General features: G+C 41.4%; 2 protein-coding genes across 4 annotated transcripts; one reads left to right on the top strand and one right to left on the bottom strand.

Annotated features, from left to right (window-relative positions):
• The first annotated feature begins 3,121 nt into the window (after nt 1-3,121).
• Nucleotides 3,122-11,582, top strand: MEA1 (male-enhanced antigen 1). The gene is made up of 4 exons (XM_060754463.2): nt 3,122-3,230; nt 9,274-9,553; nt 9,679-9,775; nt 10,900-11,582. Exons 2-4 carry the CDS (start codon nt 9,284-9,286, stop codon nt 11,055-11,057), a joined length of 525 nt encoding a protein of 174 aa, XP_060610446.1. The 5' UTR covers nt 3,122-3,230; nt 9,274-9,283; the 3' UTR covers nt 11,058-11,582.
• A 294-nt stretch (nt 11,583-11,876) lies between these two features.
• Nucleotides 11,877-97,093, bottom strand: PPP2R5D (protein phosphatase 2 regulatory subunit B'delta). Of its 3 annotated transcripts, none has more exons than XM_060754461.2 (16): nt 96,962-97,093; nt 89,110-89,226; nt 53,070-53,298; nt 48,637-48,836; nt 46,892-47,002; nt 42,718-42,810; nt 39,641-39,771; nt 38,812-38,871; nt 38,419-38,527; nt 37,853-37,906; nt 35,571-35,741; nt 33,800-33,927; nt 28,995-29,096; nt 25,911-25,983; nt 21,179-21,295; nt 11,877-18,572 (listed from the first exon to the last, which is right to left on the bottom strand). In XM_060754461.2, exons 1-16 carry the CDS (start codon nt 96,986-96,988, stop codon nt 18,435-18,437), a joined length of 1,860 nt encoding a protein of 619 aa, XP_060610444.2. In that variant the 5' UTR covers nt 96,989-97,093; the 3' UTR covers nt 11,877-18,434. The 3 variants fall into 3 exon arrangements, with proteins under 3 accessions (XP_060610444.2, XP_060610443.2, XP_060610445.2); XM_060754460.2 differs by lacking the exon at nt 96,962-97,093 and adding an exon at nt 89,399-89,506; XM_060754462.2 differs by lacking the exons at nt 21,179-21,295; nt 96,962-97,093 and adding an exon at nt 89,399-89,505.
• Nucleotides 97,094-106,509: the final 9,416 nt, after the last annotated feature.

The following is a 106,509-nucleotide window of genomic DNA, read 5'->3' as shown; positions in this document are numbered from 1 at the left end:
GAGGCTATTTAACTTTTCTGGTCGCCAGGGGAGCTGTCGCTTTCATCGTCCATCTGCGACACTGATGAAGTACTTCCGCATTCCTCGTATGCTTTGCTGGAGTGCTTTTGCTGGAGTCTTTTTTATGACCTCGTAAATTAGTTAAATTAGCCCACACATAAGTGGTACCTCATTTTCCTACTTGACAGATGCAACTGTCTTTCGGGTTGCAAAGGTCGACAACAAGCTACACAATTGGTCGGAAGCTCACTCCGACCCAGGCTGGCTTCAAACTCATGACCTTTCGGTCAGAAGTGATGTAAAATCCATATTTGAACTGGATTATCTGGCAGTGTAGATTTATATAATACTTCTACACAGCCATATAACCCAGCATGTCAAGACAGAAAATTCCACAACATCTGCTTTGAACTGGGTTATCTGAGTCCACACTGCCATATATTCCAGTTCAAAGCAGATAATGTGGGATTTCATTCAGATGTGTGAAAGAGGTCTGGGGCCCTTCCACACAACCATATATCCCATAATATAAAGGCAGGAAATCCCACCTTCCCTGAGTGGGGACTCAGATAAGCCAGTTCAAAGCAGATATTGTGGGATTTTCTGCCTTTATATTCTGGGATATAGGGCTGTGTGGAAGGGCCCTGGGTTATCTGAGGCCCCTTCCACACAGCTGTATATAATCCCACATTATCAGCTTTAAACTGGGTTATATGGCAGTGTGGAGTCAGATAACCCAGCACATATTGCGGATTATATACCTTGATATTCTGGGTTATATGGAAGTGTGGAAGGGCCCTCAATGTCAGTTTTACTGCATTATAAAAGCAGTTTTGAGAATGGGTTGTTGTAGGTTTTTTCGGGCTACATGGCCATGTTCTAGAGGCATTTCTCCTGACGTTTCGCCTGCATCTATGGCAAGCATCCTCAGAGGACAGCCTTGGTCGCCTTAGCGGATGATCTTCGCCGGGAACTGGACAGGGGGAGTGTATCCCTGTTGATTCTGCTGGACGTCTCATCGGCCTTTGATACCGTCGACCACGGTATCCTTCTGGGACGCCTCGCGGGAATGGGCCTCGGGGGTACTGCTTTGCAGTGGCTCCGGTCCTTCCTCGAGGGTCGATCCCAGAAGGTGTTGCTAGGGGACTCCTGCTTGACCCCACGGCCATTGCACTGTGGAGTCCCGCAGGGCTCAATACTGTCCCCTATGTTGTTTAACATTTACATGAAGCTGTTGGGAGAGATCATCCGGAGTTTCGGGGTGCGGTGTTATCTGTACGCAGATGATGTCCAACTCTGTCCACCTGCTACTAAGGAGGCTGTTCAAGTCCTGAACCAGTGCTTGGCCGCTGTAACGGACTGGATGAGGGACAACAGATTGAAACTAAATCCAGACAAGACAGAGGTACTCCTGGTCAGTCGAAAGGCCGAACAGGGTATAGGGTTACAGCCTGTGCTGGACGGGGTCACACTCCCCCTGAAGGCGCAGGTACGCAGTCTGGGAGTGATCCTGGACTCATCACTGAGCCTGGAGCTCCAGGTTTCAGCGGTGGTCAGGGGAGCTTTTGCACAATTAAAACTTGTGCGCCAGCTGTGCCCGTATCTTGGGAAGTCTGACTTAGCCACGGTGGTTGACGCTTTGGTTACATCCCGTTTAGATTACTGCAACACTCTCTATGTGGGGTTGCCTATGAAGACTGCCCGGAAGCTCCAACTAGTCCAACGTGCGGCAGCCAGAATGCTAACACGAGCAGGGTACAGGGAGCATACTACTCCTCTGTTGCGCCAGCTCCACTGGCTGTCAATTAGCCTCCGAACACAATTCAAAGTGCTGGTGTTAACCTATAAAGTCCTAAACGACTCCGGCCCAGTTTACCTGTCTGAACGTATTCTCCCTTATGAACCATCTAGGTTGTTAAGATCGTCTGGAGGGGCCCTGCTCTCGGTCCCACCGGCCTCTCAAGTGCGTCTGGTGGGGACGAGGGACAGGGTCTTCTCGGTGGTGGCCCCTCGACTCTGGAACTCTCTCCCACTGGAGATCAGAACTGCCCCCTCCATTCTGTCATTCAGAAAACGGGTGAAAAACTGGCTATGGAGTTTGGCTTTCGACGAGTGAATCAATATTTCTGTGATCGGATAAAATGACAATGAATGATGGACAACAAATTCACTATGACGACTGACCATTGTTATTATGTGATTGCATTTTGCTGTTATAACGTTGATGTTTTTAATGATTGTTTTGTGATTTTATTGTTGGAAACCGGCCCGAGTCCCCCGATAGAGGGGAGAAGACCGGTATACAAAATTGCTAAATAAATAAATAAAATAATAAATAGTGAGGTCTGTTGAAACTGGAAAAAAGGGTTTATAAATCTGTGGAATGACCAGGGTGGGACAAAGGACTTTTGTCTGCTGGAGTTAGGTGTGAATGTTTCAACTGACCACCTTGATTAGCATTTGATTATTATTATTATTATTATTAAACTTTATTTGTACCCTGCTAGCATCTCCCGAAGGACTCGATGCGGCTTACAAAGGCCAAGGCCTCAACAAACAATAACAATACAATACAAGCAAATTAAAAACATAAGCAATAACAACAACAAAACATTACACTATTATGCAATAAAACCAGGGCCAGGCCAATGAAGGGTACAGGTTAAAAGTGCTGGGTGTAAGAGGTGATATGTTGGTATTCTGGGCAAGTGCAATGTGCAGAGAGTCTTAGGCTCTAATAAACTGCTTCTGGGGCGTAGTGCTGGAGGTTATCCTATTCCGGAAAGGGCTGGCAGTGCCTGGAGCAATCTTTTGTTGAGAGGCGATTGTATGTTTTGAGAATGCTGTATGCCATTTCAGTGCAAGGGCTGGCAATGAACCTTGGCTGGTTGCATGAATCTTGTAATTGCTTGAGTCTATTGTATATATGTGTATGATCATTTAAAGTATAGACTGCGCAGTGCAATGTTATGTAGATGGGATTGTATAGTTGGCCATCCTATTCCTTTCTTTCCTCTTTGCTTGTGTGTGTATCTAGGAATGGTTGAAGTCCAAAACTCCTGGAGGGCCCAAGTTTGCGCATGCGTGAGGTAGGCTCGTTGCCAGGGTTACGGCGCTCGGCGATGACGCCATTTAAAGGGGCCGACGACGCCTTGTTGTTTCCGGAGGCAGTGGCGGAAGAGAAGGTCTGTCAGGTTGGCTCCGGTTTTAGAGCGAGAAGGCGAGGCTTGGTGAGTTCAGGGCTTATGAGGAGGAGGAGGAGGCCTATTGGCCTTAAGGGAAGGGCCAGAAGGTTGGAAGCCTTAGGCCGCTTTTCCCCCTTTAAATGTTCAATGGGGACAGCAGAGGCTTTTGTTTTTGAAGCTGAGGTCTTTGTTGTGGAATGCCAGGTGTCCTTTATTGTCAGTTTGAATGCTGACAAGCTTTTCCTTTTACCTGGTCTGTATAAGATGCCCCAAAGTATCTTATTATGGTTTATATGGCATTTATTATCTTGGACAACAATGTGTAACATTTACAAAGGAATACATGGCAAGATTAATTGTTTTCATATAATTATAGAGATGGAAGAGATCCCCAAGAGCCATCCAGTCCAACCTCATCTGCCATGCAGGAACACACAATCAAAGCACTCCTGACTGATGGCCATCCAGCCTGTTTAAAAACCTCAGGAGAAGGAGTGTCGAACAGACACAAGTTGGATCTACATTGCTATATAATCCAGTTTCTGATTCCAGATTATCTGCTTTGAACTAGATTATATGGCAGTGTAATAATAATAAAACTTGATTTGTATCTTACCCCATCTTATTATTGTTATTACTATTGGGTTGTTGTAGTTTTTTTCGGGCTATATGGCCATGTTCTAGAGGCATTTTCTCCTGACGTTTCGCCTGCATCTATGGTGAAATTGACCCAGGAACGGCCAAGACAATGTAAATGGATCAAGATTTGAACAGAGGACATAGTTTCTTTTAAAATTGTTGTTATGCACTGCCGTTTATGTTTAATTGCACTGAATGTTTTTGCTTTATCAATGTATGTATGTATTTTGTTTCGGCATCGAATTGTGCCGACTGTGCCTGAGTCGCCTTCGGGCTGAAATGGGCGGGATAGAAATAATGTAAATAAAATTAATAAATAAACCATCCTCAGAGGTAGTGAGGTCTGTTGGAACAAGGAAAATGGGTTTATATATCTGTGGAAGATCCAGGGAAAGAGAAAGAACTCTTGTCTGTTGGAGCTAGGTGTGAGTATTTCAAGTGACCACCTTGATTAGCATTTGATGGCCTAGCAGTGCCTGGGGCAACCCATTTTCCTAGTTCCAACAGACCTCACTACCTCTGAGGATGCTTGCCATAGATGCAGGCAAAATGTCAGGAGAAAATGCCTCTAGAACATGGCCATATAGCCCGAAAAAACCTACAACAACCCAGTGATTCCAGCCATGAAAGCCTTTGACAATACATTGTTATTATTATGTTTATATCCTGCTTTTTCTCTCCATATGGAGACTCAAAGCAGCTCACATATTAAAAGCATTGCAATACAACTTAAAATATACAAATATTAAAACAGTATTAGATAAAGGTAAAGGTTTTCCCCTGACATTAAGTCCAGCCATGTCTGACTCTGGGGGTTGGTGCTCATCAAAATAATATAGCATAGTTAGACACAAAACAAAATGAGAAATACATCATAACATAAAATATATAAAATAACAAAAAAAAGTACAAAATAGCATAGTTATGTGGCTGGCATGACTGCATGGAGCACTGTTACCTTCCCGCTGGAGCGATAGCTATTGATCTACTCACATTTGCATGTTTTTGAACTGCTAGGTTGGCAGAAGCCGGGGCTGATAGCGGAAGCTCACGCCGCACCCCAGATCCGAACCTGTGACCTTTTGGACAACAAGTTTAGCAGCTCAGCGGTTTAACCCACTGTGCTACCGGGGGCTCCCAGTATTTAACAGTATTAAACAACATTAATATCGAAACAATTTTGGTTAAATCCATAAAAGCATATGAAGTATATAAAAGCAAATAAAATAACAGCAAGGTTGGATTAGATGGTCCATGTGGTTTCTTCCAACTCTATTATTCTATGCTGTGTCTTTATAGGATTCCTCCCCAGTGTGAGTCCTTGGATGTTTATGCAGACTTAGAGCTCTTCCACACAGCCCTGTATCCCAGAATATCATGGCAGAAAACCTCACATTATCTGTGTTTAGACTCAGATAACCCAGTTCAAAACAGATATTGTGGGATTTTCTGCCTTGGTATTCTGGGATATAGGGCTATGTGGGAGGGCCCTGGGTTATCTGAGTCCACAGTACCATATATTCCAGTTCAAAGCAGAAAATGTGGGATTTTATGTGTGGAAGAGGCCTGAGTGAAGCTCTGTCCACATTTCGGGCATTTATAGGGTTTCTCTCCAGTATGAGTCTGTGGTTTCATCTCCCTGAGGGGATTCATAGCGTATTACAACTCAGTAACAGTACAAACCATAAACAATAATTATTAAAATAAACAAAATTAACTGAAACCAACAAAAAAGCAACACCAAAATATAAAAATAAAACAGCCTATTAAATTGACACAACAACCTTCACTCATAAGTGAAAATAATGTAGATCAATATAATTCAGTTCAAATCAGATAATCTGGATTCAGAAACTGCATTATATGGCAGTGTAGATGGGCTCTCAGAGGCAGCATATTCCACTGTCAAATAGGTCTTATCCTCAGCAAGGTGGTCTTAATGTTTAGGTGGAATCTAATAATCGGGTAGAACACAGACTTGCCCTGATTGTCATCGCTGCATTCTATGAATTTTGAAAACCTAGCAACACTAATCATGGATGATAGTAAAATGTAGCCTAGGAAGAGAGTGCTTTCAAATGTTGAAAATTTGAAATTGTCGAATTAATGTTGTTTGACACCACTTTAACTGCCATGGCTCAATGTTATGGAATCCTGGGAGCTGTAATTAAACAAGATATTTATGTCTTGTCTAATGTCTTGTAATATGTTGTAAGCCGCTTTGTTGTATTATGTACAATACATTCATAGTGGTCTCTTGGTATCCACTAGCATTTGATTCCAGCACCTGTGTGGATGCTCAGGTCCCATTATATAAATTGGTGTCCCTTACATAAAATGGCAAAATGAAGATTTGCTTTTTAGAATTTTTGGGGGTGGGGGATATATTTTCAAGCTGCAAATGATTGATTCGATGGGCACAGAATTCATGGATATGGAGGTGTGACTGTATAGTTTAACACAAGGGGTTCATGGCCATACTATAAAACTGCAGTGAAAATAAATATATAGCATAAAAATGAAACAGTGTGGCATCATAATCATTTTAACAAGCATGCATTAAAATGTTTATAGAAGCATGGGAAGATTTCCAGAGAGGTTTCATTGTTGTGTGCGTTCAGTTCATTTCCGGGATTTTCTTGGCAGAATTTGTTCAAAGGGGCTTGCACTTTCCATCCTCTGAGGCTGAGAGAATGACTTACCCAAGGCCACCCAGTGGATTTCCATGCTCAAGTGAGGATTCAAAGCCTGGTCTCCCAGAGTCCTAGTCCAACATTGAAATCATTACATGAAGCTGGCACTCACAAAAGAGGGTATGCCACTACTGAGAAGGCCTGTTTTTTGTTGTTTTGTTTGGTTGGTGATATTCCATTGGCTGTGGAATGGCTAGAAAGAACGCCACTGGATGCCTTGCAAAGGTTGGCTGGGTGTGTATAAAGGAAAGTAGTCTCCTAGATTTTAGATTATTTGGGGTTTTGCTTATCAACAACAAAACATTGCATGTGGTTTGATAGCTAATAGGCAGGCTATTGGCAGTAGTTTGCAGGTTCTAAATCTTTGTGTTGCATGCTTTTGGGCTAAATATGAGTTGCCTTGGGCTAGTGCATTTGACAGAATTATTATATTACCAGTAATCTTCAGCTGCAAAAGTAACAGTGTCTTGTGGCATCTTGAAAACGAACAGATGTGTTGTGATACGAGCTTTAATGGACTACAGCATACTCCACGAGATCAGGGGTCACTGCTTTCATGACTTATGACTATGGGTGCACCTCCACCATGGAATTAATGCAGTTCAATCCCACATTAACTGCTATGCCTCAATTCTGTGGAATTATAGGAGTTGTAGTTTAACAAGGTCCTTTGCTTTCTCTGCCAAAGAATGATGGTGCCTCACCAAACTAGAATTCCATAACACTGAGCTATAGTAGTTAAAATGGAGTCAAACTGCATTAATTCTACAGTGTAGATTCACCCTATACCCTTGTTGTACTAATTCTGTGGATATCTGTGGTGTATAAGAATTTTAAAAATGCTTTTGTTAGACTTGTCATTATTTGAGCCATTTAGCATTAGGAGTTCCAGGCAGATTTCTGCTCATCAGGAATAGAACGTGTATACTAGCAGGTATTGTTATGGGGACTATTTCTGTTTGTGTTTGTCCAGTACTTGGGGCAGGTCTCTCTGTCTGCTCTCCTTAATATTTATTTATTTTTTCTATAAAACAGATAAAGGTCAGTGTTGCAGTATTCAGAGAATCCTAGCATAAGGAACACAGTGTAGCACTTCCTAAGGTTATGGATGGTAACTCCCAATGTTGGGAAGGCCACATATCCCTTACCACTGAGTTAATGAATTAAGAGGACAGCCATCCTTTATTATAGCAGACAGGGGTAATTTTTTTAGGGCAAGGGTAAATAGGATGTGACTCTCAGGTCATTTATGTACATTGCTACCCCCAGTGGCCACCATTCTTTCACTGTTAGAATGTCTGCAGAAACAAAAACAAACTCATTTTCTTGGCTTTTTCCTATTATAACAAGATTTATGGGGTTTTCTTGTTGATGTTAATTGCCATCAAGTTGGCTTTGACAAATGATAACCTGTGAATGAGTCTTCCAAGACAACTATGGCTTCCTTGATTGAGGAATCATGTCTTTTGCCTTTTCCACTGTCTTTTCTAATACGTTTTCTCATGATATGTGCAAAGTATAATAGTCTCTGTTCAATCATTTTGGCTCAAGGGATGCATACAGTCAATTCCTGGGAGTTCTTCCTTCTCAGAAGAGCTGCTTTGATTAGAAGACCCAAACCTTGTTCACAAGTCTCATATTTTTTTCCGGGAACACTGCTAGCCTTTACAACAAAACATTTGCATTACATATACTCTAGTTGTAGTAAAATATAAAATTTAAAGTAAGAAAAAACAATCCATAAAATGTGTGTGTGTTCTAAGCCACAGTGATTTTATCAACAATGAGGGCAGGGAATTGCTCTCAACATTTTTGGTAGTAGTGGAGAGGATTAGAAACTCAAGAGGAGCCAGTTACCAGCTTTGCCTTAGGGCATGTTCTCTTTAATGGAGTGTGACATACCTAAAACTGAACCATAAAAGCACCCGAGAGACCCCAGTCTCATGTTTCAACAATGTTGTATAAGCAGCCCTTCTAGGAAGCTTGTTTGCTGTTGATAATATTATGTAAATTGTCTCATCTAAGTTTTAACGGGAGCCCATAGTTTCATGAAAGATAACCTAAAACCCAATATTCTACATAGTGTTTAGTCAGGGGATTGTCAGTATGTGATGTCAGTGGATATGCCGTAGCTCTCAGCACTGATGAAAAGGGTCTCAGTTATTCTTGTTCTTATCTGTAAAGTCTGTTTTGGATATTTCCCTTTGCCAATTGCCTCTCAGACAACATTCTTTGGTTATTTAAAAGAAGTTTTGTGTTATATCAGTGTTTCCCAACCTGTGCTCCATGGGCAGTGGTCCGCAAGAATGAAAATATGGTCCGCAGCCTCACCATTGCCACAGCATTGCCTTAAAAGCACGTGGCAACAAGAGCCACTGGTTTCTTGAAACACTCTTATATTGCCAAAGCAATGGGGATGTCGGGAGGGGAGAGGCTGACTACCCATGAAAGATGACTACTACCACATCTGCTCTATATTATTAAATATAGGTTTCTGTAGGTGAGCAGATGGTGACTACTGGGTGGGATATGTTCTGTATCAGGAACTAGAACTGATGTGGTCTATCCAATGCAGTTTTCTGAAACAGCACCCCAAATAGCCAAACCAAATCTAATGTTGACCAAAAACTGATTTGTAACCCTTTTGGTACTAATGTTAGAAGAGTGGTCCCTGATCAAAGTGGTCTCTGGTAAAAAAAAAGTTTGATAATCACGGTGTTATATAAAGGGCTAAGATAAATATATTCTTCCTATAGATCTCAGTGCATGGCCTTGGAGCCAGTGGTGGCACTGACAATGGGCCCAGAGAGGATCTGTCCAAATGAGCACGAAGAGCTGGGGCTGCAAGAGACACCTGATGGAACCCCTGATCCTGCTGGAGAGTGGAGTAGTGAAGAGCCTGAAGACGAAGAAGATGAAAGCAATAATAGTTATTTGTACCAGCCCCTGAACCAAGATCCGGATCAAGGACCAGCAGCAGTTGAAGAAACAGCACCCAGCACAGAGCCAGCCCTTGACATCAACGAGCGACTTCAGGTAGGTAACAGTTTTGTTACAAGGAGTATGTTGAGGGTTTATTATAAGGTGAGGTTACAGAGACAACTTTATATTGACGTTTGTTTGCCTTGTGGATAACACATTTAATGATTTTTCACATGCAGGCAATGAGATTGCACTTGCCAGACCCACCTGTGGATAGTGATGAAGAGGAAGGATCTGCAGCTCAAAGCAGTCATAGTTCTATCCCGATGGATCCAGGTAAGGGTGTAAAAAGAGTATGTGCTTTGGTTCTATCTTGGTAGTTTGCAAATGTAGATACCAAGCCCTGCTGCAATCAGGCTTTTCCATTCTGTCTGTTAAGACCTATCCTTTTCCATGAAACTTTCATTTCTATCTTCTTTTTCAAAAATCTCTAGGCTAGAATGTGTATTTATTATTTCTTCACAGGGACCCTGTTAATATATATTACAGCAAGTTATTGTCTGTACCAAGAATGCATTGGGATATCAATCTGAACGCCCCTTGTCTATGTCTGATATTGTGTTCTGTACTCATTTCTCATATTCTGATTATCCGGTCCTTTTGGACTTCACAGCTCAGAACCCTAATACATTGGTCAAGCTGGGTAGGATTTCTGAGAGTTGAAGTCCACAACACTTGGAAGACCAAACTTTGAGAAATGTTCCTCTACAACCAGCTAGCTATTGTGTGTTTGTTCTCTTCCATTTTTGCAATTAACAGTAGTGTACTGCAAGAAATGGAGTATCTGATGGCTTATGGAGTTTCTTTTCTCTAGTGTTGGTGGGGTGGCGGCTTGTTAGTATCAAGAGGGATTGTACCTTTCTCCCTGCCCAGAAGTCATCTTTATTAGTGGAGAAAGGGACTCCTAGGACAATGGGGTGGAGTTTTAGAAGAGCACACTATTTCAGAGAACTGGATGATCTAATAGTCTGAACTATTGATGGGCCACAAGCTAACAGTCCTTGGAATTTCAAAGGAATGAAATTAATTATAGCTAACAGAGAATGAAAACTGTTGACCCTCCATGGAAGATAGTTTAAGAAGCAATGATACAGAAGGCAATCCTTTTTCCACCCCCAGTTTTTTGACAGTATTTTCAGGCCAGCACTGTTACCTAAGCAGTGCTGTTTCTCTTTTTTTCCAATAAATGCTCTACCACTATCACAAGCATTGTAGGAAGGCATCCATACTTGATTGTTGGGTTGTTAGATTAATAGCACTCGCAGTTTTTTGTTGAGTTTTTACCTTGAGTTGCTTAATCTCCATTCATAGATCACGTGCTGAATGGAAATTGTTTTTGTGGGAAGATGGGTTTTTAGTGTGTGCTGTGCACCTCATCCTTTAGCTTTCTTTGCCTCTAGAACATGTGGAGTTGGTGAAAAGGACGATGGCTGGAATCAAGCTTCCTACACTGGCAATTCCTGCGTGGGCCAATGAGATCTCGGACGATCAGTGGCAGGATATGGTTCAGCGAACACTGCAAGCCAGACAGAGTGGCTCCAAGCCAGAATGGAAATAAAGAAGGAAGTGCCAATGGTGAATCCCATGCCTCCCTCAGAAGAAACTGCAAAGCGTGATGTGTTGCACTTTAAATTCTCTGTCTCTCAAGTGTCAGATAGATGTTCATCTTCCACCAGCATCAAAACTCTGTGTTCATATTGTCTAACATTAAATATGGCCCCCACCATCAGTTTATATAATGCCCAGCTTCTGGGAGATTGGAATGGTGCTCATCGAGATATTTTCATTGTCTTGGAGATAGAAAATGAGGCTTCTTGAAGAAATAATGAGCCCTTGTGGGATGACCCTTGGACATGCATGTTTTTAGCACTATTACTCTCTTTTCTTCCCCATCCCACCCTACCTTTCCATGTGACACTTGGGCTGAAGAGCTAGAGATGGCCATGATGTGGAGTCCAGCGTGTCATCTTTTTCAAGAGATCCATTTTATTTAGTTCTGTACATACAGGGACATCTGTACAAAATCCAACACTGTCATACTATGTAATACTCTACTAAAATAAAGTACACCATATGTACATAATGAACTGTAAAGCAGCTTAATACTTGTGTCCAGGGAGTTTTGCTTGTTCCTCTCTTAAGAGGAGATATGTAAAAAGTGGAAGAGGCAGCTCCAACCTTCTCCATGTAAAACAAAGGGAAGGTAAAAGCAGAAACTGGGATAAATACAAAGGGGAATTTTGCACAGAGCTGGATTAAGATAGTGGCTGGACACTGTATGCTTTAGGTGCTAATTTTGGCTGCAGATGTTACTCCTTTCCCCCAGTTTCTTCCACAGCCCCTCCCACCCATTTGATACATAGGACACCAGAATAAATTGGCAGCAAACTAAACTTTAATGTTAGGTAGCAAACACAAATTCCCTGACCCCAAAACAAAGATTAGACAGGCTATATTTACATCTAAGCTGTACAGCACATGATGCTCAATTACAGCCCTGCTCCACCCCATGCAAAACTGTAACTGGCAGAGAAGTGCTGCATTGTATATGTGTGGAAATGGAAAGGGATTTCCTACAGTCCTTCTTGTTTGCAGAGCCCAGCCTTGGGTGGGAAGGGGAAGAAAGACAGAACAAATTGCACTTCAGAAGAGAGGAACTCCAAATTCATTTTCCCTTCCTGCAGATAAACTACACTTGAAGATCAGGGGCTGAATACAGATGGCTTAGTGAGTCCTGCTGCCAGTCTTGTTCTACAATCACTGAACTGATAGGCATATGTTGAACATCAAGCGTATTTTCCCCGTATGGGGTTTTTTTTTTCCACTTCCCACTTTTTGTTTCACCTCTTACATAGTAATAGTGTTAGCAGGCCTTATAAGAACCTCAGTGGTCTAAGAAGCTATTAGGCAGACAGCACACCTTTGAGAACAAATACTGCAAATGTTCGACAGCAGACAGTGGAGGCTTAGCATCATCTTGTATACGAATCCTCTCAATTCTCTTAAGTGGTCGTTAGTACACAGATAAAATGGCACCGCCCATGCACAAACCAAGCTTTGTAGGTGTACAGAAATCATGATGGAAAACCCACAGAAACAGCCCAGAAAGGACTGAGCGTGCCCAGTGACCTCAAAATGATCATCTGTGGTGGTGGCAGAAAACTGAGTGGGAAGGAGAACAGAGTGCTATATTCCAGAGAGGAGACATTGGACGGCAATTGTGAACTTGTAGTAAAGGTCCATTCTAACCAAGTAGGAGTCATCCAAAAAAGGGCTCATTCTAATCACAGCACTAGGAGAGGAAAGGAATCATACGTTCTTTTGGAAGTCTTTCCTCTTGATCCTTAGCTCTTCTTCAGTTTAGTCCCAAGCCAAGAAAAGGGAAGAAAGAAGATCGCACGAGATAGGAAAATTTTTACAGGTTGGTTTAGATGTCTCCTCCTTGGCTAGAATGAACCTGCACAGTAAATTCTCAATATGCCGTTCTCAGCCAACAGGAAATATGCCATCCAAGAAAGGAAACTACTCTAGCCAAAATGGATCCTGGGAAGGATGAGGGCAAGTAAAATAAATCAATCTGAGAGAACCTGTTGGAACACTTGTCTCCCAAAGAAGGTCCTAGCAGAGATGAATTTGTCTAATAAATAGTGCTTTGTAAAGGTAAGAGTTGCCCAAGTTGCAGCCCTGCAAATCTTTTTCAAAGGGGTTTTAGTTGGGAATGTAGCTGAGGTGACCACTAACCACATACTATGGAGGTTTAAGCTTTAAAAAATGCAAGCCTTAATCCTTTCAACTTGTGCAGGTGGAGAAACTTTCTTGGCCTGGAAGGTGAGTAAAAAAAAAGTGACACGCCTAGTCCATCTAATATATATCTCCAGGGCCCTACTAACATCCAGTATGTGCCATTGCTTCTGTAGCAGGCTAACTGGTGGAGGATAGAAGGATGGGCTGCAGGTGGTGAAAAGAGGATTTTATCTTCGGTATGAATCCTGGATCGAGCCAGAAGGATACTTTTTTCGTGTCAGGAGCGACTTGAGAAACTGCAAGAGGGATACTGAGCGAGGATCACATTTACCATGGGACCCACTGAGAGAGCTGTTAGTTCTGAGACCCTCCTGGCTGATGTGATTACCATAAAGAGAAGCACCTAGATGGACAGGAACAAAACAATCTTTATGGGCTCAAGTAGGGATCTAGGCTTTTAATACCTTGTGGAAATCTCAAGATGTGAAGCAGTGAGCTACTAGAGGACTAAAAAGCAAAGGTCCTTTTCAAAAACCCTTTACATCAGTGGTTCTCAACCTGTAGGTCCCCAGGTGTTTTGGCTTACAACTATCAGAAATCCCAGCCAGTTTACCAGCGGTTAGGATTTCTGGGTGTTGAAGGCCAAAACATCAAGGGACCCACAGGTTGAGAACCACTGTTTTACATGAAGCTGTGATGAGAAACCGGTTGATTCATTGATAAAATGGAGGGTACAGCTGCAGTTAATTGCCAGAAGGCAGGCCTGCACAACCTGAAACCTTCCAGGTGCTTGACTTCAGCTCTCAGAATTCCTGATTATTGAACAAGTTGTCCAAGGCTTCTGGGAGTTGGAGTTCCAAACACTTGGAGCGCTGCAGGTTGTGCAGGCCTGCCATAAGGTGATAAATTTGAGATCTATGTTGAGGCCTGCTTGGAAGAAATCAAGGAACTCTTTCATCCTAGCTGTAAAAGGAGGAATGGACTTCCTCCAAGTCTATCTGGAAAAGCTTTTCTGGTGGTCTCATATATCCTTAAAGTACAATGCTACCTGAGAGCTAAGTGTACTAACCACTCTCTCTGAATAGTCTGCTTTCAGATGAGAAAGGTTCCGTTGCCAGATGGCTAGTTGTAGGCAGTCCGTGTTTACAATGGATCCTGACTGAGAAGGCTATGCAGAGCCAGAAGTCGAAAGGATTCATAGATGGGGAAACCAAGACATATGGGTCTAATATAGAGTCACCATGATAAGACAATGGCCACTTGGGCCTTGTACCTTTAATTTCAATCTTAGCCTTTAATTTCTCCATTTTCCTGCCTAACCTTCTGCTCTGAGAGAGTAGAGTCCAGTGAAATACCTGGGGAGTTTGTAGTTTCTGTCTAATGCAAAGGCGTCAAACTGCAGGTAACTATTCTTGAATGTAATGAAATACTGTCATGCCCAGGTTCCACTCCCCCAGGTCTGAGGTGTGGTGGCTTAGGTAATTGACTTCCGTGTTTAGAGTGCCCTGAATATGTTGTGCTGTAAAGGACAGAAAAAGTGTAAAAGGAGAAGAGATGAATCCCTCTCTCTTTTGTCAGTTAATGTTCTTCTGCCTCACTATTTGTGCAAACAAGTGTTCCTCTTGAGGGTTTGTTAGAAGTAAAGAAAAACCAGTCTGATGGCATAAAGCTGTTGCCAACTCTTGATTTGGCTTCTTACCTGCTTGGATCCAAACCTCCTGAACTCTGAAATGGACTCACAAATCCAGGGAGTTGGCGTATGTGAGAACTCCCCTTGGAGGGACTTGTTGGGGGATCTCTTAACAAGAGTTTTGGCACTCCACTAGAAGAGGAATCCATAAATTTCCCTGATGAACTTTGATGTGGTGACTTTCCATTATGAATGTCCGAAAGGGTTAAAGGAGCCACTGCAGTAGAGGGAGTGAAATCTTGCCCAAGTGGACAGTTGAATATAGGAGATCATCAGGCCCAGAAAACATGTCTACCTCTTCTTTAAAAAAGAGCTTCCTCCCTTATTTTCTTCTAATCTCTCTGCAGGGGAAGTAATGCACTCTTTTTGTGTGTGTGGACAAGCTTCTGGGTTGAAAGAAGATTACTCTTGTTTCTACTGACCATGAAGCTGTAGTCCCGGAGAGCCATCATGGTAGTCATGGGGATTTTTTGGCACTCTGAAAATGTGTGTGATTTCAGGAGGCTAACATCCAGGTAGGTGAAGATATAAATGCCCTGCAGCCCTACTCTGTTTCCATGTGGAAACTGGGGGGACAGAAGCATGTGCGGTAGATGTCAGGAAGAGATCTCTGAGCCTCTTAGATGTAAAGAAGACTTGGGGAAGATAGCTGGCTCACCTTTTTAAGCTCATTAGCAACCATGGAACGCAACTGTTTCAGTGAAAAATCCTGGTTTTAAAATGGCATAGCAACAGAAAAAAAAACATGGCAAAGTCTTGATTGGTCTGCTCAAAATGGCAATCCTCTGCTTGGGCCTCAAGTGGCCACCTCCATGAGTATGTATGCAATGTTTTATGTATGTATGAGTATGTATGCGAATGCAATTTTTGAGGTGACTCATCTGGGTCACCTGCTTAGATTGTCCACTCTCCGAAGTGTCTCTATCAGCAATCTGCTCAGAAAAATCAGGGGGCTCAGTTAATTAAAGAAGTGCCCCCACATCACAGACCAGCTTAGTATGTCGAATAGATGGTGCCTTGGGCCCTCCAGGACCTTTATTTTAATATTAGTCTTCCTTTATCCCTTCACTCCCCCCCCCCCCCCCAAAAAAAAAAAGACTACAGAAGAAGTCAGAAAACTACGACGAGGGGAATATGGCAAAAAAGCTGCCCCCCTCCCCTCAATGCAAGCAGAAAAGACAAGGGAAGCAGAAGAAGAAAAACAGCAAAGGTAAGGAATTTAAGCAAAAGAAAAGTGGGGAAGCCAGTGTACAGTTTTCCTGAATGAGGCACGGAAAAAGAACTGAGGAGGAGCTAGGGATCCAAGAGGAAATACTTCCCAAACTCATGTGATCCCTTGCCTCACCTAGGCAGCAACTGAAAATAACTCTTTCTTGGATGGCTCTTTCTTTGCTGGCTGAGAATAGGAATGTTCCATGAGTATCTCTAGCAGCAAACATTAATATTCAATTATCAGCTATATCTCACGGCATAAAGTGAGTGGTTCCATTCCAATTCAAACTGTTCTGCAGCTCAAAGCAAGCAACACTGTGTTTTTGCTATAGCAGTGTGAAAAACTGGGGAATTACCACCTGTCTGGTGTTAAACTCTTCACTTTTCAAAGGTTAAGAATGCACAGGTACAACAAGGAGAGGTACGTCTAAGAAATTAGATTTCAGGGTTCTCAGAATAAAATTACTTAAAACAGAGAAGAAGTAAGAAAGCACAACTGGGTTAACAGTCGGTAGGTAGACAAGGCAATACGCCATCTAAAGATTTAAACAGGAAAGAATAACAATGTTGGGTAGAGCATAAAGAGACATATTGTACTTTCTTTGATTTCAATGGAATTTACTTTGAAGTCGTTCTTGCAGATTAGCAGCCAAGGACAAAAAATGAGACTCCGACAAATAAAATTTTATGTCAGGATTAGTCTAATGAAATTTGTCAAGTCTCATTTCTAAAGATATGAATGGAAAGTTTACACCAGGGGTACGCAGAATGCCATTTTCTGGATATTGTTAGACTGGAATTTTCAGCATTCCTCACCACTGGCTATCGTGGTTCGGACGACTGTGAATTGCATTCCAACAACATATGGGCTGTACTTTTCACGCTCCTGGTCCACAGGCAAGAAGTGGGTGAAGAATCAGCTAGAGTAAGTATCTTTCCCTTTTATGAGGTTCCAAGTCCAGAAATTTAGTTAGCAGCCTGTGAACAATGGCAGGACATTAAGCAAAGCCAAGTATTATTATCTGTAGGAGAGCAGTAGCTTAGGGAAAGCAGCAGAAGCCTCTAAATTTATATATCCCCTAAAAGAAGGTCAGCAACTTCTCCTTCTTGGGCTAGAAAAGCTGAAATGAACACAAGCACAATGAGGTCTAATCCATACCAAACATTACATACTCAGTAAATGGAAACTGACATTTCCTTAATTGTGCATCTATTTCTGTTGTTTCCAAAATGCTGAATATTTAAAGCTGTTTGTGAAAGTGTTCAATAAGCTTTCTTGTTAGCAAGTCATTTATTTATGGTTCTCTGGAACTTAAAGAGCCAAGAGTTGGATGGGAGTTGGTCTTCATTATGGCAATCTGCTTCAGATTCACTCTGGCTTTAGTTCTGAGTCAGACAGGAAACCAAAGAGTAAGTGAACTTGTCATGCGGCGGTTATGCTACCAGGGCATCGCAACCAATTGCTAGCCATCTGTGAGGATGAAAACTAATGCAGAGCTGAAAGTAGTGGTACTAGATGGCTGCAACTGCCTCACAATTCCTGGGATGGAAAAAGTGCAAATACAGTTACCCTTATTGATATAAACCAAACCAACCAAAAGTCTGTATTACCAATTAGCCATTTATTTGGCCAGAGGGGGACAGGAAGAACATACATTATTTTCAAATCTAGCCTAGCATGTCTTGATCCCTAGAAAATCACCTGTATTTACCTGCACAACCAACGTCACATATAGCTCTTGTATTATCGTGTGAAGATGGATGGTAATGGGAGTTCAAAGCCAGTGTTAGGAAGCTATAGTGAATCATTATTGTAGTGCAGGGGTAGGTGGTCCTCCAGATGTTGTTGGACTACAGTGCCCATCAGCTCCAACTAGTATAGCCAACAGCAAGAGAAGATGGGAGCCGTAACTGAATGGTATCTGGAAGACCACTTGTGGAGCCCACTCCTGTAGTAGTGTGTGGCTGATAAATGCCTGAACTCTCACTGCTTTGGTCCTGGGATTGGAGTCAAATCAATGACGACAGGAACTGGGATGCCTCCTGTGTGGAATGCTACTCTTACGGATTGGCTAGGCTCCTTTCGCACGTGCACACAAACACAACCTTAAGAGGATAAAGCAGGAGGAAGTGACAGTGTGGTGGGATATGAGGTACAATGTAAAATCAAATCTAACCTGAAAGAATGAGAATGGAGTGGAGGACAGGCACAGCTCACCATGTTCATTCCCTAGTTATACATTAGAACAAAGTGCGTTTCTGTGTACCCTCCGGGGTCTCCCTAGCCCGTCAGAGTGCTTCTTGGCTTGAGGTGAGGAATTCTTCTGCTCTCTTGTGCGCTTCCAGGGCCTTTATGGTGTAGACATCCTGAGGAAGCTCCGATTTCCGACGCAGCAGCACTTTCTCCTTCTTCATGTCTTTCAGCATCTAAACACAAATCCAAAAGTAATTAAGAAGCAAATTCCAGAGTGTACTCTTCTCTCCCACTCACTTCCTCACACTGTCTTTGGGCTGCTCATTTTAGATTGTTTACAGGAGGCTGATGTCAAAGTTAATATTAACCACAGTCAGCTCCAGCATTTGTGGGTCTCTTGTTGCCTTGTTGCTCACTCTTTCCACCCAAACTCCACCCTGGGATAATGACAGGAGAGGTTTGCAATGTTGGAAATGAGTATGTCCAGCAAAAAGCTACCCACTTTGCCTAAATCCAACTCCTAAGAGTCTTTCCAGTATGGCCATGGATTAGAAATAATGGGAGTTGCAATCTAACAGTATCAACAAGGTCTAAGTTATGTACTAGCAACCTAAAAGTATACTGTTTTCTTAGAAGGGCTCAGCTATCAAGAAATACCATCTTTGCATGGTGTCAAATTCCCAGAGATCACAACACAAGACTATGGCCGTGCCACAACTGCAAACTGAGGTAACAAAATGGGAACAAAGCTGACAATCTGAGCAAGCCAGCCAAGCTAGAAACATACACATCAACAAACACATGCATCAAATTATAATGAGCGTAGGAACACAGCCTAGAAACCACTCATTCATACAAATGGGGAACAATGAGGCTGAGCAGTAAGCATGAAGGCCTGTGTGTAGATTATGGTGGAGAAATCTTGAGTACAATTTCAACTATAAGTTGTATTTTACTGATTAGTCCTCTTTGAGAAACCCCTTCATCACCATCTTTCTTTTATACACCTACACACATAAAAGAAATGAAGCCCTATGTGAGTTCTGCATCATCAGACTCCATTCAGCTCCAACACCATATGCCAATCTTTCTATTTTCCTGGATGTTTCGCTTTGTGGAAATCTAGAGGTCTCAGTTAGAAGCATGCTGGGCTAGCAAAGGAGAGGTGGGGATTTAGAGTGTTTGGAGGAGGAATGCACAACTTGGAAAATTCACAACTTTGCACTACAGCTCCCCAGAATTCCAAGCCAGCAGGACTACTGGACATGCTGGGTGGGTGATGCAGGACATTGCAGTCTACAGCAACTGGCCATGCTGTCTGAGTGATATAGGACCCTGGGGTTAGGAACTTACATGCAGATGAAGGGGAGGAGAGGTAGCATACAAAGTGCTGGGTGAACAAGGCAGATGTGGCAATGGAGAAGGAGATGTACAAGAGGTGAACAATAACTGGGATCAGAGCAAGCACAGCAGGAGCACAAGTGAGCAGTAGCACTTGCCAGTAGCTCCCCTGTAGCAGTGGGGACCCAATCTTTGCTGACCCAGATAATAGGTCCAAATATATCCAAGGCAGACCTGCAGTGCACACACAGAACAACTGGGGCAAGCATCACTGGAGGACCATATTCTTACTGAAATACTGAACGTAAGAAGGGATAACCACAAATTGCCTGAGTGATTTAATAATGTTCCTGACTTCATTATGCCCTTCTGATTTTGCCCACTGATGCAAAAAAAAATCATTTTGTTCCAAGCAGAGCTTGGAAAATTCACTTTTGGGGGCTTAATCCTGCAGAACCTCCCAGCCAGTTGTGAATTTCAGTGGTTTTTGTGCACTACCAGTTCTCCAAGAATATAGGTGCATGGTGAACAGTGTTTTGAGGAAATTGGCAGATTATGTACTGAGAAACACTGGGTTGATTCGCAAAATGGCAGCAGTTTTATGGGTGGATTGCCAGACATAAACACTACACGATGCTTTGTGAACCGGCATCATAAAAGAATGCGTTATGATAAACATTGGATGAGCCTTGCTGGATCAATCTGCAATTCCAGCAACCTACCCACAACATGAGTTGCCTATGTGAAGCCCAAAAGCAAGATATGAAGACTAACATACTCTTTGGTGATATATATAGGCATAATCCACAATTATATTTCTTGGGACTGTTGCGAAAGGAGATATTCTATACCTCCTTTGCACGATTGCAATCATGGGGCCTGCTCCATCCCTTTAGTCAGTGAATGGCTCTTCGGATTCACGAGGCTATTCCTCCCTCTTCCCTCAATGCACACATGGAGAGGAATCAGGAAGAGAGAGCAGTCTCCATCCACTCCTCAACAGCAGCATTAGTATGCTGGTGGAGACACTGCTTTCCCTCCAAAGTACTTATTGGATCTCGCAACAGCACCTTCCCACCTGTGTTCTTCAGCAATTAACGAACAGATGCATACCTTCTCCTGTAGTGTGCAAAAGGTCCCCATTTGGAACCCACATATACCTTTCTACAGCACCAAGCCAATCAGGTGATAGGGATCCGTTAAGAGACATTACTTCCAAACAATCCTATTTCCCTTCCTAACTGACCTCCAGCCTACCTCCAAAACTAATTAACAAAGTCTCTACAAGAGTGAGCATACTTGCTTGCTCAAGAGGAAATCCAGTGGAAATCAAGAACCGCACGCTGCAACAGGTCTGGGGACCATGTGATCGTCCAGGTGAAGCTGGACTGCAATCCGCATTATCACTTATCATTTGCTACACTTGGGAGGGCCACATGTTCCTCACTCCTGTGCTATCAGAGGGTCTTGTTCCATTGGGGATATACAGATAAGTCACCTGCACAGCCTCTGTTTCCATCGTTTTCTTCAGTAGCTGTATGTCCTCTGCAGTGGGGGTCTCCGTCTCCATGCAATAAATAGGAGGCAAAGGTGGGGGTGCGCAATACATGGGGTACTGCAGGAACACAGCACACAGAAAAATGGGAATGCAAGCTCAGCAACTCAAGTACTGAAAACACCAAATGTTTAACACAAGACAACATAGGTAATTCAGTGGCCTAAATCCACCTGCAAGTCCCAACTAGAGTAGATGCATCAAATCAATGACCTAATATGAAACAGAACATTTATGTAAATCCCACTGATCCAATGTGTTTACTGTAATAGGGACTAGCAAGTGGATTTAGGGTATTTATTCATTTAATTCTGTATCCAGCTTTAAGACATCTAACAATTAAATACAGATAAAATATGGAATTATAATTAAAACATCGAAACAAGTCAATTAAGTACAGTTTAATCAAAGAGAAACAAACAGAACATACCAGTTAAGAATTATTTCACCTACTAAACGCCACTCTGCAGGGTTCAAAAAAATTGCTATTCCCAACTACAACTCTCAGAATCTCTAAACCAGCAGGATTATGCTGGTTGGGGATTCTGTGACTTCTGATCTCAAAAGTAAAGTTTCCAATCACTGCTGGGGAAAAAATGCAAAGTGTCCTGTCTAGATGAAAATATCTGCACTCACGCATGGAAGGGTAACAGTGATGGATGTAGTCTGGTCTTTTTAACAGGAGGTTTCAGTGGCTAAGAGTAGCCACTAAGAAGGCTTATCACACATGCCTCCGATGATAGATGCCTTTTTACAGGTTGTGTCTCTCTTATCCAGAAATGCAAAGATACAGAATAGGGGATGCCTGGTTCAACAGTAGTACGTGTGAAAAAGATCTCTGATTTTGGCCTGCATCAATAGGAGCATAGTGTCTAGATCCAGAGAAGTCATACTACCCCTCTATTCTGCCTTGGTCAGACCACACCTGGAATACTGTGTCCAATTCTAGACACCGCAATTGAAGGGAGATGTTGACAAGCTGAAATGTGTCCAGAGGAGGGCGACTCAAATGATCAAGGGTCTGGAGAACAAGCTCTATGCTTAAAGAGCAGGGCATATTTAGCTTGCAGAAGAGAAGGCTGAGAGAAGACATGATGAGGGCCATGGATCAAGATGTGAGGAGAAGGAAATCATGGGGAGGAGGGAGCAGGCTTGTTTTCGGATGCCCTGGAGACTTGGACGCGGAACCATGGCTTCAAAGTACAAAAAAGGAGATTCCACCTGAACATGAGGGAAGAACTTCCTGACTGTGAGAACTATTCAGCACTGGAACTCTCTGCCCCAGAGTGTGGTGCAGGCTCTTTTGAAGGCCTTTAAAACAGAGACTGCTGGGGTGCTTTGAATGCAACTTTCCTGCTTCTTGGAAGGGGGTTGGACTGGATGGCCCATGAGGTGCCTTCCAACTCCAGGATTCTATGAATTCTAATATAACAAAAAGGAAACTTTTTTTCTGCCAGCCGCCTACTTCTACCCTTGAGGCAATGGCTGTGTTGTGTTGGTTAATCTCTCAGATCCTCAGTCTCCTGCCAGACTCACATCTCATTTAGCTGCGTATAAAACATGAGGCTGGGAAGATAGATCTGAGGATATGAGAAACAAATAAGCAGGAGTTCATGGTCACCATGCTGGAGCCAAAAGTGGGCAGCTTGCAGCAAAAAAATTCAGTTTTCCAACATTTCACGAATCCTAAATCTCTCTCGAGCCTCACACTTCATACGCAACACAAGTAGTGAATGAACGAGGCACACGGCTATGCCAAAAAGCTACAATATCCCCCACCCCGAAACAGAATACTTTTGGTCCCAAGAATTAAAAACAAGGGGTCCTCAACCTGATGGCAAACAAGGCCTCAAATTATCTGTTCCTAAATCTTATAGGACTTTATACACCAAAATAAGCACATTCAATTGTGCTCTAAGTCAGTGTAACTAACAGTGAGTGGGCATGTGTGAATGTGTGTTTTGCAACAATGGAGTTCCCTATTGTCAAATGAGGCGAGGAATATAAAAAACATGTCTTCCTAATTTCTGTTTTCATATTTCGTACATTTGCCCACATGAAATGTGTGGATTGTGCTCTAATTCCCCTTCCTTGGCTGGTTTCCTTCTTTTTAAATTTGTGACTGTCACTGAAATTGCATTATGGTTAGTCCCAATGAATAATGCAACAAGCATATTTACAATGCTGGGAGGTCTAAATGACTCCAACACAGTATAAAATAAGTGTTTGAAGTCTTTTAGACGTCATAGCACTGTAAATATGCTCTGTTACATCCTTCATTGGGTCTGATAACAATACCACTGCATAACCATGAGTGGCTTTTTTTTGGGTGTCAGGAGCAACTAGAGAAACTGCAAGTTGCTTCTGTTGTGAAAGAATTGGCTGTCTGCAAGGACACTGCCCAGGGGACGCCTGGATGTTTGATGTTTTACCATCCTGTGAGAGGCTTCTCTCATGTCCACACATGGGAAACTGGAGCTGAGACAGGAGCTCATCCCGCTCCCCGGATTTGAACCGCCAACTTGTCGGTCAGCAATCCTGCCGGCACAAGGGTTTAACCCATTGCGCCACCGGGGGTGCCACCATGAATGGCTGATGTGGTATTAAATAAAAATACACATTCGATATTTTATAATTATATAGTGGTTTAGATAAAGAGGTGTCACCTATAGCAATCTGATTTTTATCGATCCCTGCAAGAGACTTTGAAAAGAAGAGAAAAGTATTTTATTAATGGTGTGCAAGACCCTAGTGAAATTAACCCTGGTAATTAGTTCAGACTTCAACTACAAGGAAGCAACTATGCAAGAGCAGTATATTAGACCTAAGAGAGAGAACTAATATCCTATCTCTTAACTTTAATTAAAGAAGGGCTCAGAAAGTTACTTTGTGGACTCCAACTTCCAGCATCTTGTAGCCAGCATGCCCATATCTAGTCTCTGGAAAAACAGATGCAATAATATTTCCCAAATTCTTTGCTTCTGAAAATGTTAGCTGAAAAGTAATGACAGAATGGGATAGAAATACTTGTTTTGATATTTGGTGATGTACTGTGCTAATATGATTTGTATCTAATGTGTGGTTTTATTATTGTAGTTGTACGGCATTGAATTTTGCCATTATCTATGTGTAAACCGCTTTGAGTCCCCCTCAGGGTGAGAAAAGCGGTATATAAATACTGTAAATAAATAAATAAATCAACACGAGGTGTATGTCTGTATACATCCCCATGGCTTAGGGATTGAGAACCTGAGGCATGCTAGATCAAAGCTCAAAACTTTATTTTGAATCATAACTCTCTCAAGTGTACTTCAGGCAGCATATCAGTCTCAGAACTGGCTGGGAATCCTGCAGGCAGCATTCCCCAAGTAACTTTTCCAAGCTCCAATTTGGAATGTCCCAGACTATCAACATTTCTCAAAAAATATGGCCAACAGTTCAATTTAACTTCTATATCTCAATTAATAAAAAAAAATCTCCCATACCAAGAGAAAGTAAGTACATACCACCAATCAAAAAAATAAACAAATTTGCTTTCTTTAAGCACAGAATATCACAGATAGGTATTTATTATTTTGAGTCTTTCCTAACTTACTTTCCTCCCATACCATACTATATAAGTCTCCTACTCCTTCCTGTGATTCTCAACCTCTGTTCTTCCATTTGCTTTAGACTTCAGTCTCTAGAAGTCCCAGCCAGTAAGGCCAATAGTCAAGGATTCTGAAAACTGAAGTCTAAAATATCTGCAGAGCTAAATATTGGTTCAAATGTTTGGAAGTTCCTCACAGATAAAGGGCTCAAGGAAAGTCCGTGTAAAGGGCATGGAAGACAATAATGAATAAGATACATATACTCCGTAACAATGACTTGTGTTCCAGTGGCTTAGTGATGTGGGGAAGAAGGGTAGTTTGATGACAAAGCATCTACATTGCATGCAAAGAGTCCCAGATTTTGTTCCTGACATCTCTATATAGGGCTTGAAAAGAACCATATCTGAAACCACTGACAACCACTGCTAGTCATGTTGGTTGAGGAACCCCCGGTAGTGCAAAGGGTTAAACCCTTGTGCCAGCAGGACTGTTGCCCAAAAGATCAACAGTTCAAATCTGGGGAGTGGGGTGAGCTCCCATCTGTCAGCTCCACATTCCCATGCGGAGACATGATAGAAGCCTCCCACAAAATGGTAAAGTATTTGCAACGTCTTTGCAAATGGCCAATTCTCTCACACCAGAAGTGACTTGCAGTTTCTCAAGTCACTCCTGACACGGAAAAAAAAACCCATTAACAAATCTTGCTGGTTGAAAGATTCTGGAAGTTGTAGCCCATTGCAATGTGATTTCCAAGCTCTGCTTTGTCAAAAACGACTGACTTAAGTTCTGTTTGTTTTTCAACATCCATCTAAGCACAACATAACTATTTTGTTTGCTTTTTTTGTCATTCTGCCTCCCAATCATGCCTATTTGTACAGGTGAGAAACTGAAAATAAGAGCAGCTGACCTAAGGCCATGCAATGATCAGAGGTTTAATCACATATGTGTTTTTATACAAATGCACACATACTGAGCTCAGCAATACCCACTGGACCAATGACAGTAACAACTTATGGTCCTGTAACCACAGCAAAAATGCAAGGACTATTCTGAAACACATTTCCTTTCACAGTAATGACCAATACCTGAGGATTTTGGCGGGCTAGCTCCTCAATCTTGTGCCACATCTCTTCTCGTTCTTTCAACCTGAATCGTCCTCTGAAAGTGAAAAGAATTTATTTTTTTCATTAAGATTTCTGAACTTCTCCTTCTCCAGTGGTCATACCAAAGGTTTGTTGGGGATGTGAGGAATAATAATACTGTTTCATTCTGAATAGATAGTGACATAATTTCACGGGGTATAGGGTTACAGCCTGTGTTGGACGGGGCTATACTCCCTCTGAAGACGCAGGTTGGCAGCTTGGGAGTTCTCCTGGACTCATTGCGGAGCCTGGAACCCCAGGTTTTGGTGGTGGCCAGGGGAGCATTCGCACAATTAAAACTTGTGCACCAGTTGCACCTGTACCTTGGGAAGTCAGACTTGGTAGTCCATGCTCTGGTTACATCCCGAATAGACTACTGCAACGCGCTCTACATGGGGCTGCCTTTGAAGACTGTTCAGAAGCTACAAATGGTCAAACAGGTGGCAGCCGGGCTGCTCACCGGAGCAGTGTACAGGGAGCATACAACCCTCCTGTTACATCAGCTCCAATGACTGCCAAATCGGTTACCGAGCACAATTCAAAGTGCTTTCTTTAACCTATAAAGCCCTAAACAGTTTTGGCCTGGCTTAGTTGTCGCAACGGATCTCTCCCTAGGAACCATCTCAGAGCTTAAGATCATCTAAGGAGGCCTTGCTCTCATTCCCACCTCCCTCACAGGCACGATTGGCCAAGATGAGACACAGGGCCTTCTCAGTGGTGGCCCCTCGGCTGTGGAATTCCCTCCACGGGGATATTAGATCAATCCCCTCCCTCCTGACCTTCTGCAAGAGGGTGAAAACATGGCTTTTGGACCAAGCCTTTAGAGAACTTGTGCAATAGATAGACTTGGAACAACATGCAAATGACCATTGGAATGCTCGTGGATTACGTGTTTAACTCTGAATGTATTGTTTTTAAATGTTTCAATTGTTTTTAACGTACTTTTGAATTCTATTTTAATATTTATTTAAGTGTACATTGTGTTTTAAGGCATTTAATCATTGCCTGTATGACAAGCCACCTTGAGTCCCCTCCGGGGTGAGAAAGGCGGGGTAGAAATGTCATAAATAAATAAATAAATAACTTGCCTCAAACAGACAAGAGTTCTTTCTCCCACTCTGGACATTCCACAGATATATAAACCCAATTTTCCTAGTTTTCACAAACCTCAAAACCTCTGAGGATGCATCCCATAAATGCAGGCGAAATGTCAGGAGAGAGTGCTTCTAGAACAGGGCCATACAGCCCGAAAAACTTACAACAACCCAGTGATTCTGGCCATGAAAGCCTTCGACAATAAATTAAATAATGTCCCCTTCGCACAGAGCACAAATCCCTCTTCTATGACCTTCCCTCTTTCACAAACTTACCTGGGCCTCAACGTTAAAGACCTCCCACTTTTGGCTTTGTAGCATTTAACAGGCTTTCTACGCAGAGCTTTGCACAACTGGGCACGTTCAGTACACTTAATCTCTTAAATCCAATGATTTTAAAGGGGACAAAATGTGCCTGACAGCATGACCCTATGCGTGTTTACTCAGAACTTTCAATTATCCCACAAAGCCTTATGTGACAATAAAATCACTTTGTCCTTAAGGTGTCACGTGGCTCTGTATTTACTCAGGTCAGTGTCATTGTTTCTTATGCCCCAGAAAGTAATATAGCTTTGCTTTCTCAGTATGGACACAGCAAGGAAGAAAGTCCGCACACAGTTGGCTGTTGTTATTGTAAAGCAGCTTTGCAATAATACAGGCATAGACAAAATGTGGCCCACAGCTGACATCCAGTCCTCCACGCTCCCACACTTTTCATTTTTAAAACACTGACCCAAAGTTTATCCAGAGGAGGGCAACTAAAATGATCAAGGGTCTGGAGAACAAGCCCTGTGAGGAGCATCACTGAGCAATGGCTTCAAACTACAGGAAAGGAGATTCCACCTGAACATTAGGAAGAACTACCTGACTGTGAGAGCTGTTCAACAGTGGAACTGTCTGCCCTGGAGTGCGGTGAAGGCTCCTTCTATGGAGGCTTTTACACAGAGGCTGGATGGCCATCTGTTGGGGGTGCTCTGAATGTGATTTTCCTGCTTCTTGGCAGGGAGTTGGACTGGCTGGCCCAAAAGGTCTTTTCCAACCCTATGATTCTATTATTCAAACCAGTCCTGTTTTCTGTCACATAATATCCATTACAAAGGTCTAAATATACTGTAGTACGTGACAGAAGGAACTAAAGAGACAATAGAATCAATGTAGTATTAATCACAGTCAATAGAGGGGGCATCTGAAGTCCATGAATATAGAAAAATAAATTTAGTAATAAGATTGATTTATAAAGTGTCAGAATTAAATGCTTTTCATAGTATTATATGAACAGTCCACAAATGTTTAAAAATCGATTGTGTGTGTATCTTCGGTTGCTGTAATTACACAAAAGCAAGATAAACAATAATTCTCTCCTGACTTTTCGCCCACATCTATGGCAGGCATCCTCAGGTTGTGAGGTCTGTTGGAAACTAGGCAAGTGAGGCAGGAAGCAGCCAGTCTTTGAAGCTGCAAAGCCATTCGATGCTGATCAAGGTGGCCAATTGCAACATTCACACTTGCCTCCAAGAGGCAAGAGTTCTTTCTCCTACCCTGGATATTCCACAGATATATAAACCACACTTGTCAGGAGAGAATGCTTCTGAAACATGGCCATGCACCCCAGAAAACTCACAGCAACCCAGTGATTCCAGCCATGAAAGCCTTTGACAACAAATATGGTCTTCTTTATCTTGCTTTTGTGTAATTAAACCTCAGCCCTGATACCAGGACCCTTGTACATGAAACAACCCTTGGATGCAATCCATGTGCACTTGGAAGATATTTTCTCTTCCATGTTAATAAGTGATATGAAATGCCAGGCTACTTGAGAGCTTTAAGGCGACTGGCATTTATTCGTTGCTTACTTCTTATTGTTATCTAGAGGAAAGGCCTTGAAGCTGAAAAAATTATCTTCTCAGCCAATTTTCCCAGCCAAACTACTTACTTCTGCTTCTCTGCCTTGTACTGCTGTGTGCAGTCGTCAAACAGCTTCTGGTTCATCTCCATGAATAGCTTCAGTGCATTGTAGATCAACCCATGGATTGTCCTACAAAAGGCAGAAGCGGCAAATAATGAATGAACAATTGAATGAGACTCCACAAAATACCGGGTAAACCTGCCCTCTCATGGAAGAAATGTAATCACCAGCAACATGAACTCTCAATACTTCACAGAGAAAAAAATAAAATTGAAGACTTAAAACAGTTTCATATGTCCCTCAAGAAAATGAGCCCCATAAAACTGTAAAATGCCTCCACACCAATGTTGCAGCGTTTGTCAGTATGAAATGCTTTCTGGTGTGAAAATTGCTTATAGTTTAAACGGTATGGTTTCAGAAATGCATGGGATATGAAAATTTGGTAGTTTCCTGTGCAGACCGGAAAAGAAGCTTGCTATGTGCTTCGTGCAGTGTGCGAAGGTGTGATCGGACATGACCGGAGACTGGAATGTATATTTTGTAAATAAAGATAAAGTGCCTCTTTCGATGCAATCTGAATTGAAGAGTCCAGTGCTTTTACATCTTCGTGACTTCAAGAAGAACTTGGAAGGTCGAAACAGCTGAGATTTAAAAAGGTGATCTATCTCAATTTTCCTGACAGCCAATTTTGTTGCTGCACCACTGAGTGTGCTGAGAGCAAAACAAACCATGGTTATCCTCCACCACAAAATATGTGGAAAGCATGTGCCTTGTTTTTCAAGCCAATCCTAACTTAAGCAGCCTCCTGAAAATGGGATTCTGTTTTAAAATATTGTGTGTATTCTTTGTGGAAATTAAAAGATCCTTTGAATTGCTTTGGGTCCAGGAAACCTGTATTAGCCTTGGTGTACTATATAAGAAAACGCCTGAGCAATAAAAACAATTACAGAAAAGTATGTCCTATATGGGCAATTCAATTCTGATACAGAAGGAGAACTCCTGTATGTCCACTGGATGACATCTTGCCCAAGAAATTGTCTGTGGTCTCCAGAAATCCTTGAGACAGTGGAGAATTCAAGATGGTATTAAAAAATGTTGGGAAGATCCAAAACCAGAAATATGAAGATGGGTCTATTTATGCCAATGGTTCTCAACCTGTGGGTCCCCAGGTGTTTTGGCCTACAACTCCCAGAAATCCCAGCCAGTTTACCAGCTGTTAGGATTTCTGGGAGTTGAAGGCCAAAACATCTGGGGACCCACAGGTTGAGAACCACTGATTTATGCCATTTTCCCTGTAAACTACAAAACTGCTTATGTAACTGATCCAATATGGTGCCACAGTCTCTGTCTTTTTTGAGGGGTCACGAAGAATACTTGAATACACTAAAGAGTCTGCTCCAAGACACATTTAACTCCACTACTCCTACCTCTACCTGTTGACTAATGGCTTCAAACCCCATTTTAGCTTTATTAGATATAATAACATTGGGGACCATTCTAACTAATGGAATTCTATTTTGCGCCCTGCTTTAATCCTCTGTAGGTCCAATGTCAAGTCTTCCCAAATTGGAAGAAATGGGTATGTCTCCTTCCCTCCAGTGAGAGTTTGGTCATTAGCTCTTGTTACATCCCAAATAGATTACTGCAACACACTCTATGTGGGGTTGCCTTTGAAGACTGTTCAGAAGCTTCAACTTACCAGATTGCTTACCGGAGCAGCATACAGGGAGCATACCACCCCTCTTTTATATGTTCCACTGGCTGCCAATTTGCTACCCAGCACAATTCAAAGCGCTGGCTTTAGCCTATAAGCCCTAAACAGTTCCAGCCTAGCTTACTTGTCCGAACGTATCTCCCTCTATGTCCCACCTTGGAGGTTAAGATCATCGGGGGAGGCCCTGATCTTGATCCCACCACCCTTGTAAACACGGCCCGTAGGGGCAAGACAAGTGCGCATGGCGGGGATGAGGGACAGGGCCTTCTCAGTGGTGGCCCCATGCCTGTGGAACTCACTCCCCAGTGAGATCAGGTCAGCGTCTTCCCTCCTTTCTTTCAGAAAGAAGGTTAAATCACTGTCCAAAGGACCAGGCATTTGGACAGCAAGCATGACAGCACTTTGGATGTTGAATCGGACTGGAATTGGCTATATGGATCAATGACAATGTTTTTAATGTATTTTTAACTTAATGTTCTATTTACTGTTTTAAACTGTTGTTTTATTTGTTTATATTTGTATTATATTGTGGCATCGAATTGTTGCCAGTGTCACTGAGTCTTCCCTCGGGGGTTGAGAAGGAAGGGTTAGAAATGTGGAAAATAATAAATATTTTTTGGTCACTCTGAACAGCAACCAAGACTCTTTTCTGGTTTGGAAATGTGAATGACACTTGGGATGCAACTACAAATATCTGAAAGTCCAACAGTGTCATGCCCAAGAGAAACCACTTAAGGAGCAACAAGTAAAAAAAAAAATAATTCTATAGACCAGCTTTACAGGAGACGGATCTTTTGCTTCCATCAAAATGATCTTCTGCAATGCCTTTCTTAAACAGCCCAACACCCTGAAATGTGACAGTAAGTTTTGCTGGGAAAACGGATCTGCACTCCAGTGTTCAGAGCACACAAATCTCAGAGGCAATAGTTTATTTATTTATTTCTTGCATTTGTTAGCCGCCGCTCTCAGCCCTAGGGCGACTCGCGGCGTTCAGGCTATGAAGGCAAAAATCAATCTATCTTCTGTCGCATCAGCATCATGAGGGCAAGATTTATGCAACTTCACTAAGCTCCTTTCCAAGACTTCAGAATATAGAGCAGGGCTGTTTAATAGCTTCTTTATCCAGATCACTGAAGGTCTAGATATAGAAGCAATAGAGGAAATGCTGATAACTTGTTAAAGGGCTGCATCTGTTCTGTCTTCCACTTGCGTCTTTAACAAGGAACATCTCATTTCCTTACAGTCAGAAGTGAGAGCCCATCTGCCCGGGAGAGCAAAACAACAACTGGAGCACTGGCCATAGAACAAGCTATTTCTCAAATTTCCCAGAGAAACCCATTCAAATTTTATCTGTTTTTCAAATTCCACTTAGAACTAATGTATTATTTATTTATTTATTTACTGTGTTTATATACCACCTTTCTCACCCCTGGGGGGACTTAAGGCAGTTTACAACATACTAACGCCAAAAATTCAATGCTAACACACAGTATACAGAGAAATCATAATAACTAATTACTGTTGGCGCTAAGCCTGTGATTGTGTGTCAGGATCAGGGTGCTTTGGATGTGGGGAATAATGTCAATGAGTTGCAAGATGAGTTTCAAGATGGCAATGGTTTGGCCAGTGATAATGATGCAGAGAATGACCAGGAGATCCCAGTGCAAAGTCTAGTTTCCCATGAGAATGTCCCTGCGGGGTGTGGGGATGATAGTGTGCTTTCTGAATGGTTACCAGGGAGTTCCCATGATAGGGAACATAAAAATGGCTCGGCACCTGGCCCAGCTGCAGAAGTTAATGAACAAATAGATAGACAGGAGGAGATCAGTCAAAACAGGAGAGCCGAACGATGGCTTCGGCGATCTGCCAGGCTCCGAGAGAAAAAGATAAGACATTCTCAGCTAAAGCGAAAATTTCTGAGTGCTAGAGACATAGCTAATGAGGAGATAAAAGTCCCAAGTACAGGATATGTAGTCAGATGAAGCATCATTTGGTATCAAGTCAAGATCTCATCCCAGTTGATAGAAACCTTGCTTGGAAATTCCTGTTTTAAGTGCCTTTGTTTCATGGTTTTGGTCTACGCTTTTATATTGATGCCTTGGATTCATGTTTCCTGTTTTTTGCATTTTATTTGGGAAGTTTTGACTTTGTTCTTCATTGTTATTGAATGTTTGCTGTATATGTGTTCTGTGATCCACCCTGAATCCCCTTCAGAGTGAGAAGGGTGGAATAAAAATACTGCAAGTAAGTAAGTAAGTAAATAAATAAATAAATATTGTTAAATTCTTATATGGTTTTTATACTGTTTTATTATGTTATTGTTACTAATTTAATGGCTTATTATGTTATTGTATAAACATTTTTATTTGATATTGTCATGTGTCTTGTATGTATTTTATTTTGCTTTATTGTAATTGCTTGGGCTTGGCCCCATGTTAGCCGCCCCAAGTCCCTTTGGGGAGATGCAGGTGGGGTACAAATAAGGTTATTATTAAATAAAGTTATTATTATTATTATTATTATTATTATTATTATTACTCATGTGTAGCCAAGGCACGTGCTGCTAACTGGCTGGTATGCAAAGCAGACAGCCACGTAGAAGGCACACAGATCCTGCTATCACACTCAGATACAGGATCATATTAAGTTCTGTCACAGAAGAGCAGCAATGTATGCCTGACTTGAACCAACGTATGAGGAAGAACTAAAGGGATAGCCAAGAGGATGATACATTAAGGATTACAGCAATGTGGCTCTTCCCTAATCCGAGCGGCAATGAAAAATTATGCCTGCATGACTTCTTCCTACAGTCTGGGATAAGAGACATGGCAACAAAATTGGCAAAATTGGCAGCAGGGGTCAAGGGACAGTAGACCCCACCCCCAGGATTAAGCCAGCAATCTGATCAGTCACAACTCCTCCTTCTTCTGTATGTGCTTGCTTATTTCTAGAAATCATCACAGGCACTCTCTCATCTCTCCTTTCGTGCCAAATAGGTATGCGTACAAATGGAATTAGCATTTCAAATGTCTCCACTGCCCACAATGGAAGGGCGAGCCAGGGCTCTCTCATCTGTATGTACTTTCATTCCTGGCCAATGCACAGAAAAATGACCTACTTGTTCCAATGACTTTTAGAATTCTTGTAGAGCGCAGGAAACATGATCGGGAGGATTTTGGCTGCGTTGTCACTGATCAAACTCATGATGTATTCATTATTCCAATAGTACAACGCTCTCTCTGCAACCTGTATTAATAGAGCAAAAGAGACTTCTTAAGGAGATAAATATTAGAAAGGAGAATAGGTCTGAATCTTTGCCATTGCATGTTAAAAACAGTATAATAAAGATAAAGGTTTTCCCCTAACATTGTGTCCAACTCTGGGGGTTTGTGCTCATCTCCATTTCTAAGTCAGAGAGCCAGCGTTGTCTGTAGACACCTCCAAGGGCATGTGGCCAGTTACCTTCCCGCCAGAGCGGTACCTATTGATCTATTTACATTTGCATGTTTTTGAACTGCTAGGTTGGCAGAAGCTGGGGCTAACAGTGGGAGCTCACGCCACTCCCTGGATTCGAACCTGCAACCTTTTGATCAGCAAGTTCAGCAGCTCAACGCTTTAACCCACTACACCACCGGGGGCTCCCTAAAAAAAACTGTACATATTTGCTTAATCTAATGTTCAGATATCTGACTTTTTAGTGCTGGTGTAGAGAGTATGTGGCTCTCTAGATGTTGTACCCTTACATAGTGATACAAAATGAATACTGGGTTGCTGAGTAGAGTCATGAAATGCAGGAGCCGAATGCTTCCTGGGAGAATAAAAAAGAAGCACCGATACCATCCACTCTCTCCATCATGGTGCTGCTTCCAGTCTTTCTGAACATCTGGGCAAGGAAATGGCTGCAGCACCATTGGTGCTTTTCCCCTCTATGGAATGACCTTCGACTTTATCCATAGTTCATATCAAAATCCAGAAGTTTGGCACCATAAGGTATCCTCGATTAATACCTGAGGTAGACTTATACATGAGTCACTGCCGGTAGCTCTCGGTGAGAATGCTAGATTGCCAAAACAGGGATAAAGTTTTCTTCACCTGCTTCATGTTATACACCATAGATCCAAATGCTAAAAGTGAAGTGTAGTGAAAGAAAAGGTCATTACTAGGTGCATTTTGGAAGAATGTTTCAAGTGTTGTTGATGGATTTCAGGGCCAAAATCACTGGGTTGCTGTAAGTTTTCCGAGCTGTATGGCCTGACATTTCACTCACATAATAATAATAATAATAATAATAATAATAATAATAATAATAATAATGGTGATGATAATAATAATTTATTTCTAGACCACCCTATCTCCCCGAAGGGACTCAGGGCAGTATACACAAAAAAGGCAAACATTCAATGCCTAGGTAGGTGCAAACACATCAAAAACACTACAAAATAGTGCACAACTTGGCCATTAAGTTGGATTGGAAGGTGAACTCCAGTTATCCTAGTTACAATTTTTCATATAAGCAAAATATTAATTTTCTAAGTCAAGACTGCAGTGGTACAGTGGATTAAATCGATGAGCTGCTAAACTTGCTGACTGGAAGGTCGGCGGTTCAAATCCGTGGGACAGAGTGAGCTCTCTTTGTTAGCCCCAGCTTCTGTTCAACCTAGCATTCTGAAAACATGGAAATGTGAGTAGATCAATAGGCAGAAAATTAATGACACTCCATGTAGCCATGCCGGCCACAATATCTAGGAGGTGTCTATGTACAACGGCGGCTTGTTGATGAGCACCACTCCTCAGAGTCAGACATGACTAGACTTAATGTCAAGGATAAAGCTTTACCTTTACTGAAGTCAAGACCAAACCTGTTGCCTCATCTTGAGTTTTGAATTTACCTGGAAGTGTGGACTGGAGACACACTTGGCCAGCTGCCTGAATAGGGGCTCCATCACCTTCACGAACTCAGATGGCTCAATGACATCCAATATTTCTTCCAGCTCATTCAAGAACATAACTTCCTTGGGACTATGTGTTTTTGGCCAAAATTTCAGCAAGCCCATAATGACCTAGGGAACGAAGAAAGCAGACTGCAAGCATTAGAGATAAGAGCAGCCATATCCACTGATGAATTAGTCTAAAATCTTTTAAATCTGGAAGAATCTTTATTAGCGTACCAGAGAATAACATACACAAGAGATGTACTCAGGGATCAAAAACTTTTTTTTGCAAAAACACTTTCCCTTCAAATGTTCACTAGGGGCAAGGAGCACATTTCCACCACACTTTGTGGCCTCCTTGAACCCAGGACTGTATCCACACTACAGGGCTATAACAGTTTGACACCAATGTATTGTCAAAGGCTTTCATGGCCGGAATCACTGGGTTGTTGTACGTTTTTCAGGCTGTATAGCCATATTCTGAAAGCATTCTCTCCTGATGTTTCGCCTGCATCTGTGGCAAGCATCCTCAAAGGTTGTGAGGTTTGTTGCAAACTAGGAAGATTGGGTCTATATGTCTGTGGGAGGAACAAAACTTAAACACAGGGGGACTCCAGACAAGAAACTATCAGGAACACCTAATCACCTCTAAACAAAGGAATTTCCCAGCCAGTAACAAGCCAGGCTTTGAAGTTGCAAGGCCATAAGTGCTAATTAAGGTGGCCAATTGAAATATTCACACCTAGTTCCAACAGAAAATAGTTTTTTCTCCCACCCTAGACCTTCCACAGATACATAAATCCAATTTTCCTAGTTTCCAACAAACCTCACAACACCTGAGGATGCTTGCCACAGATGCAGGCGAAACGTCAGGAAAGAATGCTTCTAGAACATGGCCATACAGCCTGAAAAACCTACAACAACCCAGTTTGACACCACATTATTGTCAGACACATTAAAAATTAACGAGGTATTTTTAATTACAAAAATGTGACTCAAGCACCGAAAGGGTGAAATGGAACCATTGACTCAGCAAAAGCTGCAATTCAATATAAGCAGTTGTGCCTATAGCTTAGTTGCCTCAGTCTGTGAGATGTCTCTGTGGAAGAAGGGCCTCAGTGTGTTAGTAGGCCTCAGTCTGCGAGAGCCCTCAGTGTTAGTAGATGGCATAGAATCATAGAATCAAAGAGTTGGAAGAGACCTCATGGGCCATCCAGTCCAACCCCCTGACAAGAAGCAGGAATGTTGCATTCAAATCACCCCTGACAGATGGCCATCCAGCCTCTGTTTAAAAGCTTCCAAAGAAGGAGCCTCCACCACACTCCGGGGCAGAGAGTTCCACTGCTGAACGGCTCTCACAGTCAGGAAGTTCTTCCTCGTGTTCAGATGGAATCTCTTCTCTTGTAGTTTGAAGCCATTGTTCCGCATCCTAGTCTCCAAGGAAGCAGAAAATAAGCTTGCTCCCTCCTCCCTGTGGCTTCCTCTCACATATTTACACATGGCTATCATATCTCCTCTCAGCCTTCTCTTCTTCAGGCTAAACATGCCCAGCTCCTTAAGCCGCTCCTCATAGGGCTTGTTCTCCAGGCCCTTGATCATTTTAGTCGCTCTCCTCTGGACACATTCCAGCTTGTCAGCTTGCCCAGAATTGGACACAATATTCCAGGTATGGTCTAACCAAAGTGGAATAGAAGGGTAGCATTACTTCCCTAGATCTAGACACTATGCACCTATTGATGCAGGCCAAAATCCCATTGGCTTTTTTTGCCGCCACATCACATTGTTGGCTCATGTTTAACTTGTTGTCCACGAGGACTCCAAGACCTTTTTCACACGTACTGCTCTCGAGCCAGGCGTCCCCCATTTTGTATCTTTGCATTTCGTTTTTCCTGCCAAAGTGGAGTGTCTTGCATTTGTCACTGTTGAACTTCATTTTGTTAGTTTCGCCTATCTCTCTAATTTGTCAAGATTGTTTTGAATCCTGCTCCTGTCCTCTGGTGTATTGGCTATCCCTCCCAATTTGGTGTCGTCTGCAAACTTGCCAGTGTGAGAGGAAGGTTGCTGTGTGTAAAAAGCTATGTGTGAAGCTCTTGTGTAACTTCGGTGTGAGAGGAGGCTCTGTGAGAGTGAAACTGTTTATCTGCATGAGAAAAAAAGCCAACCTTGGCCGCAGCCTTTTGTACTACATGGATTCGCACACATGGCGCCCTGAATTACATAGACCCAGAAGGAATACTTACTGGCTCAGTCAGACTGCTGTCTTTCTCCAGGAACTGCACGACGCAATATGCCAACTGTAAGAAGAGTACGATACAGTCAGGGATTTTAGGTATTATGGAAATAATAAAGGCAGATAGACAGCTTGTGTGTGCTATATAAGTATTTGCAAGGTATTTCAAAATGATGGATCAAATTGTAAAGCAGTATATTTGACAATGGCAACAAATTAGAATGACACAAAAAATTACAAATGGTTTAATATGTTAGGATTCAACCCCACACTGCCCAAGTCTCAAGTCCTCAATGAGGAACAGTTTAGTTAGTTTAGAATAGACTAAGGGTTCTCCCGAATGACAGTTGGGAATGTATCTTTTACTTCTCTCTTTCTGCTCTTATTCTGTTTGGTTGTTTAAAATTGATATTTTTCTTCTGCAAGCTTTTGAAACTGTCTTAAGCGGCTGAGGGGGAAAAGGAAGGGGCCTGAGGCTGTTAGGAATGGTGGGAGTTGAAGTCCAAAACACCTGGAGGGCCCAAATTTCCCCATGCCTGGGTTATATGCAAAATGTTAAGAGAATTAACGTTTTACCTGGGGGTGGTAGACGCTCAGAGATTTCACTTTATGCAATGGGAGCAAAACCCGGATGAGAAACATTTTGTGCTCTTCCTTCAGGGGCAAAGCAAATCCATTGATTATACTGAGGAAAACAAGAGAGAGTTGTGAACTTTCAGGGCCCGTGCATTGGCAAGTACGTGTGTATACACAATGCTGTTCCCAAACCCCACCTTGCTGTTGCTACATCATCAGGATTTCCTGCAGGAAACATCTGCAAAGCTCATGGGGACTCACTTAAATAGTTCATAGCATGCTTTCTTTGGAATAGCTCCTAGCAGTACGCAAAAAATTGGAAACTGCATGTAATTGCTTAAGGAACAGCCACCTAGGCCTGCCAAGAACAGAAAGGGAAAGAAATGCTCTTACCTTCCTAAAATCTCTAGCAGTTCTGCAATCCCGTTGTGGTGCTCCGTCTCATAGATAAACCTAAAACAGAGAAAAGTAAAGGTAAAGGTTTTCCCTTGACATTAAGTCCAGTTGTGTCCGACTCTGGGGGTTGGTGCTCATCTCCATTTCTAAGCCGAAGAGCTGGCGTTGTCCGTAGACACCTCCAAGGTAATGTGGCCAGCATAACTGCATGGAGCGCCGTTACCTTCCCACTGAAGCAGTACCTATTGATCCACTTACATTTGCATGTTTTCAAACTGCCAGATTGGCAGAAGCTGGGGCTAACAGCAGGAGCTCACCCAGTCAGTGACAAATAGAAAATGAGGCAACTAAGAAGCTAAATAAATAAAAATTGTCTGTAATCCTTTTCTGGAAGGAGAAACACTGGTCAACATGAACCCCCACTCTATGACATGGTAGGGCACACTATCCTCCAGGACTTTGATGGCAACGTCTGCAGCTCTAGGAATCTCAGTGGCAAAGACATGACTGACACTGCAATGTGTGAGATCTTCAGTTCCCTGTCCTCAGAAAACTGTCCATCCCTGATCAAGACATCTGATGTCCCAACTCAAAAATAAATCTAATCCAACTCTGTAAGTCAAGATAGAGGCTTCTATATCAGGCATGGGCAAAGTTTGGCCCTCCAGGTGTTTTGGACTTCAACTCCCACAATTCCTAACAGCCTACCGGCTGTTAGGAATTGTGGGAGTTGAAGTCCAAAACTCCTGGAGGGCCAAAGTTTGCCCATGCCTGCTCTATATGCAAAAGCTCCAGAGAGATTAAATATCTGCAAGCCAATATTTACCTGTAAAATATATTGTTGATCTGCCGCCGTATATATGCTCGGAGACCCAGGAACTTCCCATAAATCCTATGCAAAATGGTCTTCAAAAAATCCCGTTCTCTGGGATCTTCACTGTCAAACAGGTCCAGCAGCTGTGGAAGAAGGACTTAATCATATCCTGTGCCACGAGCATCAACAAAGGTGTTTCAGGTCAAATCAGGGGGTGCTGTGGTTTTTAAATTTGGATATGTTTTGATGGATTTTAACTGGGAATATTTTGTGTGCTGTTTGTATTTAGTTCTGTTTTAGTGTTTGCATATTTGTATATTTCAAATTGTGTACTAATACTTTTATGTCAAGCCATGTTGAGTCCCCTTTAGGAGAGATAAAGTGGGGTATAAATAAATGAATAAATAATTAATAATAACAACAACAAAAATAGGAGCCCACAGTGGTGCAATAGGTTAAACTCTTGTGCCAGCAAGACTGCTGACAGAAAGGTAAAAGGTGAAAGGTGAGTTCCCATCTGTCAGCTCCAGCTTCTCATGCCCCTGGTGGAGCAATGGGTTAAACCCTTGTGCCGACAAGACTGAAGTCTGACAGGTCAGAGGTTCGAATCCGGGGAGAGAGCAGATGAGCTCCCTCTGTCAGCTCCAGCTCCCCATGCGGGGACATGAGAGAAGCCTCCCACAGTATGGTAAAACATCCGGGCATCCCCTGGGCAACGTCCTTGCAGACAATTCTCTCACACCAGAAGCGACTTTCAGTTTCTTAAGTCACTCCTGATATGAAAAAACAAAACAACACCGCACAAAGAGTAAATACAGACAGCAATGCTTTCATGCTTCATTCTGTATCTCAGAAGTAAACTACAAGTAAGGGCAGGAAATTGAACATTCTGGAGATATATTTTTTATGGGCTGCACTATTATAATGAGGCTGGAGACAATTCAACCTGTGCTGATCTAACACTTACCAGAGAATTAGAGCATGTAAAAATTACTTTTTTGGTCTTCAGCTGTCAGAGATGTCCAGCCAGCATAATCATTAGACACACTGGCCATGGATCATGGGAGCTGAAATTTTAAAAAGCTTTTGCAAGTTCTGAAGACGATATTGGAAACCTACAAAATGTGAGAGGGTCAATGCAAACTGTTGGAGTTAGTAAATGTGAATAAACAGAAGCATTACCACAGTTTGTAAACCGAGATATGCCCTGTAGTATAATAAAGTGTCACTCAGGCTTGTGTAACAAGTAACGGTAACTTTACTTCAGTTCAAAAGTTCAAACAGCGCAACAATATATACAGCAGTCTCTTTGAATTCACACAGAGAATAGAGGGAATAAAATGGTCCTTTTAAATAGTCTTTAAATATGCCTCATGCCTTAAAATGATCAAGCTTCAAGATAGTTGGCAGCCAGCACTCTCTTCACTGTCCAAAGTGAAAGACTAGAAATGGCAGTTAGAACCGTTGGTCTCAGCAACAAGCCAGAGACAGTTTGTAAACCAAGATATGTCTTTCCAGTTAACCCACCACATCATGGTGTCTCTTTTCAAATTCTCTCACACAAACAACCCAAAGAAATGAGGCCTCCTCAATTATAAAGAATGAACGTAAGGCTGTGCACTTGATCAAACCATCTTCTAATTTGTACATACAGAAACAAGCTTCTAAATCCAACTGGTAGTCCTTAACTGATTCACTAAATCAATAGGGCTTGCTTAAGACGGTGTTACAAATTCATAAATTAATTCAATGAGTCAACTCTGGTTACGATTACCAGTTGGATTCAAGCCAGATGACGTTCTCAAGCAACTGTATACTAGAAAAACCGATCAAACCAAAAACACCTAACCCATTAGCAGCTGTATTTTGCTTTCCCGAGCGTTATCTATTTCATCTGGCTTGCATCCATCAACAGAATGGATAACATTAAAAAAAGATAATTCTTCATAAAGTCACACAACTATATAAGAAGTTACACAACCCACTGTCACTTCCCATAAAGAAACCCTATTAAATCTAGATTTTTATCAAAGATAGAAAATCTCAGTCACAAAACATGCTAAATGCAATGCTGTTGTGTAATCCAGAAAAATGAAGGCAACAGCAAATATAAACAACAAAATGTGGTTTACATGAACCACTATTGAGTACATCACTGCTCAAATGAGTACCTAAAAGACCCAGCCAGATGTGAATGCTTTCTTGAGATACCGTATATACTCAAGTATAAGCCGACCCGAATATAAGCCAAGGCACCTAACTATACCACAAAAAACTGGGAAAACGTATTGATTCGAGTATAAGCTGGGAGTGGGAAATGAAGCAGCTACTGGTCAATTTCAAAATTAAAATAGATACCAATAAAATTACATTAACTGAGGAATCAGTAGGATAAATGTTTGTGAATATTTGCATAAAACTGTGATTTAAGATAAGACTGTCCAACTCTGATTAAACTATTATTCTAACTTTCTTCAATGTAAATGCACTTACATATCTTTCAATAATAATAAAGTGAATAAAATAATAAATGTAATAAAATAATAATAATACAGTAAAATAATAAATGTAATAAAATAATAGAGTAAAATAATGTAAATGTAATAATAATAATAGAGTAAAATAATAAATTTAATAATAATAGAGAAAAATAATGTGATAATAGAGTAAAATAATTAATGTAATATAAATAATAATAGAGTAAAATGTTATAAATGTTATAAATGTAATAATAATAATAACAGAGAAAAATAATAAATGTGAGGAAAATAATAAAGAACTTTGACTCAAGTATAAGCCGAGGGAGGTTTTATCAGCCTAAAAACTCTTCCAGATTCTCAAAAGAGATTCCAAGCTGTTCTTCTGCATTCACCCATCAAGATTATCTCCTATTTCAAATCAGGTGCAAAGTGATAGGACTAAAAATAAGCTTTTAAAAACAAACTTTTGAGACCATAGCTCCCAGAATCCCCCAGGTCATGGGAAAGGCCATTCTGGTTGGGGATTCTGGGCATTTCAGTTCAAACAGGAATCGCTTTGGAGTTTTTGGAGTCAAAAACAAAGCAAAAGGAAAGTGTAAAACTACTTACTGACAATACAAACTTCTGGTCGATATACTTCTTGGCTACATTTGGTTGAAAGTCTGGTGATTCCAGGAATCTCAGAAAGAATTCATATACCAGCTAAGAAGGTTGGGAAGACAAACAAAAAAAGAGAAAGATTATTTACAGGCAGAACGTTAGTTACTTCTTTCAGCTCTCAGAAATGTCCAGCCAGCATAATCATTAGACACACTGGCCATGTGTGTTGTCTTCCTTTTAGCTATTAATTATTCCAATGCTATTGGCTTTTAGAAATAGAAAGTGGAGAATGCCAACATGAGATACAGTGTTCCAATCACATACTGTGGGCACAGTTTTGGCTTGCAAAGGAAAGTCACTATTTCTGCCAATAGCTGACAATCTGCTCTTCCTTCCTGAAGCTCCCAGCGCATCCTCAAAACCAGCTTTGGAAGTTGGGGGACTCTACGGACTCAAGTCCATTTTTGGCTCATGTAGAAAACCGGGGGAAAGGAAGTTAAATGACAGGAAAAGGTCTACTGAACATAGATGGATGCAGGACTTGGAAATATTACTTTTTTGCATTACAAAAATGCAACCCCCCCCCAAAAAAAAACAACAACAAAAAAACCCTCTGCAAGCACAGTCAATGCCCCAAATCCCCCCAGCCAGGAAAAGCCACACTTCTATTATTCAAAAGCAACTGTGACTCTAGATCAGGGGTCCTCAAACTTTTTAAACAGAGGTCCAGGTCACAGTCCCTCAAACTGTTGGAGGGCCGGATTATAATTTGGAAAAAATATATGAATAAATTCCTATGCACACTGCACATACTGTATCTTATTTGTAGTGCAAAAAAAACACTCAAAAACAATATAATAATTAAAATGAAGAACAATTTTCACAAACCTAAACTTATTAGTATTTCAATGGGAAGTGTGGGCCTGCTTTTGGCTGATTGTTGTTGTTGTTGTGTGCTTTCTAGTAGTTTCAGACTTAGGTTGACCCTGAGCGAGGGCCAGGTAAATGACCTTCGAGGGCCGTATCCAGCCTTAGTTTGAGGACCCCTGCTCTAGATTCACAGGCATTGACAAACTTCAGCCCTACTGGTGTTTTGGACTTCAACTCCCAAAATTCCTAACACCTGGTAGACTGGGTTGTTGTAGGTTTTTCTGGGCTATATGGCCATGTTTTGCCTGCATCTATGGCAAGCATCCTCAGAGGTACTGAGGTCTGGTAGACTGTTTGGAATTCTGGGACTTGAAGTCCAAAACACCTGGAGGGCTGAAATTTGCCCAGGCCTGCTCTAGACCATGAACTCCTCATTGTCCAAGCCCCATATAAGTTGAATGCATACTTTAGCAGAGTCCGTACATAAAGGCTGAATACAGATGGAAGTCATCTTAATACGGATATACAAGAAACAAAACAACACAACACACTATTAAAATCAATTTTTTTATAAACAGTTCCCAAAACCCTGCCAATGGAAGCAAAACATTAGAGCCAGTGTAGCTGCCCTAAGAAAGAAGTTGGGATTAAGAGACTCAGATCTTAATAGTTTTAACGCATCAAACATTCCCAAACCCAAGTTCTACAAGTGCTTTGAAGCTCAACTCCCAAAAGCCCCAGTTGCTTTGGCCAATGAGCAGGAATTCTGGGAACTGATGTACAAAACATCAGGTAGACCAGAGTTTGGGAAATCCTGACCTAGAGGAACATGCTAAGCCCTTGAAAAACCTGGATCTGACAAAGTCTGCCTAAAGCATGGGGAGAGGAATTATGGTTTCTCTAAGAAATGTTAAAAAACTAAGTATTTTTAATTACAAAAAATGTGAAAGTGTTAAATGGATGCAATGACTCAGCAAAAGCTGCAGTTCAATATAAGCATTATAGCTTAGTACACCTCAGTGTTAGTTGCCCTTAGTATGAGAGAAGCCTCGGTATGAGAAGGCCTCAGTGTGAGGTAGGCCTCAGAGTTAGTAGGTCTTTGTGTGTGAAAGGCCTGATGTGAGAAGGCTTCGGTGAGAGAAGCCCCAGGCTGAAGGCCTTGTGTATAAAGCTCTAGTGTGAAGGCTGCTGTGTGTAAAAGGCTACTGTATGAAGCTCCTGTGTAAGTTTGGTGTGAGAAGAAGCTCTGAGAGAGCAAAGCTTTTGATCTACATAAGAAAAAAGCCCAGCATGGAATCAAAGAAGGAAATATAAAGAACTTTATTTGTATTGTCGAAGGCTTTCATGGCCGGAATCACTGGGTTGTTGCAGGTTTTTTCGGGCTATATGGCTATGTTTTAGAGGCATTCTCTCCTGACATTTCGCCTGCATCTATGGCAAGCATCCTCAGAGGTAGTGACCTCATTACCTTTGAGGATGCTTGCCATAGATGCAGGCGAAACGTCAGGAGAGAATGCCTCTAGAACAGGGGTCAGGAACCTTCGGCCCTCCAGGTGTGGTGGACTTCAACTCCCACAATTCCTTGGGCCAAGGTAAGCCTTTGGGGCAAATGCCGAGCCTCAAGGAATTGTGGGAGTTGAAGTCCACCACACCTGGAGGGCCGAAGGTTCCCCATGCCTGCTCTAGAACATGGCCATATAGCCCGAAAAAAACCTCCAACAACCCAACTTTATTTGTGTTATGGAAACCTTGTTCTTGTAAATAGCGCAACCATATCATTTTGCTATAAAGAAAAGCCTCCTATGGAAGAAATAACATTGGTCTGTGTGTTTTTGTTTCTTTTTATCACTTTGGGCTACTGGTGTTGGGTCTAATAATAATTTATTCTGTTGTACATTTATGAGGAGAGTCTTTTGTTAATCAGCCCACTCGCCCACAGTTTCTTCTATAAATTTGAAAACAGTCCTCGGAAGGCCAAAAGGAAAAGTTTTTAAAACTATACAACTCCAGAAGGACTGTTTTTCAAAACATAAAGGAAGAGGCAAATGGGAGACAAGACAGAATGAGGATAAGATCATCACTGTTGTGTGGGGGAAAAATTAAAGGGAAAAAAGAAATCTGCAATATCACAGAGATACAACTGCGATTGGTACTGGAAAGAAAAGCTGAGACAATATCTCTAGAGAAAGCTTTTATCTTCCTTTTCTCAGCCAAGAACAGACATATCGCAAGAATTTTGATAAAGAAATGCAAGCAATTCATCTCAGCAAAGGCCTAATCCAAAAAGAAATGTTTTATGTGTTGTCGAAGGTTTTCATGGCCAGAATCACTGAGTTGCTGTGAGTTTTCCAGGCTGTACGGCCATGTTCCAGAAGCATTCTCTCCTGACATTCCACCCACATCTATGGCAGGTATCCTCAGAGGTTGTGAGGGTCAGCTTGTCCAATAAAGAGCAGCACTAAAAAAAACAGGTGAATTCAAGACAAGAAACAATCAGGGCCAGCTAACACCTCCCTGTTGGAGGCAAGGGTGACTGTTGCAAATGGTCTTGCAGCTTCAAAGACTAGCTGATTGCTGCACGGGGGTCTTTTATTGGGAGGTGTTAGCTGGCCCTGATTGTTTCTTGTCTCGAATTCACCTGTTTTTTTTAGTGCTGCTCTTTATTTACTATCTTGATTTTAGAGTTTTGAAGCTACAAGCCATTCAATGCTAAGCAAGGTGGCCAATTGCAACATTCACACTAGCCTCGAGCAGTTATTTCACCCACCCTGGATATTCTGCAGATATATAAACCTCACTTGCTTAGTTCCCAACAAACCTCACAGCCTCTGAGGTTGCCTTCCATAGATGTGGGTGAAACATCAGGAGAGAATGCTTCTGGAACATGGTCACACAGCCCGGAAAACTCACAGCAACCAGACAATTTGTAATAAAATATACTGCCTGAAATTAATACTTGGACCGCCCACTCTACGCTAATCTTTCCAAATGCCTGTATTTTTTCTCTTTTACATACAGATCATTCATTTATTTATCTTTATCTCAAGGAGGCCCAAAATGGTATACATTTTCTCTCTCTCTACTTTCATCCACAGCAGGTAGGCTGAGAAGCGCTCCACTGCCAAGTAAATATTTGAACTGATGCTTCCTTAATGGGGTTGTATGATTTAGCAACTTGTTAAAAGCAACGAACAAATCTCAAATCTGTGCCTGAATGGACGAGGGCCTAAGACTCCATCGCCATAGCCTTGCGTACCATAGTGGAAGAAAAAGTAGCATATAAATATAATAAAAATTAATTTTAACTTGTTACCTGGAGGTGTGGCCAAGCAGCTTCTAGCGTGGGTTCATCTTCCTCAGGATCAAATTCTGCTCCCGTTGGGTTGGATGATGGGGGAAGTGTTCGAAAGAGATTCACTGAAAACTGAGAGATACAGATTCCTTGAGATATTGTTTTGCCAGATTGACTCCATGGCTAGACGTAGTTCTTCCTTATTAAAAGACCTCTAAACGTACATTGTTCATTTTTCTCACAAACTCCCCCCAACCACTACTTCTGGAAAGCAAGGATGGAACACATTTTCTGCAAAACCCTATTCTAAAATCCTACAAATCTGCGAAATCCGAATTTCCACAGGGATACAGGGATATATCTTGTCTCCTGCATATGTAATCAGTTGGAGACCCCTCCCTCAGCGCCAACTTCTGCTCTGAGTCAGAGTGAAGACAGGGGAGGCAGGGGACAGTTCCACCTTGTCTCCTGTGCTATGCTAATATATAATATAATATAATATAATATAATATATTGTTTTGTATATACATATAATATTTATACTATTATAATGTAATACAGTATATTAGTAATAATGATAATATGATATTATAATTATATATTTTATATTAAATGTAATATTACTAATAATATTACAATATTTTATAGTACAATATAGTGATGTATAGCGCTGATAGTGTACTGTGCTAATGGTATAATGTATTGTATGTATGTGTGTGTGTGTGTGTGTGTGTGTATCTTGTAAGCCGCTCTGAGTCCCCTTCGGGGTGAGAAGGGCAGCATACAAATGTCGCAAATAAATAAATAAAATAAATAAAATACAATGGGATTTGGGAGACTGCCTTATATTGAACCAGAGAACTGCTTCTCCTACCATGTCTGGCAAAGAACCGGGATTGTGGCGCAGCTGGCTGAGTGTCAGCTGCATTAAGATCACTCTGACTAAAAGGTCATGAGTTCGAAGCCAGCCCGGGTTGGAGTGGGTTTCCAACCAATTGTGTAGCCTGTGGTCGACCTTTGCAACCCGAAAGACAGTTGCATCTGTCAAGTAGGAAAATTAGGTACCACCTTAAAGTGTGGGGAGGCTAAATTAACTGATTTATGAGGCCATAAAGAAGACTCCAGCAAAGCATTCCAGCGGGGAAGTATGCGGGGAATGCGGAAGTGCTTCATCAGCGTCGCAGATGGACGATGAAAGCGACAGTTCCCCTGGCGGCCAGAAAAAGTTAAATAGCATCTGTGTATGTCTGTATATGTTTGTATGTCAAAAATTGGCAATGAATGTTTGCCATATATGTTTACACTGTAATCTGCCCTGAGTCCCCTGCGGGGTGAGAAGGGCAGAATATAAAAGCTGTAAATAATAAATAAATAAATAAAGCTTCTCTCCAGGTTTTAAGTCAAGAGTGTCTTTCTTAGCCTTACCTGTGACTATACCTGGAAACCATCTGCATGCAAAGCAGGTGCTCTGCCACTGAGTCACAGCAATGACAAGCATTTTCCTGCCATTCTGTATCCTATGCACAGTTCTGTACCTACCTCTCCTGCTATTAATACCTGTCACTTTCAGCCTGTCAACGGTTGATGCATGCTGTCAGGCCAGATGACATTTACCCAAGAGGCTGACTCTCTCCAGCTACCCAATTACACTCCCACCTCCATCTGAGCTGCATGGAAAGGAGGCTCAGAAAGGCACATTTCTTACATTTCACTGCTTTTGAGATGTGCCGCCAGGAACCGCACCTGGAAAAACAGGTCAGTCTTACCATGATGACAGCTTCGGGGTAAATGGCCTCGGTGACAACATCCCGATTGTGTGTGATGTACTCCACCATTTCATTGAGACCTGCTCGCTTCACCTCTTTGAACTTCAAGTCACTGAGGGGATCGGTGACAAAGTCAAAGAGGACGCAGCATTGTCGCAGCTTCTGGATGAAGAGCTCTTCCCGTTCGTGAGGTGGCGCATCTGATGGAAGACAAAAGAAGAGGTCTTATCTTCTGCACCAAGAAGCTCTTATTATTGTTACTATCATATAATGGTCATTGTTGTCCTGCCCTTTTCTCAACACTGGATTCAAGGTATCTTACAAAAATAAAAACACAGTCCAACCCCCATATCCACAGGACAAGTACTTGTGGTTTCATTTACCCACATTACAAAATATGTCCAGGCATTTTTAGGTCCTCTGCATGATTTTATAACATGCTTCTGCCAGATTTGGACCACAGAGTCACACAGGAAGTCCTAGTAATGCCTACAGGCATCATATTTAGGCATCATATACAGGCATCATATTTAGTGTCATGGGTAAATGAAAATGTGAGTACCAGTATCACCAAGAATAGCAGCCTTTCTTTTAGCTGGCAACTCAAAACACAATGCAAGGGGGAAAAAACAGAGTGTAAAGCTCTAGGGCAGTGGTTCTCAACCTGTGGATCCCCAGATGTTTTTGTCAGAAATAATAAAAATTAGCTAGGTATTTTTAATTACAAAAATATGACTCAAGCACTGAAAGGGTTAAATGGATGCAATGACTCACCAAAAGCTTCTGTTCTATATAAGCAGGTGTGCCTGTAGCTTAGTAGGCCTCTGTGTTAGCTTGTCTCAGTGTGAGAAAGCTCTCAATCTGTGAGAAGGCCTCACAGTGTGAGGTAGGCCTTAGTCTGTGAGAGAAGCCTCTGTGTGAGGTAAGCCTCAGGATGAGAAGGCCTCATGTGTGAAGCTCTAATGTGAAGGTTGAACTTTATTTGTGTCATGGAAACCTTGTTCTTGTAAATAGTGCAACCATATTATTTTGCTATAAGGAAAAGCTTCCTACGAAAGAGATAACATTGGTCTGTGTGCTCGTATTTATTCTTTTTATCACTTTTGGCTACTGGTGCTGGGCCATGCTGCTGCTGATAAGTTACTCTGCTGTGTATTTATGAGGAGGGTCTTTTGTTAATAAGCTCACTCACCCAACAGTTTTGGCCTTCAACTCCTAGAAATCATAACAGCTGGTAAACTGGCTGGGATTTCTGGAAGTTGTAGGCCAAAACACCTGGAGACCCACAGGTTGAGAACCACTGTTCTAGGGGATCCTGCATACAAACAGTTATCTGAAAATTTGGCCAGAACTAATATCCATATCCTCCACTTGCTCTCCTTTCAGCAAATGCATGCTGCCTTACATCATTTGCATATATTTATTTCTGATGGTGAATACCAGCATCATTTATTCTGAGTGTGGATTTGGGGTTTCCTTGGTACAAAATCCTTATCACGATCATTGTTCTGCTTGCAGCTTTCGACAAGGGAGGATAATTAGGATGACAGTCCTTTCTTCCAAAAGACAGCTACCTGAAAATCTTAAAGACAGTGCAACATTATGCTTTCCATAGTTAGGGTTTCTTTCTTTTCAGCACTGCAATTACATCTTGAGTCAGCATGACTCACTACCAAATCCATCCTATCCTTATCTGCATAAACCTTCGCATGTAGCACACAGAATAACTGACCAGGTTGCTATCTCAAAAGCTCCCAGATTCACAATTTTCAATCCACATTATGAAAGAACTTTAGTTTATAGTGCAACAAACCTTTTCCTCTTTCAAGTACAAAACGACCAGTAAGTAAAAATAGCACACAATAAAACAAAGATAAAAACCAGTAGCAATTTTTTTTTTTAAAAAAAAATACAACCTCAGATAAAAGTAAAGGCAAAACAGAAGACCCACCAAGAAAATCCAACAAATGCTACGTTCAGCAAAGGACAAGAGGGATCCTCTCACTTCTGCAGGAGTCTACCGTATACCATGCAACTGTGGACACGTCTACATATGGACCTCCAAACGCAGCATTGCCCAAACATGAATCAAAGAACATGAAAGGCACTGCAGACTACTTCAACCAGAGAAGTCAGCCATAGCAGAGCACCTGATGAACCAACCTAGACACAGCAAATTATTTGAGAACACAGAAATGCTGGACCACTCTCACAACCACCATGTCAGAATACACAGAGAAGCCATTGAAATCCACAAGCATGTGGACAATTTCAACAGAAAGGAGGAAACAATGAAAACGAACAAAATCTGGCTACCAGTATTAAAAAAACTCTAAAATTACAACAGCAAAACAACAGAGGGAAAACAATCAGGGACATCTAATCACCTCTCAACAAAAGATTGCCCCAGGCACTGCCAGGCCATCAAATGCTAATCAAGGTGGTCAGTTGAAACATTCACACCTAGTTCCAACAGACAAGAGTTCTTTGTCTCACCCTGGTCAATCCACAGACATATAAACCCATTTTCCTAGTTCCAACAGACCTCACTACTTCTGAGGATGCTTGCCATAGATGCTCAGGAGAGAATGCCTCTATACCATGGCCATATAGCCTGAAAAAACCACAACAACCCAAGATTGGTATTATTTAGAAAGGCACACAAATCATTCCTAAACTACCTGGGAGAATAAAAATCTCCTCATGTGGCACCAAAAAGACCACCATTTAGGTGCCAGGAGATAAAGTCACAGAGATGCTAGAGACTAGGCTTGTGCACAGATTCAGATTGGTGGTTTCCATCAGCCAATACAGCTTATTCGGTTTGACCAGCTGACCATAATGGCAAGGGGCCAGCCACCATGTTTTTTTCAGCCCCAACAGAACAGTAGCTGTCATATACCAACTGCTTTCAGTTACAAGTGGATTGCGGGATGGAGGCAGCCGCTAGAAGGAAAAGCGTGAGAAAGAAAAAGGCACCACTCAAGGCAGGGCAAAGAGAGGGTTTTTTAAAGGAGGCCCTGGGTACGATAGCTCCAGGTCAATTGCTCTTCCTTCTCTGGGAAATGGGAAGCCTCCTTAAAATGCCAAAGCTGTGTGCTGCAGGGAGACAGAGTGCCCACCTGCAGTGCCTGTTTCCTCTAGAGGAGAAACAGCTTTAACGAAGCATTAAACCAGGTCTCCTCTCCTCTACAGATCAAAGGGAATGGACTGCAGAAAGAGTGGTATCTTAAGCCCTTTCTTTAAACCCAGGTGTCCTCTACAGACCGAAGGGGAAAGGATCACAGAAAGAGTGATGTCTTAGCCCTTTCTTTCTACCCAGGTGTCCTCTACAGACCGAAGAGGGAATTATCTCAGAAAGAGTGGTATCTTAAGCCCATTATTGAAACTCAGGTCTCCTCTACAGACCAAATGGAAAGGATTGCAGAAAGAGTGGTATCTTAAGTCCTTTCTTTAAACCCAGGTCTCCTCTACAGACAAAAGATAAAGGATTGCAGAAAGAGTGGTATCTTATCTCTGATGCTTTTAATCCAGGTCTTAATGAAGGATATAAGAACAAATGATGCAATTGCCTAAAATGATGGGAAGGGGAGACTGGGGAGACACCCCCCCCCCCCATCCAACTTCGCACCCATTTTCAGGAGGCACGCAAAAACGGGTACGGGGGTATACCAGAATCCGGCCAGCAGAAACAGATCGATGTTCAACCAAAATGCGCAAGCCTGGTAGAGACCACAAAGATCATCCAGTCCAACTCACTGCCATGTAGAAATATACAAACAAAGCCCGCCTAACAGACTGACATCCATCCAGCCTCTACTTAAAAACCTTCAAAGCCAGAACTTCACCATACTCTGAAGCAGCATATTCCACTGCTGAACAGCTGTGGCTCTCAGGAAGTTCTTCCTAATATTTAGGAGGAATCTCTTTTCTCTATTTATAAATGGCTATTATGTCCCCTCTTAATCCTTTTCTTCTCCAAGCTAAACATACCCAGGTTCCTAAGCCAATCTCCAAAGGCTTCCAGACCTTTTACTATTTTGGTCACCCTTCTCTGGACAAAGAGGGTTTCCTTAGACAAGAAGAACCCCTCTTTACAGGCATGTAGCTGGGGGGGGGGGGGGGGGGGAGCTTGAGGGGCTTGAGCCCCCCCCCCCCCAAATTATCAGGGTGGTTTGCGAAAAGGCCTTACTGGTGCATTATTGAAACTGTTATGTTTATTCATATCATGATCTGATCACCATACACAATATATCCCATATGCATGGCGATATTGGGGTAACGGTACAAAAGGTTTGCTAGGTTTCACTCAGACTCAGCCCCCCCTCCCCCCCCCCCCCCCCCGAATCGAAATCCTGGCTACGGGCCTGCCTCTTTACTATAGACACTTGCCTCTCCTCCCTTGGCAAAGGGCACTCAGCTGCCAGTCTTACCTTTAAGGGCAGGGAGCTTTTGAAGCTCCCGGTTTTTACTCAAGTTGAACCGAGAGGAGCTCTGCCGTCGCTCCTTCTTTACAATCTGGGGTCCCCCTGAATACTTGATCTTATTCAGCTGTGTTGGTGGAGGAGTGCTGTTGCTGGGACGCTTATTTGAGGTCTGCTGTTGTTGTTGCTGCTGCTGCTGTTGCTGCTGCTGCTGCTGTTGTTGTTGCTGTTGCTGGACCTAAAGGGGTAAAAAGGACAAAAATATCACTTATGTATGAATTCACACTGGGTTTTATCATATTCAAGGGAAATAATAATAATAATATTTATTTGAATACAGCCCTATCTCCCCGAAGGAACTCCTGATGGTTTCCAACATATAAGGCAAATATTAAATCACCAGAAAGAAAACCATACAGACAATTACATCAAATTAAACACATTGGACAATATAATACAATCTAATTGAACTTAATGAACAAAATAACAACAACTAAACAATAATAAAATACTAAAAAAAACATTAAAACCCCATTTCATTGTAGCTTCATCAATAGAGGTTCAACAAACCAATGGTCAGAATTAAAAATGAATGTGGCCAACTATAAAAGGAGTGGGTGAGGGATAGTGCAAACAGCCTATCATACGGACTGGGCCTAGGGACTAATAATTCTCAAAAATTTGCTGGGACACCTAGGTTTTCAGGTCCCTTCGAATGGTGGACTGTGTGGGGGCTTGCCTAGTCTCCCTGGGGAGGGTGTTCCAAAGTCGGGGGGGGACCACCAAGAAGGCCCCCTCCCTCATCCTCACCAACCATGCTTGTGATGGTGGGGGAACCAAAAGGATGGTCTCCCCAGCAGATCTTAGCACCTGCACTGGTTCATAGGATCAGATGTGATTCCGAAGATAAGCAGGACCCAAACCATATAGGGCTTTGTAGGTCATAACCTGAACCTTGAATTGGAACCGGAAACATTTTGTCAACCAGTGGAGCTGTTTTAATAGGGGCATTGTACATTCCCTACAATTAGTTCCAGTTAGAAACCTGGCTGCCGACCTTTGTACCAACTGCAGTTTCTGGGCCATCTTCAAAGGCAGCCCCACATAGAGTGTCTTGCAATAATCCAATTTGGATGTAACCAGGGCATGGACCACCATGACCAAGTCCAACTTCTTGAGGTATGGTCGCAGCTGGCACACAAGCTTTAACTGTGCATCAAGCATCAGCGCTGAGTCCAGGAGGACCCCCAAACTGCACACCTGTGTCCTCATGGGGAGTGTAACCTCGTCAATCACAGGTTGCCACCCTCACAACTGACTAGGAGGACCTGTCTTGTCTGGATTAAGCTTCAACTTGTTAGCCCTCATCCAATCCATCATGGCTGCCAGGCACTGGTTCAGGATCCAGGAGGCTTCCTTGGAATTCGGTGGAAAGGAGTAGTAGAGTTGAGTGTCATCTGTGTACAGATGGCAACGAACTCCAAAACTCTGGTTGACCTCACCCAGCGGTTTCATGTAGATGTTAAAAAGCATGGGAAATAGAATGGAACCTTGCAGGACCATACACGTCAATGGCCAGGGGTCCGAGCAGGAGTCCCCCAGCTTCATTATCTACACAGGTTGTTGTTGATTTAAAAGCAGCAGCAGCAGCAATTCTGAGCAAAAATGCTGGGGTGTTGATCCAACCAATAATGTCCACTTGACACTAAAGGTTGGGCACAAGAGTGGATCAGGATCTATAGTATATTTGTGTTATCAGTAAGAGTTTCCTGCTTTCAATGAATTAATAATATAAGCAACATTTTTTCCATATTAAATTAGGTTAGTTGAATAGTGAGGATTGGAGAGTAGTTGCTTGAGCAGTGGACTATGAGGATTAGGGTTCAAATCCTTGCTTGACCATAAAATCTACTGAGTGGTCTTGGGCAAGTCACACACTCTCAGCTAAAAGGAAGGCAAGGGAAAACCTATCCTGAATAAGCTTTGACAAGAAAACTCTGTGATAGTTTAGCCTTAGGATTGCAGTTAAGTCAGAAGCCACTTGAAGGCATGTAACAACAATGGTGGGGATTAGGTTTTGCAACTGATAATTAGGAGACAAGAACTCTTGTTGATTGACTCAACCAGCGAATAACCAACAGATCTACGAGATCGTAGCTCTAACTTCTGCCTACCTCTGCTCTGATTAATGACTCTTTCATGCTTCATGTAAACCAGAAAAACATGGTTTCTATCTTAGGAACAAGTCAAGATATTAAAACTACATCTTGAAGTTGATGCAATATTCTAGCTCATTTAGAGTCTAGTACATATGATTCCCAGTTCAGACAAAATGAAACACGATGATTAACTAGAACAAAGCTTTCTAAACATTTTAATGTTGGGTTGTTGTAGGTTTTTGGGTTATATGGCCATGTTCTAGAATGGCAACACACTTTTTAGACACACATCATTTCACAACACAGTAAGTCAGTTTTGATAACAAACCGGAAGCTTAAACCAACCCCCCAGAAAACATATGGACTCATGCATAATAATGAAAGTATGGAAGCACAACAAACCTTTACAAAATATATGATTTGTTATCTATTTCACACAGACTTGTTACGTTCCTGTGACACACCTACACAGAGCAGCTAACACACCATTGGTGTTTCGACATACAGTTTAGAAACTTCTACTTTGACATCTTCCATTGGGAAGGATGGAAAGAAGTTCTTACAAGGATTAGTACAGAAACAGTACAAAAAGAAGTTGAAAATAGCTTTGATGTATCCACTCTAGACAATTATAACATTTTGGTAACACTTTAATTCCCATGGCTTTACCCTATGCCCATGATGGTGAACCTATGACACGCGTGTCAGCACTGACACGCATGGCTATTTTTAATGACAAGCAGACACATGCGGCCACATACAGAGAAATACACCTTATAAGAGCCAATCTAATTCCATCTTTAAATTTAACATCGGCACGTTTGAGCATAGTTCACTCCATAACTCAGCATGGATTATACATTTTTCTTATTTAAACTATAAATATTGCAAAATTATAGTTTTTTTTTTTCTCAAAGTGACACTCCACCCAAATTATGCTCAAGGTTTTGGCAAATTTTGACACACCAAGCTCAAAAGGTTGCCCATCACTGCCCTATGCAGTGGTTCTGAACCCTTGGGTCCCCAGATTTTGGACTACAATTCCCAGAAATCCCAGCCAGTTTGCTAGCTGACTGATTTCTGGGAGTTGAAGGCCAAAACATCTGGGGACCCACAGGATGACAACCACTGCTCTATGGGATCCTGAGATTTGTAGTCTGGTAAGTGACAAATCTAAATATACTAAAGGTGCAAGATCCTGGTTGATCTTCAAAGTGAAGCAGGGCCAACTCTAACTGGTAATTGGATGGGAAACTGCCAACAAATACTAGGCACTGTAAGCTATATTTCAGAGGAGTTGGTGATACCACCTCTGAATATTCTTTGCCTAAGAAAACTGCATGATATTCATGGGATCATGAGTCAACCAATGGAAGCAAGGTGTGGCATAGTGTTTTGAGTGTTAGACTAGAGTTCCAGTAGACCAGAGTTCAAATCCTCATTCAGCCATGAAGATCCAGAGGGTGACCCTGGGCAAGTCCCACTTCCCTCAGGCTAAAAGGAAGGCCATTAAAACTTTTGTGATAGATTCAACCTGTAGTAAACATAAATCAGAAGCAACTGACACGCAAGATGAAATACATAGAATTCTCTGTCAGCGTACACTTAATTCTTTAATTCACAGGAGAGAACCAGAACAATGCACCTATAGGTATCTGATATGGGAGACTGGCAATTTTTCACAGCCAAAGTCTTTGGGACAAATAACATATTTGTGCTCATTGGCAGCCATTGTTTCTTTCCTTCCTGGAAACTTGATGGGAACTGGCAGCTGATGCTTGCAAACTGGCACCAGCCCATGAACTACCACTTTGAGTAGTACTTAACTACAGCTTTCTGGCTGAGAAATTCAAGTGCCTCAACAAACTACAAATCCCAGAATTGTATATGAAAGAATCACGACAACCATGGCTATAATATAATATATATTGTATATACACATAACATTTATAATATTATAATGTAATGCAATATAGTACTAATAATAATATGATATTAGAATTATATATTTATAATTGCATGTAATATGATTAATAATATCACAATATAATATTATTGTAATATATATAATGCAATATAACGCAATATTCCTGCTTCTTGGCAGGGGGTTGGACTGGATGGCCCATGAGGTCTCTTCCAACTCTTTGATTCTATGATTCTATAATGGTATAATACAATATAGTAATATTTAATACTGATATTGTACTATGCTAATAATATAATATATTGTATGTATATATATATATATATATATATATATCTTGTAAGCCACTTTGAGTCCCCTTCAGGATGAGAAGGGCAGAATATAAATGTCATAAACAAACAAATAAATAAGTAAATTCAATCCTGTTGTGTGGGCATATCCCAGGTTTCTCACGTGGCTTTTCCTCCCTCTGCTGCACACGAATGCAATGTCTGTTGCCATATCAGAAGGCTGCTTGCCATAATAAGCCCTGCAAAATGACTGCATTGGTTCTTAAAAGCTTAGCAATACAGAAGATAGATGTGCTCTAAAGATGGATACTCAGTCATCCAAAGGTACATTTCCCCATTCATTATTCTTCTGCCAGCTTCCTTGTAGACGAGGAAGGGATGCAAGCGATGATCTATTTTTTTTTTTATATAAATATTTTTTATTGAATTTTCACCAAATTAAACATAAAAACAGAAAAAACAAGAGAATAAGTGATCAAACGATGATAACCCACCACCACACATATATAACCCCCCAACACCCAAAAAAAGAAGAAGCAAAAAGAGAGTTAAAAAGAAAAAAGCAATAAACATCCTATTCTAACCCCTAGTGTGACTTCCTTTCGTCTTACTTTCCTCTAATACATTTTTCAATTCCTCCTTTTCTTCCTTCTCTACCTTCAATATCTCTAATTAATATATACAAGGAGGATTCTGTATATTTCATTTCCCACTCTCTTATTTAAGTTTCTTTTAACCATTCTTTCTTTCCGATGTAATCTTCCACAGGGTTCCAGTCAGTTTGTTTCATCCCTTGACCATTACATTGTCTTAACCAATATGTTAATTCGTCCATATCTTTAATATCAGTAATTTTTTTGATCCAGTCCATTTTCTGAGGGATTGCTTCCTGTTTCCATACTTTAGCTAGTACCATTCTCGCTGCTGTAGTTAAAAAGGTAAATAGCTTCTCAGTGTTCTTATCCTTGAATATCTCCGAGTCGAACATGCCCAGTAAATACATTTCTGGCCTAAACGGGAATTCCTTTTTTAATATTGTTTTACATTCTTTGTGGATCATTTTCCAATATTCATTAATTTTTCCACATGACCACCAAAGATGGTAAAAAGTACCTTCTTGGCTTTTACATTTCCAACACTTATTGTCAATCTGCTTATTCATAATGTTCAATTTTTGGGGGGTCATGTACCACCTATGCAGCATCTTCAGCCAGTTTTCCTGGAGGTCCGATGCATAGGTGTATTTCAGCCTCTTTGTCCATATAGCTTCCCATTCTTCAAGTCGAATCACCCTCCCAATATTTTTGGCCCACCGTATCATTGAGTCTTTTATGACTTCTCTTTCTGTTGCCCATTCTAGCAACTTTTTATAAATTTTTGTAATAATCTTTTTCCCCCCCTTCTGAATTTTATCCCAAAAGTCTTCTTTAGTTCCGAATCCTTTTTCCTTATCCCGTTTAAATATTTCCTGCACTTGCCTATAGTGCAACCATGAAACATTTTTGAATTTGCTTCTGATTTCATCCTGTGGTTTCAACACATACGTATCCCCACTTTTAGTTAACAAATCACTATAAGTCGGCCAATGTATCCAACCTAGGAGTCGTCTATGATTTGCTTCAAGGGGCGAAACCCATTGAGGAGTTTTCTCAAAAAGGTAACTTTTATAATGCTCCCAAATTTTCAATAACGATGACCTAATAAAATGGTTCCCAAAATTTTTTTCCTTATGCTTCCCTTCATACCAAATGTATGAATGCCATCCTTTCCTGAGGTCGTAACCTTCTAGTGTTAGAATTTTTATATTATCTAATTTACTCCATTCCAGAATCCACATAAGAGCAGCTGCTTCATAATATAATTTCAAATTGGGCAAACCGAATCCTCCCTTTTCCTTCGCCGTGTTCATAATTGTTACATTGATCCGGGGTTTCTTGTTTTTCCAAACAAATTTCGTTATGTCACTGTTCCATTCTTTAAAATAGTTATTTTTCCTTATGATTGGCAAATTTTGAAAAAGATATAACATTTTAGGCAAAATATTCATTTTAACCGCTGCAATTCTCCCCAACATAGATAGGTTCAATTTTTCCCAGTTAACCATTTCTTGTTTGATCTCTTTCCATTTACTTATATAATTATTTTCAAATAATTGGAGATTTCTAGCTGTTACCCAAATCCCTAGGTATTTAATTTTTGGTACTACCTTAATTCCCACTATTTCTTCTAACTTTTTTTGGTTTGTCCGTGTAATATTCTTCGTGAGTAACATTGTTTTGGATTTATTTATTTTTAGGCCTGCTACTTCTCCGTATTCTTCCAATTTACTTATCCACTTTGTAATATTTTCTCTCGGATTTTCAATTATCCCGATAAGGTCGTCGGCAAACGCCCTAATCTTATATTCCTGTTTATCCAATCTTATACCATTCAAAGTAGCATCCTTTCTAATGTCTCTTAGTAAGATTTCCAGAGCAAATATGAATATTAGGGGTGACAGGGGGCATCCCTGTCTTGTTCCTTTTTCAATTTTTATATCCTCTGTCAATGTTCCATTGATTAACAATTTTGCATTTTGGCCCTTGTAAATCGCTTCAATAGCATTTTGGAAGTGGAAACCGATATCTATCTCTCGAAATAGGAATTTGAAAAAGTCCCAGTTTATATTGTCGAACGCTTTCTCAGCGTCGACAGCCAATAGAGCCATTTCCTTTTGGTGATGCATTTCATAATATTCTAAGACATCTATAACAGTCCTAACATTATCCTTTATATTTCTGTTCGGTAGAAATCCACTTTGCTCCTCTTCAATCCAGTCTTTTAGAAAGTCTTTAAATCTGTTGGCTAATATACTTGTAAAAATTTTATAATCTGAGTTCAGTAATGAGATGGGCCTATAGTTTTTCATTTCCTCCTTTGGAGTTCCCTCCTTGTGAATCAAGATAATATCTGCCTCCTTCCATGAATTTGGAATCTCCTGATTTTTCAAGGCATTATTCATTACTTTCTGTAAAGGTATTAAAATTTCTTCTTGCATAGTCTTGTAGAAGCAAGCAGAATATCCATCAGGTCCCGGGGCCTTATTATTTTTTAAATTTTGGATGGCTTTTTTAATTTCCTCCAATGTGATTGGTTTATTCAATTTTTCCCTTTGTTCTTCTGAGATTTGATCTATTTTTTGTTTATTCAAGTATTGCATAATTTTCTCCTTATCTATGTCCCCTTTGGTATAGAGGTCTTGATAAAATTTAGTAAATTCTTTCAAAATCTCTTTTTCCTTGGTAACTTCCTTTTCACCTACTTTTATTCTATTTATTATTTGGGTTTGTTTCTTTTTTCTTAATTTTCTTGCCAACCATCTCCCTGCCTTATTTGCATTTTCAAAGGAAGATTGCTTAATAAACTTCAATTGCTTTGCCAATTCTTCTATCTCTAAATTATGTTTCTTTTTCTTGAGTAATTCCAACTCCTTAATAATTCCTCCATTCTCTGGATCGTTTTTGAGCTCCGTTTCTTTCCTACTAATCCCATCTTTCAAGTCATTCATTTTGGAGTTTTTAATTCTATTTCTTATCGTATTGTGTTGAATGAGGTGTCCCCTCATAACTGCTTTATATGCGTCCCAGACTGTTATTATCTTTGCATCTTCATTGTCATTTATTTCAAAATATTCTCTCGATTTCTCCTTGTATTTATCTATGTCTCCTTGTGCTTTTAATAAATTGTCATTGAGCTTCCATCTTCGACTTGGTTTCCTATAGTTAATATTCATTATTATCGGGCCATGGTCCGAGATATCTCTTGGGAGAATTTTTATCTTGTCTACTTTCAGTGTTAGGGATCTTGTGGTCCACATCATGTCTATTCTAGACCAGACCGCGTGTCTGCTAGAATAGAATGTAAAGTCTTTTTCTTGAGGATTGTGTACTCTCCAAGTGTCATCTAAATCAAATTCCTCCTTTAAGGTAAGAAAGCTTTTAGGTAGACTACTTTGGTTTCCTTTGTTGTATCTTCCCTGCCGTTTTGTTCTGTCATTCTGTGTATCTATTATGCCGTTGAAATCTCCCATTATTATCAAATGATCAATTTGTAAATTTAGTAAATTTTCCTTTAAGGTTTTGATAAATTTTGTTTTCGGGCCATTGGGGGCGTATATATTGCATATTATCAATATTTCAGCGCCAATTGCTATTTTCACTATTACGATTCTGCCATCATGGTCCCGATAGACCAATTCTGATTTAAATTTTTCATCAATGTATAAAGCAACCCCTTTTTTCTTTTCTGCAGCCGAGGAGTGATAGAGTTTTCCCAATTGTTTTTGTTCTAAATAAGATACATGTTTTTGCGATATATGTGTTTCCTGTAATGCAATAATACTATATTTACCACACTTTAATTGTTTGAATAATTTTTTCCTTTTATTAGGGGAATTCAATCCATTTACGTTATTAGAAAAGCAGTTTAATTGATATGTAAAATCTGTCATTTCATTCATCTGTTGGTACCACTTCTGATTCTTCTGCTTCTTCTTCATCATCTCCATCTTCGTTAGTCGATTGCATTTCAGCTGTAGCTCCTTTTAGTTCCGGGGACTTTGATCTTTTTCTCTTCGGTTTCTTTCCTCTTTCCGCTGATTTAGGTGTTGTTTTTATTACCTTCTCTTTCTCCAGCCTTTTGTAAAAATCCTTAGCCTTTTCCTCTGATGTAATCCAATATTTTTCTCCCTTATATGTTGTCATGATTCCCTCACTTTTTTCCCACCTAAACCTTATGTTGAGTTTTTTAAGCTCGTCTGTCAAGAAAAAGTATTTCTTGCGCTTGTTTAGGACTGTTAGGGGGTATTCTTTAAGGATCAGGATTTTTGTGTCTTTATAGAAGAGTGGTTTTTGCGTATTTTGCCTCAGGATATCGTCTCGAGTCTTTTTTCTCACAAATTTTACTATAATATCTTTAGGGACTTTGTGTTTTTTTGCATAACTAGTTTGGATTCTAAAAACTCTGTCAATTTCGTTATTCATTTGGTGCTCCGGACACTCCAGTATTTTTGCAGTTATCTTTATCATTATTTCTCTTATATCTTCACTTTCAGTTTCAATCACATTCCTAAATCTTAATTGGTATTCCGTCTCATTTTGTTCTAATTTCTCCTGCAGTTTTTCTAGTTTTGCATTCTTATTATCCAATTGTTCCACTTTTTTCTGAATTTTGACTTGAGTTTTTTCAATTTTTACTTTGTCTTTTTTGAGGTCACTAATTTCTTTATTCATTTTCCCTAGTTCTTCTCTCAAATCTTTTTTAATTTCCGCCATTTCTTCCCGAATTAGTTTCTGTTGCTCTTCATGTCTTATTGCTTTCTTTTCGAAATCCTTTTGCAACACGTCCTGTTTTTCAGACAATTTCTGTATTTCTTTTAAGATCTCCTTCCATCCCGTCGGTCCAGTTGTTCCTGATGTCCCTACTGTAGTTGCTATGCTTATATCTTCCTGTCCTGAGCCCCTTCTCAGCGATCCTTTAATATCCTTCGAATCTGCTTTTTGTTTAGGGGTTGTCATTTTGTAGTTTTGTTTATCTTTATTGAGCCTAGCTGAATTTACTGATTCTAATAATTTAAATAAAATTTTTGTTGTCAAGGTTCCTACCTTTCTTTCTGGTGATTTCCTTCTTTGATCCCCACTTCTTTAAGGTGATTAAGATAGTGTTTATTCGAAATATATTTAATTAATTTTTTGGTTAATTTATTATCTTTATAGACTTTAATAAACAATTAATAAAATAATTTTCGATAATTCTTGAGGTATTTAATTTAATTAAATTCTTATTTGATTATTTAATTATTAAATATAATCAATTAATTACTTGTTGTGTGGGCATATCCCAGGTTTCTCACGTGGCTTTTCCTCCCTCTGCTGCACACGAATGCAATGTCTGTTGCCATATCAGAAGGCTGCTTGCCATAATAAGCCCTGCAAAATGACTGCATTGGTTCTTAAAAGCTTAGCAATACAGAAGATAGATGTGCTCTAAAGATGGATACTCAGTCATCCAAAGGTACATTTCCCCATTCATTATTCTTCTGCCAGCTTCCTTGTAGACGAGGAAGGGATGCAAGCGATGATCTATTTTTGACACACTCATTGTGATAGCTGAAAGATAATAGTGCCAGCCAACTCTAGCACTCTTCAAAATGCGTAGAAAAGGGAAATTTATGAGACCAGCAAAGCAGTTAACGCCTGATACCCAAAGTCATAGAACAAAAGAATTATCCTGGATAACTCAATATTCTGAATGTTTACTCTGCACAGTTGCAAGACCTCCTGAAGGCTAATGCTCCAACACCAATTAAAGACATAGCTAATTTAGGTGGTGCAACTTTCAAAGAGCTACCCATGTTAGGTAAAGGTAAAGGTTTTCCTCTGACATTAAGTCTAGTTGCGTCCGACTCTAGGGGTTGGTGCTCGTCTCCATTTCTAAGAGCCAGCATCGTCCAGACACCTCCAAGGTCATGTGGCCAGCATGACTGCATGAAACACCGTTACCTTCCCGCTGTAGCAGTACCTATTGATCTACTCACATTTGAATGTTTTCAAACTGCTAGGTTGGCAGAACCTGGGGCTAATAGTGGGAGCTCACGCCGTTCAAATCGTTCAAAGCAGCAAGTTCAGCAGCTCAGCAGTTTAACCCACTGCGCCACCAGGGACTCCATGTTATATTAAAAGGAGAGAGATGAAGTCTGGTGGCCCCTTTTTAAGAGTGGCAAAGCTATTTCTGCATGAGCTTTCGTGGGTTGAAATTCACCTCCTTAGATGTACTGATGGATTACTGTTGGGTTTCATCCCTGGACTTTGTGTCATCAGGTCTCCAGTTCTCAATGAGTAGCTAGACTAGTTCCAATAGACCTCACTACCTCTGAGGATGCTTGCCATAGATGCAGGTGAAACGTCAGGAGAGAATGCCTCTAGAACACAGCCATATAGCCCGAAAAAACCTACAACAACCCTTTGATTATATTGTATATAATATGTCCGAACGTATCTCTCCTTATGAACCACCTAGGAACTTAAGATTGTCTGGGGAGGCCCTGCTCTCAATCCCACCTTCCTCGCAGGCGCACCTGGCAGGGACAAGAGACAGGGCCTTCCGAAAAAGAGTAAAAACTTGGCTCTTTGAGCGATCGTTTGGAAATGCAGTGCAATAAATAATTCTGAACTATGAAGAATGAACATGGAATGGCTAGATGATGCTACTAGACAATGGGTTTAACAGGACGAGATTGGTGATCATATGTTTTTGATGGTTTTATATGGTTTTATAATATTATGTTGAATGTTTTACTTGTATTTTTATGAATGTATGGCATCAAATTGCTGCCAAGTCTGTAAGCCGCCTCGAGTCGCCTTATGATTGAGAAAGGCGGACTACAAATACCGTAAATAAATAAATAAATAAACACACAGAGGGAGACTGTAAAATGCATAATACACATTCATTCAAGAGACAGAGAGAAGCATAGAGAGAAATATGTGTGTATAATAATAATAATAATAATAATAATAATAATTCAGTCTGACAAGAGTTTTGGAGCACACTACTCCTGACCTCATGATCGTGGAAAACAAATCTACTCACATTTGCATGTTTTTGAACTGCTAGGTTGGCAGAAGCTGGGGCTGATAGCGGAAGCTCATACCACTCCCCAGATTCGAACCTGCAACCTTTCGGTCAACAAGTTTAGCAGCTCAGTGGCCACCGGAGCTCAGTGTGCCACCAGAGAAACAGCAGAATATAAATGAAGTATATTATATTACTACTCTTCATCTGCTCTCCAATGAAGAATCATGATAACATTATCTAAGAAGCTAGAGTTGATGCTGTCTATCCAATGCAATTTCCTGAATCAGCAATCCAAACAACTCCAGGAACAGGCCTAAAAACCAAGACACCAAGAATTATTTTTACAATGTTGGGCAGTTTGAATGGGTCTAACTCTACTTGGTACTAACCAACAGGATGGCAACCAATACATGGAAGGTACTTTAAGGAAAGCCTTCACCCCAGTAAACCTTAAGATTCAAGCTACCAGGTACAGGCAGATCCAAGCACAGGGATTTGGCTCTCAAGCCAGGGTCAAAGTCAGCAGTCTGAATTGGGCCTAGAAACAAATATGTAACCAGTGCACCTCCCTCAGTATTGGTGGAATGTAAACGCATCCGACAACACCTCTTAGCAATCTACTCACTGCATTTGCTTTAACATCCTGGTCAACTTCAAACACAACACAATGCAATAATCTGACCATGGAGTTATAGCAGCAACTTACTACTTGATGCCTGTGAAGGATCCTTCATGGCTTCAAAACTATCAAAAAGAGAATTTCCATATCTTTAAATGTCAATTAAAACAAGTATAATGCTTTGTGAGAGAGGCAGTTCATGCATCTGAATAAAAGCCATCAAGCCGTCAAATGCCTAGAGATGAATGTGCTACCGGTGACTCAGCTCTAGGTGTGTTTGAATTCATGCTGACTGCGTGTTAATAAATAGCCTCTTATCTTTGCAGATAATTTCACATTTACAGAGGGAGGGTCATCTCAGCAGTAAAACGAAGCGGGCAAAACACTAGAAAGAAGGATCACAGAAAATGAAAACAATACAGTATTAGATGGAAAACATAATCCTGTGGCTTCTATTTGATAAGCGTTATCAAAAGGATGGAAGAAGGGATCTAGAGAAGGAAAGTAGGTTAGTTGATTACACTGTTCAACGGAGAAAAAGTTGCGGGCCTGAAAATAGCTGTTCTTTTATGATTTTGGGGTGCTGAAAACGAAAATGACATTTAAAAATGTATATTGGCTCTACTTTTTATGATATAAGCAATCACGTGATCACGTATGGTTGAAAAAATGCATGTTGCGACTTACACTATGGAAGATTCTAGAATATTCTAGAAAGTTTGATGACGCAGTATTAGTGCCATGTGCAAAAGCCAGAAAGCCCTATATAAGGCCAGACTTTTGAACGGTGAGGGTCAGTCAGTTGAAGACTGAGACAGTATCGTTAAACATTGTTTTACATTGTTCTTTTTACTGTAGTTATGCCTCGCACGTGTGTAAATAAAGCACTTTGGAAAAAAGATATCAAGGCAAATGGACTCCGTCAATGCTGTCAGACTACTGCTGGAGCATTGTAAGAGACAATCCTTTCCTTGAATACAAAAGAAAAGTCAAGAGAAGCAAACAGGATATAAACTAAAGTCACGATTAAAGCGACATTTAAACTTTCAGACTTTTCAACTGCATTAGGCCTACTAATATAGTTTCTTACAGCACAAACATAAACAATAGACTAATTAAATAAATATTTCTCATGTATAAACTATTGGCAATATAATTTGACTAAAATTTAGTAAATATTCACGGTTTATATACATGCAGTAAGGTTAGGTGCATTATCATAATATTAACGAATGACCTATTGTGGAGAAAATTGAAATAGCTGTTGCATAAAAACCAGAGCCAATTAACACATTTAATTATTATATTTGAATTCAGCATGTTAAATTTATTAAGAAACGGCACATTTCATTTCCGCAACTGAGAAAAACTGAAAATTTGTAGAACAGTGTTACATTTATATTCCTCCTCCTGCAAGGAGATCAAGTTGAAGTGCATGGCTCTCTTCTTCACATTATCCTCACCACAACCTGAGAGCAAGGGAGTTATTGACCCAAGACAGGCCAGTCTATTTCATGACTCAATGGAGAGAAGAACTCAGATCTCCTACGTTCCACAACATGGGTCTTTCGGCAGGAGATCTGGAAGGACTTTCTGCTCACATGAAATACTCACAACAGATGGACTAATAGACTGCAGGCTAAATGCAGCAGATGAGCTCCTCAGTAAGAAATTGTAATTGTCCAGGCATCATATAGGAATACAGGGAGCTGCTGTTGATTCTGTCTAGACGTTGGCCCATCAAGCTAAGAACTGATTAGCAATACAGACAGTTGCGTATGTTTGTTCTTCAGCTGATTTTGTTCATAAGTCAGAACAGAGACATTTTTTAAATGTAACTTCAGCCAAAAATACATTTTTTTTAAGTTTTAGATAGCATATAGTAAAGGTAAAGTTTTCCCCTGATATTAAGTCTAATCGTGTCCAACTCTGAGGGTTGGTGCTCATCTCCATTTCTAAGCCAAAGAGCCAGCGTTGTCTGTAGACACCTCCAAGGTCATGTAGCCAGCATGAATGCATACAGACCTGTTACCTTCCTGCCAAGGTAGTGCCTATTGATCTACTCACATTTGCATGTTTTCAAACTGCTAGATTGGCAGAAGCTGTGGCCAACAGTGGAAGCTCATCCCACTCCCTGGATTCGAACCGCCAACCTTATTGTCAGCAAGTTCAGCAGCGCAGTGGTTTAACCCTCTGCGCCACCTGGGGCCCCTTTAAGTAGTATAGAGAAGGGTGAACATCTCTGTGGTGTTTGTTTTGCTGTCTGTGCCCCTGTTCAGAAGAGTTCACCTCACTTTCTGTCCCTGTGATAACTGGGTTTTGAAAAAAAAATGGCCAATACACAAATCAGGGACTTGGCAAAAACTTGGTACATGAAACTAAGAATGCTTGAAAGCAAGACTGTCATGGGAAGGAGTTGATCCAACTAAGGCAACTCTCACGTGAATCTATATAAGATTTTTCCAGATCCCAAAACCAAAAGGAAAGATTTTTTCTTGACCTTTCCACTAGATAAAGGTTTCTTATCCCTCTTTTCCTGTAAACAAACTAATCTTCTTTGCACCTGAGTACTCTAGGTCTGTTTACAAAAGTCTTGCCTTCTATCTACACTCTCATTAACTTGACTCTCAATAACTTCTGCACCTAAAAATCAACTTCAGACAGTTGCTCTGAGAAAAACTATGAAGGGCCTCTCCCAGGAATGTGATCTTGTGAATCTTCCTGAGACAGCTTGGGCCTCTCATCTGAGCTTAACTCAGGCCCAGGCAAACCCTCATCCGCATTACCAACAGGCCCAGGCCCACCATCAGGAACATTATTCTCAGTCAGCGACACAATCGCTGGCTGAACAGACTGACACACAACATATAAGGGACCTCACCACCTCTGAGGATGCCTGCCATAGATGCAGGCAAAACGTCAGGAGAGAATGCTTCTACAACATGGCCATATAGCCCGAAAAACCTATAACAACCCAGTGCTTCCGGCCATGAAAGACTTCGACAATACATTGAACCAGATCTCACAACCACTTAGGATACCTGCCATAGATGTGGGCAAAATGTCAGGAGAGAATGCTTCTAGATCATTGCCATATAGCCCAAAAAATCTACAACAACCCAGTGATTCTGGCCATGAAAGCCTTTGACAATACATTGAACCAGACCTCATAACCTCTGAGGATGCTTGCCATAGATGTGGATGAAATGTCAGGAAAGAATGCTTCTAGAATATGGCCATATAGCCGAAAAACCAACAACAACCCAGTGATTCTGGCCATGAAAGCCTTCGACAATACATTGAACCAGACCTCACAACCTCTGAGGATGACTGCCATTGATGTGGGGGAAATGTCAGAAAAGAATGCTTCTGGATCATGGCCATATAGCCCAAAAAAACTTAAAACAACCCAATATATAAGGAGTTGACTTAATGACCTCTGGTTTGCTAGCAAAACTGAATTACTGTGTTGCGAAATGATGCATGCCTAAAAAGTGTCACCAAACTGACGTCTTTGATGTAGAGATTAGAACAGTATAAGCTATGCAGGAATGGTAACAGGTGGAGCCTACAAAAATACTTCATTTGACTGGATAGGGGACTCAGTGATTTGCAGTCCCTAAACGCAATGTTTCCATACTTTAGTAGCATGGGTACATACTCTCTCACATCCAGAAGCCTTGCAAATAAGAACAAAGGAGAGATCAAAGTGGAGCTGGCATAAACATATACACAGGTGGAAAGAGAGAGGAACCTGCTATTTTGCAAGACACAGAGAAACCAGGGGGAACAACACAGCTCAAAATGAATCAGAATTCCAACAGTGACCCTCTTCCCAAAAGCTGTCCTCCTTTTGCAACAAGGCTGAGGGGCTGGCAGAACGTCCACTGGAGCCGCTCCAAGTTCATTTCTTGCCTCACCAAGCCAATCCTTAGCAACTCGCAGGTTAATTCCAAACACCACAAGAAAGAAGCTTCTAAAAGGACGAAGCTGGGGCTTTTTTTGCTGCAGGCTTGTGTGCCCTCCATCAATGAACAGAAGAAAAGGCATTACAGGGTTGGCGTGATGGGAGGACTGGAATGGAAAAAATAGGTATAAGAAGGAATAAGGGAAGGCCTGCAGATGCCCTGAACCAGAAAAAAATACTGTGGGAAGCAAACAGCACAGAACAATACTTTTTGCAAAGACATCTGGAAATGGGGGGTTTGTCCCAATCCCTCCTCCTCTCTCCTGCCCAAGACTTGCTCCACTTTTCTCTTGAAGGGCCATGGGGCACGCTGCCAGTCCCACCATGTCGCCTGCTGAATATTAATAGGATCTCACGGCGGCCAGTTCATTATAAGTCTGAAGAGGGCCTGTGCCACTTTTCAATTCATCCTTTTTCCAGAATCCTGAATGGAGTATATTAAAAGAAAAGAATAGAAACATTTGTCTCAACCTTCCCTCAATGATTAAGGGGGGAGGAAACAATAACAACTTTAAAATGATACCTCTAATGTGGATAGCACAGGGGCTGTGGGTAGAATCATACCAAGGACACATTTTTTTGCGGAGTGGACAAGAGGTAAAGAAGACTGTTTCATTGTTTTGCCAAGAAAATGCCCAGGGGATTTCAAGGAGCATTGTTAAAAGTTCCTGCATCTAAATTGCTGTACTTTCACCCAAAAAAAAGTTTGTACAAAGTCTGTTGGTAAAGAAGCAGGGATAGGAAAGGACAAGAAAACATCCCAATTTGAGGACAAGGAGAAATAGAAAAAGTTGTTTAAGCTGAACGAAGACATGAGGTTAAACATTTTGACTGCTGCTTCTAAAGGTAAATGTTTTCCCCTGACATTAAGTCCAGTTGTGTCTGACTCTGGGGGTTGGTGCTCATCTCCACTTCTAAGCTGAAGAGCCAGCATTGTCCGTAGACACCTCCAAGGTCATGTGGCAGGCATGACTGCATGGAGCGCCGTTACCTTCCCGCTGGAGCAGTATCTATTGATCTGCTCACATTTGCATGTTTTCAAATTGCTCGGTTGGCAGAAGCTGGGGCTAACAGCGGCAGCTCACATCACTCCCCGGATTTGAACCTGCGACCTTGCAGTTAGCAAGTTTAGCAGCTCAGCGGTTTAACTTTAAGCCCTATACGCTTTGGGTCCAACCTATCTTCGAGACTGCATCTCTTTCTACGAGCCAGCACAGACTCTGAGATCTACCGGAGAGGTCCTCCTCTCGGTCCCACCACTGTCTCACGTGCGGTTGGTGGGGACGAGAGAGAGGGCCTTCCAGCTCTGGAATACCCTCCCAAAAGAGATTAGATTAGCCCCCATCCATCAGTCCTTCCAACCTGAAAACAGGGATGTTCAGACAGGCGTTTGACCTTGAGTAGGCTGAACGGGCCCATATGAAGCTGACATTTGGCACTTTTTGAATTGATGGCATAGTTTTATATTGTATTATTTTGATTTTATGCTACATGTGTTGGGGGTTGTTGTAATAATTTATTGTGCCTTGTTTTATACTTTTGTACCATTTTTACCTGTTGTATGTTATATGTACATCCTGGAGTGCCTTTTAAACCGCCTGAGCCCCTTCGAGGAGAAGGTGGCGGGATACAAATAAAGTTGATGATGATGATAATTATGAGGATGATGATTAGAAACATAACAAGATTAGTACACAGCAAACAAGATCACTATGCTGGCTGGTCTATTGGATCACACATCGGACCTTTCCAAAGTGTCTAGGACTGTGTGATGTATCAGCGAATAATGCATGCAGATCCCAGTAGGGTGGCCTTTTGCAGCTGACAGATTATAATTTTGTAAGCGCCTATTGTGTTTAAGTACAGGCCAAGGTCTTTAGGCACTGCACCCAGTGTGCTGATCACCACTGGGACCACCATTACTGGCTAGTGCCAGAGTCTTTGAAGTTCAATCTTTAAATCCTCGTATTATGTTAGCTATTCCAGTTGTTTCTCTTCAATCCTGCTGTTGCCTGGACATCGACGATCCATATTATTATTATTATTATTATTATTATTATTTTAATTGTTATTAAGGAGTTTTCTTACAATTTTATAGTTAAAAGTAAGAGGTTTTAGGATTAAAGGTAGGGTAGAATAGGGAAGGGGGGGTCGGGGAGAGGGGGTAATACACTTAATAATAATAATAATAATAATAATAATAATAATAAGTGTAACTCCAACCATACATGTATACACACACACAAGCTTTGGATAGCATAGGGAAGAGTTAACACCCCATCATGTTTGTTTTGCTGTCTGTGCCCGTGTTCAGAAGATTTCACCCCACTTTTTCTCCCTGTGATAATGGGAATTTGAAACATTTGCCTTATTGTGGAAACAACGATTGGTGAGAAAGCTTCAATAGAGACACCTTCCCTCCATGATAACTCTTTCAGGAGTGAATTTTCCTCCCAAGGGATTGATTTCTCTCGCTTCCTGTTGTCTCAACCCCATTTGTAACTATGAGTCATTTGTAAGTCGTATGTTTGTACCTCGGGGATGGCCTGTATACTATATCTGTGCCTTCAAGTCACTTAAAAGGCATGGTGACCCTAAGGGAAGACCTGTATGTAATTTCCTCATCAGGATTTGTTCAGACATGGTTTGTGTAAGGATTTGAGACCTGGTCTCCAGAATCTTAGTTCATGACTGAAACTACCACAGTACACTATATTTCTCAATGATGATAAAGTGGATGGAGATGTTCCATTATTATTATGCAAGGAGGGGTGATAATTCCTTCTTTAACACAGTACTTTATGATTGTAAAGGCATTGAATGTTTGCCTATGTATGTATGTAAATGCTTGAATCCACTCTGAGTCCCCTAGGAGAGAAGGGCAGAATATAAATAAAGTGTATTATTATTATTATTATTATTATTATTATTATTATATTAATACAATAATAATAATAATATATTTTCATGGTTTCTTCCTTTCTGTTGAAGTTGTCCACATGCTTGTGGATTTCAATGGCTTCTCTGTGTAGTCAACCAGAGAAATCAGCCATAGCAGAGCACTTGATGAACCAACTTGGACACAGCTTATTATTTGAGAACACAGAAATGATGGACCACTCTAACAACCACCATGTCAGACTACACAGGGAAGCCATTGAACTCCTCAAGCATGTGGACAATTTTGACAGAAAGGGGGAAACCATGAAAATGAACAAAATCTGGCCACCAGTATTACAAAACTCTAAAATCAGGACAGTAAATAAAGAGCAACACCCAAAAAGCAGGGGAATTCTAGACAAGAATCGATCAGGGTCAGCTAACATCACCCAACAAAGGATTTCCCCAGGCAGGAAGCAGTCAGGCTTTGAAGCTGCAAGGCCATTCAATGCTAATCAAGGTGGCCAATTGCAACATTCACTCTTGCCTCAAGCAGACAAGAGTTCTTTCTCCCACCCTGGACATTACACAGATATATAAACCTCACTTGCCTAATTTCCAACAAACCTCTCAATCTCTGAAGGTGCCTGCCATAGATGTGGGCAAAACATCAGGAGATAATGCTTCTGGAACATGGCCATACAGTCTGGAAAGGTCACAGCAAGCTAATGTTCCAAGTGCTCCCTATTAAGGTTCGAAATGCATCTGTTTATTTATTCATGGTTTACCCAAGTTGTTTCATTTCTCTTCTACAAGTAGAATAAAAATGTGAGAAAACATGTGAGGTTGCTGCTCTTCTTTATGTTATGGCAGCCTATCCTTCTTCTTCCCATGTTGTACCAACCCCTGCTACCAAATGTTCTGATAAAGAGGACATAGGAGCATATCTACTTCATTAAATGAGCGATATCAATATCCCCTTGTATTTATGCAAATATTTCTCTTAGTTTTTAAATTAGGAGGTATACACGAGGCTCCCCCTTAACATGCTCTCTCAGCTAAACCTTTGCTAATTTTCCCCAGCAGTAGCTTTTGCTTGGGTGAACCCTGAGAAACCTCCTATTTGTTTTTAGGGCAAATACAGCTGAGGAGAGTTCAATGCCATGGAAATAAAAGAACAGCTTTTAAAAGGAGGCTTTTTTAAAAAGTGCACGAAGGCCCAAAGGGATGTAAGTATGACGAAGAATGCTGAGAAGGAACTCTACATAAGCAAAAGTATAAGAGACAGTATGCATACCGAGATTTCTAAGCCTTAACCTAGCGTTTCTCAACCTGGGGGTCTGCAAAGGAGGTGTCAGAGGGGTTGCCAAAAACCATCAGAAAACACAGTATTGTCTGTCGGCCATGGGGATTCTGTGTGAGAAGTTTGGTGGGGTTCAGAATGTTCTTCTATTGTAGGTGAACTATAAATCCCAGCAACGACAACTCCCAAATGTCAAGGTCTATTTCCCCCAAACTCCATCAGTGCTCACATTTGGGCATATTGAATATCCACGCCAAGTTTGGTCCCGATCCATCACTGTTTGAGTCCACAGTGCTCTCTAGATGTAGGTGAACTACAACTCCAAAATTCAAAGTGAATTCCCACTAAAGCCTTCCTGTATTTTCTTTTCATCATGGGGGTTCTATGGGGAAAGTTTGGCCCAATTCCCTTGTTGGTGGGGTTAAGAATGCTCTTTGATTGTAGGTGAACTATAAATCCCAGCAACTACAACTCCCAAATGTCAAGATCTATTTTCCCAAAACTCCACCAGTGTTCACATTTCGGCATATTGAGTATTTGTTCCAAGTCTGGTCCAGATTCATCATTGTTTGAATCCACAGTGCTCTCTAGATGTAGGTGAACTACAACTCCAAAACTAATGGTCAATGCCCACCAAACCCTTCCAGTATTTTCTGTTGGTCCATGGAAGTTCTGTGTGCCAAGTTTGGTTCAATTCCATCGTGGGTGGAGTTCAGAAAGCTCTTTGATTGTAGAGGAGCTATAAATCCCAGCAACTACAACTCCCAAATGACAAAATCAATCCTCCGCCACCACACCAGTATTGAAATTTGGGCGTATCAGGTACTTGTGCCGAATTTGGTCCAGTGAATGAAAATAAATCCTGCATTTCAGATAATTACATGACGATTCATAACAGTAGCAAAATGACAGTTATGAAGTATCAACATAAACAATTTTATGGTTGGGGTCACCACAACATGAGGAACTACATTAAGGGGTCGCGGAATCGGAAGGTTGAGATCCACTGCTTTAACCAGAGAGTCAATGTACGTATTCACTTGCGATCTCAACCCACCTTTTAGCCATGAGGAGTGGTAGTTCCTAATTATGGATCCCTGGATGTTACTGGACTTTAATTCCCAGAAGACCCAGCCAATGGCAAGGATTCTGGGAGGTGCAGTCCAATAACATCTGAGGACCTACAAGATGGCAATCAAAGTCACCAGCAGCTGGACAAGCATTATCTGATTCTTTTAAGCCTTCCAAGAATGGCTCTAAGCTATTCCTTCACCTGCTCGCACTCTTTCTAGAGGCAGAAAACAAACACACAAAGGTGTGAAAGTGTTTATCCACCTACAATACCATTAAATTATCACAACATGTTTGTTGCTTCAGCTGCTTTTCATCAAAGGGATGGATTTCATGTGCTCTCTGCAAAGCCAAATGTTTGGCATAATGGATAAACACCTTGGCAGTGCTTGGTATTGAGGCTAATCATTTAAGTGCATGCAATCAACCCCGGGATGAAGAGCGGCTGATGCTCAAAATACTTATTTCGCTTTCCTCATATTTTAGACCAGTGTTATTCAACGTCGTGATACCCAGACTGATGCCAGGCCCTGAGCCACTGCCCACCGATCCCTGGAGAGTTCCCAGAAAGAAAGCAACAACTGTAGTCAATGGACACATACAACACCAACCCACACACATTTTGGTACCACAAATGTTAGACCTGTTTCAGGTTATATTTGAACTGCTGATTCCAAAAACGGCACTGATTTTTCTATCAGCTCTGGTTTTTGAGATACAGAACATATGCCATATATACCAGTCTTCATCCTTGTTGGGCGAGTGGACTGATTAACTGAAGACCTTCCCCATAAATGTACAGCAGAGTAACTTATGAGCAGCAACATGACCCAACACCAGTAGCCCAAAGTGATAAAAAGAAACAAAAACATACAGACCAATGTTATCTCTACTATAGGAGGCTTTTCTTTACAGCAAAATAATATGGTTGCACTATTTACAAAAACAATGTTTCCGTAACACAGACAAAATCCTTTATACTTCCTTCTTTGCTTCCATGCTGGGCTTCTTCCTCATGCAGATAAACAGCTTTTCTCTCACAGAGACACCTCTCACACTGAACTTACACAGGACCTTCACAAAGTAGCTTTACACACAAGGCCTTCAACTGGAGCTTCTCTCACCGAAGCTTCTCACAGACTAAGGCCTACCTCACACTGCGAGGCCTTCTCACACACTGAGAGCTTTCTCCCACTGAGGCAAACCAATGCAGAGACAGGTCTACTATGTTACAGGCACACCTGATTATATAGAACTGCTTCTTTTGCGGAGTCATTTCATCCATTTAACCCTTTCAATACATAGTTAATTTTTAATCTTTCTGACAATCCTCTCATCCATAAGAAATCATTATAATCCTACCTAAGAAACTACAGCTGATGTGGTTCATATAATGCAATTTTCTGAATCAGCACCCCAAATAACCCTAGAACAGCCCTAAAAAGCTAGACACCAAGAAAAACATTTTGTTGTTGAGTTCTGTAATGGTACTGATCTTTGGCACACTGGGAGGGGGAAAGTACTTGGCATCTGATCATTTATGAAGCATTACGTTAGATGCTTTCAAGATGCTTTTCAAGATCATTGACTTCCAAAACTATTTCACAGAATAAAGAAACACCAAACATGCTGTCGAAGGCTTTCATGGCCAGAATCACTGGGTTGCTGTGACTTTCTTCATTAGCTTCCCTATGCGGTCAGTAGTTCCCTTGATGTATGGTAAGAACACTTTTCATCTCGGTGGATCTTTGTCTATACTCTTGTGGCTTGTTCTTGGTCTTGCAGCTCTTCTGATGTCTGTCGTGGAGTCTCCATTGGTCTGTAGAGCCTAGTTTAGGTTGTTCAGTTCACCTTGAAGGTGGTGAGGTTCACATATTCATTTTGCATGGTCTGCCAGGGCTTTAATTGTGCTTCTTTTTCTACTTGGGTTATGGCTGGAGTTTACAGTCCAATGGAGATTCCACTACAGAAATCAGAAGAGCTGCAAGACTAAGAACAAGCCATAAGAGTAAAGACAAAGGTCTACCCAGAGGAAAAGTGTTTTTTCCATACATCAAGGGAACCACTGACCACATAGGGAAGCTGATGATGAAACACAATCTCCAAACAATCTACAGGCCCACTAAAAAAAAAAATCCAACAAATGCTCCATTCAGCAAAGGACAAGAGGGATCCTCTCACCTCTGCAGGAGTCTACCACATACCATGCAGCTGTGGACAAGTCTATATAGGGACCACCAAACGCAGCATTGCCCAGACACAAATCAAGGAACATGAAAGGCACTGTAGACTAATTCAACCAGAGAAGTCAGCCATAGCAGAGCACTTGATAAACCAACTTGGACACAAAATATTATTGGAGAACACAGAAATGCTGGACCACTCTAACAACCACCATGTCAGAATACATAGAGAAGCCATTGAAATCCACAAGCATGTGGACAATTTCAACAGAAAGGAGGAAACCATAAAATGAAAAAAATCTGGCTACCAGTATTGTAAAAATCAAAAATCAGGACAGTAAGGAAAGGAACTCAAAAACAAGGGAATTCCAAACAAGAAACAATCAGGGACAGCTAAAACCTCCCAACAAAGGATTCCCCCAGACAGTAAATTGCCAAGCCTTGAAGCTACAAGGCTTTTCAATGGTAATCAAGGTGATCAACTGCAGCATTCACACCTGCCTCAAACAGACAAGAGTTCTTTCTCCCACCCTGGGCATTCCACAAATATATAAACCCCAGTTGTCTTGTTTCCAACAAACCTCACAACCTCTGAGGATGCCTGCCATAGGTGTCAGGAGATAATGCTTCTGGAATATAGCCATACAGTCCGGAAATCTCACAGCAACCCAGAAAAACTAAATGTTTTGGAATAACTTTATCGTGGTATCACTGGAAGAAAAATGTTGGCATATTGTACCACTTTTCCTATCATTTTTTATGTTTAGGAAATCAGACCAGGCCTCTTTCTATCTGCTTGTTCAGATGCGTTTATTAGGGCTGGGAAAGATCTCTCCCTAAAATGCTGAAAAACTGTTATAAGCTCTGATTTTTCAACAACAACCCCTGAATCCTTCAGCCAATATGACCTTTCCAAGTTATGACTGTGGATCAAAAGAGAAGAAATATCAGATGTTCCATTATATGAGGTTAAATAGTATGTCTATTAGGTTCTTGTAGGTTTTTTCGGGCTATAGGGCCATGTTCCAGAGGGATTTCTCCTGACGTTTCGCCTGCATCTATGGCAAGCATCCTCAGAGGTAGTGATTCCAGCCATGAAAGCCTTCGACAGTATGTCTATTGTCTGCTCTAGGATAAGACAATTCAGTAGCTCCCAGGTACTCTGGATTGCAATTTCCATAACCTATCATTACAACCCATACTTCCTAAAGTTTATGGGTGCTGTAGTCTCAAATATAAGGCAAATAATGGGTTGCATGTCCTTGGTCTACTATGACCAGCAGAAGCTCCCCAAAGTCTTAAGCAGAAACCTTTCACATCACTAGATCCTTCTAGTTTGCAGAAAAAAGCTTTTATTGGTACAGATTTTTTTGACAACCAATACCCAGCCTTGCCTATTTACAAGCAGCAAAAGGTTAATGTATTGTCAAAGGCTTCCATGGCTGGAATCACTGGGTTGTTATAGGTTTTTCGGGCTATATGGCCATGCTCTAGAACAGTGGTTCTCAACCTGGGGTCCCCAGGTGTTTTTGGCCTACAACTCCCAGAAATCCCAGCCAGTTTACCAGCTGTTAGGATTTCTGGGAGTTGAAGGCCAAAAACATCTGAGGACCCCAGGTTGAGAACCACTGCTCTAGAAGCATTATCTCCTGACATTTCACCTACATCTATGGCAGGCATCCTCAGAGGTTGTGAGGTCTGGTTAAATCACTTGCTATATTCTATGTCTTTGCAAAGGAAGAACCAGAAAGAAAAATACTTTGGAGGAGTTTGGAAAACCTGAAATCAGAGTTGCATAAGGACAGCACACTCTGTCAGCCCAAGCAATGAGCTGGTACTTGCAGGAGATAATGGCTGTGGGTGGCTTCCATTTGAACAGCTATGACTATATCTTTGACTGCTGCAGATCTGACATGGAAGAGGAATCTGTAAAGAACATTGTAATTCATATTAGGAGGGGTGTGGGGCACTATTATTCAGAATGCAACCTCCTTTAGGTCTTAGGGGGAAAATGGCAAGGAAATCACATCAGGATTCTGCAGTCTGTGCATCTGATAAAGAACTCATGATTATGTATATTGCACGGATTGGTTGCACATCAGTATCAAGCTGCTATTGGATTCCTTACGGATTTAAAATCTGCATGATTGTTCCTTGAACACCAACACTGGAGTTACTTCTATGACGTTGTTTCTGTGAATTGTTCAGAAGCCTATTTCTGCACCAGAAGTGTCGTAATCCAATGGAGACAAGAGGTATTCCCAACACATAAGGGGAGCGGTTGCTCCTGACACGACAAAAAAACAAAAAAAAACAAACCACACACACACAAGGGAAGTCAAAGCTAGACACACAGAAAGAGAAAATGCACTTCTTCCATAGCCAGATCTCTATAGAGTGAGCAATTTATGGGCCTTCGTGATATTTTTGGACTGTAACTCCCAGCACATCGATGATGAAGGATGATGCATGTTGCAGTCCAACATAATCTGGAATGTCACAAGTTGCATGACCTTTGCTATGTTATAAGGCAGTGGTTTTCAACCTTTGGGCCCCCAGATGTTTTGGCCTTCAACTCCCAGAAATCCTAACAGTTCGTAAACTGGCCGGTATTTCTGGGATTTGTAGGCCAAAACACCTGGGGACCCACAGGTTGAGAACCACTGTTATAAGGGGATACCATATATACTTGTGCATAAGTTGAAAAAAATGACAAAAAATCAACTCAATGAAACTTTGGTTGACTCATATCCAGGTCAATACTGGGAGATACCCATGCGAACGCAGTGGCAACAGGCAGAGGTGAGACGCTCCCAACCCAATAATGGTTCTGGCCCATTTTACCTGTCCAAATGTATCTCCCATTACGAAACACCTAGGACTTTAAGATCGTCTGGGGAAGCCCTGCTCACTGTCTCCCCACCATCCTAATCACAGCTGGTGGGGACAAGAGACAGGGCCTTCTCTGTGGTGGCCCCTCGGCTATGGCATTCCCGCCCAAGCGAAATCCTTCCCTTCTGACCTTCTGGAAAAAGGTGAAATCCTGGCTGTGGGATCAGGCCTTTCCGGACTACACCAACGTAATGGTAGAGCTATGATTTAATGGACTCTGATGGACTCGAATAGACTGTGTGTAGGGTGATGATTTAATTCTGGCGATTGTTCTAATGTTTTACTGTTTTTATGATGTTTTTATAATGTTTTATACTGTTTTTACCTAAGATGTATATTTATGCTTTTGTTGTCAGCCACCCTGAGTCCCTCTGTGGAAGTTGAGATAAGACGGGATATTAATGTCCGAAATAAATAAACAAATCCCTTCCTCGGCCAAAAAAGCCCTTCCTTATTCCTCAGTTATTTTTCTGGCCTGAACACTGTTCAGCAGCAACAAGGAGAGGCTAAAGAATGTAAGGCACCCACCACTTGGGGCACTTGAGGTGGAGCACAGCAGCAGGAGTCATTCTTAATAGAGGCTTATTGTAAAAGCCTCTCTGCTGACATTAAAAATAGGCACTATAGCAGGCATGGGAAAACTTCAGCCCTCTAGGTGTTTTGAATTTCAACTCCCACCATTCCTAAGAACTTAAGCAGCTGAGGGGGGAAAGGAAAGGGCCTGAGGATGTTAGGAATGGTGGGAATTGAAGTCCAAAACACCCAGAGGGCCGAAGTTTGCCAATGCCTGCATTATAGCTGTTCTACAGAGAAGCTTGTGCAGTAAGCCTATATTAAAAATGGCGACTGCCACTTTGCTCCACCTGAAAACCCCAAATGGAGGGTGCACTGAATTGTTTGGGTTTCTCCATGTTGCTGCTGAAAGCCTCTCAGGTAGAAAAAGGAGGTGAGGAAAAAAGGAGAGAAGGAGAACTGCCTTTCTCTCTCTAGTTTAGGCATTGTAGGGATAATCGAGTGGGAACACTTCTCAACTTCATCTTCACACTGGGTCCCTAATAAAGACATGTTGCTTTCTTTGTTCTTCTTCCAACCTTTGTTTCCTCCAGTCCACATTCTCATTCTTTTTCCTCATTCATATTTCTTTCCCGATATGCATTTATATAGATGTAGACATTTTAAGATCAGCAATGCAATTTATAGCACTATCCTTGTAACTCCTATGACAAAAACAGATCTTCTTCTGGTAGCTCTTCCTGAGAATGTTTCCTCTCTATATTTTTAAAAGAAGACAAAAAGATTTGTCTGCTATATGCCTTAGGTTTTTCCCTCAATTTATCCATGGGAGATAGCAAAGTTCATAATTTTGGTCCCAAACTCTGCTCTCGACTTATATACAAGGTTGCCTTATATCACGGGCATATAGTAAATATAGGAGCCCCGATGGCGCAATGGGTTAAACCCTTGTGCCAGCAGGACGAATCCGGGAGTGAGCTCCAGCCTGTCAGCTCCAGCTTCTCATGCGGGGACATGAGAGATGCCTCCCACAGGATGGTAAAACATCTGGGCACCCCCCTGGGCAACATCCTTGCAGACGGCCAATTCTCCCACACCAGAAGCGACTTGCAGTTTCTCAAGTTGCTCCTGACACGGAAAAAAATAAATATATATTATATTTTAACACCTGATTTCTCTGATAACTGCAGAGTGCACCTGCTTGTAGCTGCACGCCAGTCTTGTAACAAAAAACAGATATAATTCTGTGCCTGGAAGTGACTGCAGTCTGCCTCTAATGTAATAGCAGTAAACAACAGTTTCTCAGCTATTCCAATTGCTTTTAGCCCAAGGAACATTTTGTTAATTAGTGTAATTTGCTGACCAATTTACATACTTTCTTCCTCACTTTCTTCTATTTAGAAGGAGCATGGGAAAAATCCCTGGACACTTAAAATGCATTTTTCTTTCTTTCTTTTTCCAAGAACGTCAGTGATAACACTAAACATTTTATACCAGGCACTTAGAGCACCTGAAATATTTCCCCAGACCTCCTTAAAATATACTGCCTGATGAAAAGGTTAAAAATATACTGCCTGATGCCTACATTACTTTACATCAACAACTGTGGCATACCAATATTTTTCCAAGCAAAAGTTAGCTTACAGATCCTCAGTTTCCTGCCAGGATATTCAAAAACTTTTAGCATATTTTTAGATGTCGTAAACATACAACTGTCTTTTTTTAACTAGTTGTGCAAAAAAAAACTTTCATTAAGAAGCAATAGTCATTCCAGAGCAGTATTTCTCAACCTTCCTAATGCTGTGGCCCTTTACTACAGTTCCTCATGTTGTGGTGACCCCCAACCATAAAATTATTATTGTTGCTACTTCATAACTGGAATTTTGCTACTGTTATGAATCGTAATGTAAATATCTGATATGCAGGATGTATTTTCATTCACTGGACCAAATTTGGCACAATTACCCGATACGCCCAAATCTGAACACTAATGGGGTTGCTGGGGGGGGGGGGGGGGGAGATTGACTTTGCCATTTGGGAGTTGTAGTTGCTGGGATTTGTAGTTCACTTACAATCAAAGAGCATTCTGAACTCCACCAATGATGGAATTGAACCAAACTTGGCACACAGAACTCCCATGATGCACAGAAAATACAGGAAGGCTTTAGTGGGCATTGACCTTGAGTTTTGGAGTTGTAGTTCACTTACATCCAGAGAGCACTGTGGACTCAAACAATGATGGATCTGAAGCAAACTTGACACGAATACTCAATATGCCCAAATGTGAACACTGGTGGAGTTTGGGGACAATATACTTGACATTTGGGAGTTGTAGTTGCTGGGTTTTATAGTTCACCTACAATCCAAGAGCATTCTGAACTCCACCAACAATGGAATTGAACCAAACTTGGCACACAGAACTCCCATGACCAACAGAAATTACTGGAAGGGTTTGGTGGGCACTGACCTTGAGTTTTGAAGTTGTAGTTCACCTACATCCAGAGAATACTGTGGATTCAAACAATGATGGGTCTGAACCAAACTTGACATGAATACTCAATATGCCCAAATGTGAACACTGGTGGAGTTTGGGGGCAATAGACCTTGACATTTGGGAGTTGTAGTTGCTGGGATTTATAGTTCACCTACAATCAAAGAGCATTCTGAACCCCACCAATGACAGAATTGTGTCAAATGTCCCACACAACATCCCCATGACGAACAGAAAATACTGGAGGGGCTTCTGAGAGACATAGTTTGACCCATGGAGAGCCCTTCGGGTTGGGAGGAATTGACAGTGAATTGACTACCGTTGGCTGAGAGGACAATCGGCCAATCACATCGGAGGAGGACTTTTGGTGGGAGGATTCCTTGGTCTGTTTCCAAACAGGAACAGAAGGACAGGCAGAGAGATCTTCAGCTCTCTCTGCCAAAGGGTTCCTATGACTATCAGAATATGTGTTTCTGATGGTATTTGGTGACCCCTCTGAAACCCTCCTAACGACCCCCCCCCCATAGGCCCAACCCCCAGGTTGAGAAACACTGTTCTAGAGCATCAGAACTCTCATCAATAAAACCATATTTAAAAATAAAATAGTAATTGTTATTTGAAAATCTAAATCAATGAAATTGGAAGATAATTAAATAATGCTAGCTCCAGCTAGCATCTAGCATCTTAATGATGAATTGATTTACCAGTGTCCTAGACTCACCCGTTATCATTCTTTCCCTCTTTACCCATGATTATATGTATCTAAGGGAACATTCATCTGATGAAATGAACTCTAATTCTGGAAACACAACATGTCCTTTAGTGCAGGGTTGGAAAATATTCAGCCCTCAAGATGTTGTTTCACTACAATTCCTAGAAACCTTGTGATCAGTAATGCTGGGATTTGCAGCTCAACAAAATCTGGAGGACAACACAATTCCAATTTCTTCTTGAAGATAGCACAAAACATAAAGGGATGATTGTTTTGTCTCTCTTCTCTGCAACACCACACCTACAAACCAAATGAGGGGTAGGACCTTTGATGCCTACGGGTAACTTGATGAAGAACTAGACAAGAATGGCACTTTGGGTGACTTGGAGATCTCTTTTGTCAGAGGTCGGAATTGATTAACTGCTAAAAGCTTTTTAAATTGGGCCAAAGATTGCATGTAGCCCCAGGGTTGAAGGCTACCCATCCTTGCTATTTAGGGGGAAAATTATTTTTCCGCAGGACTCTCTGATGATTAAATAAGTAATAACAAAAGGATGTGACTCTGAAAAAGCTGATATTTATATCTCAAAACATAGAAGAGAATACTCATCCCCTATGCATGAAATTGAGGGTCTTTCTGCAACTCACAAGGGATTGGGTTGCTTGAGTTTTCCAGGCTCTATAGCCATGTTAAAGAGGTATTCCCTCCTGACGTTTTCCCAAATCTATGGCAGGAATTCTCAGAGCCAAGAACTCTTGTCTGCTTGAGGCAAGTGTGAATGTTGTAATTGGCCACCTTGATTAGCATTGAATGGCCTTACAGCTTCAAAGCCTGGCTGCTTCCTGCCTGGGGGAATCCTTTGTTGGAGGTGTTAGCTGGCCCTGATTGTTTCTTGTCTCGAACCCCTTATTTTTTTAGTGTTGCTCTTTATTTACTGTCCTGATTACCATGAAAATGAACAAAATCTGGCTACCAGTATTTTTTTTTAAACTCTAAAATCAGGAGAGTAAATAATGAACAACACTCAGAAAACAGGGACATTCCAGATATGAAACCATCAGGGAGAGCTAACACAAGGGGTCCTCAAACTATGGCCTGGGGGCCGGATACGGCCTTCCAAGGTCATTTACCCGGCCCTCGCTCAGGGTCAACCTAAGTCTGAAACTACTTTAAAGCACACAACAACAACAACAATCCTATCTCATCAGCCAAAAGTAGGCCCACACTTCCCATTGAAATACTAATGTTTATTATTGTTAAAATTGTTCTTCATTTTAATTATTGCATTGTTTTTACGTTGTTGTTTTTTTGCACTACAAATAAGATGTGTGCAGTGTGCATAGGAATTAATTCATGTTTTTTTCAAATTATAATCCGGCCCTCCAACAGTTTGAGGAATTGTAACTTGGCCCTCTGTTTAAAAAGTTTGAGGACCCCTGGCTAACACCATCCAACAATGGATTTCCCCAGGCAGGAATCAGTCAGGCCTTGAAGTTGCAAGGCTTTGCAATGCTAATCAAGGTGATTAATTCCAACATTCACACTTGCATCCAACAGACAAGAGTTCTTTCCCCCCACCCTGGACCTTTATCTAGTTTACAATATACCTCACAACCTCTGAGGGTGCCCGCCATAGATGTGGGCAAAACGTCAGGAGAAAATGCTTCTGGAACATGGCCATACAGCCCGGAACACTCACAGCAACCCAATGATTCCAGCCATGAAAGCCTTCGACAACTCAGAAGGAATTCTCCCAACTCTTACTGGAAATCTTACTGGAGAAATCCCCAAAAGTCCCAACATATTCCTCTAAGGCCAATTTGGAAATCTTATTAAAATGTACTGATATGAGAGCATAAATTCATTAAAAAAATAGCTTTATTACTTATACATGATAATGTAATTCCCGTACAAGAGGAGAAAGAATTGGTTTCTAATTTGATAACAGCAGCTAAATTGTTAATAGCAAAAAAATGGAAGGAAAAAAAAAGAAATTCAATTAGAAGAATGCTATAGGGAAATTTGGAATATAGTGATTAATGATAAGCTAACTTGCAATATTAAAATTAAAAGGGGAATATGTAAACAAACAGACTTTTGGAAAATATGGGGAAAATTTATCAAGGGAAAGGGGTATAAGCCAGCAAGAGAAACAATGATATTTTGGAATGGTGAAACAACATGAGTTGGTTGGTCCTGGTGGAGGGGGCACAAACTAAGGGTAAGGGGAAGAGGGGGAAAATGGTATAATAATAATTATAAAGAAATACAATATGTATAACTGGATAAAAGGTGTGTGATAGAATTATATGTAGCACAAGTTGTAATGGAAATTTAAAAATAATGATAAGAAATATGATCAAAGAAGTTTTTGATGTTTATTTATTGTTAGATTGTATATTATAAAGAATTAAATTTAAAAAGAAAAATTTAAAAAAGAAAAAAAGAAAATTAAAAAAGTTTAAAGAAAATGAGATCATAAATTCGTAATTATCTGAACTTCAGGCACAAAATGGGTTTCCTCCCTGCACATTGCCAGGAAGACACGCATTCAAACCATGGGTTGTCTGCTCTGCAGAAAACTACATGAAAATAACTAATTCCTGGGTATCAGCATTCAATATTTTAGCTCCAAGCAACCAAGTCCTATCTGCAACTGACCACTGACCCTGAAACATATGTAATTGGATCAGAAAAAAGTCTAATGTTTTCAGTGGTGCATATATTGCACAGGTAAGCAAAGGGCTGCAAGTTAAATGGTTCTTTGTTTCTTTATATATGGGAACTTAACTGATTCCCAATTAAAGTGACTAGAGCGACTCTCCAGAGACAAATGAAAGCAGCCACTGAGCAGCAGCAGGAGAACTGTATAAGCTACAAACCCCTCTAAAAGGTTCAGGAGAAAGAAATCAAAGAGACTATCGTGACCATTTATATATCAGCTGCATCCACACTGCAGAATTATAGCAGCTTGAAATCACATTAACTGCTATGGCTTCATGAAATGGAATTCTGGAATGTGTAGTTTTGTGAGATATTTATCCTTCTCGGTCAGATAATTTTGGTGACACAACAAACTACAAATCCCAGGATTCCATACGATGGAGCCTTGGCAGTGGAAGTGTCAAACTACTATAATTCTGCAGTGCACATGGTCTCATACTCAATTGTAATACACCTGTTGCATACCCTACCTGTAGTAAAGATGTAGTATTATATTTAGCATTGATACAGAATGCTGTAGTATTCCTTTCACTACAAGCTGAAGAAAAGAACAAATATTCTGATCTTTTGTGCTCTGCAGATATAGATAAGAGATATTAACAATTACTTGAGTTTCAGCAGCAACGGGGGTGGAATCTAACACCTTGCTATTCATGCGCAGACTATGAAAGAAAGTCTGCAAAATGCTACTCCTCTGTGTCACAATCAATTATCTCAGTATGTCTCTTTTAAACCATGCCCCATTCCTTGAATTTATTTGCCACTAAAACTGCATGCCACTTGGTCCTTTAGTAACTAGCATATAAACAAACTATTGGACCAGACTGCTCTTTTATGTTCCTTTAACTTTCCACAGGTTTTTGCTCTCACTCTACTTAATTATATCTCCCATGAGATGCAAACAATTCATAATAATTCAGTATGATTCCCATATATCCAGGACTGCAACCTGTGGTTTCATTTACCAATCTCTAACAAAATATGTCCTTTCCAAGATTCTCGAGGTGGTGCACTGGAAGTTGACCAAAGTTATGCTAGAGAACTGAGCAATGCCTAAATTTGACCTTTCTGACCATTTTCTAGGTCCTCTAGCATACTTCTGCTATAAGTTATATATAAAGTTGTTTATTATTATTATTATTATTATTATTATTATTATTATTATTATTATCTCCAGCTCATTCCTTGTTTAGGTATCAGCCAGCACATCAACGACTTAAATAAAGAAATATTTTTCTAAGATCTACAGAGACACTTGCTGGAACACCCCAACAAGTGAGAGTCCAAAAGTGGCAGGCTCAAACCCAGAACCTCAATCAATGGCTGATACCAAATGAGGGACTCCCCCCTGGGCACACAAAAAACTGGCCAACTTGGAAGGCGCTGAACAGACTGTGTTCTGGCACCACAAAATGGGTTTCCCAGTTGGGAAAATTCTTGTCTGCTGGAGCTAGGTGTGAATGTTTCACCTGACCACCTTGATTAGCATTTGATGGCCTGGCAGTGCCTGGGGCAATCTTTTGTTGAGAAGTGATTAGATGCCCTTGATTGTTTCCTCTCTGTTGTTTTGCTGTTGTAATTTTAATTGTTTTAATTTGATTAGCATCAAATGCTAATCAAGGTGGTCAGTTGAAACATTCATACCTAGCTCCAACAGACAAGAGTTCTTTGTCCCACCCTGGTCATTCCACAGATATATAAACCCATTTTCCTAGTTTCAACAACCTCACTACCTCTGAGGATGCTTGCCATAGATGCAGGCGAAATGTCAGGAGAGAATGCCTCTAGAACATGGCCATATAGCCCGATAAAACCTACAACAACCCAGTGATTCTGGCCATGAAAGCCTCCGACAATAAACTCTGAATTGCTACCATAATTAGGTTGTGATCTTAACAGTTTATGATCTATATACGCCAATGGACAGCAATCCTGACAGGTCATGATCTATTGTCCTCCATAAATACAGGGATTCCAAAATCTAAAATACTTCTGGTCCTAAGCACTTCAGGTAAGAAATACTCAACCTAAACTATAGCAGTGGCAGGGAATCAAGTGCCTGGAAGATCTTATAAGCATGGAGTATTTCTGCATATCCACTACTTCATTAGAGACTTCTGAAATATATTCTAGGAGGTCCCAATACAACTCTCTACCCTCCAGTTACCCACCCCTCATTATAAATTTGTTATTGAGTTCAGTTGCTAACTCTAAAAATCCTGAAATTTATTTATTTGTTTATTTATTATTAGGAGCATCTCTATCCCGTCCTTCTCACTTCCAAAGAGGGACTCAGGACGGCTACCAACAGGCACCATTCAGTGCCAAACAATAAAAACAAAGCATAATATACATTTAGCATACATTAAAACAATTATAAATGCATTAAGACATGCCACAAATCCTCTCATCTTTTAGACTACTGGTTGGATCTGTATACTCACAGACGTGCACACACTTGTTGTTTTAAGAAGAAACAAATGCATCAACAATACACATTTGCTTCCAGGCAAGCTAACTAAGCACTTTCACGGTGCAATCCTACATACACGTCTACTCAATACGCAACAGTTGCTGCTCCCAACCCCACCCTGAAAAAAATTATGTTCAAAAACAGACACTTCCTGCTAATCAGTTTTAATTTAACTCAATGTTAACCGGTATATAATGCACAACATATAATCCTTTGCAGAATAAGTATCCTACCTCTTCTGAATTTTCTGTGCTGCCATCTTTCCCGGTCCCACTGCTGCCACTACCACTGCTGCTGCTGCTGCTGCTGCTACTAGCTTTTGTAGTGCTTTTGGTCGATTTTGGAGGGTCCTGGAGGATGAAACGAAAGAGAAACACAAAGAAGAGAAAGAGCATTTACAGATGAGTTGCTCCATTAAGGACTTATTACGGTTCACGTCCAAATGAGACAAATATTGTGAAACTGGAATTCCAGTGACCACAAAAAACGACATTTCCCCCAGGAACAACTTCGATAGCATACCATGCTCCACAAGTGGCTGCCCGAGAGGGATGTTCTTCCCAGGACAAGAGAAAGGTCTCTGTACAGAAACACACTGAGCATCCTCTAAGCAGCGCCCCTGGCCTGATCCATTCTCTTTCCCTTCTGAAAAGGCATCTGACTTCTTAAGCCCACCCCTTCCCTCCCACTGAATGGGGGAAACCACCCCTTTAACTGCAAAGGAATACAACCCTTTGAAGAGCTCTCCAGCCTCTGCTAACTGCTCCTTGGAAGGAAAAGGACTTATGTGTCAAACCAAGGACATGCTGGGAAGGAAGGAAGCTATTATTTAGGCAATGTAGATCCAGAGAAAGGTCAGGGAATAAACTAAGGAAGCTGCGACGTATCACCTGTAGTGAGCAGCTAAAAAGCCAATGGGATTTTTTAGCTGCTCAGATAGGAATATAGTGATCAGTGCTTCTCAACCTGCGGGTCCCAGATGTTTTGGCTTACAACTCCCAGAAATCCCAGTTTACCAGCTGTTAGGATTTCTGGGAGTTGAAGGCCAAAACATCTGGGGACCCACAAGTTGAGAACCACTGGTCTAGATCAAGGAAAGTCATGGTGCCCCTCTATTCAGCTTTGGTTAGATCTCACCTAGAATAGTGGCTTCTCAACCTGTGAGTCCCCAGGTATTTTGGCTTACAACTCCCAGAAATCCCAGTTTACCAGCTGTTAGGATTTCTGGGAGTTGAAGGCCAAAAACATCCGGGGACCCCAGGTTGAGAACCACTGGTCTAGATTAAGAGAAATCATGGTGCCCCTCTATTCAGCTTTAGTTAGACCTCACCTAGAAGAGTGTGTCCAGTTCTGGGCAACACAGTTTTAAAGAGATATCAACAAACTGGAAGGTGTCCAGAAGAGGGCAACTAAAATGATCAAAGATCTGGAGCATCTTGAACTGGGTATGTTTAGCATGCAGAAGAGAAGGTTGAGAGGAGACATGATAACCATGTATAAATATGTGAAAGGGAGTCATAAGGAAGAGAGAGCACAATTGTTTTCTGTTGCCCTTGAGACTAGGACTCTGAGCAATGGGTTCAAATTATAGGAAAAGATATTCCACCTGAACATTAGGAAGAACATATTGACTGCACAAGCTGTTCAATAGTAGAACTCTCTGCCTTGGAGTGTAGTGGAAGCTCCTTCCTTGGAAACTTTTAAACAGAGGCTGGATAGTCATCTGTCAGGGATACTCTGTGATTTCCTGCATGGTAGGAGATTGGACTAGATGGCCTCTGTCAGTGGTTCTCAACCCGTGGGTCCCCAGATGTTTGGCCTCCAACTCCCAGAAATCCAAACAGCTGGTATATTGGCTGGGATTTCTGGGAGTTGTAGGACTAAACACCTGGGGATCCACAGGTTGAGAACCCCTGGCCTATGTGGTCTCTTCCAACTCTATTACTCTACCTGTGAGTAGAAGAGACAGTCCATGAGAGGACAAAGCAAAGTCCTGGAAGGCTGAAGTTAAGTCAGGCAGGTTTAGCCACAAAAGGGTAGGAATTTCAAGGTGAGGGAGGTTCCTATCTAGCCTATAAAAAGTAGCAGAATTCTTTACTCTACCTTTCCCAACTGGGATGCATCTATATTGTAGAATTATTGCAGTTTGCCATGGTTCAATGCTACAGCAATCATGGGATTCGTAAAGCTAAACCTCCCATTATCCTACAGCATTGAGCCATGGCAGTTAAAGTGTGTCAAACTGCTTTAATTCTACAGTGTAGATGCACCTTCAGGGACCTCTTCTGGGTATTATCATAACTCTTATTTATCCCACATCTAACATATCTGAATGGAAGTTGGCGAAGAATGAATGAAAAGGAAACTAAACCCTGAAATCTACTTCAAAGATCACTTCCTCGTGGTAAGTTACTTATGATCTGCTAGCAAGCTAACTAGTTTGAATCCCATGACACACTTGGGTGACCATGAATCAGAAAAAAATTAAGGATTTGATGGGACTTATCCTTAGGTCAGTTTGTAAGTCAAGGCGAAATGAACTCTAACACCACTTTAGTAAATACACCTGACAACTTCTGAGGATGCCTGCCACAGATGTGGGCAAAATGTCAGGAGAGAATACTTCTGGAACATGGTCAAACAGCCCAGAAAACTCACAGCAACACAGTAAGCAATGTTATCCATACTTTGCAGGAAATCGTAGGGCCCGTGTAATGTTATATCCTGGAAATATGGGACTATTACACTCTAATATTCACCTATAGTTGTTTATTCATAATGATAATGCATGTGGTGCCATGGATTCGCACAGGCAATCAAGTGCAACCCTGTTCATACATGCTCCTATGTTTCATAACACATCTCCCCATATACAAAAGTAAAACATAGGGAGATCCCTTACAACAACTCAGACCTTGATCCATCTAGTTTAGCAGTGTCTACTAAAACCTGGAAGAAGCTGCCAGTCAGTCTAGACTCTCCAGGGTTTTCAGCAGGCTTATTTCCAGCCTCATCTGACAAAATCAAATATACCACATTCTTCATTTGGAAGCATGTATTCCACCACTACTAGAAATGTTACATTCATGGCATTAGCATTCAGCATGCAAATTAAGCCCAAACAAATTCCTTTCTCTGTGTGTGTGTATATATATGTATATGTATATATTTCAATGTGCAGTACTAAGTATGAGAGCTAGTGTGAGGTAGAGGCCCGAGCATTGGAGCATAACTTGTTGTTCGACGATGGAAACCCACTGGGTGACCTTGGGCAAGTCACAATCTCTCAGTCTCAGAAGACAAAGAAAACAGTTTGACAAGCTCCCATTAGGATTGCCATACGTTGGAGAGAACTTGAAGGCCCACAATCACTTTTTGCATTATATTCTATTACACAAATATTATCATTGCATTTATTTAGATCAGTAGTTCTCAACCTGTGGGTCCCCAGGTATTTTGGCCTCCAACTCTCAGAAATACCAATCAGTTTACCAGCTTTTAGGATTTCTGGGAGTTGAAGGTCGAACCATCTGGGGACCCACAGGTTGAGAACCACTGGTTTAGATCCTCCTTTTGCCCCAGCCACGGGTCTTAAATAACAGCACATGTGGACATGTGCATTATTCTTAGGATATCTTTTGTGCTTATTCACAACTTCAGTACCTACACTCTGTGTACATCCTGCATATAGTAGCTCTGAATTTCATCTGTGAGACTCTCTATATGTTGTTACCCCTCCAACTATTTTGATTTCCCACTTTTTCAGCTCCTTTACAAACATACTGCCTTTCTTCACCTTTTCCTACTCTGTCCCCCTTTCTCCTCAGTTTACTTCAAAGTTGGGTCATGTGATTTTAATTTATGTTTTAATGCTATGATTTAATGGGTTTGGTTTTAATGTTTTTGTTTATTTACCAATATATTAATATATGGCATTGGATTGTTGCCTTTGTAAGGCCGCCATGAGTCCACTTCGAGATTGAGAAGAGCAGGATATAAATGTGGTAGATAAATAAATAAAGGTTGCAAACTCAGACCCCATCTACACTGCCATATTTGCCAATGGAGACCCCACCTACACTGCCATATAATGCAGATTGAAACTTCATTACATGTTAGTGAAGACTCATATTGCTCTGAGATCAGAATGAAGAAAGGGACCAGAAAGGTAGTTCCATCTTGTCTCCTGCACTGTGCTTATAGTATAATATAATTCAATATAATATAAAATATTGTACATAATGTAGATATTATAATGTAATACAATATACTACTACTAATAAAATGATATTATAATTATATTTTATATTAAATGTAATACTATTAATATTACAGTAGTACAATGTAATATATAATATTAATATTGTGGTATGATAATAATAATATATTGTATTTAATTTTTGCTTGTAAGCTGCTCTGAGTTCCCTTCGGGGTGAGAAGGGTAGCATATAAATGCCATAAATAAATAAATAAATAAATAAATAAATAAATATTGGATTGCATGAGACTACACAGCAGGGAGGGATGCAATCTTGCCCTTCCCACTACTGCAGTGGTTCCCAAATTGTGATCTGTGGACCACCAGTGGTCTGCAAGAATGAAAATATGGTCCGTGGCCTCACCATTACTACAGCGTTGCCTCAAAACCACACGGCAATGAGAACGATTGGTCTCACTAAACCATCTTATAGAGCTGAGGCAATAGGGATGTCGGGAAGCTAGAGCTGATGTGGTCTATCCAATGCAATTTTCTTAACAGTATTATATGAGTCTACACAGCAGGGAGGGATGCAATCCTGCCCCTCCCACTAGAGCAGTGGTTCCCAACCTGTGGTTCGTGGATCACCAGTGGTCCAAAAGACCTAAAGTATTGTCCGTGGCCTCACCATTGCCTCAAAACCACGCAGCAATGAGAGCGACTGCTCTCGCAAAACCCTCTTATAGTGCCGAGTCAACGGGGATGTTGGGAGGGGAGAGGCTGACTATACACAAAAGATTATTACTACCACATTGGCTATGGATTATTAAATATGGTTTTCTATGGGCAAGCAGATGGCGACTACTGCATCGCATATGTTCTGATCAGAAAATAGAGCTGATGTAGTCTATCCAATGCAATTTTCTGAATCAGCACCCCAAATAACCAAACCAAAACTAAAGTTCAAAAACCGATAAAAAGCTATAAAATCCCCACACCCATCTTACGCTTGTGCAGTGCTGCCTGAGAATTGTCTCTTAACAGAATCATGGTATATATAGCTGTTTACAATACAGCCTGCTATGTCTGCTATTTCACCATATAGCACACAAACCCAATACTCCATAAACATTTACATGGGCTCTTGGTGGTCACTGAGGTTTGCTTCTAGGACATCACACTGATGCCAAAATCTGTAGATGACCAAGTCCCACTATATTCAGTGGCAAAGTAAAATGATAAAACTAACATTTGCTTTTTGACATTTTTAGAAGCCATGGACAATTGAATTTGTGAATGAAGAATCCGTGAATACGGAGAGCCAACTATTGCAAACTCTACGTGTAGGCTCTATCTTCACCAGGCATGGGCAAACTACCGGCTGCTAGGAATTGTGGGAGTTGAAGTCCAAAACATCTGGAGGGCCCAAGTTTACCCGGGCCTGCACTAGATATTCAGATTTGTGTACTTGTTTACATGTTTCTCTGCTTTGCGTTCCGATCTGGGAGAACAGTGAGATAGAAATAAATAAATACATAAATAATAAACTTCAGAAAAGTGGCCAATATCCTGAAAGTCTTCCTTTTTTTTAGATTACAGCTATCCTAATCCCTGGCTGGCAAGGGTAGCTAGAGAGCTAATGGCCATCTGTCAGGAGGGCTTTAATTGTGTCTTCCTGCATGGCTGGATGGCCCTGGGGAATCTCTCTCAACTCTAGGAATTTATTATTATTATTATTATTATTATTATCATCATCTCACCTTTCGGATTATGCAGTGATCTCTTCTTTTTCCCCTTTATGCTGGAGCTGCAATTACCCAATATCTTCTGTTCACACATAAGCATGTGCAGATTACATGCAACTCCACATTCACATACATGTAGAGTGCATACAACTCCTTCACATGCACATGTGTATAGAGTATGCACAACTCCTCATTCATATGCACACACATGTAAAGTACACACTAGTTCACATTCACGCATACATGTGTATAGCGTACACACAACTCCTTATTCACATGCACGTGTGTAGAGTACACACAACTCTTCATTCACATGCACACATGTGTAAAGTACACACTAGTTCCCATTGACACATGCAAGTGTATAGAATACACACAACTTCTCATTCATATGCACACGTGTGTAAAGTACATGCAACTCCTCATTCTCATGCACAAGTGTAAGTACACATAACTCCTCATTCACATGCACACATGGAAAGTACACACAAATTCCCATTCACACATAAGTGTGTAGAGTACGCACAACTCCTCATTCACATGCATGTGTGTGTAGAATACACACAACTCCTCACTCACTTGCATACACATGTAAAGTAAATGCAAGTTCCCATTCACACATACATACGTGTAGAGTACATGCAACTCCTCATTCAAATGCATACATGTGCAGAATACACACAACACATTCACAATTACACATGCACATGAGTGCAGAGAACACGTAACTCCTTCACATACACATGCATGCAAAGTACACACAACTCCTCCTTCACATGGACATGTGTGTAGAGCACACACAACTCCTCATTCATACACAACTCTTCATTCACATGCAAACGTGTACAGAGTACACGCAACTCCTGATTCACATGCATGCGTGTAGAGTATAGACAACTCCTTTCATAGGCACGCACATGTAGAGTACATGCAACTCTTAATTCACATACACACAACTCCTCATTCATACACAACTCTTCATTCACATGCAAATGTGTACAGAGTACACACAACTCCTGCTTCACATGCATGTGTGTAGAGTACACAAAACTCCTCATTCATATGCACACACATGTGGAGTACATGCAACTCTTAATTCACATACACACAACTCCTCATTCATACACAACTCTTCATTCACATGCAAATGTGTACAGAGTACACACAACTCCTGCTTCAGATGCATGTGTGTAGAGTACACAAAACTCCTCATTCATATGCACACACATGTAGAGTACATGCAACTCTTAATTCACTTACACACAACTCCTCCTTCACATGCACACACATGCAGAGTACAGTCTTCCTTCAGATGCACATGCGTGTAGAGTACATGCAACTCCTCCTTCACATGCACAACGTGTAGAGTACACGCAACTCCTCATCCACATACCCACAACTCCTCCTTCACATGCACACACATGCAGAGTACAGTCTTCCTTCAGATGCACATGCGTGTAGAGTACATGCAACTCCTCCTTCACATGCACAACGTGTAGAGTACACGCAACTCCTCATCCACATACCCACAACTCCTCCTTCACATGCACACAGATGCTGAGCACACACCACTCCTCCTTCACATGAGTGTGGAGAGCACACAACTCCTCATTCACATACACACAACTCCTCCTTCACATGCACACAGATGCAGAGCACACACCACTCCTCCTTCACATGAGGGTAGAGTGCACGCAACTCCTCCTTCACATGCACACGCTTGTAGAGTACACGCACCATCCTCTTTGATGCTGAGCCTCTCCTCCATGCAAAGCCCCCACTGGCTGCTTTCCTTTCATCCCCGCCTTGCATTGTCTCCTCTCTGTGTGTATTGCCAACCTAGACATGCCCCTCTGCAGGTGTGTTGCATTGAGAGCTTGGCCTTTCCCCCTAATGTATAGATACAGATGTATGGTCAATAGATATATGTTTGTGTGCTGGGGAGGGACTGGGCTGGCATGGCTGCAAATCCTCTTTCTTGCCATGGGAAAGGCAATTGCTGCTGCTGCAGTGGCCCATCCAAGGCCCAGCAGAGGAGGCCTGCCTGCCTGGCTCCCTCCCTGCGAGGCCCGGCCAGCCTTCCTTCTTCCCCTCCCCTTTGCGCCAAGCCCTTCCCTGCTGGGGAGAGGGGCCCCTCCTCACCTTCTCCTTCTTCAGCTTGTAGGGCATCCCGGACCGTGAAGGGCTGCCTGTGGCCCCGCTCTCGGCCTTTCTCTCGTCTCTCGCCCGCTTCTCCTCCTCCTCGCCGCCGCCTCCCTCCTCTCCTCTCCTCTCCTTCTCCCTCCCTCTTCCTCCTCTGCGCCCGGGCGGCTGGTTGCCCCCATTGGGCCTGCTTCACCTTAACCTGCCTGGCAACCGCCGCGTCGCCGTCTCCTCATTGGTCGGAGCCGCCGGCGCCGATTTTTCCTATTGGCGGATTCTGGGAAAAGGAGGCAGGGATTGAGGCGACTTTGCAAAAAAGATCCACAATGGTGGGTGGGTGGGCAGGGGGGCGGAGGAGGGGGCCTCAAGTCTGTTCTCTGATGTGCATATAGGTCACTATGGCTGCTTCAGGAAATGGGAAGGGAGGGGTCCTCTTAATGGCCAGGGCTGGGCTGGGCTGGAGAAAGGGGGATTGGAGGCAGGCCCTTTGTCCAATGAGCTGCAATGGAGCACACCGGTTTCTCTGTGTCATTGTCAAGGAGAAGCAGCAGGCAGAGGCAGACCTCTCCTCCTCCTCCCCCCTTTCCCTTTCTCTTTCTCTCTCTCTCTCAATTGAAGGAAAGAAGGGTCCAGGGGAAAAAGGCAGCTGCAATGCAGGTCGCACTCTTTGCAAAAAGATATTTTGAAATACAATGTGTTTTACATGTATCCCTATCTACAATGCATCTATATCTATCTATCATCATCTATATAAATAAAAATTTAATGTTTGTTTGTGGGATCAATATAACTCAAAAAACCACTGGGCGAATTGACACCAAATTTAGATACAATGCACCTACTACTACATCAGACTGGGAAAAATCAACGTATATCCCCATACCAAAAAAGGGAAATGCGAAAGACTGCTCCAACTTCCGTACAGTGGCCCTTATTTCTCATGCCAGTAAGGTAATGCTCAAGATCCTGCAAGGAAGACTCCAGCAATACATGGAGCGAGAGTTGCCAGATGTTCAAGCTGGGTTTAGAAAAGGCAGAGGAACGAGAGACCAGATTGCCAATATCCGCTGGATAATGGAGAAAGACAGGGAGTTTCAGAAAAACATCTACTTCTGCTTCATTGACTATTCTAAAGCCTTTGACTGTGTGGATCATAATAAATTGTGGCAAGTTCTTGGTGGGATGGGCATACCAAGCCACCTTGTCTCTCTCCTGAGGAATCTGTACAAGGACCAAGTAGCAACAGTCAGAACTGACCACGGAACAACAGACTGGTTCAAGATTGGGAAAGGCGTACGGCAAGGCTGCATACTCTCACCCAACCTTTTTAACTTGTATGCAGAACACATCATGCGATGTGCGGGGCTGGATGAATGCAAAGCTGGGGTGAAAATTGCTGGAAGAAACATTAACAACCTCAGATATGCAGATGACACCACTCTGATGGCCGAAAGCGAGGAGGAGCCGAGGAGCCTTCTAATCAAGGTGAAAGAAGAAAGCGTAAAAGCCGGGTTGCAGCTAAACATAAAAAAAACCAAGATTATGGCAACAAGAATGATTGACAACTGGGAAACAGAGGGAGAAAACGTGGAGGCCATGACAGGCTTTGTATTTCTAGGTGCAAAGATTACTGCAGATGCAGACTGTGGCCAGGAAATCAGAAGACGCTTACTTCTTGGGAGGAGAGCAATGTCCAATCTCGATAAAATAGTAAAGAGTAGAGCCATCAGACTGGCAACAAAGATCCACCTAGTCAAAGCCATGGTATTCCCTGTAGTAACCTACGGATGTGAGAGCTGGACCTTAGGGAAGGCTGAGCGAAGGAAGATAGATGCTTTTGAGCTGTGGTGCTGGAGGAAAGTTCTGAGAGTGCCTTGGACTGTGGGAAGATCCAACCAGTCCATCCTCCAGGAAATAAAGCCCGACTGCTCATTGGAGGGAAGGATAGTAGAGGCAAAGATGAAATACTTTGGCCACATCAGGAGGAGACAGCAAAGCCTAGAGAAGACAATTATGCTGGAGAAAGTGGAAGGTAAAAGGAAGAGGGGCCGACCAAGGGCAAGATGGATGGATGGCATCCTTGAAGTGACTGGACTGACCTTGAAGGAGCTGGGGGTGGTGACGGCCGACAGGGAGCTCTGGCGTGGGCTGGTCCGTGAGGTCACGAAGAGTCAGAGACGACTGAACGAATGAACAACAACAATTATATCTATATAAATAAAAATGTAATGTTCGTTTGTGGGATTAACATAACTCAAAAACCACTGGATGAATTGACACCAAATTTGGACACTACATCCCTAACAGACCAACGAATAACCATCACTCATAAACTCCTCCCCAAAAAAGTGGAAAGGACTTAAAAACTTCATACAGCGCATGCACAAAAATTACAGCTCCCAGCATTCCCTAGACCAGGCCCTTTAGGGGAGGAGGATGCTCCAAGTGGACTTCTTCCAAGCAGCAAGCTTGCTTCTCCTTGGATTTCTTTGAGAGCATCCCAATCCGTACATATTTCTTATTTCCTATTCCTGGACTGCTACTCCCAGCAGTCCTCCAGATAGATATAATTTATAGATTAGACAGCTCTAAGATCTTCCAAGGAGGCCCTCCTCTCAATCTCGCTACCGTTTCAAGCGCGGTTGGTGGAGACGAGAGAGAGGGCCTTCTCAATGGTGGCCCCCGTCTCTGGAACTCCCTTCCAAGGGAAATGAGACAGGCCCCATCCAGAAAACACGTGGCAGGGGGTGGCTAGTATGTGTAAATATATATATCTACACACACACATCATGCATATACAAACATATATAGTATCAGGTGTGAATTGGATATACTGCTTGCAACGTTACTTACAGGCTCTACTACAACACTGTGTCTAGCCGTCCCCTGCTACGTGTTGCTGTGGCCCAGCCTGGTGATCTGGAAAATAAAGTCATGAGAAAGTGTTGCTTTCTAATATATGTAATGTCTTTCTGCTTGTGGGCAAACAATATTTCTTGTTGTTTCTTTGTCAGTTTTGATGTCGAGATTGTCTGGTTTGCCTACTCTGGAACATGCAAAATTAGGAGTCCCTTTCAAATCTATGATACTATATTTTGATACTATATACTATATCTGGGTTGTTGTAGGTTTTTTCGAGCTATATGGCCATGTTCTAGAGGCATCATGGCCATATAGCCCGAAAAAACCTACAACAACCCAGTGATTCCGGCCATGAAAGCCTTCGACTATACTATATATGTCATATACATATGTGTGTGTGAATCATATCTATCTATCTATATCTATGGCCAGATGGCTCTTTGTCAGGAGTGCTTCGATTCTGTTTTCTTGCCCTGGTGAAGGGAGTTGGACTGGATGGCCTTAAGGCAGCAACTCTCAACCTGGGGGTCAGGACCCCAGGGGGGTCACGAGGGGGAGTCAAAAGGGTATTCAGAGACCACCAGAAAATGCAGTATTTTCTGTGTATTATCGAAGGCTTTCATGGCCGGTATCACTGGGTTGTAGGTTTTTTCGGGCTATATGGCCATGTTCTAGAGACATTCTCTCCTTCAGGAGAGAATGCCTTTAGAACATGGCCATATAGCCCGAAAAAACCTACAACAACCCACAGTATTTTCTGTTGATCATGGGGGTTCTGCGTGGAAAGTTTGGTCCAATTCTATCGTTGGTGGGGTTCAGAATGCTCTTTGATTGTAGGTGAACTATAAATCCCAGCAACTACAACTCCCAAATTACAAAATCATTTTTTTTTTTAGTTATGGTCACTTGTTGGCCTGATAGGTGTATTATGTCCAAATTTTGTGTCAATCTGTCCAGTGGTTTTTGAGTTCTGTTAATCCCACAAATTAACATTACATTTTTATTTGTATAGATATATACACTATTATTTATTTATTTATTTATTTGCTGCATTTGTTGACCGCCGTTCTCAGCCCTAGGGCGACTCACGGCGGTGTACAACATACATATTCCTAGTGTGTGTGAATCACAGAGAGAAAGATAAACATACACGTGTTTATAAATATAGGATCAACTGTGAATTACAGAAAAACATACACACACATGTATATTTGTGTGTATATAGTATCCGCTGTTAATTGTGTATATATATATATGCACACACTATGTGCACCACCCCCAGCTCCCTCAAGACCAAGCCAATCACTTAAAGGATGCCATCCATCCATCCATCTTGCCCTTGGTCATCCCCTCTTCCTTTTTCCTTCCATTTTCCCAGCATCATTGTCTTCTCTAAACTTTCCTGTCTTCTTATTATGTGGCCAAAATGCTTCATCTTATTATCTGATATCCTTCCCTCAAGTGAGCAGCCGGGCTTTATTTCCTGAAGTATGGACTGGTTGGATCTTCTCGCAGTCCAAGGCACTCTCAGAACTTTCCTCCAACACCACAGCTCAAAAGCATCTATCTTCCTTCACTCAGCCTTCCCTATGGTTCAGCTCTCACATCAATAGATGACTATGGGGAATACCATTGCTTTAACTATGCAGATCTTCATTGCCAGTGTGATGTCTCTACTCTTCACTATTTTATCAAGATTGATAATTGCTCTCCTCCCAAGAAGTAAGCGTCTTCTGATTTCCTGGCTGCAGTCTGTGTCTGCAGTAATCTTTGCACCTAGAAATACAAAGTCTGTCACAGCCTCCACATTTTCTCCCTTTATTTGTCAGTTATCAATAATTCTTGTTGCCATAATCTTGTTTTTTTTGTTTAGCTGCAACCCAGCTTTTGCACTTTTTTCTTTCACCTTGATTAGAAGGCTCCTCAGCTCCTCCTCACTTTTGGCCATTAAAGTGGTATCATCTGCATATCTAAGGTTGTTAATGTTTCTTCCAGCAATTTTTACCCCAGCCTTGCATTCACCAAGCCCTGCACATTGCATGATGTGTTCTGCATACAAGTTGATGTATGATGCGTTCTGCATACACACACACTATACACATACATATATAGTGTATGTGAATTACAGAAAGATAAACATAAATGTGTTTATAAGTATAGGATCAGCTGTGAATTACTGTAATAAAAACATACACACATATTTATGTATATAGTATCAGCTGTTAATATATGCACACACTCTATAGACACACACAGGTATATATATATATAGTGTATGTGAATTGTAGAGAGAAAGATAAACATACACATGTAAGTATAGTATCAGCTATTAATTACAGAACGAAAAACATATACACACACGTGTGTGTGCGTGTATCTGTCTCTCATACAGGGAGTCAACAGCCATTTGAATGCAACCTTAAGGCTGATGTGGCTCTAAATGAAAATGGGTTTGACACCCCCGTCATAGAATCATATAATTGGAAGAGACCACAAAGAGACCACAAAGACCATCCAATCCAATCCCTTGCCATGCGGAAACACACAAATTAAATTATAATAGAATTTTCATGACAACAATTGTTAAGAGGGAGTTGACCATACTCTTCCTCTAAATCCTCTTCTACACTGCAATATAATTCATACTATCAAAGCAGATAATACACATTATTTGCTTTGAATTAGATTATATGAGTTTACACTGCCAGTTCAAAGCAGATAATCTGGATTTTATATGGTAGTCTAGGGGCCTAAGGCTAAGAGAATGTGACATCCAAAGTCACCCAGTGGGTTTCCACGATCGAGGAAGAGGTCAAACCCTGTGCTCCAACTCTCCTAGTCCAGTATTACACCATGCTGCCCTATCAAAGAATGTTTATCTCAACCCCAAAAGAGTTTGTCATAAAGAAGTTGGCATCAACAAGGAGAGCCTGATTCTTTCTGGCTCAGATCTTAAATCAGTTTCCCATATAAATATTTACACCATTGTTCTGTCAACACCCTCAGAGTTCCTATTATTAAAATCTGAAAGGCATGGTTTACAACTGCCTTGAACAATAGCCATTGTTAAAATGCAGATGTGAATTACTAGAACCCAAGAGCTTGAATGTAGTGGAATTTAGAAACTACGTTGACAGTGCAAGTTAGTGCTCTTATGAAGAGTCCATTTGAATCCATTGCTCCATGTCCTAGTGTGCAGAGCAGCAGGAAATGAGCTTGCCCACTCCTCAATGTGGCATCCTTTTAAATATTTAAACACGACTGTCATGGATGTGCCTTCTCAGACTCCTTTTCTTCAAGCTAAACATCTCCAGCTCCCTAAGCAATTCCCCACAGGGCTTGGCTTCCAAACCTTTCATAATTTTGGTCACCCTTCTCTGGACTCCTTCCATCTTATCAATATTCTTCTTGAATTGTGGTGCCCAGAACTGGACACAGTGTTATTCCAGTGAGGTCTAACTAAAACAGAATACAGTGGGTTAACTTCCCTTGATCTCAATACTATACTCCTATTGATTCAGCCTAGAATCACATTGATTTTTTGTTGTTGTTGCTGAACCACACTGTTGACTCATGTTCAGCTTGTGGTCCACTAAGACTCCAATTCACATCTACTGTTTTCAAGTTCAAAATATCCTCCCAGAAGTTCAGTTGGCCTCATGATGGTTGATACAGATGAAGGTTTTGTGGGTATAATCAATAAAAATGGAACAGTCCCCATAAAGTCTTATTTTTTGTGTGTGTGTCCACTGTCGGTCATTATACTATGAGTTTTCCATATAAGCGTACTGTCCTGATCTCCTGATTTCCAACAATGAGATATCTTGGAGATGGAACCCATCTAAATATGAAATTCATTTATATTTTGTAGATATTTTATTCATCCACATTTCCGGAATCCCGTTTTATGCATTACTAGAGTATATACCTGACATTGCCCAGATATGCATTTTAAAATATAGGATTCTGTAAAGAACTGAATTATTACTTTAGTTTTGTCATCTTAAGGACTCCTTTTTTCCTTTTCCAGTTCACTTCTATCCTTTCCTGGCCCTCTGAGGCCCCACTTACACTGCCAAATAACCCTGTTTCTGACTCTAGATTATTTGTTTTGAGCCGGATTATATGGCAGTGTAAAGGCAAAGGTCTCCTCTGACATTAAGACTAGTCATGTCCAACTCTGGGTGGTGGTGCTCATTTAAATTTCTTAGCCAAAGAGCCAGCATTGTTCATAAACACCTCCAAGGTCATGTGGGCAGCATAACTGCATGGAGTGCCATTACCTTCCCGCAAAAGCGGTACCTATTGATTTACTCACATTTGCATGTTTTCGAACTGCTAGGTCTGCAGAAGCTGGGGCTAACAGCAGGAGCTCTCACCGCTCTCCGGACTCGAACCTGCGACCTTTTGGTTAGCAAGTTTAGCAGCTCAGTGCGCCACCACTGCGCCACCACTACGCCACTGGGGGCTCTTAAGGATCTTAAGACTCTGGAATTAGGCTCACCCCACTCCCTGGATTCGAATCACCAACCTTTCGGTCAGCAAGTTCAGCAGTTTAACTCACTGCACCACCAGGGGTATATACATATAATCCAGTTCAAAGCAGATGATCCGGATTCAGAAACTGGATTATATGGCAGTATAGAAGGTCACCTATAGAACGTCTCCACGGCAGTCTACCAACCTTCCTAGGGCCCTTCTACACTGCCATAAAATCCAGATTATCAGAGCAAATAATCCACGTTATCTGCTTTGAACTGGATTATGTCTACACTGCCATATCATCTAGCTGATACAAAGGGCTGTCCACCAGGCCTGGGCAAACTTGGGCCCTCCAGGTGTTTTGAACTTCAACTCCCACAATTCTGGGAATTGTGGGAGTTGAAGTCCAAAACACCTGGAGGGCCCAAATTTGCCCAGGCCTGCTATATCCTAGGGGCCTTCCTCAGAGCCCTATATCCCAGAATATCAAGGCAGAAAATCCCACAATATCTGCTTTGAACAGGGTTATCTGACTCCACACTCAGATAATGTGGGATTTTCTGCCTTGATATTCTGGAATATAGGGCTGTGTGAAAGGACCCCCAGATGACCCAGTTCAAAGCAGATATTGTGGGACTTTCTGCCTTGGTATTCTGGGATATAGGGCTGCGTGGAAGGCCATTCAGATAACCCAGTTCAAAGCAGATATTGTGGGACTTTCTGCCTTGGTATTCTGGGATATAGGGCTATGTAGAAGGCCATTCAGATAACCCAGTTCAAAGCAGATATTGTGGTTTTTTCTGATTGATATTCTGGAATATAGGGCTGTGTGAAAGAGCACTCAGATGACCCAGTTCAAAGCAGATATTGTGGGATATTCTGCCTTGATATTCTGGGATATAGGGCTGTGTGGAAGGCCACTCAGATGACCCAGTTCAAAGCAGATATTGTGGGATATTCTGCCTTGATATTCTGGGATATAGGGCTGTGTGAAAGAGCACTCAGATAACCCAGTTCAAAGTAGATATTGTGGGATATTCTGCCTTGATATTCTGGAATATAGGGCTGTGTGAAAGAGCACTCAGATGACCCAGTTCAAAGCAGATATTGTGGGATATTCTGCCTTGATATTCTGGAATATAGGGCTGTGTGAAAGAGCACTCAGATAACCCAGTTCAAAGCAGATATTGTGGGATATTCTGTCTTGGTATTCTGGGATATAGGGCTGTGTGGAAGGCCACCCAGATAACCCAGTTCAAAGCAGATATTGTGGTAATTTTTGCCTTGATATCCTGGGATATAGGGCTGTGTGGAAGGCCACCCAGATGACCCAGTTCAAAGCAGATATTGTGGTAATTTCTGCCTTGATATCCTGGGATATAGGGCTGTGTGGAAGGCCATTCCGATAACCCAGTTCAAAGCAGATATTGTGGGATATTCTGCCTTGGTATTCTGGGATATAGGGCTGTGTGGAAGGCCACTCAGATAACCCAGTTCAAAGCAGATATCGTGGGATTTTCTGCCTTGATATTCTGGGATATAGGGCTGTGTGGAAGGCCATTCAGATAACCCAGTTCAAAGCAGATATTGTGGTTTTTTCTGATTGATATTCTGGAATATAGGGCTGTGTGAAAGAGCACTCAGATGACCCAGTTCAAAGCAGATATTGTGGGATATTCTGCCTTGATATTCTGGAATATAGGGCTGTGTGAAAGAGCACTCAGATGACCCAGTTCAAAGCAGATATTGTGGGATATTCTGCCTTGATATTCTGGGATATAGGGCTGTGTGAAAGAGCACTCAGATAACCCAGTTCAAAGTAGATATTGTGGGATATTCTGCCTTGATATTCTGGAATATAGGGCTGTGTGAAAGAGCACTCAGATGACCCAGTTCAAAGCAGATATTGTGGGATATTCTGCCTTGATATTCTGGAATATAGGGCTGTGTGAAAGAGCACTCAGATAACCCAGTTCAAAGCAGATATTGTGGGATATTCTGCCTTGATATTCTGGAATATAGGGCTGTGTGAAAGAGCACTCAGATGACCCAATTCAAAGCAGATATTGTGGGATATTCTGTCTTGGTATTCTGGGATATAGGGCTGTGTGGAAGGCCACCCAGATAACCCAGTTCAAAGCAGATATTGTGGTAATTTTTGCCTTGATATCCTGGGATATAGGGCTGTGTGGAAGGCCACCCAG

The sequence above is a fragment of the Anolis sagrei genome, chromosome 1, assembly GCF_037176765.1.
Source record: "Anolis sagrei isolate rAnoSag1 chromosome 1, rAnoSag1.mat, whole genome shotgun sequence".
Classification (NCBI taxonomy): domain Eukaryota; kingdom Metazoa; phylum Chordata; class Lepidosauria; order Squamata; family Dactyloidae; genus Anolis; species Anolis sagrei.
The sequence above is the reverse complement of the archived record's forward strand: the minus strand, read 5'-3'. Positions and strand labels throughout refer to the sequence as shown.

Excerpts from the sequence above, each read along its gene's own strand:
- MEA1 (XM_060754463.2), top strand. The coding sequence starts at position 9,284 with ATGGCCTTGGAGCCAGTGGTGGCACTGACAATGGGCCCAGAGAGGATC. Across the intron at positions 9,554-9,678 it reads ACATCAACGAGCGACTTCAG|GCAATGAGATTGCACTTGCC; the intron begins GTAGGTAACAGT and ends TTTCACATGCAG. Across the intron at positions 9,776-10,899 it reads TTCTATCCCGATGGATCCAG|AACATGTGGAGTTGGTGAAA; the intron begins GTAAGGGTGTAA and ends CTTTGCCTCTAG.
- PPP2R5D (XM_060754460.2), bottom strand. The coding sequence starts at position 89,479 with ATGCTCAGTGTGTTTCTGTACAGAGACCTTTCTCTTGTCCTGGGAAGA. Across the intron at positions 89,227-89,398 it reads GCAGCCACTTGTGGAGCATG|GACCCTCCAAAATCGACCAA; the intron begins GTATGCTATCGA and ends TTCATCCTCCAG. Across the intron at positions 37,907-38,418 it reads TGAGCGTCTACCACCCCCAG|TTGGCATATTGCGTCGTGCA; the intron begins GTAAAACGTTAA and ends CTCTTCTTACAG.